At 53.5% G+C, this 142,690-nt stretch overlaps 1 protein-coding gene across 1 annotated transcript; it reads right to left on the bottom strand.

Moving 5' to 3' along the window:
- Window positions 1–35,420: 35,420 nt before the first annotated feature.
- Window positions 35,421–110,417, bottom strand: RTN4R (reticulon 4 receptor). The gene is made up of 2 exons (XM_079322192.1): window positions 109,807–110,417; window positions 35,421–37,448 (listed from the first exon to the last, which is right to left on the bottom strand). Exons 1-2 carry the CDS (start codon window positions 109,826–109,828, stop codon window positions 36,040–36,042), a joined length of 1,431 nt encoding a protein of 476 aa, XP_079178318.1. The 5' UTR covers window positions 109,829–110,417; the 3' UTR covers window positions 35,421–36,039.
- Window positions 110,418–142,690: the final 32,273 nt, after the last annotated feature.

The raw sequence follows: 142,690 nt of genomic DNA, 5'->3' as shown, positions 1-142,690 counted from the left end.
CAGTGTCACAGACATGGTAAGAACTGTTACTTCTATGTGTACACATGGCATAGAGTTATCAGCTCAAAAAGAAGCTTTAAAAGAATGAAAACTAATCACAGGTCACAAGTTCTGGCTTTTCCTAAATGATCCAGAGGACTCAAGGCTAGGATTAGTTGGATGTGGAAAAATGTCTCAGTAGATTGAAGAGAAAGTGGTTCTGAAGCTGGGACATGGCACAGCTGGGTGGCTCAGAAGCTGAGGAGAAGAAGAAAAGCCTGCAGAGCTGCACTAGGGGGCACTGAGCAGGTTCCTTGTGATGGGAAGGTCTATGGCTCTGTCACCACGTAGAAAGGATGGATGAGAAGTTGAGGAGACTTTGGGAATCAGAAGTTTGAGGAAAACATGTTCACAGGGATGAAATTTTCCCAGATTGCCATGGGAAGAGACATAAATCCAGGTGAGAGGGAGGAGGATTGGACATAATGCTTGTTTCAAAAGGAAGAGAGGTTTGAGTGGACAGCCCCTCTGCAAGGAGTACCCAATCCTGGGAAGAATTCCAGGCAAAACATCTCATGGTCCACATCCTTCCTTCCCTGGGAGGGTGGGCAGGCCCTGGCACAGGGTGCCAGAGCAGCTGTGGCTGCCCCTGGATCCCTGGCAGTGTCCAAGCCCAGGCTGGATGGGGCATGGAGCAGCCTGGGACAGTGGGAGGTGTCCCTGCCCATGGCAGGGGTGGAATGGGATGAGCTTTGAGGTCCCTCCCACCCAAACCATTCCATGATTCTAAGGATCAGTGGTCAATTCAGGGTGTTCCTTGGCACAACTCCCAGCCTGTGATGTCACTGAGGTGCCAACGTGATGCCAGGGGCTCTGGTTCTGGGTTGGTTTTTCCCTGGGGCTGGCAGAGCTGTTTGGAGTTAGGAAGGGCTCAGAAAGTGCTGAGGATTTTCAGGTATTTCTGTGCTGATTTGGGAATTAAACCTTTGCCATCCCCTGGAAATAGAAGTCACTTTGATGCAGAGGACAACACGGATCCTCTGCCTCATTAAATCCCAGTACAAACCTCCTCCAGCTCTGCCTGGAGCTGACTCCCACTGAAATTCAGCCTGCCCAGGCCATCCATGGAGCTGAGGTGCCCCAAACCTGCCCTGCCCCCAGTTCTATTTTCCAGGACCATTCCAGCAGGACAGGCAGGGCAGCTCCCAGGGGAGCACACCTTGCCAGGTGCCTTTTCCCCCACTAACAAGCTACACGACTCTGCAGGCACTGAATCAGAAACTGGAATTCTGTTGCTCTCCATCCCGTGGGAATTCTCCTCCCTCCTGGAGGAAAACAGCCCTTCTCAACTCCCCCAGGATCTGAGGATTAGAGCAGAATAAAGGGCTGGGGAGACACAAGAGGAGGGGCTCTGGAGTTTATATTCTGTCCCTCATATGCCCCTCCAACATCCAGCAGGCAATGCTGCCTTAAAAGGCAGAATTTCTGACGCACTGGGGAGGGGAAAGGTTTATTTTGGGGTTTCCAGCACTGGTGTGAAATTCAAATCTCATTCAGCAGCAGCTGACTCGCTCATTAATTGATTCTGCTGCAAGGCTCCCTCCTTATCCCCCTCTGCCTTTCCCTCCTCTGCAGGATGGGTCCCTACTGGATTTTGCCATCATTTCCAAGCAGAACAGCTCTGTCCTGGCACCCCAGAGTGTTCCCTGCTCCCTTCTCCATGCTCCTTCCTCAGCTGGCTCCTCTCTTCCCTGTTCTGTGTCACCTATGTCCCTCCCTGTTGCCCTCCTGAGGTGCCACCTCTGCCTCAAATCTCCTGTTCCACTGCTGTTCCCTCCTTTTCCCTCCCCTTGACTGCCCACCCTTTTCCCACCACATCAGATAAATCCCTCAAACCCTCCTGACTGCCCTGTATTGGGAGTTTAACAGTACTGGTAGGTCAAAGAGCAGGTAAGACAGGATAGGCAATAACCTGAATCATTATCTGGCATCTCATAAACCTGGTTTATTTGAGCTGTACTGCCCTGAAACGCTTCATTTTGTCCCTCCCTTGCTCGCTGACTTGTGTATCAAACCAGCTCCCCAGGGATGGAGCTCCAGAGAAGCTGGAGTGATGCTGAATCCCAGAACCCCAGAGTGGTTTGGGTGGGAAGGGTCCTTAAACATCATCTCTGCCATCTCAGGGTTATCCAGGGCCACATCCCACCTTTCCTGGAACAAGAGCCAAGTGGATCATCCCAAACCCACAGCTGGACCTCACACATCCCTTCCCAGGTGCTGTTCATGGGGCTCAAGCCTCCCATGCACAGCCTTTCCCTCCACATTCCTTAGGAAAAACCCTGGGACACCCAGCACTGTGTGTGTGTCCATCAGGGCTTGTCGAATCCCAGGATTTTGGGAGCTTGGGGAGCACCAGCTGTACAAAAAAACCCCTGTGTCTGAAGGGGCATCAGCAGCCAGGAAAATTTTGTTTTTAGGGCTGGGTTTTGTCAGAATGGAAATGTCTCTAGAAAATTATTTTAATATTTCCCTCAGCATTTTCTATTATTCATTAAAAAATTAAAGCTGCAAGTTTATCTGAAGTGGTTTTGTGAGAAGTTCAACAGCCTGTACAGGAAAAACTTGAGGGAAAAAAGGAGTAGTTTAGGAAAAAATATTCAATTCTTCATCAAAATAGGGCTTAACTGGGGAAATATTAAGCAGCTGTAACAATATTGGATCAGGAGGGAAATTGCTGCAGACAGAAGCTCATTTCTCTGAGCTGACTTTTCATCAAAGCTCTCCCTTTTCTTCTGCCTCAAAATTTCAGTTGAAAATATGATTTTGTATCCCTACAGGAATCAGGAACTTTCTGAAATCGATTTGGTTTAGTCAAGAATCCAGCTTTCCATCCAGGAAGAGTTTGGGCAGGAACTCCTTGCTCATCTCTCCACATTGCAAGTGACACTCTGTTCCCATCCCCCAGATCCCTCTCCTGCACATCCCAGGAGCTGCTGGTGAATTTGTTCAGAAATACTTGGAGTCCCTGAAGAGATCATTAAGCACATTTTTGGATTTTATTTCCTCCTCACTGTTTTCCTCTTTTTTCCCTTGATTTTTTTCTGTTGTGAGCATGATGAAAGTCTCACCTGGCACCTAGAATTCCTGTTTTTATTGGGATTTGGGACCATAATGAGTCCCAATATTGAGTAACACTTTCCCTCAAATATCGATCCTTATCCAATGAGCTGCATATTCATGGGAGGAGCCCAAAGGTTTTGCCATAAATCCCTGAGCACTGTGCTGTACACAGAATAATTGATAGCACCTCATCAATTCTGCACTGGTGTGGCTTTGGGATGGTTCACTGAGACACAGGAGCTGTGCTGGGTGTTCCCAGGGAATGCCTGGGAACAACACCATGGACATGCTGGGACAGCTGTGCATGAGTGGGTTTCAGATCCTTCCCTGATCCCTGCATTGCCTTGATCCTGAACATTCAGAATGAATTCCCAGCACATGGAGGAAGTGGATGGAGAAGCCCTCAGCAGTCACTGGAAGAATCCCTTGGATTCTCCACATGCAGCATTCCAGCTTTCCTCAGCATCAAAGGGCCTCTTTGCTCCATTCTTAATTTGGGCTTTTTCCAAGAGCAAAACCATCCCCATTTTCTGCTAAAAAGGCAGGCAGGTGCTGCTGAGGAAAATGCTGACACTTCCCTGCTGAAGGGAAAGTTTTTTTCATGGAAGCTGTGCCAAAGGCAAGGATTTGGTCAGCTGGGAACCCCTCCCCTCGCTGGCACAGCCAGGTTTGGCCTCGGGCTCTGTGTACCAGGGGGCTCCCAAGGAATTCCTAATTGGAGAATTCAGTGCTGCCTGAGCAAAAAGCAAACAGCAACTGCCAATTTCTCCAGGTCTTAAAAGCACTGGAGAGGGAGATTCCTCCCAAGGATGATGAGCCATGGAATATTTGTCACAGAGCTGAGCAGCTGATGTGACACGGCCGAGGCTGGGGCTGCTGCTGGGCCAGGCAATGTCCTCTTTTATTAATGGGATCCTGCAGCCAGGGCTCCCCAGGGATCCCCCCAGCTCGGGAGGGCTTGGAATGAGTGCCCAGAGCCCAGCTCCTCCCAGGAGCAGAGTCTCTGCAGCAGCAGGGATGTGTTGTGGTGCTGTGTGCCCCATGGACGTGGGGCACTGGTGTCTTGGTTTGAAGGGCAGGTGTCTGCCAATAAAGGCAGAAGTTTCTCTTTGAAATGGAGAATGTAAACCCCCTCCCTGCAATTTTTTTATTACAATTTTATTACAATTTTGAAATAAAGGGGCTCTCAGGCAAAGATATGGGAATAGGAATAACAGTTCTCTACTAGGAACATTAAAATAGAAATGCAATTTTACAAAGAACAATCCCAAACCCTGCCAGAGCCAGAATCCAAGCTGACACCCGTCAGTCAGTCAGGGTGGTGGCAGCAGTCCCATTCAATGGTGGCTGCATCCTCCTGCAGTGGCAGATGTGGTTCAGCTGGAGCAGTGCTCCTGGACAAGGTGCAGTTTCCTCTGAAGCTCCAGGGATGATGTGGAAGGGTCTGGTTTTCCTCTGGGATCCGTGGAAAAGGCTGCTCTGATGTTCCAAATCTCAGTTTTTCTCTGGGTAGGAAAGGCTTGGCTCCTGCCCTGGCTGGAGCATCTCCCAGTGGGATGATAGAATTTTATGTCATGCCCTGGGACTCAATGGCCATGAACAGAAGATATCTCCTGGAGGGAGGATGGGCTGTGGAAAGATAAAGATGATTGCCCCAGCTGGTTTAAAGATGGCCCATTAGCAGATAATGTGTGCCAGGAGATCAGGGTCACTGCCTCACCTGGTTTAACAGATGGGGACAGAATCCACATTTCTGGCCACATCCTGTATTGCAACCCAGACAAGTGGGAATGTCACACCTGGGACATCTCATCACCTCCAGGCTGGGTTTGCCCAAGCCCTCAGGTCTGGGTTGTTTTGGCTCCCAGAGCTGCCTCGGGGCTTGGAAAGAAGTGTTTGAAAAGTTGTTCCTCCAACTGAGGGATTGGCCTTTGGGAAAGTGCCTTTGGACAGCTGCCACTTCCAGGTGATGTGTTGGTGGATGCTGCTGGGAATCACGGAAAAAGAAGCCTTGAGGCCTGGCCTATCTCAGGCCTTTACAAGGCCAACAAATCATAACAATGATTATGCACCTGCAGGGTGAGTGAGAGATGTGATGCTTTGTAAAAGTATGTTTTGAGAGAGGTGTTGCTTTCTTGGACCAAGGAGTCTTTTCTACTTTGTTCTACACAAATTCTTTTATTTAAAGCCATGGCTTTCTTCAATAAATTACTCTTTCTTGCTGCATGCAAAAGGGGTCACATTACTGTGTCCTTTCACCACTCCACAGCCCCACACAGTAACAGTGATGCAGGTCCAGGAGGTGAAGACACCTGGAAGAGCTGCTGGGGGTGGAGCTGAAGGGAGAACATGCCTAAAAAATATTCCAGAAAAATTGGAATTTGCCTGCTTTGTCTTCAAGCAGCACAGCCACAGCAGGAGAGAGGGTCAGGAAGGGTCCTGCAGTGCCCTGGGAATCCAGGGCTGCATCCTCATCCTGCTTGGAGGAAGAACTGGGGACTCACTGGCTCAGGCACAAGGGTTTTCCTTGGCTCTGAGATGGGGTCCACACACAGATGTCAGTACTGGAACCATCTGCAGATAGGGAACTGGATCCCACCTTGGTGCTTCTGGCAAGCAGGACAGCTCCCAGAAGCTCTGCCCAAACATAACAAAACAAATACAAAACCCCTCTGGAACAAACAAAAAAACAAACCCCCCAAAACTCAACCAAATAACAAAACAAAACACCCAAAACCCAAAAGAAACAAAAAAACCCAAGCAAAAGGGACACTGGAAATGGAAAGAGAGTAGGGCTGGATGGGATATTGGGAAGGAATTGTTCCCTGGCAGGGTGGGCAGGCCCTGGCACAGGGTGCCCAGAGCAGCTGTGGCTGCCCCTGGATCCCTGGCAGTGCCCAAGGCCAGGCTGGACAGGGCTTGGAGCAACCTGGGACAGTGGGAGGAGTCCCTGCCCATAGCAGGTGGTGGGAATGGGATGAGCTTTAAGGTCCCTTCCCACCCTGGGATTCCATGATTCCATAAAAATAAACTTAAAAAGAAAACTTTGACATCACTATTTGCAGTTTGTCTGGCTCTGTCCCATTGGTGTCAGTGGATATTCCCTGTTCAGCTCCATCCCCTCTATCCACACAGAGGTGAAATCCCAAATCCCTTTCTTGGGGAGCTGGAGCACTGTCTCCCCCTCCCTAGCCTGAGGGATTTGGGTCTGTTCACCCTCACTGTCCTTTTCCTTAATTCTCACATAATCCTGAAGCCAGGAAGGTCCTTGGCCAGCAGGTGCAGATCCCTTCCTGCTGCTCTGCTCCTCATTCCTCTTTCAAGCTCCCTTTGCTGATCAGAGCTCACTCAAGCCTTCACAGCCTTGTCCAGCTCTTCCCCAGAATTTTTCTGGAGCTCATTCCTGCACTCAGGTGGGAAGGATTGATGATTATTTCCCCATTTACTTTCTTTTCCCTTTATCAGCCTTTATCCTGAGCAATAAACTCCCAGCCTGTGGATGTTGATTCCTGCTCCCTTTCCTGCCAGCAGCCTCAGATTTGGCTGCCATCTAACACACATCCCATGCAAATGTTGCCTCCTTTTAATTTGCTCCTTTCCAGGTACTTTACAAATATTACACATCCCAGATGCCAGTGTACACCTTTGGGGAGAACTCTTGGCAACCACTTTCATTTATTGCTGCTCTTTATTCCTCTTCCTTAACCTGTGATGTGCTCCCACCAAAGTCAAGGTTCCTGAGGAGCTCCTAATGAGGGAACATGGAGCAGGGAAACCCAGGATCACCCTCATCTCTGTGTTTGCCAGCTCCTTTGAAGGGCTCAGATGTCTGAGGCATTTCTCCCTGCTGCACATCCCTGGCTGCAGCTTTCCCCAGTGTCCCCAGGGCAGCACATGCTCCATGCCCCCAGCTTCCCTGGGAGCTCCTTTCACACCTTGGCTTCTCCTCTGCCACCTCTCTTTCCTTGGCACTGGGGCCAGGGTCAGCAAGGGGGTCCCAGGGGTTCTCAGCAGTTCCATATCTGAGTTTCCTGACAAGGCTGGGGGCTCCAGATGGACATTTTGTCATCATTCCCCTGGTGGATTCAGTCTAAAATCCCTCTTGTGCCTCCCCATTGCTCTGATTTGTCTCTCCCATCACCCAAAGGCCCTGGCCAGGGATTGTCTATGTGTTCCAGTGCACAGAACCAACAGAACAGGGATTTTCTGCTGTCATTTCTGCATAACAAACCCTCCACCATCCTTGGGTCACCTTTGGCTCCTGAGGTCTTCAGCAGGTTCCCTGAGGATTTGCTGGGAAAGGACTGAGCACAACTGAGAATGAGATATCACTTTTCCTGTTTTTCCCCATGGTGGTTTTCCCCCAGTGCCTATCCAAGGGACAGGGCTCTTTGTGTGGCCTTTGCAGCCACACCTGGAAGAAGAAGAGCTCAGCATCTCCCTGGAGATTATTTCCCAGAATAAAGGTTTGACTGGCACAGGCAAGGAGCTGCAGGGGCTGCTCCATGCTGGCACCACATGGCAGCCATCCCTCAAAGGTTCTCATTAATGCTTAATGAAGAGCTCTAATGAAGCTTGAGGAACTGGAAGGGCATCACCTGGATTAGCAGACACTGCCAGGGAGCTGCCAGGGTGAGGGGATGCAGCTGCAGAGGAGGAAAGGGAGGCTCTCCCCACATCCAAGCTCACATCCATTCACACAACTCCTTGTGGATGCACTTCCCAGGAGAGGCAGGGCTTTGGGAAGTGGCACAGTGGCCGCTCCCAGCACCATGTGGGGAGCAAGGGCCAGTGTGCTGCAGTGGCCTGTATAGAACCATGGGATGGTTTGGGTGGGAAGGACCTTAAAGCTCTTCCAGTGCCACCCCTGCCATGGGCAGGGACACCTTCCACTGTCCCAGGTTGTTCCAATCTCCAGTGTCCAGCCTGGCTTTGGGCACTGCCAGGGATCCAGGGGCAGCCACAGCTGCTCTGGGCACCCTGTGCCAGCCCTGCCCACCCTCCCAGGGAACAATTCCTTCCCAATATCCCATCCAGCCCTGCCCTCTGCCAGTGGGAGCCATTCCCTGTGTCCTGTCCCTCCTTCCCTTGTCCCCAGTCCCTCTCCAGCTCTCCTGGAGCCCCTTTAGGCCCTGGCAGGGGCTCTGAGCTCTCCCTGGATCCTTCTCCTCTCCAGGTGAGCACCCCCAGCTCTCCCAGCCTGGCTCCAGAGCAGAGGGGCTCCAGCCCTTGCAGTGTCTCTGTGGCCTCCTCTGGACTCTCCCCAGCAGCTCCAGGTCCCTCCTGTGCTGGTCCCAGGGCTGGGGCAGCTCTGCAGGTGGGGCAGAGGGGCAGAATCCCCCCTCCCCTGCTGCTCACACCAGGGGCTCAGCCCAGGGCATGGGGGTTTCAGGGTTGGGGCAGGTGCAGCCTCACCCACCAGCACCCCAAATCCTTCTCCCAGAGCTTCTCTCCAGGAGCCATTCCTGGCTCCTTTTGGATGCCCCAGTCAGGGGCAGGATTTGCTCTGTGGCAGAGCAGGAGGACAAATCCCCTCAGTGTGTTCAGGGGGCTGTGGAGCAGCCTCAGCTGCAGGTACAGAACATTTGCTGCCCTGGCAGCAGCTGCTGCTTTTTCTGTCCCTTGATTTTGGCCCAGAGAAGAGCCCTTGGCTGGGCACAGGGGACCCTGCTGATCTCATGGCTGGGTGACCAGCACCTTCCACCTCCTGTGTGTCCACACTCAGGCTTTTCCTCCCACCTCCTTTTATTTGTGGGCTCAATTCCCTTCCTGAGCCACCACACCTTCCCCCACAGCGTTTATTGCTCTGGACAAACCTGCCCCAAGAAAAGCAGCAGTCAGAACCTTGAGCAAAGCCCTGGCAGCAGGAAAAACTCCACACAAATTCCAAAATGTCACTTTGGAAGTTCACACTTCATCTTTTTTAGCTATGGAGGGGAAAGATCCTCCTCAATGCAAATTAGCACTGCAGCAAAGATGCCAAAGCTTCTTTGCCTCCCCCAGTCGTGGTGAGATTCAAGATTGCTGCATGATTAAGCCCTGGCAGCTTTGCCTCCCCTCCTTTTTCTAAAACAAACATTAAATTATGAAAATAAATGTAAAAAGTCCCTTCTGCTCCTGCAATCTGGATGTTATGGATCCAATGGACCGGAGTCAGAATATAGAAATTCAAAAGGTTACAGAGAAATATCAGCTCTTCATCCTTCATTTCACAGCCTTTAAATCAGGATTAAATGATTGCATTAAGGCAGCTGAATATTAGAGAGGGAATTGGCTGAAATTTTGCAGGAATACTTCTAGTCAGGGAAAATGGAAATGTGGGGAAAACAAAATGTTTTGCAAATCCATATTTGTTTTGCAGCTTGTGCATTTATTAGACACTCAGGCAATGTCACATTCCTTGGGTTCCCATCATTGTGCTTTTGAGAGTTTGAGGTTAATTAAAAAAGGAGAGAGAGAGAAAAGAGGATGCCCCAGTTTTCAATTGAAATGTTTGTGGTTTGTCAAACTAATTTTCACTTCAGCTTCTTTGAGTTTCTGCTTTTCTGAAAATTTCAGTTTGGCTTTAGCTTGGAATTGAGTTCTGTGATTCTGTGAAAAATCTGGGTTTGTACAGAATTCAAGTTGCCACCAGATCCTCTTCTTTTGTGTTTTCCAGCTCCTCGATTTGCATCCCAACTTTGGGGAGCTTTTGTCTTTAATTACTCCAGTCTATTTTAATAAATACTCAGTCAGCAAATCAGTCTGAGGCTCCTCTCCTTCCTTTCTTCCTCCTTTCATCTGCAAAACCCAGATGAGATCTGCATCAGGGCTAGGAGCTGAAGGACAGGGAAGGGATATTTTCCATTCCCAGCTGATTTTTCCTGATAAAAGCCTTGGCAAATGGTCGTGTTTGACATTTTGGGGCATGTGTGGGTCGTTGTCCACCCTCCCCAGAGGTGCTCAGCATCTCCCTGTGCTTGGAATGCTGCCCATGGATGGACCAGAGCTCCAGAGGGACACCCTCCATGGAGCCCTTCCTCAGAGAGACACATTTTAAGGGAAATCCCAGTGAAAATTGGAGAAATCCGAGGTTTTGGAGGAGGGGAGCCACAGGGATGGACACCAGTGTTCCCCGGGGGACTTTTCCATGTGAGGGAACACCACAAGCAATCCATGGGAGAAGGCCAAGGGCAATGGGACCATGGCACTGCTTCCCTGCATCCCTGGGGTCTCCAGGAAGGGAGGAGAGAGCCCAGACTGTGGAACACAGCAGGTGCCTCCCATCTCTTCTTAGAACATTTCCATCTCCCAGGAAGGCAGCAGAGTGCTTCCATTTCCTGGGCAGATCATAATGGGAAAGGAAAAAAACAATGGAAAAAGGAAGGAAGAAGTGTGCAATGCCTGAGTGAGCAAAGCTTCTGGGGCTTATTCTACATTTATTGTAGGGATAAAGTAAATATTTCTCTTTCCCAGGAGCAGAAAAGCTTCACTCATGCTGCCAACCCTCCTGACAAAGCTGGAAACCAACAGCCATGGCTGGGAATCAGTGAAGCAGCCACCAGGGGTGAGTAAAGACAAAGACCCCCCCAATCCCTGGCTCCAGGTGAGAATTCCCAATCCCTGGCTCCAGGTGCCTGCTTAGGGATGTCCCTCCTGGCAGGGATCCCTGGCAGTGCCCAAGGCCAGGCTGGACACTGGGGTTGGAGCAGCCTGGGACAGTGGGAGGTGTCCCTGCCCAGGACAGGGGTGGCACTGGATGAGCTTTAAGGTCCCTTCCATCCCAAACCACTCCATGAATTTTGTGTCTCTTTCCCACATCTCAGTGTGGGTTGTGTCCATGCAGCCTCTGGGTTCCCATCCCAACACAAGTCAGGTGAGCAGCTGGGGACTAAAATTCCCCCTTTCCTACAAATAATATTAATAATAACTCCCCTGACATAAAACAACCCAGTTCTTGTCAGAGAAAACGTTTCATTTGACATTTTACCCCAAAAGGAGCAGTTTCACTGCACCAAAATCTCTGCAAAGTTGTAGTTTTGGGTCAGCCTCACACTATTATTTTTTTCTGGATCACTGGTCAAATCCAGGGAACAATTCTTTGCAGGTCCCTGCTCCTGACAATCCAACAAAGCAGCCTTGGATCCTGTTTGCAAAGAGCAGAAGGAGGTGGAAGATCTGAGCTGTCACACCACACCCAAATTGCTGCCAGCTTCTGCTCCCAAAAAACAGGGCATTTCACAGGAAAGTGAATTGTTTCCTGAGCTCCTTTGCCCGGAGCAGTGAGGGCGGGATGGGGCAGTGATTCAGAGAACGGATGAGATTTGGAGATTCCTGGAAAAGCCGGGGTGAGGGAAGGGAAATGAGATGCAGGCAGAGCCCGCGTCAGAGGCAGCATTGATGTTTCCAGGAAAGGCAGAGCAGCCCTCAGTGAGAGCCCAGCACCTCCATTCAGGGCTGTTCCCAATTAGACTGATTGCTGAGGGGATCTAATCATGACGGATCCTGGCCCTGAGCTATCGATAATTAAATATTTGCAGTTTCTAAGCGACATCCTGGGGATTTTTTTCCACTGCAGGACAGCTCTGTGCTTGTTGCTGCCATTGTTCCAGCCAACAAGAGCACGTAAATCTGAGAAATTCAGAAAAAAAAAATCACATTGTGAGTTCAACATAACTAAGGAAAAACATTTTCCAGGGATCTTAGCTGCGGGTCTCATCTTTTTTCTAGCAAATCCCACATCCCTCCTTGCATGGGGGATCCCAAGGCATCAAGTGTACAGTGATGGTGGGGATGCAGATGATGGATGGAAGGTGGCTTTTCCTTTTCACTGGTCATTCTTGGATTGATTTCCAGTGGTTTCCACTGTTTCCCCAGGGGTTTTTAATGCAATTTCCATCTCCATGGAAAGGGACTGTCTGAGGGACCAAATCACACCTTGCAAGGAGGGAGTGACACCAGCATCTTCGTATTTTTATATCCATGATCAGGAGCTAATTCCTCCTGGTTTGCGGGATGCTGGCAGCAGGATCCCCCTAGCGAGCACAGAATATTTGGGATTCAAGTTAGGGAAGCAGCCTGGCATCCAACACAGCACAACCTTGCTCCTTCTGCCTGAAATGGGAATTTATGGCAGAATTCCCCTTTTCCTTGAGAAAACTGAAGGACTGGGGTCCACCAAGTCAACACCCAGGAACACGTGGGTGGCCCTGCCTCGGGCTGTAATTCAGGAATATCCTAAATTTCCTAAAATGCCCTCTCAGGTTGCTGCCTAAAAAATCTCTAACTTTGGGCTCGTTGTAGCCCCAGGGCTCTGGATTTCTCTGCAAGATGCAGCCCTTCCCGCCTGGACTCCCGGGTGCAGCGCGTGTCGAGTTTTCAGAGATTCTGACAACAGATCCCGAGCTTTTTAAAGAGCTCCTGTTATCAGGAATGGAGTCCCTGCGTCATGCCCAGCCTCAGCCTCCCATGCCTGCAATTTCCTACCCCTGCATCTTGATCGGTGCTTATCTGCGAAATTAGACATTGTTTTGCTATCAGGAATCTGCACCCTCGGGGGGGATTTTCGTGCTGTGCTATTATTCACAAACTTCACTTTAATAAACTGAAGGATGGAGCTGCTTCTGTTTGGCACGCTCAGGTTTTCCAAGCCTTGACTCATTGTTGTGAGGCTTTGTCTCCCTTTTGCAGCACAACAGCGGGTTGGAACAATGTGGATATCAGCTCCAGGGGCACAGTTTATCTCTCCCCATTGTTACTTGTAGAAATCACAGTACCTCTTTCTCTTCACTTGGCATTTCCCTGTGAATAAATTCCTGGCTCCTGTTCACCATCCCCATTTCCTTATCTCGGAGTGAGCTCCCATTAAGTTGTTATCTCTGCTCATCTCCCAGTCATTTGTGGGGTCGTGGCTTTATCATTTCTCCTATCACCAGTCCGATCTGTGCTGTCTGTGCCTTGATTGAGGCTCTTTTATCTGGTGGGTTCCAGATGCACATCGATCATGGAATCACAGAATATCCTGACCTGGGACCCCCAGGATCATCCATCCCATCCCTGTCCCTGCCCAGACACCCCAGCACTCCCACCCTGTCCATCCCTGGCAGATCCTGGAGCTCTGGCAGCCTCGGGCTGTGCCCATCTGTGGAGTCACCCCTCAGTGGTCTCCAGCTGAAATTCCAAGTGCCCTCAGGTGCTCCATAAGGAATTGACCCTTCCCAGCTGACCTGGATCTCTCTTTTTTTTTTTTTTTTTTTTTTTTTTTTTTTTTTTTTTTTTTTTTTTTTTTTTTCCTGTAGCTTCCTCCAGCTCAGCTGGGAAGAAGTTGACAGGTTTTGGGCTGGAAACATCCCCAAGGCAGCAGAGGGTGGGGGGGCAGCTCCGTGGGGATTTGCTTCACCAGATTTCCCGTGTGGAATGACACCATGGGGAAGGAAGTGACTCCTCACCCTCTTCCTCAGTGAGAGGAGGATTTTAAATGATTCCCGTGTGCATTGAGAAGAAGCTGCCAGTTACTCATATCACACCTTTCTCCTGCCCTGCTCTGTATTTTCCATCATGGCTTTTGCAAGGATATTCCATTTTTCCCTTGCCAATGGAAAAGAGCAAGTCCCAGAGCACCTGGCCACTTTCCTACAGCATCCCAGGCTTCTGGAGGAGGAATAAGCCACCTGACAGCTCAAAAGTGCCACCAGACCCTGGAGCTGCAATCTGGTGCCTGTGGGGCTCACAGGGAGCTGCTCTTTTCCAAGGATGGAGCCATGGGATGGCCCTGTGAGCACCACAGCCCTGTGAGTGCTGCAGAGGAAATCCATCCAGCAGCTGCAGACCTCCCAGAGGAATGCCCAGCTTTGCTCCAGGTGGGATATCCAGGCTGGATTCCTGCAGACACAAGGGTTCTAGGACACACAAGGGTCTCAGGTGGGCACAAAAACAGCCCAGCAGCACCAGGAACTCTCACAAAAAAATGCAAATCAGCCTGAATTACCACTTGGAAAGAGGCAAGGAGAGAGCAGCTACCTGGGAGAGGTTTTTGCAGGAGCAACCAAGGGGAGAAGAGAGTTTGCAGCAGCCCTGCAAACTCAGCTCCTGAGACCAAAACCACACTGGGACAATATTTGAATCATAATCCCATCACATTAGGGAAGAAAATTGTTTTTAAGAATAAAAATGCACTTTAAAATAGAAGAGAATTGTTTTGCAAGAGCCCCTGTGGCCAAGACAGGAGCAGCTCCTGCCCTGGGTGAGCTGCTGGTGGGGCAGAGCTGGAGGAACAATCCCAGGGGTTTGTCCCTCATCCCAAACACAATCCCAGGGCTTTGTCCCTCATCCCAAACACAATCCCAGGGGTTTGTCCCCCATCCCAAACACAATCCCAGGGCTTTGTCCCTCATCCCAAACACAATCCCAGGGCTTTGTCCCCCATCCCAAACACAATCCCAGGGGTTTGTCCCTCATCCCAAACACAATCCCAGGGCTTTGTCCCCCATCCCAAACACAATCCCAGGGCTTTGTCCCTCATCCCAAACACAATCCCAGGGGTTTGTCCCCCATCCCAAACACAATCCCAGGGGTTTGTCCCTCATCCCAAACACAATCCCAGGGGTTTGTCCCCCATCCCAAACACAATCCCAGGGGTTTGTCCCTCATCCCAAACACAATCCCAGGGGTTTGTCCCCCATCCCAAACACAATCCCAGGGCTTTGTCCCTCATCCCAAAAACAATCCCAGGGGTTTGTCCCCCATCCCAAACACAATCCCAGGGGTTTGTCCCTCATCCCAAACACAATCCCAGGGCTTTGTCCCCCATCCCAAACACAATCCCAGGGCTTTGTCCCTCATCCCAAACACAATCCCAGGGGTTTGTCCCCCATCCCAAACACAATCCCAGGGGTTTGTCCCTCATCCCAAACACAATCCCAGGGGTTTGTCCCCCATCCCAAACACAATCCCAGGGGTTTGTCCCTCATCCCAAACACAATCCCAGGGCTTTGTCCCCCATCCCAAACACAATCCCAGGGCTTTGTCCCTCATCCCAAACACAATCCAGGGGTTTGTCCCCCATCCCAAACACAATCCCAGGGGTTTGTCCCCCATCCCAAACACAATCCCAGGGCTTTGTCCCTCATCCCAAACACAATCCCAGGGGTTTGTCCCCCATCCCAAACACAATCCCAGGGCTTTGTCCCCCATCCCAAACACAATCCCAGGGCTTTGTCCCTCATCCCAAACACAATCCCAGGGGTTTGTCCCTCATCCCAAACACAATCCCAGGGCTTTGTCCCCCATCCCAAACACAATCCCAGGGCTTTGTCCCTCATCCCAAACACAATCCCAGGGGTTTGTCCCTCATCCCAAACACAATCCCAGGGGTTTGTCCCCCATCCCAAACACAATCCCAGGGCTTTGTCCCTCATCCCAAACACAATCCCAGGGGTTTGTCCCTCATCCCAAACACAATCCCAGGGGTTTGTCCCTTATCCCAAGCACAATCCCAGGGGTTTATTCCTCAATCCTTGGCTGTTCCTGCCTGTATCAGAGCCTGCTGTGCTGCTGCTCCCTGGCACACACTCCTCCCTACAGGGGACACTGATGCTGATCTTTGCTCATCTCCTGCTGATCACTGATCCATCCAGCCCCTTTTCATGGCTAAGGAGAACAGATGTTCCAGCAGGACATGAAATCTCCCCCAAATGCTCTGTCTGCACAGAGTGTGCACATTTGGAGGCTGGGGGTGACCTTTGTGGCATGTAAAGGGGGCAGTTCCCCCTCTGCTGCTCTTTGCTGCTCTGAGAACCTCTCTGTGCTCCCCCAGAGCTCTGCCCTGACTGGCAAAGATCCCACAGCACTCTGCTCACTGGGCTTTCCTCACCTCCCATGATTTCCAAGTGCTTTTCCTCCAAAGAACCCAAATCAAGAAGTTTCTGCTGCCTCTGCTCCCCATCCTTCCCCACACAAATGAGCATGTCTAATTCCCATGAATAATTTATGCAAAGGAATAAGTTGCTGATAGCAATAAACAGGATAAATACAACTCCCAGAGACTGCATTACCAAGCAGAATTCATTTTTACACAGATATAAAACTGTTATGATCGAGTAAGGGGAGAAATAATGTCCATCAATAACATTCCCTTATTTCCTCATTGTTTTATTTGCACAAGGCTCTGTCTCTGTGGAGTGCCCCATCCATCCAGCTGTCCTGGGGATGCCTGAGAAGCTATTCCAGCCAGTAGTGGATTAATCATTTCTTATCAGCACCCAGACACTGGTGGAGGCTGCTCTTGTTTCCTTCTCAACATTAGATCACTTGGAGAACAAGCAGGGTGAGACCTAAACTTATTTTCCATGTACTGAGAGCCAGCCTTATTTATAAAATCTGTATTTTCCTGGTTAATTCCACACTGGCACTCGGTGCACAAGACATAAAATGTCATTATTGGACACCAGGAGTGTTTGAATTCCGAGCTAAAAGTCACTGGAAATGCTCAGTGTCACTGGTGGCTTGATTAGATTTTTGTAGATGGGTTTTTCCATTTGGGTCCAGATTATCTTTCCCCATTATTTCCCAGTTTTTTCCATTTTGTCATTCACTAAAGGGTTTGAGAGGCTCCACAGACACCTTTTGAGGCAGCATTTATTTACTTAGCTCTGGCTGCATCCTGTGGACTAATATCCTCCCTTTCCACAACAACCATTCCCTTCCAGTGGATGTGGGGAAATTTCTGTGCTTTTGCATTTTGACAGTGATTTGGGACTGGCAGTAGATTAAAAAAAAAAAAAAAAAAAACCAAAAAAACCCCAAAAAACCAATTTGATACTTTGCAACTTTTTAGCCTGAGCTCGGATTGCAGCAAGGACAACATTTCCTAATCAGCACAAAGAAGCTCCCTCGGTGGGAATCTCTCTGCTGCTCAGCATGGGGAGCATCAGGTCCCTTCGCAGGGGAAACACCTACTCGGCAGCTCCTAATTGCCGCTGTTAATTGCGGGCTGGGAGCGCTGCCGGCTGCGCGGATGGAGGAGAGATGAAAGGAGAACAAAGGCAGCGGCAAAGTGCAGAGGAGGGGACAGAGCTGGGGATGGTGGGGACAGAGACTGGGGACAGAGCAGGGGACAGAGTAGGGGACAGAGCTGATGACAGAGACTGGGGACAGAGCTGGGGACAGGCTGGGGACAGAGACTGGGGATGTTTGGGACAGAGCTGGTGACAGAGTCTGGGGACACAGCTTGTGGGTTGTTTAAGAGTGCTGGAAGTTGATTTGGAGTTTAGGGTTTGGGGGCTGTGAGGCCTCTTGGATGTCCAAAGTTCCTGTCATGGGAAATTCCCTGGAAAATGGGAAGGGAAGGGAAGGGAAGGGAAGGGAAGGGAAGGGAAGGGAAGGGAAGGGAAGGGAAGGGAAGGGAAGGGAAGGGAAGGGAAGGGAAGGGAAGGGAAGGGAAGGGAAGGGAAGGGAAGGGAAGGGAAGGGAAGGGAAGGGAAGGGAAGGGAAGGGAATTGCCCAGCTCTGCTCCTGGGGTTATTCCCAGACCACCTTTCCCAGGATTTAATCCCACGGGGAGAGAGAAATGTGATTTAATGCCCAAAGCTGTGATGCTAAAACTGATAAGAGAATCAAGGTGGCCTCTGATTGTTTTGTTTTTTTTTTTTCAATTACAGCATTTTCAGGAAGCAAAGAAATCTCTTTACAGTTTCTTTCACAGGAATATTTCTTTTTCCCTACGTGGAGTGTCCCTCTCATTTGAACTTTGTTCATTTCAAAACCATGGGCAAGCAGAGGAGAGCTCCTCGTGTTTAAAAAGTGAAGTTTTGGGTTTAAATATTCATGGTTTCATAAAGCTACCTTTGAAAAAAGCTGAATTTATCAGGTGGAAGCCAATATCCACATGGGAGAAGCTGCTTTTCTCCTTTCTCATGGGGTTTTCAGTGGTCAAAGAGAGGAAAAAAACCCCCACTCAACAAAATGCATTTTCAAAGTCTTGTGAACTTTTCTTTTTGTTTGCTTAAAATAGAAGCAGAGAGTGAAAAAAAAATTGAAAATTAGTGTCAGTCCCTCAAAGCAATTTCCTTCAGAGAAACACTGACTCTTCAATTAAGAAAGACATTTATTTTGGGAATTTTTTCATGCTCCTCCATCTACACAAACACTTGTTTCTGAGTGCAGAACAAAGCAGGCAAACCCACAAACACTGGTTTTTGACATTCCCACTGGATCTGGCTTCACTCTGTCCTCAACCACTCTTTAAAAATCCCAAGGGCATTTTCCTGGGTGTTTGTGACCCTTCAAACCCAAATTCTCTTCTGGGACATTTCTTGATGCCACAGCTTTTCCATGCAGAGCAGGGATGGATTTAACAGCTCCTGCCAGGATTCTGTTCCCAGGCATTTGTTGTTCCTTCCCTCCCATTTTGAGGAGCTCATCTGGGCTGGTTTTAGCACCAAGGAGGCCACTTTGACCTTGGGTTCCTCCACACCAGGGTTGGGTTCTGAGTGGTTTTATCTCAAAATAAGGCCTGAGGTGGTTGGTCTGTTGTTGGAGTCAGTGAGTTGGGGGTCTCTGAATTATTCAGAGAGAAATCAGAGTGCAGGGATTGAATTGAAGCCTTTGGATAGATTGAAGTGTATTAAATCACTCACAGATAAAGTTGAGGGGTTAGTTTAAGTTTTAGGATAAGGAAGTAAGTCAGTAAGTTTTTGTATGAGCTGTAATGTCTTCTGGAGGCCCCAGTGCTCAGGTTCCTCTCAAGGAACAGCTCAGGTTTGTGGCACCTTTAGTTCCTCACCTCTCAGCAGCACTGGGAGGGTGGGACAGCCTGGGAGAGCTGGGGGTGCTCACCTGGAGAGGAGAAGGTTCCAGGGAGAGCTCAGAGCCCCTGCCAGGGCCTAAAGGGGCTCCAGGAGAGCTGGAGAGGGACTGGGGACAAGGGATGGAGGGACAGGACACAGGGAATGGCTCCCACTGCCAGAGGGCAGGGCTGGATGGGATATTGGGGAGGAATTGTTCCCTGGGAGGGTGGGGAGGCCCTGGCACAGGGTGCCCAGAGCAGCTGTGGCTGCCCCTGGATCGCTGGGGGTGTCCAGGGCCAGGCTGGACATTGGGGCTTGGAGCAGCCTGGGATGGTGGGAGGTGTGGCAGGGGTGGAATGGGATGGCCCTTCCACCCAAATAATTCCATAATTCTGTGCTCTCAAGGCTCCTCTGCCCTGCAGCTCTGTCTGAAGGGCAGGATGGGGACAGGGGATGCTCCCTGTCCCCAGACAGTCCCACACCTGCCCAGGGGCTGTGCCCCAGGGGGACCATCCCTCCCACAGCCCCTCCTGGGACCTGCTTTGCAGCAGATTTCAAAGCAGCTTTTCCACTCTCCGAAAGGATGATCAAAGCCTCTCTCCCCTGAGCTGATTCCAGCAATATTCCTCATCAAAAAGCAAGGGAAGAAAAAAGAACATATTTGCCTGTGGTTGTCTTCTAAATAAATCCCCCTCTCTCAGGAGGCTCAGGGCTGCTGTCTCACCCCCAATCAGCTCCAGGGCTGCTGGCAATATTCTTCTTTTCAGCACCTCCAGAAAAAGAATCCCCCTATTGTAGGAATTTGAGATGTTTACATCTGCTTATCTTCCCTCTGATCTCAGGATGCTGTAACATTCCAGCTCCCTCTTTACATGTATCATTAGTCCTGCACAGATGACTGAGAAAAGCCTCCTTGCAGGGCTGAAACCAGCCCAGCATCCCAGAGCACTCCCACCCTCCTCCCCTCTGACCTCAGCTGCCTTCATTTATTTCTCTGGGCAGGCTGGGGAAGGATTCTCTGGTTGGACTGAGCAGCTCCTGTGGCAGTGGCTGCAGCCAGACCCTGCCCCTCTCTGTAACCTCTAAGGCTGCATGGGCAGATCCTGCAAAACGTGATATTCCTACTGAACTGCCTCTTCCAGAGGCACTTTGCTGTTCCTTCTCCAGGCACCTGCCTCTGCTGCAGCCCTGCATCATGAAAATGGGAGTTTCCTTCCATCCCTGTGCAGGCAGAGGGAATGTCCAGCTCTGGCTTCAAAGCTGGACAAGCTATTCCTGATGTCACAAAACTGCTCTAGCAGGACATTTGTGACCTGCCACAGAGTAGGAGCAGGTCTGAAATGCAGAATTGCAGGAGCCCCTGGGACACAGCTTCAGCCAGGGTTGTTCTTACTCAGGTGTAAAATTGAAATGTTTTAAATGCAACAGAGCTGAGAGAAAATAGATCACCCCAAAGCCTCGTTCAGGTCCCTTGGACACATCCTGCCTGTGGTTGCTGCAGTCCAGAGCAGTGCCCCAGCTTGGCTCTGAGCTGACAGCACACTGCCCACCGGTAACACCAGTGACACCACCAGTTAATCCCACAGCATCAATATTCCTTGGAACTCACTAAGCAGAGAGTGTCAAAGGAAAAACATCTTTCTACCAGTCCTACCAGTGCCTTGTATAAAACCAAAATCATGTTTCTTCCCCTGTCCTGGATACTGTGAAATCCCACCCAAGGTGCTGGCCTGGCAGTGACATCCAGCACTGTCCCCTTCCCCTGCTGGAGCCTCCAGCAGCTCCAGGTGCCCTGCCCCAAACCATGCAACACTCATCTGCTGGTGAGAAACACATTTTAATGGAGCAGCCCCTCTCCTGGCAATTATCTCAGGCTGCAGAGCTGCCTGCTTTTATCTGCACATCCATTCTGCCAGGCCCGATGGTATCTGCAAATTTCGCATTTATTTTTAGAGAAGTGATAGAGAAGTTGAAAAGTACAAAGGCTGCAGTGTTTCCTTGGGATCCCAGCAGAAATGTCCCCATTCAGTGACAGTTTTGTGTTGATTACTCGTGTTCAGGACTCTGTTGTCACTTCCCAACCCATTTCACATGGATTAGGCAATGCCCAATATTAGTGTTTCAAACAGAGGATGATGTCAGGTCCCTTTCATGGTTATATCTGTCTGCTCCAGGCTGAGAGAAACTTCAGGGACCTGGAGCACAGCATGGTGTCACTGTGTCCTGCTTTAGCCACACCACACACAAAGGCCCTTGACCCTCAGCAGCTCAGAACCAAAACTGAGGTGCTGGAGAAGTGTCCAAGGCCAGGCTGGATGGGGCTTGGAGCAGCCTGGGCTAGTGGAAGGTGTCCCTGCCCTGAGACAGGGCTGGAGCTGATGAGATTTATGGCCCCTTCCAACCCAAACCATTTGAGGAGCCTCTGATCCAAGTCCAGCCAGGAATTCTCTCTGCCCTGAGGACTGGAGCCCAGCAGCTGCATCCCTGCTGCTCCTCCTGAGGAATCCTTGTGCTCCCCCAGCAGCTGCACAACCTTTCTGCAAGACCCAGTGCTTTTTCCATCACAGTGAGGGGATTATCCACGGGGAACAGGGAATGGAGTCCTGCAGGGATTGTGATCAGCAGCTCTGCTCCTGCCCTGCCAGCAGGGTCCCCCTGGCTCCTGCCCTGCCCCCAGAGTCCCCCTGGCTCTTTCCCTGTCCCCAAAGTCCCCCTGGTTCTGTCCCTGTCCCCAGAGTCCCCTGGCTCTTTCCCTGTCCCCCTGGCTCTTTCCTTGTCACCAGAGTCCCCCTTTCTCTTTCCCTGTCCCCAGAGTCCCCCTGGCTCTTTCTCTGTCCCCAGAGTCCCTCTGGCTCCTGTCCTGTCCCCAGAGTCCCCCTGGCTTTTCCCCTGTCCCCAAAGTCCCCCTTTCTCTTTCCCTGTCCCCAGAGTGTCCCTGGCTCTTTCCCTGTCCCCCTGGCTCTTTCCTTGTCACCAGAGTCCCCCTTTCTCTTTCCCTGTCCCCAGAGTCCCCCTGGCTCTTTCACTGTCCCCAAAGTCCCCCTGGCTCCTGCCCTGTCCCCAGAGTCCCCCTGGATTTTCCCCTGTCCCCAAAGTCCCCCTGGCTCTTTCCCTGTCCCCAGGGTCCCCTGTCCCCTGCCCTGCAGTCACGCTGTCCCTGTCCCCGATGGTGCTGCAGCACCGGGTGATTCCTGGCACGTCTCATCCTCCCTGGGACGCTCCCCTCCCTCTCTCCATCCTGCCCACCCAGCAGGGAGCAAGGATGAGCTGCCTCTGACAGCCTCGTCTGCCTCTCTGCAATTAATTCTGCCTGCTGTCCACGGGCTCCTGGAGGTGTGAGCAGGGGCTGTGCCAGTGCCTGGCAGTGCTCCAGGACCAGCTCCCAGTGTCAGGATGCAACAGGGCATTTTCAGGGTTTTTTTTTCCTTTATCTTCAAGCTCAGCTCCAAACAAACCTTTAATTAATTCCTCCACAAAGTTCTGCTGAGCTCGTGGCCTCCAATTCCTCCGGGCTGCTAATTAACCTGATCTTCTCCTTCCTCGTGATTGTCAGTTTGCACTTGTTGAATCCTAATGCCTTTCCCTGGTGCAACAATCTGCTCCTGTTCCCCAGACACCTTCGCCCCCAGAGCACAGGCTCCACTTCTATTTTGCTCCTATGAGCTCATGCTCCAGCTGCCTGAGGAACAGCAACAGCTCCCACTCCTTCACAGCAAAATTCCACTTTTTTCAACATTTCCCCTTAGCGTTGGGAAAGGAAATCACCCAGGGATTGCAGCTTTCCACTAAAATTTTCATTTTTTTAAAACTGTTGTCTTTTGGTTTTTCTCAGTGGCAGTTAAAGTGCAGTGGATTCATGGAATCATGGGATGGTTTGGGTTAGAAAAGGGCTTAAAGCTCATCCCATCCCACCCCTGCCATGGGCAAGGACACCTTCCACCATCCCAGGCTGTTCCAACCCCAATGTCCAGCCTGGCCTTGGGCACTGCCAGGGATCCAGGGGCAGCCACAGCTGCTCTGGGCACCCTGTGCCAGGGCCTGCCCACCTTCACAGAGTTTTTTCCCCAATATCCAATTTAAATCTCCTCTTCTCAAGCTTAAATCCCTTCCCTCTGTCCTGTCACTCCATTCCATTGTGAGAAATCCATCAGCATGTTCCTCTTGCAAATGTTTCCTGCAAAAAACTTGAGGAAAAGGAATTTAGACTCTTATCAGATTCACAGATGTCCATTTTGGGCAAAAGCCCATTTTTGGGGGGGATTTTTTCCCCCTCAGCTCCATCTTGACCAAAAGCCCATTGATTTCAGGCAGGAGGCACCCAGGCTGTTCTCAATATGCAAAACATTTATTGAGGCTGAAAAAAAAAGAAGCTCCTGAAAGGAATTGAGATGTTTTGGAGACATTTGATTCTTTGTGTGACTCAGTTCCCTGAGACTGATGTGGGAGCATTGAGCCTTCCAAGCTTCTATGCGTGGTGACACGAGGCACAAAAAATGTTTGTGAAGCTTCCAGCCTTCAGAGGAGGCTCAGGCTGGATATTTGGGAAATTTCTTCCGTGAAAGGGTGGTCAGGCATTGGCACAGGCTGGCAGGGAATGGTGGGGGTCACCATCCTTGGAAGAGTTCAAAAAATGAGCAGAGCTGGTACTTGGGGACTACTGGGCATGGCTGAAGGTTGGGCTTGATGGTCTTGGAGGTTTTTCCAACTTCTCTCTCTCAGGGACACTGCAGGCTGCTGTTACTGAGCTCCAGCTTCCACTGTCAAACCTGAAATAGAACCAATCCCACAGCTTTTTTTTTCTGTTGAACACACAGTTTTTGTCCTTCAGTCCTCCTGAGGCGAAAAAATTAAATTTGGAAAAATGCTGATATTTCCATTGGGTCCAACTCTTCTGGCCTCAAGGGTTACTGGAATGTTGGGTGGCTCAGCTCCCTGCTGAGGCAGGAACATTGAGACTTCCAGATTACCCTGGCAGCAAAAAAATGCTGGAAAAGCTTCAAGACACTGATGTGGCCATGGAAATGTGAGGGTTGGTGTGGGGTCCAAATTCAGGGAATGAACCTGCACCCAAAACAAATCTCATTAGAGACACCTGGGAAACTTGCCCAGAGCAGCTGTGGCTGCCCTGGATCCCTGGAAGTGTCCAAGGCCAGGCTGGACACTGGGACAGTGGGAGGTGTCCCTACCCATGGCAGGATGGGATGGGATGTCCTTTAAAGCCCCTTCCCAACACAAACCATTCCATGATTTTATAAATGCTGCCTGTTAGCTGAGTGTTTGGGATTGAAAGACTAGAAATACTACAACTTTGGGAGGTTTTCTGTTATTCTTGTGGGTTTTGTCTGGGTTTTTTTTAACTTGTATGTCATCCTCAGAGCAGCCCAATCACAAATATTTTGTTTGCTGGAAAGGAGGAGTTTGGGAGCAGCTTCCTGGCTCTTTGCTGCTCTAACAACCCAAAAACCCAGGTGCATTTTGGGCAGATGAGAGGTCACCAACCCCAATCCTGTTCTCCAAGCACCTGAAAAAAAACCACAAAAAACTGCCTACAATGCTGATAAAAGAAAATCCCTATTTCCCAACGTTTGAAAACCTCCCTGGCTGGCAGGGATGTGCCACAGCAAGGAGCAGCAGCCCATTTTCAGTGCTGTATCCAGAGCAGGGCTGGGGAAAGAGGCCACACATGAAAGGGTGCCTGTGGGAAGCAGAGCAGAGCTGCCCTGCCACCCCCGGTGCTCCTGAGGTAGATTGAGGTGAGGGCAGGTGAAATCATTCCATTTCTCACCTCAAGGGATGTTTGCCAGCAGTCTGACCCCATGCAGGGCAGCCCTGGAATTCCTGCCAGGCTTTCCAGCTCCAGCTGCCCATCCCGAGGGGAGAAATGCCTCCAAAATCCTGACCTGATATATTCCTTTAGCAGAGAGACACGAGAGGAAATGCAAAGGGGAAACCACACATAAGTGAGTTTATGTATTTGGGAAAGATGCTGATTGTTGCTCAGTTCAGGATTTAAATTCTGAGTATTCTGTGAGCCCCGGATGAAAACACAGCAGTTTGTGCCCAAATCCCACTTCTCCTCACACCCTTTGAGGCCAACTGGGGCATTTCACTGCCCCAGTCTCTCTGTAAGCAGCACAGGGCAGGGCTGAGCCCTTCCTGGAAGGGATGAGGTGAGGAACAGCAGCTCTGCCTTTCCCTGTGACACTCCTGCCACACAGGGCTCTGGTGACTCTGCTTAGGCTAATTTAGCTCTTGCGGGTGGGAAGGAAATATCCCCAAAGCCCTAAAGGAACAAATTCCCCGGGGTGCAAACACCGTTTGCAACAGTGACCCCGTTCCCTGGGGAACCTCCCGAGTCCAGCACAGCACCTGGGCTCGCAGGGGGTGCCGGCTGTCCCCCCCAGCACACTGTGCCCTGTGTTGTGTGTTATTGTCCTGCTGGTGCTCAGCCATTAAACCAGCCCCTAAGAGCTGCCGCGGCGATTGCCTAATTGAGTTAACTCGCTGTGCTGCTGGAGGATGTGCCTGGTGATTAGATAAGAGCCTTGCCCCTTGCAAAACCAGCACCACATTAAGGGGTTTTTCTGGGTCAGGCCGGGTTGCTCAGCACAGCTCAGCCCCAGCCCAAGACAGACACTCATTACAGCTAATGAAGGGGCTGTGCTCTCCTTCCCCCGGGGAGCCAGAGAGGAAAACAGCAGCAGCTTCAGCTGGAAAAGTGTCCTCTGCCACAGAGTCCAGGGTGGCACCTAGGGTGCTCAGACTGGCCAGGTCCTGCTGGGCAGGCAGTGAGTGAGGGGTCCCTGAGCTCTGAATTCCCCGCAGGATCAATCCCAGTCCTGCTGGGCAGGTAGTGAGTGAGGGGTCCCTGAGCTCCCAGGGGCTCTGAATTCCCCCAGGATCAACCCCAGTTGTGGGGCTCAGTGCAGAGCACAGCTCTGGAGTGTGATGGTCCCCCAGGGCAAACCCCACTGGTGCTTTTCTGCAGATCCTCTCTGTTTCTCCCCAGAGGTGCCAGCCCCACCCTGACCCTGGCCAAACCTCAGTCCAGAAGCAGCAAACTCTGTGTCAGATTGTTCCTCCCTGAGTCACATCTCAGATGCATCTCTGAGGTGGCTGAGAGCCAGACTCACATCAGGACCCAAAGCTCCAGGTGCAGGGCTTGGTGCCTGGATCCCCTGGGATGCCCACAGGAGAGCTGATGGAGTTGGTGGATCATGGAATCACAGAATCATGGGATGGTTTGGGTTGGAAGGGACCTTGAAGCTCATCCAGTCCCTCAGACACCTTCCACTGTCCCAGGCTGCTCCCAGCCCTGTCCAGCCTGGCCTTGGGCACTGATCCAGGGGCAGCCACAGCTGCTCTGGGCACCCTGTGCCAGGACCTGCCCGACTTCACAGCTAGGAATTTCTTCCCAAAATCCCATCTAGCCCTGGGCTCAGTCACAGCATCAGCAGCCCAGGTAGACACAGAATGGGTGATGCTGAGGTGCCACTGACCCCCAGGAGTTTCACCCCTCCAGAGTCAGCCCAGAAGGACAATGGGGTGGCAGCAAGCCCTGGGTTTCTCAGTCCCTCATGTGCTCCAGCTCAGCGTGACTTGGGGGCAAACCCTCCATTTGTGATATCACAGAACTCAGAAGAAAGGGATTCTTGTTCCCTGGGTGGTGCTAAACCTGCACCATATCCCAAAGGAGAGGCCAAGGGAACAGCAGGGCTGGGCACAAGCCACAGGCACATTCCAGGATTCACTCCTCCACCAAAGTGCTTCCAGCCTGGAGATGTCCCACAGGAGAGCAGCTCCAGGTGATGCCCCCAGCACCTGCATTGCTCCAGGGCTCAATCCAGAGCCTGGCTCTGCCTGCTTGAAAGCACAGGGGGAGCTGCAGGACATCTCAGCTCTCCCTGGATCCTTCTCCTCTCCAGGTGAGCACCCCCAGCTCTCCCAGCCTGGCTCCAGAGCAGAGGGGCTCCAGCCCTAGCAGTGTCTCTGTGGCCTCCTCTAGACTCTCTCCAGCAGCTCCAGGTCCCTCCTGTGCTGGCCCCAGGGCTGGGGCAGCTCTGCAGGTGGGGCAGAGGGGCAGAATCCCCCCTCCCCTGCTGCTCACACCAGGGGCTCAGCCCAGGGCATGGGGGGGTTCAGGGATGGGGCAGATCTGCCTCCCTCACACTCAAACACTGGACAGGCAGGGAACATGAAATAAAGCCCTTTTAACAAGAAATGAAAGTTTTAAAGAGTGAAATCGTCTTTTCCCTGTCAGCCCAGAGCTGGAATTGGCAGCACACGAGCACCTGCCAGGGCTGGGCTGGAGTCATTAGCAGGATCAGAGCCCTGGCAGAGCAGCAGGAGCCTGGACTCGCTGACCTAATTTGCGTCCCTTCCAGCTCCGAGGGGCCTGTGATGTATTTTTAATGAAGCACACACAATAAACTGCTAACATAATATCAGAGGCTCACTTCAAAGCTCCACCAGGCAGGGAAATCAAGGTGAAAGTTTCTGGATTCATCATTATTATGTGTCACTCATCTTCACTCTGACAACCCCTGGGCACACCAGATGCTTCCTTTCCAGCCTTTGGAACATGGTTTGGAGCCCACTCTCCTCCTCTTTTTTTTTTTTTTTTTTTTTTTTTTTTTTTCCAAGCAAACCAAAAATAACCTGGAAAGTAGAAATCTTGCCTAGATTCCCCTTATACACACATGCATTGTTCCAGCAACACAAAAGGTTTTGCAAGCAGCAAAATTTAGCACCTCTGGAGAAAGCTAAGGCCACTTTAGACCAGTACAGAACACTCCCTGGAGGCACCAGGCTGGACCAAACTGAGCCCAGGGCTTGGGTGGAGACACCAAACCAGGCTGGCCAGGAGCACCAGAGCCAGGGCAGGGCCCTGGCAAGGTGGGAGCTGCACCACCAGTACAATGGGAAATGGGGCTGCTGGGTCACTCTGCTCCTTCCTTGAACTCTTGGGACACTTCTCCTCAACATTTTCTTCCACAAACCCAGGCTCAAGGTGGGCTTGTTGGGGTGTCTGTGCAGGGCCAGGAGTTGGATGGATGATCCTTGTGGGCCCCTTCCCAATCAGGATATTCCATGATTCTACAAAACCCCTGTTCCTTCTGGGATGGCTCTGGTTCCCCCAGTGGCTGGAAATCATCTCTTAGGTTGTTTACAGCCCACAAATCTGCTGGAAATAAAGAACAGATTGCAAGGGAGGGAACAAATAAAAAGCTGAAGGGTTCTCTGACATCACCTAAATATTCCTGACCCCTCCAGCTGACAAGAGTTGGCCAAGAGCAATGTGGTCAAAGTCCAAAGCACCTCTCAGGTTCTATCAAACCAACAATTTAGAACTTACCGACATGGAGCGTGGAGGAAGCTGGCATTCAACATCTCTGGCAAGCTGGAATTGTTGGAAAATTCCTAAAAGTGACACATAAAGTAAAACATACAGAGAAAAGTTAAACATCCTGGGGTTTTTCCACTCTCACCCCTCATTCAGAGATCAGGTGTGTGTGGGAATGCATTCCCAGACTTCAAGTTGCTTCTCCTTTGTCCCCACATCCCAGCAAGGTCAGCCAGGCAGCAAAAGAACAGAGAAAAGGCATTTAGTGAAATACAGAATGTAACAGCCTGGCTTGGAAACCTCGTTAGAATTCCAGCTTTTATTGCCCAAAGCCAACGGGAACATTTAGTCCCGAGGTCTTGAAGTGAACCTGGAATTGTGTGAGCTCCTGGCAGGGGTGAGGAGCTGCTACTGCCCAGCTCCTGCAGCTGCTGGGAGCCCTCCCTGAGCCCCCAGGACCTGCTGCTGGCTGGGGATGCTGGTGATGGAGGGATGATGATCGATTCCTGCCTGGTGTCAGCACAGGGCGATGTCAGAGGGTTTGTAAAGCCCCTGTGGCCATGAAACACACTCGGAGTGAGTCACACGGCATAACTTTGTCAGCCCGCTGCTCCGAGAGGTGATCCTACAACCGCTGGCTCCTCTTGACACTTCTGCAAACAGCTCATGAATATTCCATTGTTGCTGTGGTTTGAATGGGAGCACCGGCGAGGAAAGAGCAGCTCTGCCCTTATTTAGCAGCGTGCAGCTCAATCCGAGCCTCAGACAACCACTCCAGGGCTGGGCTCCCGTGACAGCAGCAAGCAGCCGAGCATCCTGCCCCTCTCCTGCTGCAGGAGAAGCTTGCATGTGTGTGATAACCACAGCAGAGCATCCTGCCCCTCTCCTGCTGCAGGAGAAGCTTGGATGTGCCTGACAACCACAGCAGAGCATCCTGCCCCTCTCCTGCTGCAGGAGAAGCTTGGATGTGCCTGACAGCCACAGCAGAGCATCCTGCCCCTCTCCTGCTGCAGGACAAGATTGGATGTGCCTGATAGCCACAGCAGAGCATCCTGCCCCTCTCCTGCTGCAGGACAAGATTGGATGTGCCTGATAGCCAGCCCAGCACACCCAGCTGGGCCCTGGGAAGGGACTGAAGGACACACCTGTGGTGTCACCATGTCCAGGTGACACTGCTGGGGGCTGCAGCATCTCCCTTGGCTGAGCCCAGGACTCAGAGGCAAACAGCTCCTGGGGATTATGTCTGAGGATCTGGGGGCACTGCCCGTGGTGGGTGCACTCCCTCCTCACACCAGACTGTGCAGTTGTTCCCTTCCTAGTTGAAATCCCAGGGGCAACACTCCAGAGCAGCCACAGAACTACAAATGCCAGCAGGACCCACCCCAAGCACAGCAGCAGAGAGGAGCTGAGCAGACAGCAAAGCACTGCCCACAGCCTGACCCAGAACAAACCTCTGCAGGTGGGCCCTGACACAAATAAACCCTGAGGGTGAGCCCTGACACCAGTATGGCCCCACAGCAGGGCCCTGACACCAGTAATCAGTGCAGATGGACCATGACAGCAGTAAGACCTCAGGAGGATCCTGGCAGCAATAAATCAGTGCAGGAGGACCCTGACACCAGTAAGGCTCCACAGCAGGACCCTGACACCAGTAAATCAGTACAGAATAACACTGACACCAGTAACTCAGTGCAGGAGGACCCTGAGAGCAGTAACTCAGTGCAGAATAACACTGACAGCAGTTACTCAGTGCAGCAGGACCCTGACACCAGTAAGACCCCACAGCAGGACCCTGAGAGCAGTAACTCAGTGCAGAATAACACTGACAGCAGTAAATGAGTGCAGATGGACCCTGACACCAATAATCAGTGTAGGAGGACCCTGACACCAGTAAGGCCCCACAGCAGGACCATGACACCAATAATCACTGCAGATGGACCCTGACACCAGTAAATCAGTGCAGCAGGACCCTGAGAGCAGTACTCAGTGCAGCAGGACCCTGACACCAGTAACTCAGTGCAGAATGACACTGACACCAGTAACTCAGCAGATGGACTCTGACACCAGTAATCAATGCAGCAGGACCATGACACCAGTGAGGCCCCACAGCAGGACCCTGAGAGCAGTACTCAGTGCAGAATGACACTGAGAGCAGTACTCAGTGCAGATGGAGCCGCCCACCAGCGAGAGGCTGCGAAGGAGCCCAGCCCGTGAGTCATGCGAGCAGCGCCCGTGTCGCTGCCATGTGGAGTGCAGCAGGCTATCAAAAGCCATGATTTCATCCCAAAAAACGGCCCTGCTTTTGTGCTTGGTGACAGCTGGGCCTTTTTAGTACCTGCTGACCTAGAACAAGTCTCTCCACCGGCACAGAAGGTGGGTCACTCTGAGGTTTGAAGTGCCTCATCCTTCAGTGAGTGGGCAGGGTGCACTGTTATTCTCATTGTGCCTCTTTTTGCCAAGCCTCTCTTATCCCTATTTATAGGTACCCTGGGATGCAATTCCAATAAGTCTCACCTGCCTCAGCACTTCCCCCTGCAGTGTCCTACTTATGGCACAAATCAAGGGGGTTCTAATTAGAGTTTCTGGCCCAAGCCGGACTCAAATGTTTGACTTTGGATTTATAAGAAAGGTTTTCACAGATTCCTTGCCCTCACCCTGGTTGTAGGCAGAGTTCCTGCTGTCTCCAGAGCTTTCCACCAGCAATCATGAGCCGTGGTCCAACATCATCCCTAAAAAAACTCCTGTATCTCCTGCCTGTTCTCTGCTCTCCTGCCCACCCCCAGCTCTCAATGACTCCAGATTTTTTTATCCTTTCCTGATTTTGAGAAGGAGGCAGAACAGCAATAACTCTACTCCCTGACTGCCTAATGATGGGGAACTAATCCAGAAACACAGCTTGGAATTAAAAACCCTTCCAGCCTTCATTATTTCTATGCCTCGTGTTTGTTTGGAGCAAAACTCAGCAGCTCGGATAATCTGCTCTGTGTCAGAGCAGAGATGTGGAAACACAGCTTGCTCACAGGGTTATGGGGAATCTCTTTAGGAGCATAGAGCTCATCCCTGAGGAGTCACAGACAGCTGGGAATTTGCCCCAGCATCTTCTTTTGGGGCAGGATGGAGCACAGATGCTGCCTGCCTGCAGCCCAGATGTCCCCACGGACAGGTGAGGACAGGAGGTCCCTAACACAGCTCTCAGCAGGACTCAGGTGAGCTTCATTAAGGAGCCGAATTCAGCTCAGGAAGCTGAGCAGGGGGAGAGCCCCAGTGCTGCTGTTGGGGGGAACAGCTTGGAAATGGGAACTCCCTGTCCCAGGGGAAGGGCAGGAGAGGAAAAGGCAGCTCCTCTCCCATCCAGTGAAAGAGAGGGAAGTGGGGAAACACACACATTTGAGGCAACTGTGGATTCCTCAAGTCTGAAGCCAAGAGATACCAGCAGAGCAGGCACTGAGGGGAACAGGACAGGAGCAGGGAATGGCTGGAGTTGGGCCAGGGCAGTGCCCAGGCTGGAGCTCAGGGAAAGGTTCTTCCCTCCCCCAGAGGGTGCTGGCACTGCCCAGGCTCCCCAGGGAATGGGCACAGCCCAAAGCTGCCAGAGCTCCAGGAGCATTTGGACAGGGTGGGATTGTTGTGGTGTCTGTGAATCTTGTCCTATCCAGCTCAGCATATTCCATTTCTGTCATTCTTTGTGGAGCAGAATGCCTGGAACACTGCTGGGGACTCAGCCTGCTGTGGGCAGTGGACAGAGGATGTGCCCCAGTTGCCTGCCCATGACCCTCTGGCTGCCCCTGTCCTGCTCCCAGTCTCTCCCAGTCCCCTGCTGAGGTGTCCCCAGCAGGGCTGGCTCAGCAGCTCCAGCCATCAGCCCCAGCCCAATGGGGTACTGTCACTGCCCAGACTGGTCATATTCCAAAGGCTTGGAAAGGCTCTGGACAGGAACAGGGAGGAACCCTCAGGAGAACACAGCTGTACTTGAACTGCCTGAGCCACAGGTGTCAGAGCAGCTCAGCCCTTCCTGGTCCATGGCCAGGATATTTTCCTAATGCATGGCCAGGACATCTGCAGAACCAGGCCATCAGCAGGGCTTCTTCCACATTGCATTACCCTTCTCTTGCCTCCAGCTTTGATGGGAAAGGTCTCACTGATGGAAATTACATCAGAGCCACAGCATCCCTCCATGAACTTTTCAGCCCAGTGAATCACAGTTATCCATTAGCAAAGGAAAAAAAAAAAATCCTTCAAAACCAGTTGGATGAAATTCCACTTCCATAAAATCTGTCCACATCAGGTGTTGTAGCTTGGCAGCAGAGATGGGTTCCCCTGGAGTGGGGACCTGTGTGCCAGGGACCCCATTCAGGATGGGATAAATGCCCAGGTGCTCAGGCCTTGGAATCTACCTCCCCATACCAGAGGAACACCCCCATCCCCTGTGCAGAGGGATGGGCAGGGAGGGAGAGCAGAGGACAAAGTCCCTTCCATGTGACACAGCAAGGAGGGGAACAATCCTCTAGGGGCCAGCCTGGGTTGTTCTTCCAGATGGGCCTGAAAACCTGGAAGGAGGGTTTCTCTTTTGGTTCTGTTCCTGCTTGGAACTAGCCAGCAATCCATGGGCACAGATTCTGGAGAATTATGGATGAACACAGAGTGTTCCCATCACTGCTGGAGGGCCTGTGGTGTGGCTGCCTCTTCAGCACTGCCAGGGGTCTGTGTGGTCAGTGCCAGGGACAGGGGTGCTGAGTACTGCAGCTCTCTGCTGATGATGGGGAGCCCATTCTTCCCAGGGATTCCATCCCTCATCCCTTCTGGCTCCTTGCTGCTGACTTTGTCTCTTGGATTTCATTGCTAGCATCAGTGACAGGAGTAGAAAATTGAGTGTGACTTGCATGGTGAGAAAGGAAGGGAGAGGAAGGATCCTGAGATGAGGAACAGGTCCTGAGCCCTGATGGGTGAGTCCCTCTCAACTCAGTGACATCTGAGTGTAAAATAAATCTGGGAATATCCAGAAGAGTTGCAGCAACCCCAGTGAAGCACAAAGCAGGAGTGAAACTCCATCTGAAGCCTTTTCCTACCTCACCAACACCAGCACTCAGCCTTTGGAAGACCAAGCTTCTACAGTAATTCCTACTGGCCACTGCATCCCCTTCTTCAATATTTGTCATTCCAATGGCCTTCTAATGGCTGTAAACACAGGAATTGGCATCTGGACAGCAGGAAATCTAGGAAATTAGCACAAGGGACTCTTCTGGGCTTGTGGCCAAGGTATAGTCCTAGGAGCCACTGAAAGCACAGCAGAGCCAAGCTCTAGAAAGCAGGAATGGTGTCAGTGGGTTGGCAGAGTGCAGCTCCTGCTCCTTTCAGGATAAGTGACAGGAATTCCTTGTCTGCTTTGCATTGTCCACAGGGAGCCAAACTCCCCGAGATCCTGCTTTGGGCAGGGCAAGCCCAGCTCCCAGCTCTGCCCTTCAGCTGCTGAGGGAAATGCCTCAATGTTCTCTTTTTTCTCCATTTTTTTCTTTCAGGTTCATCCCACATAGTCTTGCATCCATGGAGCAGGAATTTGGACTACAAGACTCACTAATTGCTGTACAAGGGAGTCACACTGACCCTATGACCCAAACAGGAGGTTCCATGGGAGCCCATCACAGCATCCAGCAAATCTTCCAGCCTTTCCATGGGCTTTGGGGCAGTGCTGACCCTGTGACCAAGCTGCTCTCTGCTCCTGAGCTTCAGATCCCAGTGCAGGTTGGAATCCTTCGAGTCTTGATGATGCTTTCTGAGATGAGACAGAGAATGCAGAACCTTGGGAAATCCTTCAGCACTGGCATGGTGGGACAGATCTGAGCAGGAGTGGCTGGTAATGTCCCAGTCAGTGGCCTGTGAGTGTCCCAAGTGCACACCAGACTGGGCACACACAGCAGGGCTGACAGGACTGGCCAGCTCACCCCAGCACTGTCCTGGGATTTCCTGCTCCATCCTTCTGGCAGGACAATGAATTTGCACCCAAACACACCTGGAGCCTCTGCAGAGGCTAGATCATGGGGCTGGGCTGGCAGGAAAGGGATCTGCAGGGATCCCAGGGCTGCTCTGCACAGCAGCTCCTGCCCAGCTGGGAGACTGGCTGTCCCTGTTGCAGTGACATGAGGGACATGTTCATTCCCAGGGGTCTGTGCCACAGCTTTTTGGCAGCCCTAGGGATGGACTTAGAGACAAATCACAAAAGCAGCACTTTGGTCACTCACCCAGGTGGGAATTGGCTGTGGTAGAGGTGAGAAGAGCCAGCAGCACCCCAGGTGGGGCACAGACCCCACAGCATCCCAGGGTGGGACATCAGCCATCCAAGCATCCTCCTGCCTCTCCTCATGGTCTCTGCTCCCTCCTCACGAGCCATCAGGCCTAGGACAAGGCTGAAGGAAGCTGTGGCCCTGCTGATGCCCTTCACTCCTGGCTGGCAGTGCCTCCCTCCTTCTGAGAAGCTCAGCACCAGCTCCAGTGCTGAGAACCCCAAGGGGTGATGCAACCTGGTGCTCACAGTCTGACTTCCACACACAATCCTGGAGCTCTCTTGGGTCACTGCCTTTCTCTGGCCCCCATGCCCTGCCAGCCTCCAAAACCAGCAGGAGAGAGTGGCACAGGAGAATCTGTGGTTTGATAAGGAAAAGCAGCCTCCTGATAAGCTCTGTGCAAACGGTGCCATCCTGGGCAGGGGGTGGCTGCAGTGCCAGGAGGGCACAGCCAGCTCCACCTCATGGCCCACTGGCTCCCACAGGGTGGCATCCACCACCTGTGGACAGCAGTGGTTTATCTTGTCAGCATCCCAAGGTCACCCTGGAGATGAAGCCACTGGCATGGTGACTCCAGGGATGGGCATCTGAGCTTCCAGGCCCTGTGCTTGTGGGGAGATCCCCCCCTGTTTCCTAAATCCCAGGGATTGTTTCTGACATTCCTCTAGCCCAGAGCTGGGCCAGCATTTCCTGCTCTTCTGATCACCCGAGGGATGCAGGGAGAAGGTGAGACAGTTTGAAGGGAAACAGGAGCATGAGCAGGGCATCTTTTACACAACCAAACTCTTTGCTGGCACCACTTAGAGGTTGCATAACCATCCAAAAATGCCTTATTTATCACGGTGGTGTTAAATGCTCAGATCACACTCCACATCCTTTTAAATTTTCAGCTTTTTAGCTGCTCTCAGTCCTTCACCCCTCGCAGATGACAACCACTTAGGAAAAAGAAATCTTTATTTTATAGTTTTTTTGTATACTTGTACACAAGTAAAATAAAATGCATATCTATATATACTGCAATCTTGTGAAGGGGAAGGCAGCATTCTTTAACAAATGCTGCCCGTAAACATGGTGTGAAGGATGGAATGGAGATGGAAAAACTGCAAGAGTCATCAACATAGGATTAAAACAGCATCAAATCCATTACCTCTGCAAATGGGAACCTGCAACATTGTTCAGTGTGATGGCGAGTTACAAACAGATTTTAGACATTCTTTTCAGAGCATTTCTTACACTTTTTTTTTTTTCCCCCTGTAAATAAACCATATTTCTTTACCATCTGCTGTAGCAAAAGCTGCTTTGTGGGCAAGTGCAGTTCCGAAGACCAAAGGTATAATTCACAGGTTTCAGGACAAATAAATTATGTACATCTCAGTATTTGTCTTTGTTTGTTTGTTTTTTGTTTGTTTGTTTGTTTTAATAAAGGCATCCAGTTAAGTTTTGTGTAACAAAGCTTTCTCACGGTGGATGGGAGTCCTGCTTTTGTTCGCAACATTTATGGAGGTCAGCAAAAGTCGAGTATTAAAGTGTGATCAACCCAGGAAAAGAGTTAATTTTAGCAGAATAACAGTAAGCTCCACACCAAGGGGGGGATCAAAAGGCTTAGGCTGAGCTGTAACGTGGAGCTGTTCCCCTGCTGGGTGAGGCGGCACTGGGCCTTTGATCTGTTCTTTTTAGAGCAGCCCTGCCTTTTTTTGGTTGGGACTGTGGAAGGTTCAACGGGCTCTAGAAATTCGGGTCTCAACTTGGTCAAGGGAGGGTCTACAATGCTGGGGAAGGTCCCAAAGGGGGAATCGTTTATCTGCTTGTTGCTGCCATTTTTGGAAGGGTCCGTCTCCACGTACTTGGGCCTGGACATGTTCTCCTTCTCCTTGAGGTGGTTGTTGGAGGAGCGGCTGCTGTGTCCCTTGGCCTCGTAGATGAAGGACTTGTCCATGTCAGGCTGGCAGCACTTGGAGGAGCCGTCGTGGGAGCCCAGCGGGGGCAGCCCCGTGGGCAGCTTGCCCGCCCTGGTTTTGGTGCTGAAGACACTGGTGCGGATCTGGTTGAAGGAGTCCAGGCAGCCGTCCAGCTCGGAGCTTGGCAGGCGCTTGAGGTCGCGGCCGGCCAGGCGGGGGGGCAGGTGGCACTCCAGCTGCGAGGAGGAGCCGCGGAACTGCCGGAACCAGCTCCAGAGCGAGCGCGCCCGGCAGTCGCACACCCACTGGTTGCCGTTGAGGCGCAGGTACTGCAGGGACACCAGGGGGGCCATGGTGTCGCCCGTCAGCACCGTCAGGTTGTTGTTGAACAGGTACAGGGTCAGCACCTTGCCCAGGTCGTGGAAGGCGCGCCGGTGCACCAGGCTCACCCTGTTCTGGTGCAGCAGCAGCCGGTCCAGGTTGATCAGCCCGCGGAAGACGTTCTCCGACAAGCTCTTGATTTTGTTCCCGTGCAAAAACAGGTAGGTGAGGTTCGCCAGGTCGATGAAGGTGTCGTCCAGCAGGACCTGGAGGTTATTATCCTGAAGGTAGAGGTACTGCAGGGAGAAGAGCCCTCGGAACAGCCCCGTGGAGAGCTCCAGGAGCCCGCAGCGATCCAGGTGAAGGGTGTGCAGGTGCACCAGCCCCCGGAAGGTGACGGGGTTGATGGATTTCAGGTTGGTGTTGTCGCTGAGGTCCAGCTCCTCCAGCTTCGTGAGCCCGTAGAAGGCCCCGGGCTCGATGAGGCTGATGTTGTTGGAGTGGATCCACAGGATGCTCATGTTGCGGCAGGAGGTGAAGCTGGTGGCCCTCACCAGGGTTATGCGGTTGTTGTGCAGGAAGATGCGCTGGCTCTGGATGGGGATCTCCGTGGGGATGGCTGTCAGCCCCTGCTGCTGGCAGCTGATGGTGATCTTGGGTTCACTATAGCACACGCACGCCCCGGGGCAGGACTCCGCTTCGCACGGGATGTTCAAGCAAAGCACCAAAATCAGCAGTTTGCTTCCTGAGGAAGGACAGAAACAGGGTGGGAGTTAGGCAGGGTCGGGGAGAGCGCTTCCCTTTGCAGAGGAGCCTGAATTCCCCCTCTGGGTGTGGCACCACCAACCACAAACAGATGCCACGGCAGCCAGAGATGAAAATGGAGGATTAAAAATGGAATGCAACTCAAGAGCTTAAATCAGTGTACACTTGCAAAGCTCCAGAGCAGCTCCTCTGCCCTGCACCCTTGGGAGGTGACAGAGACAGATCAACACTTCGGATCTGCACATCCAACCCCAGCCCTGCTCCCAAGATCCTACCTGTGAGCAAAGGGACCGGATTGAGGGGCATTTCCCTCTGCCATGGGCATGCCTGGCACAGCTCAGCCACTGGAAATGCACCTGGGGTGTATCAGGAAACTTCAGATCCCATCCCAGCAGTGCTACCAGCTTCTTGCTTTGCAGGGTCATGGAACAACTCTTCCAAAGTAGCAGGCATCCCTACACTGCTCTCAAAACATAGCTGTGACTTTCCACAAATAATTTTGGACTGATTTGATCTCCTGGGAGAAATAACTGTGAGACATTCCCAGAATAACTTTCAGGTCAGACCTGCCTGGAGAAGTCTCAGGGCCAAGAAGATACTTTCCTTCTCCTGCTCAAAACAGTCACATATTCCTTCTTCCTCTCTCCCTATATTTTTTTTCCTTTGACCCTGTGCAGCCACCCTGTGCAGGAAGAGGAGGAAACAGCAGAATTTTCCATCGTGCTGTTGTAGGAGAAAGTCACATGCCAGGCTTCAGTCAGGGATCCCACCAAGTGTGCAAGGCAAGAACAGATTCCATGTGTCCCAAGCATGCTGGGCTGGGAAACCCCCAAGAGGAACATTTTTTCCACTTCCCCAGGAGCTGAGCTGCACTGGAATCCCAAGGAAGCATTTTGGTTCCCCAAATTGGCCAGCTGGGGAGCTGGGAATGAGCCTGGAGGGAGGGAGGGGATGGACAGAGCAGCACCTTGTCCAAAGGGACCTGGAGGGTCCCTGAAGGTCCCTGCTCTGCTGGCAAGGGAGGCAGTGCCAGCAGTGCTTTCCCAGCAATTAGCAGCCAGTAATTAGTCTGATTCCTCCAAACAGGGGATAAAATGAATGGACAGCAGCCAGAGCAGCAGGAGGCTCTGTTTGGGAATGCCACATGTGAGCAGGGACACTGTGACTCTTTCCCAGCTTGTCACAGCACCTCTGGCCACAGGACACGTCCTCCCCACTGCTGGGAATCTCGAGCCTAGGGACAAGAGCGGCTTTGCCTCTCTTGTTGGGGGGGTTTTGCTGCTGTTGTGGGAGGGTTTTTCATTTGAAAAACTCAAAACATCCTTCTAGAATGTTGGTGCCTCATTACAAAGTAAGGAGGGAAGGCAATTTGCAAAAAGCCAGACAGGAAAGCCCAGCAATGCAGAACTGGATGAACTGGGGAGACTGGAGCCACATCCAGCCATGCAAATTCCTGGGGGGAATCTGAAGTCAGTAGCTGGACCTCCCTTAGAGCATGGCAGGTGGTCACATGGCCAATGAAACCACATCAAACACCAAGAATAAACAATTAAATCCCATAGAAGCATCACCAGATCTTTCCTGAAGGAAGAACAACTAGAAAAGCCAAGGTGGGAAAGTCTCTTTCCTGCAGCAACAGGCCGAGATCCCAGGTTTGGGTGTCAGTCTGGTCAGAACAATTCACAGTGTGTGGTTAATAAATCTGATGTGATCCAACAGTCCAATACAGGCAGCAGAGTCCCATATATCATATTCCACAAGGGATAAAAACCCCAGCTCAGCATGCAGAGATAATTGGAGCCTGATGCTATCAGCTGCTGAGCAACCCTGCAAGGCAGAGGTTTGAGTGCAGTGTTGTGACACATTTGGCTGCCCTTGTCATGTTTTGACGTGTCACGTCCCATTGCATGAAGCACAGTGAACTGAGACAAGTGAAACTCCCGGCTGCAGCCATGGCAACACCCAAGAGCAGCCCCCTGGGAAATTAAAACAGTGCTGGCGACTCTCTGGCCATCCCCTCTGCAGCTGATAATGAAAACCCTGTGGGCAGAGAAAATGGGACTGTCTGGAGCTCTCCCATCTGCTCCGTGATGAGAGTGATGGGGCTGGGGGTGACACTGGAGCCGTGGGAGCCACCTCCTTATGCAACACCTCCCACTCCAGCAGAACAGCTCAGACTGGGACACGAGCAGGACACAGCTGTCCCCAGCTGTCCCAGGCTGCTCCTCCCTTGCACGGCCTGGGGACAATCCAGCACAGCCGAGGAGGGAGGAGAGGAGAGGAGAGGAGAGGAGAGGAGAGGAGAGGAGAGGAGAGGAAGAGGAGAGGAGAGGAGAGGAGAGGCGAGGAGAGGCGAGGAGGAGAGGAGAGGAGAGGAGGAGAGGAGAGGAGAGGAGAGGAGAGGAGAGGAGAGGAGAGGAGAGGAGAGGAGAGGAGCGGAGAGGAGAGGAGAGGAGAGGATGAGGAGAGGAGAGGAGAGGAGCTGGCCATGAGAATGAGCTATGAGCATCACTGTGCCCTGTGCCACCACCCCTCCTGGCAGCTGAGCGGGCACAGGTTAGCCACATCAGCCCCAGGATCTCTTTTCCCGTGGGAAGCCCCCAGGCCAGCAGGGTCCTGGCTCAGCTCCTTGCTGTGCTCCAGGAGGGAAGGGGCACATGCTGCTCCTCTCTGAGCTCGGAGCTCTCCCTGTCCCACCCCGATGCTCCCGAGGCTGCCAGCAGCGCTGAGTCAGTGGCACTGAGAGCCGGCAGCACCGGGAAATTAATTACAGCAGGGCCAGGCTGTGTGCTTTAATTAGGGACCTGGTGTTCATGAGCTGCTCGGATTAGCTCTTTCCACTGAGACAGTTGCTGTCAATCATCCCCCAAAGCCTTTTTCCAGCAGCTCTCCCGCCGTGCAGCTCAGCCATGTCCTGGCTGATCCATGACACAGCCCAGCTGCTGTCAGTCCCCACCAGGGCAGCGCCAGGGGATGAAGCCCTGGGAAGCCAAGGTGACACTTTTGTCCCCAGCCAGGCTGGGTGTGCTGTGACCGACTCCAGGGAACCTGCTGTGGCTTTCCCTGCTCTTTCAAAAGCCCCCTCCAGTGGCTGGTGTCCAGCCAGCAGCTGTGCCTGCTCTCAAGTATGTCCCAGACCCCGGTGGCCACCAATGCCAGGAGGCAGCCAGACCTTGTACCGGCATATTTTACTTTGTTTTCTTAGAGCACTGGGTTCAGTTCTGGCCATGGGCTCCTTTCTTTTCCAGGAAAAACACCCCCGGCTCTTGGACCAGCAGGACAGGAGACATTCAAGCCAACTCGGACAGGGCTTGGGTCAACCTGGGGTAGTGGAAGGTGTCAGGGGATGGAATGAAATGAACTTAAAGCTCCTTCCCAACCCAAAGCATTCCAGGATTCTGTGATTCACAGCTGTCACAAGGAGCAGGGAGGTCAGAAGATTCCCTTTCTGCCCATTCCCACAACATGCCACGCTCAGCTCCCTGTGGCGAACAGCATCCTCCCTTCACCTTCCAGATAAATCCATCCCAACTCTCCTCTGCAGCGAGCTCCCACCACCACTGGACTCTGGACCCTCCACCTCCAGCTGGACTCACCCACTTCAGGACCTGAGGAAAAGCTCTTGGAATGATACCCGTTCCCTCCTCTCAGCTGAGAAACCACCATTAAAACCATTAAAATTCAACCCAAGAGTTCCTGTCAAAAGCAAAACATGAAAGAAATTCCAAAACCTGGAACCTTCAGTCCCTCCAAGACTTTGGCTTTGACTTTAGCATTTGTTCCTCCAGAGCCTTCTTAAAAGCCAGAAAGCTTCTTCAGTGAAGCTGCAGCACTTCCCCTTTGCCATCCCCGAGTGTTCCGATTCACGGAACTGGAAGCAATTAAAGGGGGTCCATTATCTGCCTCTCCACCGCTCCCCCGGGCCATCGCCTTGGCAAACGCGGCCATTAGAAAGAAAAGGCTCCGGGGGCCTCCAACAGATGCTTTGCAAACTTTGTTTTCAGGAGGCCAAAGCGAGCTGCAATGTGGTGCCCTTTCCCCGCTGCTCTGGTCTCGATTGATTTGGAGATATTCTAATGTGGCTTTCCTGCAGTAGAGGGTCAATAACCATCTAAATTCTCTCCTGCCCGGACAAAAAGGGAGCTCTTTACAATGTAAAGCCTTTTGCTGATGCACATGGCATTTTGCCTTTGTTTACAGCAGGGACACACTGCAGCTGCCGAATTCCCCGCTGGGAGCGGGCATCGCTCGAAATTCCGCGGGCATCGCTCGAAATTCCGTGGGCATTGTTCAAAATTCCGCGGGCATCGCTCGAAATTCCTCGGGCATCATTCGAAATTCCGCGGGCATCGCTCGAAATTCTGCGGGCATCGCTCGAAATTCCTCGGCATCGCTCGAAATTCCGTGGGCATCGCTTGAAATTCCTCAGACATCGTTCGAAATTCCTCGGGCATCGCTCGAAATTCCTCGGGCATCGCTTGAAATTCCTCGGGCATCGCTCCAAATCCCGCACCTGGCTGCTCCTGGTGCCTCCCTTTTGTCCTGTGGCCGATAGTGGGGCTGTGCCTGTGCCACAGGGAACAGGGCAGCGCTTTGGTGCAGTTCAGGTGGAGGTGAATGGAGAGATCAGTGAGGAAGGACAATTGGCTGGGAGTAGTCTGGAGTTTCCCTCCCTTCTGCTGCAGAGAGGAAGGATGGAGCACGATGGTGCAGCTGGGAGGAGAGGATGGGGATGGAGCTTTGCTTTGCTTTGAAACACCTGGGACAGGCACCAGAGTCACAGCTGCAGGTCCCTGCCACCCTCAGGCAGCTGCAGCACAATATTTTGGGGCTGAAGCAGGTCCTGGGGCACTTCTGCATCTCCATGGGGATTTTGGGGTGTCAGATTCAAATTCCATCTAACAATGCCCCAGTACTCCTTTGAATTCTCCTAGTCTACAGAATTACCCACCTCCAAGGACAGACCCTTCACCAACCACTGCCAGGAGCTCCCAAACCAGAGAGTGTGGTTATCTATTAATTGTGTTTCTCACGAGAACTGAGCTACCCATGTCAGTTATACCTTCAGGTATTGGCTCCAAGGAAATTACATCCCTCTGCACCCCAGCCCGACTTGCTCTTTTGCACCACTGGTTCCTATTTCAGGGCCATAACTTGATCCAATCCTCTCTTCTCTTCACAGATACAAGTGTAGCATGAATTCTCCTCCCTCTCTCTCATAATCACAGCATTCCGACTGTTTCTGTGTTTTTTTCTTTTAGGGGTCTCTTCAATGAACCCTTCAAGTCTATAGCAGGTGATATCTCCCTCTTGATGTGTCCACCACATGTCCATTCTCTCAGGTGGGACAGTCAGAGGTCACTGGGGTGAGTGACCTCTGGGGTTCTGATCACTCCCCAGGTTCTGCTGGGGATGCTCCATGTCCAGCTTGAGCCTCAGCTCACACCAAAACACTGATGATGAATCCCAGCAGCCTAAAAATAGGGAGCTAATTCCCTTTTGGACTCCCCTGGGGGCCTGAGGCAGCAGGAATGGTGTGGGCAGGTTTGGCACAGCCCTGTGTGAGACTTGTGCCAGCTGTGCCTGGAGCTGCTGGGGGCAGCAGTAGGGCAGCAATTTAGGCACCTGAACCCCACCCCTGACCTGTCCCTGATCCCATACCTTATGGGACTGTATCCAGACCTATTAACCTTTGGGACTGAGGTGCTTGGCAGCACAGCCCCTCTGGAACACCCTGCACAGGGTTTGAGCAGAAAAACCCCAGCTAGGGTCAGGGCTGCAAGGTCATTTCTGTGATGCATCCCAGCAGGGAGGCAGGCAGTGCCTGTGCCATCTCCTCACTTCTGTGTTCATCTTCCCTCTTAAATCACACTCCCTTAATGTGATTTTTGGACTTAATATTGCAGGGATGTTTGGAAGGGAAGAAGGTTAAAAATGAGTTATATCTTGTGCAATTCTTTCACTCCATCCTCCCAAACCTCCAGGGGGGTTTGAATGCTGAATCTTCAGCATGGCTCAGGGCTGAGCTCCACAGCTCATTCCAGGAGCTCAGGGCAGCACAAACCTCTCCTGGGACAGCTCCATCCTTTCCTGGCATGTGCCAAAGCAGCTCCCACTTGTGGGGCTCCCCATCCCTGCCAGTGGCTCTCCCTCACTCCCAAAATTTTGGCAGCAGCCTGGATTTAGCCTAAGAACATTTGGTCAGGGTTATGCTTTTGGTGCTTTGCCAGCATTTCCCTTGGCAACAGTAGGGAGTGGAAGGAGAAGGGGAGAGTGAATGGTTTGTATTTCAGCCCATTTGAATGGGAACTTGACCAGCAGCAGAAAAATTAAAGTTTCTTCTGTAGCCAGAGAGTTTTCATCCTGCTGAATTCCCAAGGCTTGCTGCAAGCACAGAGGTGTGAGAGCTGCTCAGAGAAAATGTCACCAGAACCCTTCTGAGGGGAAATACCAAGGGAGTCATCAGGTCCCTGGTTAACAATAACAATTATCAATTATTACAGCCCAGGAGTGTCCTGGGTGGAAAAGTCAGGAAAAGTCCTGATTCCAATAAAAGAAGGTCTGCAGGGAGCCAGGCCAGGACATTTGGGCTGGGCTGAGGTGGGATCCAGGAGCAGACAGGGGTGGGAATCCAGCTCTAAACAGTGGGAGCCTTTCCCTGGCACCCTCTCCAACCCTGGGCAAACACTGGACTGGGGCAGAGCTTCCCTGGCTCCCTACCAGACACAAAACCTTCTTTCCCCTCTTCAGGATCCTGCCAAGCCCTAGATCCCTGTAGGAATGCTGCTCCAGATGTGCAGATGGAATTGGGCAGAGATTTAGATGGAATTTTGCAGAAGTTCAGATGGAAAATTGCAGAGCTTCAGGTGGACAGCTGCAGAAGTTCAGATGGAATTTTGCAGATGTTCAGATGGGGTTTTGCAGAAGTTCAGATGGAATTTTGCAGAGGTTCAGATGGAATTTTTCACAAGTTCAGATGATATCTGCAGAGACCTAGATGGACTTTGCAGAGGTTTGGATGGAGATGGCAGAGATTCAGATTTTGCACAGATTTAGATGAAAGGCTGCAGAGGTTTAAACAAACTTCTGCAGTGGTTCAGATGGACTTTTACAGAAGTTCCACAGCTTCTCTGGAAATTCAATTTTAGTACCTCCCCTCCCTCACAGGTAACAATAAATAAGGACTTGGCCAACCCACACAGGTTAGAGATGGTATTTAAAACAATTTTCATGAAATCAGGAATAATCTTTGAGGTTCTTAAGCACTGGAAAGCTGACCTAGTGATTGCTGTTTCCTATGGATAGGCACAGGAAAATGTTGAGCCCATTTTGCAGTGAGTGCTCCTGCCAGTGCTGTGCTCTGCCCCTCCCCTGCTGGGGCTCTCTCTGCCAGGTCAATCAGCACAAGCAGAAGTTTCACTCTTCTCACATTATACAGGATAAATCTGCATGGTTGCACCTGTCCTCTTCCCATTTGTGACACATCTGGAAAGGGAAATCTCTTCACCTTTTAAAGGGAGAAGATTATGAGCCTGAAGTAAAACATGGATAATTCCCACGGAAAAGACCTCTTAGGTGGGTTTATTCCAGTCCTTGGCTTGACACAGTTCAGCCCTGGTCCTTTCTGTGCAGACAGTGCAGCTCTCAGATGCTGCTGGCCCACCCACACCCCCAGCATTCCCTTTTCCTTCCTCAGAACTTCTTTCCCCACTGTATTTAGGATGTGATCATGTCTGGAGCTGGAATAGCCATGGATATGTCCAGCTCTCCTGAACACACAATGCAAAGCCTTGTCCTGGTATCCTCCCCAGCAGTGTGGCACCACAGAGCCCCTGCACCACAACAGAATGGAGTGGTCATTGGTAAGGTGTCTTCCCACCCAAACCATTCCAGAGTTATGTGAAATGTCACAGCTGCACTTTCCCCAAGTGACAGCCACCAATGGCCATGGTATTGTCACAGCTGTCACAGGATTATGGAATGGTTTGGTGAGAGCACCTTAAATTCCATCTCATTCCACCTCTGCCATGGCAGGGACACCTTCCACTGTCCCAGGCTGCTCCCAGTGTCCAGCCTGGCCTGGGACACTTCACGGACCCAGGGGCAGCCACAGCTGCTCTGGGCACCCTGTGCCAGGGCTCACTACTCTCCCAGGGAAGTTTTTTCCCCAAATCTGTCCCTGTCACGCTGCCTTTTGCCAAGAGTCCCATGGCCAAAATCCACCTCCAGCCCAGTAAAGACAAACCCAGCACATCCCTAAGAACAGACCAGAAAAGCTGTTCCTGACTCCAGCACTGTGCTAACGTGGTCCCCATGCTCAGTCTCCTGTCCAGATGGGATGCATCCAGCACACTGCACGACCAGGATCATGTGTGATCCTGCCACCATTCCATCCCCACACTGGGAAGAATGAAGTGACAAAATATTCACTGTGAATCACAAGCAGCTCCTCCAGAAATCAGGATTATCTGTGCCATATCTGTAAAACATCAGGAACAAACAGGTATCCAAAGGAAGGAAACTCGGGTTCCTGAGATGATTTAGGTATCCCATGGGGCACAAAGTACCTCAGGAATGTTTCAAAACCTTCTCAGGAAGGAGAGTTTCCTGCAGCTCCAAACCTGGCGTTGGTGGCTGTGAGTGACTCAGGGAGAGGAGAGGTGAAGCTCCAGATGGAATTGACACCTGCTCCCCCCAGCCATCTGGGACTGCACCCCCTGCCAGCTGCAAATCCCACCCCCACAGCTTCTGGAAGAGCCCCCTTGCCCAAGGCAGCATTTTCCTCAGTTTTCCTCTCAAATAACATTATCTCAGTTTTTGCTGGCAGCCCCAGCATCTGCATCATGTGGAGTGCAGGGATGAAGTTTAGGAAAGAGCCTGGAAGGGAGAGTTGTTCCAAACATCCCCCATGGCCTTAGTTTGGGACAGGGAGGGGAGAACATCCCAGCTGCAGCCTCAGACACAGCCAGGTTGGCAATGACCACAGGACAGAGCAGACACAGAGAACTGCAGAGATTTCTCTGTCCTGCTCCCCTTGCTGAGCCTGGAGGACCAGAGCTCTCCAGATACCCCAAACTCTGCCAGCTGGAGCAGGGGAGGAGCAGAGCTGTGCTGTGATCTGTGAGGTCTCTGCCTCAACCAGGCTCAGGACATTCCTCATTCCCCTCAGCCTGGCCATGCTCCCCTCTCCCTTCCTCCCTCCCCCTTTTCCCTTAGCATCTCTCCCAGCTCCTGGCACACATCCCTGCTGGTCCTTTCATTCCCAGATAAAGCTGGGACTGGTTTTTGGTGTGTGTGTGTGTGTGTCAGGTGAGTGCAGCTCACTCAGCCAAGCTCCCCAGGTGCACAGAGGAGCACACCCACAGCTCTACAAATAAGCATATTCCTCTGAAATATGCAGCTCCACCAAGACAGGCTGAACAAAGACACAACAGGCTGCTAATTATCCAGCTTCCTGTTTTCCTGGAAATAGAAAAGTGAGCAATGGGGAAAGGATCCTGCAGCCCAGCAGGGTCTGAGCCCCCAGTGCTGGGCTGAGCTGTCCTCACCCCACACCCACCCTGAGATCCCACAGAATTCCACGAGGAATTCACACCAGGTTTCCACACCCTGAGTACTCAGTTCAAGGTCTCATTGCAGAGAATTGGGAGCCCCATCCTGCTTTTCATTCCAGGTGGATAAAAGCTCCTGCTCCACCTGCAGCCTCCCTCTTCCCTGTATGCATTAATTTCCCCCTCCAGGGCATTAAATGTCCATTTTCGCCTGTTCTCCAGTTTTTGGAGACCCTGCAGCTCCCAGTCCCACTCCCTGCTCCCAGAGGGATGGCCAAGCACCTGCCTGGGTTTAGGCTCCTTGTTTCCCTGCTGCCAGTCTCCCAGCAGCTCTGCATCAGAGCCCTGCTTTCAGCTTTATTCATCAGGGCAAAATCCCAGTCAGCTGCCAACTTCAGTAATTTATAGATGTTTTCTGGATCATTCATGAAAACAGGGAAATACAGCAGGGTGGATGCTGAACCCTGCAAAGCTCCTGTGCAAGCAGCTTGTTCTGCACTGATCCTCCAGCAACAATCACATTTTAAGAGCTTTAAGCTGCCTGTTTCTTAATCCATTTAATAACTGTCCATTGATTCCACAGACAGGATGTTCTCCACCATGGAAATCAAGCCCCTGACATAAATCTGAATTTATTATTATAATCCAGATCCATGAGCAGAGGCTGGGGGAATTTGTGCACATCTCATGCACCAGGACATTGGTCCAAGCCAGGGGCTTTGCTGGCACTGAGGTGATGACATCAATAAATAATTGTGACAGCAATACCTTTAAAAATTGTATCAGGGAAAAAAAAAAAAAAAAAAAAAAAAAAAAAAAAAAAAAAAAAAAAAAGAAGAAGACAACTGAGTTTAGAAAAAAACCCCTGGGAAATATAGCAGTGTAAATATTGGTATTTCATGGAATTGTAGAATCAAAAAGGTTGGAAAAGCCCCCTAAGATTTCATTGAAGCACATCCTCAGTGCCACTGGAGCACTCCCAGGGATGGTGACTCCCTGGCCAGCCTGTTTCAGTGCCTTCCCAGGTATTTTTCTCTGGATTTCTACACCTTTGATCCTTAGCTCTGTTAACATCTCCTCTTTCTCCCCAGCACAGATCCCGAGCTGGGCAGACTCTCCTCACCTCCAGGGCTCTCACACTTGTTGCTTCCAACTTTCCCTGGTATTCCCTGCCTCTGGGAATCCTCTGGTTTCGGGTTTATAAGGAATTAGAACCAGGATCTTGTCCTGGCCATGCTCCCACACAGCCCTTAGGAAGGGGCTGGAGCATCCATCCACATGGGATTATTGTCCATAAACCTGGTGGATGGCTCTCATCCAGCTGGGCATCCCTCTCCACAGACAGCACTCAGGGTCATTGCAGAGGAAAGATTTCCTTAATAAGAACCTTGAATAATTTTCTCCTTCCCATGGGAGCTGTTTGTCCCCAGGACTGGGTGTTCCTGTCACCCCCCATGCCCTGGGGACCACACCAAGCACACAGGGCCAGGCTGTCCCCAGTTCAGCCCCTGGGGCTCATTTCTTAATTGAAAGAACCAAACCATGAATGTGATTGAAGACAACCACCATCCCCTAACCAGGCCCTGCAAATGTCCAGGGGGACAGAGAATTCCCAGCCTGCAGGTCCCAGGGCTCACTTCCCATAAGTGCCTGATAATATTTCACAGGACTAAGTGAATTTCTTTTCATTTCATTTGCCATCTCTGTTTAATTCACCACCTTCAGCACGGAAGGGAGACCAAGGACCAACTGATGTGGGAGAAATATGAATCATCTCATCAAAGGAATGAAATCAAGTGAAAATAGGAAGAAATTGGTTCAAATTATGAGTAGAAATTACAGAAGAATCACAGAAATGCCACTGGAAAGCTCAAACCTGCAGGAGCAATAACATCAGGCACCCAAATGGCACCTCATGGGTAATATATTAATTTCCAAGCAGAATATCCCAGCTGTTCCAGCCTGGAAAACCTCCTCCCAGCAATTTCACAGGGCTTTTTTTGGGGGGGGATTTCTCATATAATGAAAGGAAAAAGAAGAGTAAGTCTTGTGGATTTGAAGACAGAAAAAAATCCATCTCCTTGTGTTCTGCTATTTTTTTTTTCCTGGCAAAGTGAGAGCCAACTCTCCTTTCCCTGGGGAAATCATTTGACACGAGCAAGGACAAGGAGCACAAACCCTGCTGGTTCCAGCAGGAACTCTCCAGACATCACTTCCCAAAATGTTCTTGGTTCCCAAACCTGCTCAGTATTTTCACCTCCCAATCCCAAAACTCCACAAAACTGCCCAGCCCATCCCCTCCCAGCCTCATGTGGGGCACCAGGCCAGGACCTCTCACAGGAAAATCAGGAATGCTCTGGAGTGAAGCTGGGAATTCCCAACTGTCCAGGGCCTAAAGGGGCTCCAGGAGAGCTGGAGAGGGACTGGGGACAAGGGCTGGAGGGACAGGACACAGGGAATGGCTCCCACTGCCAGAGGGCAGGGCTGGATGGGATATTGGGAAGGAATTGTTCCCTGGGAGGGTGGGCAGGCCCTGGCACAGGGTGCCCAGAGCAGCTGTGGCTGCCCCTGGATCCCTGGCAGTGCCCAAGGCCAGGCTGGACATTGGGGCTGGAGCAGCCTGGGACAGTGGGAGGTGTCCCTGACATGGCAGGGGTGGCACTGGGTGACATTTAAAGGTCCCTTCCAAGCCAGACTGTTCTGTCTGGGTGAAGCAGTAGCAGTTCCTGTCCTTGGGGGCCTCTTGCAGTGGTAAATGTCCCAGGAGCTGCCAGCCCCTGAACCACAGTTGCCACTGCACTTCTCAAACTCATCCCAGTTCCCTGGGATGTTCAGGTGTGAAATTCAGATGAAATTTCAGGCACTTTTCTGGCACATGAATTCTGTTGGCACCCAGCAGTGCGAGGCTGCACATTTCCATCCCAGCTGCTGATGGAGCATGCAGGATTTGCTCTGCCAGCTGGCCATGGGAGGCTTCCAGAGGTGTCCAGGGGTGTGTCACCATTCCTTAACCATTCCCAGGACAATCCTGCACCCTCACCCCACAAGCAGGAACACCCCAAACAGCTCATTCCTAGCAGCTCCTGCTCCACATCACTCCATGGAGGAATCCCTGCTTCTGCTGGAAGATCCCAACTCATGCTCAGTGGCTGCTGTATGGAGGGGAGGACACTGTGACAGGCCATTGGGACCACCATCACACCCAGACTCATTAGAACTCTCATTAATGATCTAATGAGAAGGGCAGAAAATAGCAGGTTAATTAAATCTGCCCCTCCTGAGCTGGGGAAGGTTTCAGCTTTAATGGGGATGAATAAATGTCAGGGAGGGCTGTGGCAAGAGCTGGCAGGTTGTTCCAGGCTGGAAAACTGCTTCTTGTGGGGAAAATGAGCCTCCTTCCACCTCATCAGGAAGGGGAAGGGCTGGAGATAAAAGAGTTGTGTGAGAGGAGCTGCCAGGAGCTGAGAGGTGATGCCTGATAATGAGAGAGGGAAGGTGGGGGATTTGGGAGGGAATCTTTGCTCTGAGCTTGCATTGCCAAATGTTGCTCATTGCCTGGGGCTGCTGGAGCCGATCAGAAAGAATCCAATTGTTATTGATCCCTGCTCCAGCAGCTCTTAGGGGCTGATGTTCTTCCTCAACCAAAACACCAAGAAACTCAGAGAAAGGGGGAGAGAAAGAGCTTTATCCACAGCTGAACTTGGAGCAGCACAGGTGGAAATGTCTCAATTGTGTCCAAAGAGCTGGAGGATCCTGGAAATACAGGAGGAAGCAGTGTGGGACAGTGAATTAACTAAGCTGGAGGAGGAGGAGCTCCAGGACTTCCAGGGCTCATCAGCAAGGAGACATGCAAAGAGAGCAGAGAAAAATGTTGTGTGACCTCTCCAGCTCAAATTTACCTCCTAACTGAGCCCTGCCAAGACAGAGAACCCTGTGTGGGATGGCACCACAAGGACACAGCAGAGGCACACCAGGACAAACCCTGGCAGCTGGAAAAGAGCTGGGAGAACAAAAAACCCCAGTAAATCATGGGCAAAACAGCCTAAAGTCTGTGTCACACTGGGACACAACAACTGGCAGTGTCCAAGGACAGGCTGGAGGGGGCTTGGAGCAGCCTGGGACAGTGGAAGGTGTCCCTGCCCATGGCAGGCAGTGGAATTCCAGGATCTTCAAAGTCCCTTCCCACCCAGATCACTCTGGGATTCTGTGGTTTGGCTGTAAAATCATCCCTCAGACCAGCACAGCACCACAGGTCAGCATTATCTGGCCTCCTTTTTGTCATCCCTATCCAAGGAAAAGCAAGGAAAGGACATTTGGTGCTCCACAAAAAGAATTATTTCAGGAGAAAATGCTTTGAGAAAAGGGGACAATAAAATGTCACCTTTCCAAGGCAGAAATGTGGGCAGAGTGTGTCTGTCCCAAGCTCTGCTCTCCCCAGAGTCAGAACTTCCCTGGAATCCTCCAAGTTAACCAGCTGCAGTCCAAGTGCTCTCTGAAACCACAGCAGTGAAAGACTAAATGACTTAAACCCTTTTCTGAAGGCAGAGACTTCAAACAAGAGGGAGAAGATATTCAAGGCAAATGTGGAAGTCTGACTACTTAAAACAGCTCCTGAAGAGCAGAGAGGCAACAAAGCAAGCTCTGAAAAAAAAAAAAAAAAGGTGTTAAGGCTTGAGAGCAGCATTAATGCACAAAATCAAAGCAATTTCTCTAAGCTGTCAAAATAATCCTGGATGTTGGGAGGAGCATCCCCTCAATTGGAGAAGGGAGGGATCCCTCCTGCCTGGGGGGTGGGAATTCAGCTATTCCTGACAATCACAATAGGAGCAGAGCCCATGGCTGAGTGGCATTTACAGGAGGCTGAGGAGAAAATCTAAATGAGAAAGAGAGAATTGAAAAGCCCTGGCAAGCAGGGACACAAAAGGTTTCTGTTGAGATGCTTGTAAGCCTTGGTGCATCTGAGACGTGCAGAAATTAATAAATCAGTTGTGTAGGGCTCTGATTTAAAAAATCACCCCATATATAAAGAAGGGGTTGTCAGCTCCCAAGCACTCATTTGGATCCACGTTTTGTCACCAGCGATCAAATCTCACCCAGCACCAGAGTGAAATTAAAGACAAAAGGCATGAAAGCAGCGTTTCTGACTGATGAGCTTTCTCTAACTCCCAATGGGAGAAGAGAAACGCTCCAGGGTGAGAGGCACAGACCAAAGAGCTTCAGCAGAGCTCTGGGCTGGGCTGGAGCTGCTGGGGCTGAGTAAGGGCTGGAGCATCTCAGTGCCCAGGAAAGGCTGAGGGAGCTGGGGCTGCTCAGCCTGGAGAGAGCCCAGAGAGAGGGGCTCAGCCCTGGCTGTCCCTGTCTGTCTGTCCCTGCCTGTCCCTGGGTGTCCCTGTCTGTCTGTCTGTCCTGTCTGTCTGTCCTTATCTGTCTGTCCCTGAGTGTCCCTGTCTGTCCCTGTGTGCCTGTCTGTCCCTGACTGTCTGTCTGTCTGTCCCTATCTGCCTGTCTGTCTGTCCCTGTCTGTCCCTGTCTGTCTGTTCCTGTCTGTCTGTGTCCCTGTCTGTCTGTCCCTGTCTGTCTATACCTCTCTGTCTGTCTGTCCCTGTGTCCCTGTGTGTCCCTACCTGTCTGTCTGTCTGTCCCTGTGTGCAGGGGGTTCAGAGCAGCCCCAGGCTCTGCTCCAATGGCCCCAGAGCCACAGGCAGGGGCTGAGCCCAGGAGCTGCCCCTGCACAGGAGGCACAGCTTGTGCCCTGGGCAGTGCCAGCCCTGAGCAGAGCCCAGAGAGGCTGTGGGGTCCCTCTGGGGATATCCCAGAGCTGTGTGCACACAGTGCTGTGTGCTGAGCTCTGGGATGGCCCTGCTGGAGCAGGGAGGTGCCACCAGTGTCCCTCTGTGCTCCCTTCCAGAATGACCCACTCTGGGATCCTGTAACTGTGATTTTGGGGATTCTGAGAACGTGTGGCACTTTAAAGAATGTTGGAATGGGCTCTGATGAAGCAGAAGATCCCACCCAGCTTACCAGAGTGGGATATGGATATCAGCTGAAAGGGCAAATCCCCACCTCTGCCTCTTCCCCATCTTCCTGCCCACCTCAGGTGTGGAGCTGGAGCCCAGGGTAAGTTTTCCATCCCTCCCCCTGTCTCTGGGACTGTGTGCAATGACAGCAGGGGAAGGGAAGGGGCACAGCTCTGCCTGAGATCATTACCAACATTTGCATGGAGGCCCAGCCTTTGAGAGGAATGATCCAAGCTGACCTTCAGCTGCAATCCCTGCCCAGATATCCCCCAGAGGAAGCACAAACAATGTGACATTTCAGAGCACGGACAGAAAACAGCTTCAGGCTGCAAGGAAAGTTTACATCAGCTGCAGAAAGCTGATGGGAAACACCCAGGGCTGGTGGGACAGCCTGGGCTGGGCATGATGGCCAAGCACAGCACAAAGCCAGGTGCTGATGGCTCTGTCCCTAAGCAAAAATAAAGGGGTGAATTGAGAAATTCTTGTTTATGAAGAGATCTCACCATTTCAGACCCAGCATAGGGAAAATGGGAAGGTGAGTTACAAGGGTGGAAAGCAAAGCTCGTGATCTTTGAGCAGCCAAGCCCCTCTTGGGTGATGAGCTGCAGCTCTGTCCCAGCACCACAGGATGAAGCTCTGCACACACACAGCTGCTGGGTGAGAGAAGCCATCCCTCAGTGCCCTCTGAGGCACATAAATCCTGGGAGCAGAGCTGCCAGACCCCATGAGCAGGTTAAAAATCACCAGTTTCTTCCAAAAGACAGCCCCTCACTGATTCTCAGTGATAATGTTGCTGCAGGAGCTTTAGCATGAGGAGAGGCTCCTTCACAGCCCTGGTGTCCCATGAAATTCTGCATCTACCTGCACTTCCCAGGCAAATTCCCAAACTTACAGCTGTGCCTGTGCATCCCTGAGCACCTCAGAGCCTGGTGGGAGGCTCCAGAGAAACGGGGGCCACTCAGGTGTGGAACTCCCCAGCTCACAGCCACTTCCAAATGGATTTGAGAGGAGTGAATGGGCTGGGTCAGGAACCTTGTCAAGAAGGACTAGAAATTGAAACAGTTCTGGCATGACAAATACCACCAGAGCTTGCACAGAACGAGGAGGAGATAAGCTTAAGAGCAGGACAAAGAGCAGAAGGAGAAGGTTTATTTCAGACACTGCTCTGAGGACTGTATCTGACATGACACAGCTGGGAATTAAAACCCAGAGTGCTCTACTGAGAAGGGCAGGGGAAAAGGTTCCTTCCCCCCCTGCTGTCCTCTGCTTGCTCCCTGGGGATCCCTGCACTGCTGGATGTGTCTGGGATGGGAAGGAAGAGCTGCAGACCACCACTTCTCTCCCCTCTCCCTTGCCAATTATCCATCATCCATCACTTGGGGTGGCTGCTGGCAGCAGCCTGGACCACGATCTCCAGCCTCTGCCTTGGCTCCCCCACCTCTGAGCCTGATGGCAAAGCACAAGGAGGTGTCACTGAATTATCTGGAGTCCATTGTTTGCTGAGCCCTGGAGCACTGCATCCAGCCCTGGCTCCAACAGCAGAAGGATCCAGAGCTGCTGGAGAGAGTCCAGAGGAGCTGCCCCAGGGCTGGAGCCCCTCTGCTCTGGAGCCAGGCTGGGAGAGCTGGGGGATTCACCTGGAGAGGAGAAGGACCCAGGGAGAGCTCAGAGCCCCTGCCAGGAGTTGGGGTTATTGGGTGAATATGAGCAGGTTTGAGCACACTCAGTGTGGAATGGTAATGGGTACCTGAGTGAAAACTGTCAGCCCTGGAGAGAGTGAGGGCACTGAGGGTTTGCCATCCTAAGACACTGTTTTCTCTAGAGCTGCCACTCAGCTCTGCTCTCTCACTGCTCCTACAGCCTCTCCCTGTGCTGAACTCCAGCTCCTGCCCCGCTTTCTGCACCCCAAAAACACCCCAGCCTGTCAGAAACCCACCCCTGGCTGCAGATCCAATATCCTGGGGGAGGGATGACATCACCATTCTCCTGACATTACAGACAAGAGGGAACTCTGACATGCCTTTAAAGCAGGAGAATTAAGAGAAGGAACTCCAACCATTGCCTGTGGTTTCCCTGACAGAGGCTGACCCACGGGATGACTTCCCCCAGGGAGATTACAGAGCTGCCACTCACTGCCTGCACCAAGAGGGAAACGATGCTGGGCAGTGCCCATGTTGAACACAGGCTGCTCCCTCCTGGCCCTCCCCAGGCATGTGAGGCATTCCCATGCTGCAGCTCTCACCACATTTCGGGGTTTGCCACTGATCTCAGGGTACTGAGCAAACTGTTTGAGCTGCCAGCTGCTGGTTTCAGGGGCTCCTTGCAATTTTCTGTATGATGTTATTTTATTTTTCTGGCAAAGAAGATGAAAACATGAACTCTACCTGAACCTCAGAGAGAATGAGGGGTATGAAATATCCCAAACTGTGTTCTCTGGGAATCTCCTTCTCTATTCCTGAGGTTTGCAGCTGTTTGCAAACAGGGTGGATGAGGAGAGGCTCAGGGACAGGCTCCTAAATCACATCACCCCTGGAGAGAGCAACACCACTTCCTCGGGAACAGGGCACCATTCCCATGATCTTCTGATTTCAGGGGGGCTCCAAGCAGGGCAGTGTGGAAAGAGCAGGAGAAGGGCTCAAAAACAGAGCCTGAGCACTGGAGAGGACGGTGTGGAAAGAAGGAAATGGTGTGGAAGGAAGGGGATGGTGTAGAAGGACAGGGGATGGTGTGGAAGGACAGGGGAAGGTGTGGAAGGACAGGAGTTGGTCTGGAAGGACTGGGGAAGGTGTAGAAGGACAGGGGATGGTCTGGAAGGAGAAAGAACGTTTTTAAAGGACAGGGGATGGTGTGGAATGACAGAGGATGGTGTAGAAGGAGAGAAAATGTTCTGAAAGGACAGGGGTTGGTGTGAAAGGACAGGGGATGGTTTGAAGAGCCAGCAGGGAGGAAGGACAATGCTGCCAATCCTCCAGCACAGGCTGAGCTCGAGGCTCAGCCGGGCTCTAAATTTACAGGGCTGTGCCTTCTGGAGTGCAGATGACCAATAAGTGCTTGTCGCTTTTAAGAAAGCCCTTGTGCCTCGCAATAACTCAACGCTGATTGCCCGCATTTCCTTAAAAGAGCTCATTTAGGGTTGATTTAAGCACTCCTGGGGAGGGCAGGCAGGCGGGGGGAGTGATTTACAGGGCTGGTGGAGCTGCAGAGGCAGCTCAGGCATTCCTGCCTGAAATGTGGGACTGGCTGGAGAGCAGGAGAGCCCGGGACTCCCCAGAAAGGCTCCTGGAGCTGATCCATGGAAAGGATAAATTCTTTTCTCCCTGTTCAAGGGTCAGATCTGCTTCAAGCACGGGTTTGCCGTGCCCCAGTGTTTGTAGCTGCATTTCACCACTCAGATTTGGGGGAGGGCATCAGTCTGGGCTCCAGACTCTGGGAAACTGCTGCTCAGGAGGAAACACCACCTGGACTCCACTGAGTGCAAAGGTGACCTGCAGGGACTTTCAAATGATCCAATAAATGCCACTGAACAAGGAGATTGGATGTACACATCCCATGGGGCTGATTCCTCTTTTTTCACTCAGGACAGCTCTGGCAGCAGAGGCTGGGAATATGGGCAGGCAAAGCCCCGATGGGTTCCCCATTCCTGGGCACTGCAGGAAATTCCTGCCACAGCAGAGGTGTCTGAAAATGACAGGAAAATGATCCCCAGGGACTGTCCAGCTCCTCTTTCTCAGCCACATCTTCTCTGACATTCCCAGGAGCTGGCAAAAGCAGAAAAGCAGGAATAATCCAAACTTTTAATGACACATCTCCTGCTTTGTAAGTGTGCTGCCTCTGTAAAACACTGCCTGATATTTCTGTGCATCCCTGCCTGTGGGGTCTGGAAAACATTGAGAAGAGAAATAATGAGGAGAAAAGAAGTGAGCAGAATGGGGAGATTTCTGCTGTGCTGAGTCCCCTCTCTACTGCTGCCCTCCCAAACTGGGGCAAGGCCAGAGAGCCAAGGAGCTCCCCACGAGTGACAGGTCAGCAGAGCCCAGAGCCTCTCCCTGCTTGCTGTTGCTTTTCTCCATCACACTGCCCACCCTGGAGCCCTGTCTCTGGCTCCTGGCTGCCTGAGGCTGGAGCTGTCAGAGCAGCACCTGGTTTCCATAGCAAATGTTGGCTCAGCCTGAGTTCAGCTTTTCAGAAGAAAAGCCTTTATCCCCCACAAGCATGAAGGGCATGGAGAACTCTCAGATTCCATGAGCTTCCCCCCAGCAGGATGAGCTGTGAGCCAGGGCCTGCTGGCAGCTTCTCTCTCCAGCTCAGGTTGAAGCTCTGTGGCTCTGAGCTGAGGCTTGCTCCCAATTTATGGATTAGTTGCTCTCCCAAATCTGCTGAGATCTGCCCAGGGACTGGAGGGTGGTGGGGACATCTCTGCCTGCACAGGGGTGGTTCCACATTCCCAGGGGATCCATCCTCCCCTGGACTGGCCCTTGGCAGTCCCCCAGGAGCAGAGGGATTGCCCAGCCAGTCCTGCCCTGGGACAGCTGTGACAATCCTGTCCTGTACCCTGTGTCTGTGTCCTCCTGAGGGGCCACTGAGCAGAGCAGGCAGAGTAGCCTCCACCCCTCCTCCAGATGCAGGATCTGTGTTTGCAGTGGACATTAAATCACAGCAAGGATAAAAAGGGAAAGCAGTGCTGCAGCCATAGAGCCCCTTCCCTCAGGCAGAGCCCTGGGTGGCAGGGACCCTGTCCAGGCCAGGAGAGGCAGGAGGGGACACGGGTGACCTCTGACAGGTCTCACCTTTCTCACAGCCACCCAAGGCTAGGACAAGCATCCAGTTCTTCCCCTGCTGGATTCCTGTGCAGGAATGCACCAGAACACTGGGAATGTGCTGGCAAGAATTCCCTCAGCCCCAGCTACCCCAGGGTTTTCCCTGGCTCTGGAATGGTGGGGCACAGCTGGGGCTGAGCACCCTGCAGGTGAAGGGAACACTCTGTTTCCCAGCTGGATGCTGGACACAGGCTCTTCCTGCTGGGAACAGATCCTGCTGCACAAGGAGAATTCCAAATTGTTGGTTAAAGAAAGGCAGTGAAGGAGGGAAGATGCTCTTTTATGTATTAATTACACATTAACTAATTTCCTCTGGAGCTACACTGGGAGCACATGGAGAATTACTGCATTAATTAGGGAATAAATGACCCCATACTCATCCCTGACAGGCTCCCAGCCCTGGCAGCCATTTGTTACCAGCAAGGAAAAGCCCCAGATTTCACTGCAGAGCAGAACAAGGAGTGACCACACACTCAGCACTGCAGCATTCTCCTGCCAGAGCACAGGGAACTTGTCTGTCCCCCTGGGATCAGCCAGAACCACTCCATAGAACACTCCCAGCATCTCACACCTTTGATTTTGGGACCAAGAGATTTTTTCCTCCAGCTGAAAATCTCTGCAGCAGCACATCAGAGCAATGACCAGGGGCAGCTTTCACTCCTGCACAGCTCATCCCCTGCCAGAGCCCCAGCAGCCTGTGCATTCTTAATTGACAGAATTAGGAAGCTTGTTTGAAAAATACTTGAGTCCTCAGAGTCTAATTTCCTGCTGTATAAATAATACATCAGCAACAGCAGGCTCGGGGAAAACCAAATAAATAAATAAATAAATAAACAGAAAGAACCAAAGGAGCCCAGATGAGAATTCCAGCTTCCATCACACTGTGAGAAATCCTTTGCAGAGGCTTTTCACAATAGTCCCCAACTGCATTGTACCATTTCTCGCCTTGTCTGCTGGAACCGAGGGGATGGGAGCTGAAAATTATTCTTGGGGGCCTCTCTCTGCAGGTGTGATCACACCTTGTGATGAGCACAGCAGTGCTGGGCTGGCCAAAATAAACATTCCAGCCTCCCAGAGCCCAGCCTGCAGCTCTGCATCCAGGGAAAGCTCCACCAACATTCCCAGGAGACCTCTCAGCCCTGCTGCCACGGCCACCACAAAAAAACAAAAATGCCGCTGCGGATTTCCCAGCCAGTGCCAACTCCCAGTGCTCCCAGTTCAGCCAGAGAATCCCAGACTGGTTAGGGTGGGAAGGAACCTTAAAGCTCATCTCATTTCACCTGCTTGCCCTGGGCAGGGACACCTTCCACTGTCCCAATGTCCAACCTTGGGCACTGCCAGGGATCCAGGGGCAGCCACAGCTTCTCTGGGCACCCTGTGCCAGGGCCTGCCCACCCTCCCAGGGAACAATTCCTTCTTAACATCTGATCTAAATCTCTCCTATTTAAATTCAAAACCATTTCCTCCCCTTTCCTAGCCCTGGAAAAAGCAGCTGCATGTCCCACAGCCAGGGAAGTACAACAGACCTCTGAAAGACTAGAAGGAATTGAGCAGAGGAGCTGCAGGAGTTCATGGAAAGTGTTTCTGCAGCACAAATATTTGTATTCCTGTGCTGTGGGATTTACAAGCACACACTCGACTCCAGCACGGAGAGCCTGCAAACACAGGCGTGGTTTCTGTGCACTCACCACTTGCTCCTGCCTTTCTCCCTCCCTCTGGCTTCTGCCTCATGTTATCTCCATTTTTTTCCTGTGCCTGACCCAGAGAATTGTGGTTTCTGGAAAGAGAAAGTCATCACCAGGTGCTCTCACCAGAGGCAAAGGAGCCCCTGAGACTGGGAGCACCCAAGGGTGTCTGAGTGACCACTGAGAGTGTCCCTGTCCTTCCTGGAATCATGGAATCACTGGGTCATTAAGATTGGAAAAGTTCCCTCAGACCATCAGCTCAGCACTGCCAAGGCCACCACTGCCCCATGTCCCCAAGTGCCACATCCACATGGCTGTTAAACCCTTCAGGGATGGGGACACCAAACCTCCTTGAGCAGCTGTGCCAATGCCTGACCACCCTTTCCATGAAGAAATGTTCCCAAAATCCACCCTGAGCCTCCCCTGAGGCTGTTCCCTCTTCTCCTGTCCCTGTTCCCTGTTCCCAGAGCCCGACCCCCCCCCGGCTGTCCCCTCCTGTCAGGGAGTTGTGCAGAGCCACAAGGGCCCCCTGAGCCTCCTTTGCTCCCGGCTGAGCCCCTTTCCAGCTCCCTCAGCCTCTCCTGGGGCTGCCGCCCCTTCCCCAGCTCTGCCTCGGGGGAGCTGCTCCATCTCCACCTGGGAGTGGGAAATGTGGAGCAAATGGTGCAGACAAAGGGCCCTGTTAGAACCAACACTGCTGATAAATAATTCATGGGAGAGGAGAGGGGAGTCTCCAGGGAGCCAGGCAGGGATCTGTGAATCTGGATGAGTTTGCAGCGCTTTAATTATGCAAATTGACAAATGTCTCTACACTGAGAAATTCTGCTAGCCCTGCAAAAGAGCAAGAGCTGGAAAATAGCAAGAATTTCCCAAGGCCGCATGCCCAGCCAGCTGCCAGCCACAGCTGGCAGGGGGAGCCTCCCTCAGGCCCCTCTGGAGCTGCTGTGCTCCTGAAAGGGCAGCCAGGAACATCCCTGGGCAGGAGCAGGGCAGAGCATGGGCAGCTCTGCACAGCCACAGCCTGACATCCTCCCTGGCTCAAGCACCTCTGCTCCCCACTGCTCAGGAGAGGGGATCCACCCAGCTCAGGGCTGTGGGATCACAGGTTATGGGGTCACAGAACCACAGAATGATGGAACATCCCCTGCCAGGTGCTAGCCCCAGACAGCCTCTGCTACCCAGGGCACAGCCAGCTGCAGGGGAGAAACCAGACCTGGCACATCACCTGTGTGAGCTGGAGGGACCCACAGGATCATCCATCCCATCCCTGTCCCTGCCCAGACCCCCCAGCACTCCCACCCTGTCCATCCCTGGCAGCTCCTGGAGCTCTGGCAGCCTCGGGCTGTGCCCATTCCCTGGGGAGCCTGGGCAGTGCCAGCACCCTCTGAGGGAGGGAAGAACCTTTCCCTGAGCTCCAGCCTGAGCCTGGCCCCGAACAGCTCCTGCTGTTCCCTGTCCCAGGAGCAGAGATTGGAGCTGCCCTGTGTCCTCTGCTCCAGCTGAGCATCCTGAGTGCCCCTGGAGTCCCCCAGGGTGGCCCTGTGCCCTGTGCCAGTGGAGCCCAGCACCCAAAGGATGGAGAACCTGCAGGTGATGCTCTCTTGTTCCCTGGCACATGCAGGGATGATCCAGAATGGCTCCAACAAACAAAGCCTTTGCCTGTGGGACGCTTCTGGAAAGCTGAGTGTGCCTTGGCACCCCAATGTGCAGGCAGAAATAGGGCAGAGGAAACTGAGCCCAGGGCAGCAGGGCAGAGGGGCTGTAGGCACAGCATCCCCCACTCCTCCCTGCAAACCCTTCCCCACATTGTTCTGATGCCCTCACTCCATTGCCAGTTGATGGTTTCATTTCTGAAAACTGACTTTTCCTCAGTTTGGAGAGAAAATATTTGATTTTCTCTCAAAATATGCAGTCCTCTGTTACCCAAAGCCAGACACTGTCATTGAAAAATTAACACTGCCTCTGAATTATTTTTGGGCTTGTCTCTTTGGAAGAAAGTGGGAGAAGGAAGGAAGGGAAGTGTATCATTGAAAAAAAAATTGGGGAAATGTCAATGCAAACAATATTTCATGCAGAACTGCCTGCTTTGATTGAAAATCCATTTTCTTGCAAAATAAATTTTTCATGAAAACTGTGTCAGTGCCAGCTCCAAAGAGGGACAACCTGGAGTGGAGACAAGTCACCTTGTTCCTCTGCTGCTGATTTATGCCAGGCTGGGAGCAGGAGCTGGTGGCAGCTGCCCTGTCACATGCTGAAAAAGTGGTTGAACCTCCCAATGCCAAGGCTCTGGATTCTGTTCAGATTCTTCCCAGCAGCTTGGCATTACATTGCTGGCTGCACTGATGCCTCCTGAGCAGTTCATCCTCTCCCCTCGTGTTTTTGGGATGCTGCTGGTGGAGCAGGATGGGGGCCATGAGAGGAAAGGTCTTGAGAGAAATGTTGGATTTGTCTTTCCAAACAAGCTGTGGGTTTGCTGGTAGATAAGATAAGCACTGAGAGATAATAGAAACAATGGGATGGATTCCACTGATTGATGAATGGAAAAGATATTTGCCTTTACAAACAAACTGCAGGTTTGAAAATGAAACCAGATATTGAAAGATGAAAAAAGCAATGAGGGAAACCCATGAATTCCATAAGAATTAAAAATTAAAAGGGAAGGTTATACATTATAGGGAGATCTCAGGTATCAAGTGTTTAGGGAAGTCTGGACCTCTCAAGTACCTCAGCTCATGGGGAAAGAGAGATGGAAATTGGGATAAAAAGGAGGCTGTGTCCTCCAAAAATGTGAGAGATCCCAGGGGAATGCCCCATGGCCTCTCCCTTTATTGGAATAAAGCAAAAAGGACTCCTCTGTCTCCTTTTTGGACACAAACCTCTGGTGTTTGTGGATTAATCTTCCCAACAGTCTGTTCAGGGTGCTCTGTTCTGGGCTGGTGGGGCACAGCCCTGTCCCTCAGAGGGCTGTGGGACACATGGAAAAGGGGCACCCCAAAATTACCATGCTCCACACAGCTGCAGAGACAGTGTCCAAGGCCAGCCACAGCTGCTCTGGGCACCCTGTGCCAGCCCTGCCCACCCTGCAGGGAACAATTCCTCCCCAATATCCCATCTAAATCTACTCCATCCCAGGTACAGCCATTCCCCCCTGTCCCATCACTCCATGCCCTTGCCAGAAGCCAGTGGCCACATTTCTTAGGGATCACAGAATATTTGCAGGATTCCCTGCCTGTCCCCTGCTCCTCCTCCCCAGAGAGAATCCTCAGGGATCCCTGGGGTGGCCACAATCCCTCATTGTGCAGTTCATGGGCAGATGCAGCTGCCCTTGAGGGGCACCAGAGCTGGGGCACCCTGGTCCACTGGCCATGCCAGAGAGGAGAAGGTTATTTTGTGCCCCAGCACTGGAGACAGACAGCAGCACCTTAAAACAGAATCCTCTCATCAATCATTTATTGGATTTATGCAGCTTCACTTAGGAACCTGATTTATATTTCCTCTCAATTTACTGCGTTTGAATTGTTTGCAAATAGGCACGTGAATCATCGGCTGGAGAGGGGGAAAAAAAAGCTATTTTCAAGCTTCATTTAGGCCTTTCCAAGCATTAATTTTTAGTTGCAAAGGCTATTTTTTGCTAAATTGGTTTTTAGATCTTGTCTTCCTTGTGCTGCCTTATAAATTTAGTGCTGCTGAAGCAAAAATGAGCAGAATTTGATCTTTTTCAGCTTTCTGAGGCAGGTGCAAGGCCCAGCCCTGTGTTGTTGGACAAAGAGGAGAGAATTTGACAGAAATACCCACCTTGCCCCCAGCACAATTCAGCACAAGAGCTTCAGGACAAGCCCTGTGCACACTCCCTCGTGTTTCCTTGGTATCAGGGCTGGATCTTTCCTTCAAGAGGATTACAAACCCTTCAGCTGCACTCCAAGGGTGCCTTTGCTGCCTGAGCATCACCTCTGGATGCAGCAGGAGAAAAGGCTCCAGCTCAGCTGTTTTAAAGGTGAACTCCTTCCAGGGCCACAGCCTCCAGAAGCTTTTGTGGGTGGCTGCTGGCTGATGTTTTATTTAAACACAAAGCCATGAGATTCCAGCTCAGTTAAACAAATCCTTTGCTGGGAAAATATGCACATATTTTTGACACAAATCTGTCTGCAGCTCCATTAATTCTCCACCAAAGTGCTTTACCTGCTGGAGCAGATGATAATTCAGCAATGTAAACAGAGCCTTTTAATTTCATTTTGGGATCACGAAGGGAAACAAACTGATTAACAAAAGCAGGATAAACAATGGTTCTGCCTCCTCCTGTCAGGATTAATATTCGCCTTTCCTTGGCAGGGGAGCCTTCAGGCAGCCCAGAAGGGTTCTGCTCAGGAGCAAGGGAAGGGATAAATCTCTACCCACAGAGGTTTTGTTCCTGGCAGCAGTGTGGGGTGGCAGCCCCAGCCCCAGCTCTGGCTCATCCAGAGCTGCAGGAAGTGCTGGGAGGGCCACAGCTCCTCTCCAGGTGTCAGCAATGCCTGTGGGGTCAGTGCAAGCACAGGAAAATGTCACCCCAGCTCAAGCAAGGGCACAGGGAGGTGCTCAGAGCTCTTGGTTCGGACACCTCATCCCACACTGCAAACCAGGGAAGAGCTGGGAACCTCAGGGATGGCAGGGCACAGAGTGGGGCTTGGGGACAGGGGACATCACAGCTGCTCCTTCTCCACAACAACTGAGCAATAAAAAGCAGTTCAAGCAATAGAAGAGAGCAAGATGTGGCTCCTGGCTGGACAACAGCTCCATCCCACCAGGTTGGCTGGGATCTGATCCATGCTGAGCTGCAGGCAGTGAGGCAGGTGGAGAAGGGAAAGGGCTGCAGGACAAGTACAGAGATCATGTTCAAGCCACAGGCTGAATTAAATCTTTATGATCTTGCTCCTGCTGCAGCTGCCAGAGGAGGGAGAAGGCAGCAAAGTTTGGTGCTACAAACACAGGCTTTTCTTGCTTGATTTTGGTGCTGCTGTTTGAGTCTTTGCTTTGGAGAATGCCAGGCTGGGCCTCTGCAGGACAGAGCAGGAGAGCATCTCCTGACACACCTGTGAACCCAGAGAGAGCCAAGGGCAGAGCTGGGCTGGGAGACACAGACACTGGCACCAGGGAGGGCTGAGCCTGTGGGGAAGGATCCCTTGGGAAGCACCAAAGGAAGAGTTTGTGTGAGCACAAGGAGAGGATGAGAGCACAGCTGGGCTGGTAAGAGGTGATCTGGAACCAGGCTGGGAGAGCTGGGGGTGCTCACCTGGAGAGGAGAAGGATCCAGGGAGAGCTCAGAGCTCCTGCCAGGGCCTAAAGGGGCTCCAGGAGAGCTGGAAAGGGACTGGGGACAAGGGATGGAGGGACAGGACACAGGGAATGGCTCCCACTGCCAGAGGGCAGGGCTGGATGGGATATTGGGAAGGAATTGTTCCCTGGGAGGGTGGGCAGGGCTGGCACAGCGTGCCCAGAGCAGCTGTGGCTGCCCCTGGATCCCTGGGGTTGCCCAAGGTCAGGCTGGATGGGGCATGGAGCAGCCTGGGACAGTGGGAGATGTCCCTGCCCATGGCAGGGGGTGGGATGAGATGAGCTTTAATGTCTTTTCCAACCCAAACAATTCCATGATTCCATTGTCTTCCTGCTCAAACTGTGGCAAGTCCAGGTTAGGGGGACACCTCCCACTGCTGCTGAAGGACTTGAGGACAGGGATGGAAGAAATTCACAGAGTGGTGAGGTACAGAACTCCCAGGCACCTTCAGAGCATTGCAAGGAAACCATGGAAAAACAGGGCTCCAGGAAGGTAATTCAGGAATTGTGTAGGAGCAAAGCACCCACCTGTGTGCTCATTTGTTACAACCTAATTTGCATTCCAAGGTTGTCATAAATATTGAATAAACAATGATTTCAGAAATGCTCTTATTGCATGTTCTGTGTGAAGGAGTGAAAAGGTTCCTGTGGAAGGAGGAGAAAAATGAGCTCAAGTGACTGGGGCCTGGTGTAGTGTGAGCTGCAATGTGCTGCAAAACCTTCTTCCCAATGCAGTTCAACTGCCTCTTGCTAGAAAGCAGCAATTGAGGGTCTCATTTTCTTATCCCAGAGATTCCTTCTCAAATCCACTGGAGAGCACTTCCTCTCAGCTGCTCGAGGGGCAGCAGCAGGCTGCCAATATAAGGAAGCTCCAAGAGCAGTAGAATGAAAAGTTCCTTGAGATGGGTGCTGGGATGGACATGGAAGTGATTCCAGAGGCCCCAGGACATCTCTGGATCCTGCACATGGGCTCTGTGGTTCTCCTTGCCAAGGGCACACATGGGAGGTCACAGAACCTCAGAATCATGGAATGGTTTGGGTGGGAAGGGACCCAAAAGCTCATCCAGTGTCACCCCCTGCCATGAGGGACACCTTCCACTGCCCCAGGCTGCTCCAGCCCCAATGTCCAGCCTGGCCTTGGACACCCCCAGGGATCCAGGGGCAGCCACAGCTGCTCTGGGCACCCTGTGCCAGGGCCTGCCCACCCTCCCAGGGAACAATTCCTTCCCAATATCCCATCCAGCCCTGCCCTCTGGCAGTGGGAGCCATTCCCTGTGTCCTGTCCCTCCATCCCTCTCCAGCTCTCCTGGAGCCCCTTTAGGCACACTACAGTCACAGTTAAGGTTGGAAATGACCCCTCTGGCCATGGAGCCCAAGCACTGACCTTGTTAACCAGACACTGCCCAGGAATGATGGACTCTGTCCCTCCATCACCAAACCCACACGTGCATGGATGGTGACTCCACCCCTCCCCTGGTTCATACCCCAAGCTGGACCTTCTGTGGTGTGGAATATCCCTCTGGCCAGTGTGGGTCAGCTCTCCTGGCCACATTCATCCCAACTCACTGCCAGAGCCTGGGATCCTGAGAGCTCCTGGGTTTGGAGTGAGCACAGCTTGGCCCCAAACACAGCCCCAGTGTGTTCTCAATGTTATCCTGACACCATGGCAGGGGTGGCACTGGATGAGCTCTAAGGTCTCTTCCACCCCAAACCATCCCACAATTCTGTGATATTCATTTCACCAATCAGCTGCAGGGTCTGTGTGTCTCTGGAGACCAAGCAGGGAGCACCAATGTGCTGTGGATTTTCACACTCACACACAATAAACCAATCAGAAATCCACCATCTGTGGGTGCTTTTTGGTAATTTTAGAAAACCATTTAAAAAAAAGGAAAAAAAAAAAAAAAAGAAAAAAGACAGACAAGAGCCAGGATGAAATCTGCAGCTTCTAAAAGTTAAATTCCTGTTTCTGCAGCACCCAAGCAGCTCAGAATCTGGGTCTTGGCTGCTCCTGTGAACCCTTTTAAAATTCTTTTTTTTTTGTACAAGCACTAGAATATTGAAGCACTACAAAGATCATGGGGCTTTCATCCTGCTCTGGCACAGCAGAGGCTCCACGTGGGTCCAGGCAGGTGAGGCAGGACAGAATGTGACAGCCCTGCCCTGGCACAGGCAGAGGAACAGGCACAGCTTGGGAGAGCTCCACATTTGGGATTATTCACATGCACCACCCCTCCACGGCCACCACAGGTCCCAAAGAGCCACTTTGCCTTTCAAACTCACTCTCCTCTGGCTCCCACAGCATCCTGGGGCAAAGCCCTCCCCAGGTGATGGATGTGTGCTGAGGTGCCAGCCTCACCTGCTCCCTGAGTGCCACCAGGGTTAAAAATGTGATCAATTCCTCTTGTGCCCTCCTGCCCTGCCCTGGACACCTCTGGCCAAAAGGTGTCCAAAAGTGTAAAACCTCCCTGTAGTTTTACACCCACAAAACCTCACCCAAACCCTCTGATCACCCTGGCTGCCCTTCGCAGCAGCTTTTCCTTTACTCTTGCATCTTTTCTGAGGCAGGACAATGAGAAATCCACAAATTATTCAAACCATGGACACAGCATAAGGCTTATTATATCCATATTAAAAACCCTTCTCTCTTAGTGGCATAAAATCTTTGCACATTCAAAACAAATTGATTCCTTGTTAGCATTAAAAAGTGATCTCAGCTTGCAAGGCACAAAGTAGCTGGAAAATTTCCTGTGCACACAGGCTGACATTTCCAAAGGGAGTGGGATAAAATCAGCCTCGTGCTCCAGCCAAAGGGAACAGGGAAGGGTTTGCTGAAAAAAATTCAATGCTTAAGGTGCCCAAGTCCAAGTAAGTTCAACCTGGAAACTCTGATAGGATATAACATCATGGGATGGTTTGGGTGGGAAGGGACCTTAGAGCTCATCCAGTGCCACCCCTGCCATGGCAGGGACACCTTCCACTGTCCCAGGCTGCTCCAAGCCCCATCCAGCCTGGCCTTGGGCACTGCCAGGGATCCAGGGGCAGCCACAGCTGCTCTGGGCACCCTGTGCCAGCCCTGCCCACCCTCCCAGGGAACAATTCCTTCCCAATATCCCATCCAGCCCTGCCCTCTGGCAGTGGGAGCCATTCCCTGTGTCCTGTCCCTCCATCCCTTGTCCCCAGTCCCTCTCCAGCTCTCCTGGAGCCCCTTTAGGCCCTGGCAGGGGCTCTGAGCTCTCTCCAGAGCTTTCTCATCCAGGTTGAGTAATCCCAATCTCTCAGCCTTTCCTGATAGGAAAGTGCTTCAGCCCTCTGACCATCTCTGTGATGACTGGTATGATCAATCTTTGTGACCTGTGAGGTGAATTCCCAGCCCCTGGATCTCTCCCTCCTCTGAGGCCCAGCAAACGTGTCTGCATCATTCCTACAGCCAGGCTTTCCCTTTCACTTCATGTCTTTCTGTATGCATGAGCTTTTTTAAGCCTAACCTTAAGAAATCAACTTCAGAAGAAGAACAAGTCTCCATAGGAAAGCTGGGAAGCTGCTAAGAAACTAATTAAAGGAACAAGCACAAAACAACCACTTCAGCAGTACCAGCCTCTAAGAGGAGCAGAAAATGAGGGAAAGAAAATGCAGCCTTGCAACATGAAAAGAAATAAAACTAATTTAAATTTTAAAAAATTTAAAAAAATTATTTATTTTTAATTTTTTTCCCAGTTGCTTTGTGCTTACCCTGGTTTCTCTGCACACAACAGCCCTGGGCCACAGCTCAGCCATTTCCATCTCACACCCAGGGAATTCTGTGCCAAGCTGGATTTTGCAGCTCACTTGGATCACAGATCCCCCAGCAGGGCTAGGAGCAGTGTCCAGGGCCAGGTGTGTGTCTGCAGGGGGATGTTCCTCCTCTGGGCATGTCACGGATCCCAGTTAGAAAAGCCCTCTAAGACCACCAGCTCCAACCATTCCCAGCTCTCCAGGGATGAGCCACAGCCTGGGCACTGTCCTGCAGCTCCTGTGTGTGCCTGGTGGGCAGGGGCTGGAGAGGCAGGGCACAAGAGGCAGTCCCTGCAGCAGCATTCCAGGAAAGAACTGCTTCTCTGACCTCCTCCAAAGCAAAACTCCCTGGAGTTAATTCTTTTTCAGGAGGGAAATGCCAGCTCTGCCCCACACCTGTCCCAGCAGCCAGCTCCTGCTCCTCAAGCACAGATTTGGGCTCCAGCTGCTGCCACCAACCCTGCCTGACCAGAGGAGCTCTCTGCACTCCTGTGCTCAGTGCCTGAGCTCCTCCCAAGCCCTGCAGCCCCAAGGTGCAATCTGAGCTGGGGCTGCTGTGGCCACAACGGGACAGGACCCACAGCTCTGAGCAAGAGAGATGCTGCCCCACCCAGGGTGCTGGGGGAGCTGTTCCTGGCAGAATCGTGACATCCTTCACATCAGGAAAGAGCTCCAGGGTCACTGAGTCCAATGACCACACCTTGTCCCAGCCCAGACCCAGAGTGCCAGGGATGGGACACCTGCAGGGATGGGCACTGCAAACCTCCCAGTTCCTGACCCTCCTTCCATGGGGACATTCCTGCTGCTGCCCCCCTGAGCCTGCCCTGCCCAGCCTGAGGCTGTTCCCTCTGCTCCTGTCCCTGTCCTTGTCCCTGTCCCTGCTCCTGTCCCTGTCCCTGTTCCCAGAGCCCCACCCCCCTGCTGTCCTCTCCTGGCAGGGACTCCATGGCCTGCTCCAGCTCCCAGTGCCACATTCCTGGGGTCACTGGGCTCCCCTGACTCCATCCAGGAAACTTAGAGAACCCAAAACAGCAGCACAACCCAGTAAGATTCAGGAAAATCCAGTATGACCCAGCACAACCCAGCACAACCCAACACAACCCAGAACAACCCAGAACAACCCAGCACAACTCAGTATAACCCAGTAAAACTCAGAACAATCCAGAACAAACCAGCACAACCCAGAACAACCCAGAACAGCCCAGCACAACCCAGAACAGCCCAGCACAACCCAGCACAACCCAGAACAACCCAGTACAACCCAGCACAACCCAGCACAACCCAGAACAACCAAGTACAACCCAGCACAACCCAGAACAACCCAGAACAACCCAGAACAACCCATTAAAACCCAGTATAACCCAGCACAACCCAGCACAACCCAGTACAACCCAGCACAACCCAATATAACCCAGCACAACCCAGCACAACCCAGTATAACCCAGCACAACCCAGAACAACACTGTACAACCCAGTACAACCCAGAACAACCCAGCACAACACAGTACAACCCAGTACAACCCAGCACAACTCAATATGACCCAGCAGAACCCTGCACAACCCAGCACAACCCAGCACAATCCAGCACAACCCAGTACAACCCAGTATGACCCAGTACAACCTAGTATAACCCAGTACCACCAAGCACAACCCAGTACGACCAGTCTCTTCCGAGAGCAGTGCCCATGGCAGGCCTGCCAGCACCTTTCACCCCGAGCAGCCTGCAGAGGCTGGCCCAGGTGTCCCCAGAGCCCCAGCAGCAGCAGCTGGGACCAGGGCTGTCCCTAGGGTCCAGCTGCAGCTCTGTCTCTGCCAGGCACAGGCTGGCTGTGGTGAGAAGTGATCCCAGGCACTTCCAGCCTGAGCCTTGCACTCAGGAACTGCACGGAGGTGGGAAAGGTGCAGATTGAGAGCCCTTGATGTGATGATTTGCTGAAGCACTCTGGAACCTGGAAACACTCATCCTGCTATTTACAGAGGGGGGTCTCCCAGGAGAGGGCCTGGAGCAGACAGTGGGAGAGGATGGAGTCATTGCCCTCCCCAGACTTGTCTAGGAGAGCTTCCCCAGCCCAAAACCCATGGAAACACCTGAAGTGGATGGTGCAGAGCCCATGGGGGAGGGGATTCCTGAGGGAAGCCATCAGTGCTGCTTGGAGCTTTGTGCAGACCCGACTGCCACTGCCTGTCCCCTGAGCAGGACAAGCCCCTGGTGAGGGAGATGTGATGGGACCATCTCCATCATCAAGAGCTCCCTGCAGCTGGGGGAATTCTCATTGCTAGTGGGGACAGATCACCCATGGAAAGAAACAGTAAACAGGGAAAGTGAAGCTCAGAGTCACCAAGGACACAGACACCAAACAGCTCAGCACAGCAGGACACAGGACCAGGCACCCTTGGGTGGAGCACGGGTCAGTGGTGCTGTCCCTCCTGGGATTTGTAGGATTTGAGACCATTCTGACTAAGTTCTGCCTGTCCTGGCCAGATGCCAGAGTTCAGTGCCCTTTCAGGCACGAGCAAAGGCAGCAGAATAGTGCTCCAGTGGAAATCTGTCCCAAGGAGCTCAGAGAAAGGCATAAGACTCAGAGCAGTTGTGCAGAAGAGCCTAAAATGATGTCAAGAGCCAGGACAAATGGTGTGAAGTAAAGACACCTGATCTGACTGTCCCCTGAAGAAAAGATAAAGGTGACCTGAGAACAGCCCTTGAGCACTTCCAGGGGAGGAAAACACTGGACACTCAAAGGCTCTTTAATCCAGCACAAGATGGCAAAGCAAGACCCAGGTTCCAGCAGGGAATTCAGTTCAGGGAAAGTCACAGTGATCAGCCACAGCCACAAAGGCTGGGGGGGAGCAGCAGCTGCTCCATCAGCCCTTCCAAGCCACTGTCCAAAATCCAGCCTTCATTCCTGCAGCCAGTGCCTGCAGCTGTGCCTGCTGAGCCCCAGTGCTGGCCCTGCCCCTGAGCCAGGCAGCTCTGCCCTCCCAGACAGCTTGGGCTGAGGCACAGCCCTGGCACGGAGGCAGGGGAGCCTCTCCGAGAGTATCCCATTCTCCCATGGCACAGAATCATAGAATCATGGAATAGGTGGGTGGGAAAGGACCTTAAAGCCCATCCAGGGCCATCCCTGCAGGGACACCTTCCACTGTCCCAGGCTGCTCCAACCCCAGTGTCCAAACTTGGGCACTGCCAGGGATCCAGGGGCAGCCACAGCTGCCCTGGGCACCCTGTGCCAGGGAACAATTCCTTCCCAATATCCCATCCAGCCCTGCCCTCTGGCAGTTCATATCCATTGTTCCTTGTCCTGTCACTGCACTGGGACCCTCCAGTGCTGTCCCCCTGCTCCATCCCTCTTCCAGCAGAGCCCCTTGGGAGCCATGAGAGGCTGCAGCAGCCAGGCCCAGGCTGGAGCCAGCACCTGCAGCTCCCCCATCACAGGTCCCTGCTCTGGGTCCTCGAGGGGATGTTACAGCCCTGTTCTCATTCCAGCCAGTGCCTGATACCCCAAAACTGCCCCTTTCAAGATGGGACTCCCAACATTCATGATCCCTCTCATTGCTAAAAGCAGTAGTGGGACAGGCAGCAAAACCCAGCACTGCTCCAGCTCCTTCTGGAGGATGGGACAAGGGCCCTGCTTAGGCTGGATGCCTTCTCTCCTCCCAGCTTTCCAGGATTTTGCTGGAATTCCAGGGCAGCCAGAGGGAAAGTGATGCTGGGGGTCAAAGGAGCCCTGCAGCACCTCCTGAGCACACAGAGCACCAAGTTCCACTGCTAGACTGCCCTGGGCCAGACTGCCCTGGGCCATGTGCTGCTGAGCCAGCAGGATAGCATTGTGCCAGGCTTTGCAGCCTCTCCTGGGGCTCCAGCACAACTTTCAGCTCTGTGCCACCTCTCAGCTCAGTGCCACCTCTCAGCTCCATCACAACTTTCATCTCCATCACATCTTCCAGCTCCATCATACCTTCCAGCTCAGTGCCACCTCTCATCTCCATCACACCCTTCACCTCTGTGCCAGCCTTCATCTCTGTGGCACCTCTCAGCTCCGTGCCCCGCTGCTCCCCATTGATGCTGCTCCTGAGTGTGCTCTGCTGAGCCCCCCCTGCCCACACCCCCCAGGCAGTCTCTGCTGCTGCTGACAGAGCTTCCAAACTCATCCTGAGACAGATCCCCTGAGAATCTGCTCCAAATGTTTTGGGAATCTCTGCCTTGCCCAGTCTCTTCATTTTGCCATTCCAGTCCCCAGGGTGCAGCCAGAGGAGGGGATTTTGGCAGGACCTTTAGAAGGGGACACACTGGGGAATCACATCTCTTTTGAGCTTCTCAAACAAACACCTCAACACAGTTTGCTCCATTTTCCTGGTTTCCTGAGCTTCCAATCCAAAATGGATGCTGTGGCTGCATTTGTTGGTGCAAAGGCTGCTTGGGAAGCACGGCGAGACAGAGCTGCTCCCACGTTTGCAAAGCAGCCGAGATCACATTTCACTGGGAAAACTTCAGAGTTATTTTTGTTCTTCCTAGGGAAATCTGGGGCAGGGAGAAGAGGGGCTAACACTGGAGTCTCCTGAAGAACACAAATGCTGGGTTTCAGTGTCTCTCCTGAGCAGTAATCCTGTTTTCTTAGCAGGGCTAATTTCTGATAGCCCCGGAGTCGAGTTTGCCCTGGGATCAGCTCTTTGCTCAGTGCTTGTTCCCAAGCTTGGCAGGCTCAGAGAAGTGGTGCCATTAGGTGTCCCTGCAGCAGGATGGGTCCCTGGATGCCACTACTGTTTTCCTCCACTTATCCCACATCTGTCAGAGCTGCTGCCCAGGGAAGGGGCCCATTCCTCACACCTGGGCTCCAGCCCCACTGAGCTGCAGGCTCTGTGCTTCCCTCTCCCACCAAATTCCTGGGAGGAGGTTCCAGTTCTAGAGCTAGACCAGTGCCCAGCAGGCTCAGGGACTGACAGCCCCTTTTGTATCCCCAGCACAGCTCCCTGGGACATGGCTCTGCTCTCACACCCCTGGGAATCACTCAGGGAATTTGGGTCTTGGCTTCAGGAATTGTCCCTGGGACCTTGGGCCACCATCCATGTCTGCCATGGAGTAGCTCCATGCTTGGGACCAGCTGGGACACAGCTGCCCTGGGCCACCCTGGGTGCCCAGACAAGTGACAGGGCAGGTAAAAACACACCTGGGGCTGATGCTGGGTGAGCACGGAAAGGGCATTTGCAGTTTTCTCCATGGCCTGGGCTCTGCAGGGTTGAGATGAAGGTCCTGGACTGGCTGTGGCCAGATGGGATTGCCAAGGTGGGGGAGCTCCAGGACACAACCAGAGAGCATCTCTGTGCCTGGAGAGGGAAGGTGAATTCACAACTCAGCAGAACACAACAGCATCCAACTGACTGGGGCACATCTTCTGTTTGTCAAAATAAAATGTAGGTGCTTAATAATTAATCAGCTCATATGCAAAATAGGTATCATAGCAGAAGGGGGGAGGGGAGAACGCATTGTTCCTTTAGAATAAATATTTAACATGATACAGAACAGCATGAATTTTTAAAGACAAGTTTTTGTAACTGCTGAAGCTCTGTTAAAGAAGCAGAACATCTTCAAGCAGCAGTGCCAACTTCTTGAGTGGGCACAGCCATTCCAACACAGGCACTGCAGAGAAGGAGGAGGAGGAAGGACAGAAGAGCCTGGGCCCCAGGAATAGCAGATTTTCAACAGCCCTCCTCCTACAGCCACAGCAAAGCAGCTCTGAGAGTGCATCTCCAGCTGGAGGGAAAGGGCTCAGCCTGCCCTGGTGACACCCAAGGAATTCCTGCTGATTTCAGGCTTTTCAGGATCTCAGGGAGAGCGAAGGTTCGAGGAGCAGAGATGCTCCAGCCATTTCTGGGATGTGAGGGAGGTTTGTGCTCCACCCTGTGTGGGTCCATGGGTGCCTGGGACCCTGCCTACACCCACCCATGCTCCCACCTTCCCCTCTCCCCACCCTTCCAGCTGCACCATCAGCTGCTCCAGGCTCACCCAGCAGCTCCCACTGGGATGTGGTGCTGCTGGGATCCCCAGCTCCCAGAGGAATTCCAGGTAGCCCTACCTGCTGGGTGCCCCCAGGACCATGTTCCACAGATAGTTCCACCCCCAGCTCAGCTCTCCTGCCCCAGCCAGGGCAGCCCCTGGGCCATCCCATCCCTCTGTGGTGGGGACCATGGGTCCTGCAGGAAGGGCACGGAGTTGGGTGGGTTGAGCTTTGGGAATCTCCCTTTCTTAAGTTTCCCATTCACTGCCAGAAGCCAAAGGGCTTTGAGTCCCACTCCCAGCTTCCTCCCAGCAGAGGTTTGGCACTTAGGGCAGGGTGAGGTGGTGGCAGAATTGTCCCTTCCCTGCTGCTGAGGTGAAGGAGTTAAAGCAGTGCCACTGGTAAGTGTTTCCAGAGCTGTCCCTGCTCCCAGAAACTCCAGGATGTCCCCCCCAGGAGACAGGCCACAGGAAAGCTATTACACTGTGCTTGATATACCTCCCATAAATCCAGGGCCCATAAATTAGGGTAACCTTCTGCTTTAAGAGCTGCCTGACTCTGCAAAGACATCCCAAAGTCAGGCACATCCTTGCTGGAGATGTGGGAACTCTGTCCTCACTTCCCTTGGGAACACAGCCCTGGGACAAGGGACAAACACCCCAGCCCAGGGGGGCAGAGGAGCTGTACCAACAGCTCAGGGCCTGGGGAAACCCCCAGTTTCTGTCCCCAGAGGGGCCAGGGCTGGTGTCTGAGCTATTCCTGGTGTCCCCAAGGCCTGTCACCCCTCGGGATGCTGTTCCCCTGTCCCTGTGCCCCTGGTTTAGTCTTGCTGAGTACACAGAACGAGCTCTGAGTCCTTGTTGACCCCCCAGAGGTCAAAGAGAGTGCCATGCAAAGGATGCAGCACTTCCCTGCTCCTCTCTGGAAGCACCTGACACTACTTGTGTCCTGGCAGGAGCAGAAGCAGCACAGACCCTCCTCCTCCTCCACCAGAGCTGAGTGGTTGCTGTGTCCAAGCTCAGGATTCAGCCCCAGGCTGCCCCTCACTGCACCAAAGCTGCCAGAGCTCCCTGTGCCATCCTGCCCTCCACCCTACGTCCCAAACACCATCCCAGGCTGTGCTGGGAGTCCCAGGGAGGAGAGCAACACAAATGGAAACAGATCCAAGCTGGGATTTACCCTCCCAGGAATAGGAACCCTGACCACAGCCCCAGGGGAGCAGGATCCACCAGCCCCCCACTGCCCTGAGGCAGCTGAAACCCCTCATGGAGTTACAGCCATTCAACTCCTACCTCATTCCTTCCTCCTCTTCTCTTGTCTCTCCTTGGGGATTCTCCTGCCCAAGCAGTTAGTCCTAGAATCATGGATTTTGGATTGGAAGGGACCTTAAAGGTACCACCCCCCTGGCAGGGACAGGGACACCTTTCACCATCCCAGGCTGCAGGAGCTGGGAGGTGACAGTCAGGAGCATGAGGACATTGCCACAGGGCAGCAGTTGACCGAGAAAATCTCTTAGTGCCAGGGGGTGCAGGAGCTCCCAACACAGAGGAGCACAACCAGGGCACAAGGCAGCCCCAGCACCCACTCACTTCTTGAGGGAGTTTATTCCATGATCATTCCATGGCCCTGGAGCATCCTGATGTGAGCCACTGCACATCCCAGCCTGCTCCTGGAGCTGGCACCCAGCCCTGCAGCATTTCCCACACACCAGCATTCAAAGCTGCAGCTAAATAGGATCAGCTTCCCAACAGAAAGCACCCCCCCAAGCCCAGCCTGCTCATCTGCTCTGGGATGAGGAATCTGATAAAGCCATCGAGGTGAGTTCAGGCTGGGCACCATTATTCTGCCCAAATTTGAGCTGCCAGCCCCTTGTTAAACATGACATACGGCCCTGAAAATTCATCTTGGGCACCAAACTGGATTTATTCTGCTGTAAAAAAGAAAGAGACAGTGAGCAGTGGTCCAGGGACCTCCCCAGCACTGCAAACACACCCGCACTGAGCTCAGCAAACAATTTATTTGATTCCCAGCGCCGCCATCCATCTCTGCCCCATCCACTGCCTGGCCAGGCTGGCAGCAGCAGATGAGCTTTAAAGGTCACCACTTAATGATGGGAAGGAGTCGTCCTCCCTCCCAGATGAAATACAGATCAATCTGCAATATTTCTGACGTGCTCCTGGAGAAGATACAGGGGGATTCTGTTCTCCTTTATGTTCCTATGGACTCAAAGCCTTTGCTGACACCAGGCTGGGGCCAGACCCAGCTGGAAGTGGCACATCCCAGGTGCAGGGAGCAGGCAGGAGGGGGATGCAGCTGGGATTGGTCTGCAGCATCAAGTGCTGTTAAATCCTTTGGCTCTTGCCTTTCCTGGCGCCTGTGGGGAATCAGAGCAGCCCTGGACACACTTTTCCCCTCAATTTCCACACTTTGGGTGCCCAGAAGGAGCTCACCCCCAGCTCAGAGGTGCTGCTGTGCATTCCTACAGCTGTGCAGCCCTGAGCATCCCCTCCCACATGGATGTGGGATGTCTGGGATGCTGAGCAGGCACAGGCACAGCAGCACTGCCCCTGGAGTGTGGCATCCCTGTCACACAGACTGGGCCCCAGTGAGGTTCCCTGGGGACCACTCTGGCAGGACTTTCCCAAAGCCTTGCTGAGCCATTTCTGGCTGGTCCCAAAGCACAGCAGCTGCTCAGGGTTCCCTGCAGCCAACCCCTGCTGTAAGGAGAGCCAGCAGCATCCCAGGCCCATCCCAAGGGATGCCAGGGCAGCCCTGGCACAGCCCAGCCCTGGCACTCGGCTCTGCTGGCTCTGAAAAGGCTCCTGAGCCCTCTCTGGAGAGCATCACACACCCTGTCCCACACACCCTTCCCCAGGCTGACATTCCCCCTCCTGAGCAACCTGAGAAAAAGGTAAATACTCTGAATCCACAGTCCTCAAACTGAAACAAATGTCTCCATTCAATATTGCACTGAAGAGGATTTAATTTGCTTTTGGCTGTGCAGCCTCTGCCTGAGGATGGGGTTTATAATTTATTCAGCAGCCAGAGCATTTCCGAGTCTGTCAGAAGTTCCTCACAAAGAAAGCCACAGGGGGGGGGGAGTGTGCAGCAGAATTTTATTTATATTTTAATTTTTTTTAAACAAAGCAAGCAGGGTCAGCTCTGAATTTCTAAAGCGTCTGCGAAGTGTGCAGACTTTTAAAGCTCTCCTGAGAGAGCACTCACATCTTTTCTTCCATCGCGGCTTGTTCTGCTCTGCAAAGTCGATCCCTGAAACTTTGTTTTGCAAACAAACCAACACAAACCTGCCTGCCTTACTCACTGAGCAGTCAGGCTCCAACCCCCCGTGGTTCCTTTAACAAAAACAAAGAGCAAATTAACACTCCAGACCTCTCTTTACTCTCAAACAATTCCACGGGAAAACAATTTAGCTTTTACTAATGGAGGCCAGGAGTTTAAAGCAGCCTGGGCTGTGCACAGCAAACAAACACGGGTTTTGCCTCTTCCCTCAGGCTGGGTTTCAGCTCCCAGAGGCTGATGCTGCCAGATGCTGTATCCCAGAGGGCTGGGCAGACCCAGAGCCCAGAGCCCTCTGTGAATGGCCCAGGGAGGCTGGGATGGGTGGCACAGCCCCCTGAACCCACTGCCCTGTGCCCTTGGCTCCCAGAGCTCCCAAACCAGCCCAGGGATGCAGCCCATCCCAGCTCCACCCTCCCCAGCAGAGCAAAAATGAGAGAGAGCATTTGGGGGATGCCCTGATTCAGGGATACCCCAAAAGGGATTTCCCAGGAGTACCTGGCAGGGCCATGCAATGATCAGCTGCAGTTTGGGATGCAGCTGAGCTGGGGTTCAGCTCCCTCAGGGCTCCTTGTTTAACCCATCTGCAGTGATGGGGGCAGGGGGGTTTCTGCCCCTGTGCCCTGCTCAGGTGAGACCCCACCTGCAGAGCTGTCCCAGCCCAGCACAGGAGGGACCTGGAGCTGCTGGAGAGAGTCCAGAGGAGGCCACAGAGGCATTGCAAGGGCTGGAGCCCCTCTGCTCTGGAGCCAGGCTGGGAGAGCTGGGGGTGCTCACCTGGAGAGGAGAAGGATCCAGGGAGAGCTCAGAGCCCCTGCCAGGGCCTAAAGGGGCTCCAGGAGAGCTGGAGAGGGACTGGGGACAAGGGATGGAGGGACAGGACACAGGGAATGGCTCCCATTGCCAGAGGGCAGGGCTGAAGGGTGAAAGGAATGAGGTGTATATAACAAACTGTGAGCCTGCTGGTAGATAAAGCCAGGTACTGAGAGGTGAAAGAAGCAGTGGGAGGAACAGAAATTCCATAAAAATTCCACTAATTGACACAAACTTGCTCACCCAAGGCTGAGCTAAATCCCTGGAATTAGGGAAAAGGAACAGAGACACAAAAGAAGGAGGGGGATGCACATTAGAAGGGGCTCTGTATCAGGTGTTTGGGAAGTCTGTACCTTGCAGGTACCTCAGTCAATGGGAGAGAGAGAGGGACATGTGGGCAGGAAATTGGGATAAAAAGGAGGCTCTGGGATTTGTGAAGGGAAACAATCTCCCTTTGGGTAACTCTTACCAAAACCTGCAAACCCACAAATCCATGGGGTGTCCTCCTGCCAGCCATGGAGCTAGCTGGGCCTCAGGCAGCAGTGGCATTCCTACAGCTGGGACACTTGGAATGCTTCCTCACAGGAATTTGTAACTCAGGCAGGAGAGGCACCCGTGGGGGTGAGACAGGCACAGACACCATGCCACACCTCTTCCTCAGGTGTTTCCCCAGATCCTCCCCAAAGTCAGGGCCCAGATCCCACTGGCTCTATTCAGACCCCAGATAATCAGCAGTTGTGGCTGCCCAAGTTCCTGGATCCCAGCACAGCCCCTGAGCATCCTCCCTCTCCAGAGGGACCCCTCTGGTGCCCACCTGGCCAGGAAAGCAGCTCAGGGGTCAGCAGGGAGCTGAGGGCCAGCCCTCCCAAACTGAGTGCCCCAAGAAAGGGGATTGCACCCTCCAGCCTGTGCTGGAGCACACAGGAGCAGCTGCCTGGGATAGGGACAAGGCAAAGGCAGGCTGGGGCTGACTGGCAATGGGCACAGTGACATGGGGCTGTCCCCCTGGCCCCACACAGGCTGGCCCTGCTGATGGTGCTGCCACTCCCAAGCAGCTGTCCCTGCTCGTGTCCCCTCAGAAAAGCAGGATGGGAGAAGGAAAAGGTGCTCATGCCACAGCCCAGGGAGCAGAACAGGAGATCCAGGCAGACATGGGAGAGCTGCATTTCCCAGCAATACCCAACTCTGCAGCAGTGTGAATAGAAAGGAAGTAAAGGCCTTAAATACGACAGATTAATGGGCTAGAGCTGAAATATGAGATTAGAAATTTCAGAATATGCCTGCACATTCCAGGTGCTCTTTAAATTTGTACAATCCAGTTACTCTGTTATGTGCAATTTAATTGCCTAAGAAATCCATATCACTCTGTGCTCTCAGCAGCCAGAGCAGAACTCCTCCTTTCTCCAATCTTTATTCAGGTTGGTTTTAAAGATTGAAATGTGAGCTCTCCTGGGTGCAGGGAGTTTACTAAATCAAGTGCCAGCCTTAGGCTGGAGCACAAAAGGATGTGTCCAGCAGCAGAGGGAGAATGGGTTTGCATGGCCAGGCTGCTCATCAGCCCCTGGGGTTAACAAAATCCGTGGAATCACAGAATCATGGAATGGTTTGGACTGGGATGGACATTAAATCCCATCCAGTGCCACCCCTGCCATGGGCAGGGACACCTTCCACCATCCCAGGCTGCTCCAACCCCAGTGTCCAGCCTGGCCTTGGGCACTGCCAGGGATCCAGGGGCAGCCACAGCTGCTCTGGGCACCCTGTGCCAGGGAACAATCCCTGCCCAATATGCCATCCAGCCCTGCCCTGTGCTTCTGGGGGATATCAGCCTCTGAACAGCAATCCCTGAGCTGGAAATCTCTCCTGCAAATCCACTCAGGTCCCTCTTGGAGGCACAGGGCAGAGCCAGGCCCTGTGCAGAGAGATCTCAGTGAATAATCCACTCTCCCACACTCAGCCCTGCAGAGGCACAGCAACCAGCTGAGGGATATTTAAGGTTGCTCCTGAGCACTTAATATAGTTTATATTTACAGCTTAATGGCTTTTCAGCATCACTAACTTCCACTCCAGCAAAAAGACTTCTACTGTATTGCCTCGGCTTAAGTGCTAACAGCATCTTCACATTAATAAATATTTTAAACAGTGGAACTCTAAACTCTCCTGGCACTGAGCCAGCAAGCTGGAGATGCCATTTGGCCATCAGGGAATACAGAGGAACCCTCTGGATGCTCAGCAGAGCTGCCCTCTGCCCTCCCCACAGCCCAGAGCACGGGCACAGGGATCCCTGGCTGCTATCCCCATCTCACACTGCAGGGATGCTCCAGCCCCTGCTGACACTGCCCTGCCCTGGATGGAGGGGACAAGCCCTCAGCCCTGCACCCACTGCTCCTCCAAATTCCCCTTCCCTCTCCTGCACCCACTCATCTGAGCCAGGAGGGGCTGTGTGTGCTCCCACAGCTCACAGACACCCCAAAGCCCCCACACACCCCCAAAGCTACCATGTGCACCCCAAACATCCCACATACACCACAAGCCTCCACATCCACCCCAAAACCTCCATGTACACCCCAAAACCTCCATGTACACTCTAAAACCTCCACACAGACCCCAAACCTCCACGCAGACCCCAAACCTCCACATCCACCCAAACCTCTACATGCACCTCAAAACCTCCACATCCACCCCAAAATCTCCACGAGCACCCCAAACCTCCACACAGACCCCAAAGTCTCCATGTATACCCCAAACCTCCACAAACACTCCAGAGCCCCCACATCCTCCCTCCCAAAGCCCCAGAGGGCAGAGCCATGCAGCCTTTTCCTGGCAGTCCCACAGCTGCCTTCAGGCCTCTGCTGGGATGTCCTCAGACTGTCCCCAAGGTGTGAGACATCCCCAAGATCCACACAGAGCTATGGAGCAGGACAAGAGCCAGGCAGGCTCCTGGCACACAGAGGGCTCTGCTGCCCCACAGCATCCTCCCCCTGCTGAAACTGGGATGCTCTGCTCCTCCAGAGGTCCTGGACCACCCACCATCCCCCAGACCCCTATGCTGAGGCTCTCAGGGCTGGGCAGTGCTGGGGATCTCCCTCTCCTTGCTGGAAACCCCAATTCCTGCCCAGCTGCACCAGTGGGTGAGGCTGGCCCATGCTAACCTTTCCAAAGCCAGAGCTCCTGCTGCAAGCTCCCCCTTGGGATCAGCCCTGGGGATCCCTCTGGCCAGGGAAGTGATGGGATGGGGCTTTGTCTTCCCTCAAGTCCCCTCTGCCACTCCAAGGAGCCAAGCCACTGAGAGCAGCAAATACATCAAGCACAGAGTGATCAGCTCTGCTTTGGAGTCTCAGGATGGTTTCCTACAGGAGGGAGGGGGAAAAAACACACCCCAGCTGGCTGGGAAGGATCCAGCTCTGTAGCAGGGTTTGGATTGCACAGGGAATTTTACAAAGCTCAGCTGAAGGAGAGCCTTGCCTTGCACAGGGAGAGATAAAAATCCAGCCTGCTCACAAATGAATGTTCCCATCTGCTGTGCACAGCATTATCTCACTCAAAGAGGGCAGAAAAGAAAGAAAGGGGAAGGGAAAAAAGAAAGTGAATGGAACTTAGGATGCTTTTCATTTCCCAACAATGTGCAGCAAACTGTGATTCCTATTCATTAAGAGAGAAGATTGACATTCATTAGAGTGAGCATTAAATTCCTCATTCTTCTTCTCCCCTCAAAATTAATCCACAGAGGGTCCTTTCAATATTGAATTTCTAGGAATTACAGTGGGGTTTTTTCCAAGTAAGCCAGGCAGTTACAACAGGACACACTTCTCCCTGGAATGGGAAAACAGCCGGTGCCATTGGAACCCTCTGATGCTTCCCCTTCCAGCTGCAGCTCCACACGGGCACCAGCAGCTCGTGTTTGCTCCTGAGGAAATTTGGGAAGCAACAGCTCTGCCCCAGAATCCCAGACTGGTGTGGACTGGGAGGGACCTCAAAGCCCAACCAGTGCCATGGCAGGGACACCTTCCACTGTCCCAGGCTGCTCCAAGTCCAATGTCCAACCTTGGGCACTGCCAGGGATCCAGGGGCAGCCACAGCTGAGTTTATTGGTTATTAATTAAGGAGATTTGGATACACCTCGTGATGGATTTGTAATTGCTCTTATCTGACTGTACAGAAATGCAGCACACACAGCACAGCTCTGACCTGCTCCTAATTAGCAGCCAAAAACCAGGAGCACAGCAGATCTGGGCTCCACAGGGCCCCACGCTGCTCCCAGAGCCTCTGGAGGTGTCAGTGCATCCCAAACAGCTCAGGCTGCTCAGAAAGGCACCTCCAAGGCATCTGTCATTGCTTCCCAACTCTTTTTGATTCTACTGCTTCCCAAAACCCGTCTGGGAACTGGGAAATTAATCTGCTCTCCTGTTGGAACCCACCACGTGGACATTATGCCTTGCTGAATTTGGGTTGCCTGTGAAGGCACCTGCTCTGCTTTTCAGGCTCCTGCTGGCTCAGAGCTGCCCATGCTGCTCCTGGAGAGCTTTGGCCTGTCCTTGGAGAGCTCCTGCCCTGCTCACTCCCAGCATTTGTCCCACACAGAGGCAGACCTGCAGTGGCAGCTGAAATCACTCTGCAGAGGACACAGCACCAGGGCCACCCACCCTGGGCTGCTCATGGGGCTCTCCAGGTGTACTCAGCAGCCAAAAGCCACAGCTGGAGCTGGCACAGTCCCAGAGAATAACAAAACCCACAGCTGGAGCTGGCATAGCCCCAGGGAATCACAGAACCCACAGCTGGAGCTGGAACAGCCCCAGGGAATCACAGAACCAACAGCTGGAACAGCCCCAGGGAATCACAGAACCCACAGCTACAACTGGAACAGTCCCAGGGAATCACAAAACCCACAGCTGGAGCTGGAACAGCCCCAGGGAATCACAGAACCCACAGCTGGAACTGAAACAGTCCCAGGGAATCACAGAACCCACAGCTGGAACAGCCCCAGGGAATCACAGAACCCACAGCTACAACTGGAACAGTCCCAGGGAATCACAAAACCCACAGCTGGAGCTGGAACAGCCCCAGGGAATCACAGAACCCACAGCTGGAACTGAAACAGTCCCAGGGAATCACAGAACCCACAGCTGGAGCTGGCACAGCCCCAGGGAGTCACAGAACCCACAGCTGGAACAGCCCCAGGGAATCACAGAACCCACAGCTGGAGCTGGAACAGCCCCAGGGAATCACAGAACCCCCAGATGGAACTGGAACAGCCCCAGGGAATCACAGAACCCACAGCTGGAACAGCCCCAGGGAATCACAGAACCCACAGCTGGAACTGGAACAGTCCCAGGGAATCACAAAACCCACAGCTGGAGCTGGAACAGCCCCAGGGAATCACAGAACCAACAGCTGAAACCAGCACAGCCTCAGGGAATCACAGAACCAACAGCTGGAACTGGAACAGCCCCAGGGAATCACAGAACCCACAGCTGGAACTGGAACAGCCCCAGGGAATCACAGAACCAACAGCTGGAGCTGGAACAGCCCCAGGGAATCACAGAACCAACAGCTGGAACTTGAACAGCCCCAGGGAGTCACAGAACCCACAGCTGGAACAGCCCCAGGGAATCACAGAACCCACAGCTGGAGCTGGAACAGCCCCAGGGAATCACAGAACCCACAGCTGGAACTGGAACAGCCCCAGGGAATCACAGAACCCACAGCTGGAGCTGGAACAGCCCCAGGGAATCACAGAACCAACAGCTGGAACTGGAACAGCCCCAGGGAATCACAGAACCCACAGCTGGAACAGCCCCAGGGAATCACAGAACTGTCTGCGTTGGAAAGAACCTCTGAGGTTGTTAAATCTGACCCTTAACCCAGCAGCACCATGTTCAGCACTACCCCATGTCCCAGTGCCACATCCACAAAGCATTTTGAGTTTCTTCAGGGATGGGAACTCCAGCACTGTCCTGGGCAGCTCTGCCAGTGCCTGACCACTCCTTCCAGGAAGGAATTTTCCCAATACCCACCCTGAGCCTCCCCTGGCCCAGCCTGAGGCTGTCCCCTCTGCTCCTGTCCCTGTTCCCTGGAGCAGAGCCTGACCCAAAAGCCATGAAGCTGATGTGGCAACACTTCCAGGGGTGTTGATAAAGACTTTGCTTATCCAGGTGCTGAAATTGCTCTCCCTCCCACAGTCAGCCCTGTCCCCATTGCAATCCCCCTTTTTGTTTGTCCCACGAGGAAACTCAACCTTTCATCTCAGTCTGGGCAGGGTGGGGCAGGGTGGGGCAGGGTGGGGCAGATCCCGGGGCTCCCCCAGCACTGAAGGCTCCCTGGAGGAGGCAGCTCCACGCTGGATCATCTCCTGGAGCGAGGCACACAGCACTGGTACTCATTCCCCCAGTCCCAGGAGAAGCCATCCCCGCTTGGTGCCCCAGTGGCATTTCCTGGGAAAAGAACAGCACAGTAAATGCAAAGGTTAGATTTGCATATTCCCTGTGCTGCTCCAAAGGACCAGGCACACATCCAGAGGAGCTGCTGCCAGCCTGGGGCATGGGAGCACCAACAGTCTGTGACAGCAGTGCTCACGCACCTGTGGAACCTGGCACCTTCCTGGTCAAGGAGAAAGGGAAATGAAATCAAACTGCATACCAAGAGAGAGTGAGGCTAGAAATCAGGGAAGATACTTCAATACAAGAGTGTCACACCTTGCCCTATGTGCACAGTGTCACACACCCAGCCCTGTGTGCACAGTGTCACACACTCAGCCCTGTGCACAGAGTCACACCCACCCCTGTGAGCACAGTGTCACACATCAGACCTGTGTGCACAATGTCACACAGCAGCCCTGTGCAGTGTCACAGACCCAGCCCTGTGTGCACAGTGTCACACCCACCCCTATGCACAGTGTCACACCCTGCCCTGTGTGCACAGTGTCACACTCCAGCCCTATGCACAGTGTCACACACCCAGCCCTGTGTGCACATTGTCAAACACAACCATGTGTGCACAGTGTCACACGCAGCCCTGTGAGCACAGTGTCAAACACCAGACCTGTGTGCACAATGTCACACAGCAGCCCTGTGCAGAGTGTCACAGACCCAGCCCTGTATGCACAGTGTCACACACTAGCCCTGTGCACAGTGTCACACACCGGCCCTGCGTGCACAGTGTCACATACCAGCCCTGTGCGCACAGTGTCTCACAGCAGCCCTGTGCACAGTGTCACACACCAGCCCTGTGTGCACAGTGTGACACACTAGCCCTGTGCACAGTGTCACACCCAGCCCTGTGCCTACAGTTACACAGCCAGCGTGTGCACAGTGTCACACACCAGTCCTATGTGCACAGTGTCACATACCCAGCCCTGTGTGCACAGTGTAACACACGCAGACCTATGTGCACAGTGTCACACCCAGTCCTGTGTGCACAGTGCCACACACCAGCCACGTGCACAGTGTCACACACCAGCCCTGTCTGCAGCGTCACACACCAGCCCTGTGCACAGTGTCATACACCCAGCCACGTGCACATTGTCACACATCCAGCCCTGTGTGCAGTGTCACACACCAGCCCTGTGCACATTGTCACACCCAGCCCTGTGTGCACAGTGTCACACAACCAGCCCTGTGTGCACAATGTCACATTCAGCCCTGTGTGCAGTGTCACACACCAGACCTGGGTGCACAGTGTCACACACCAGCCCTATGTGCACAGTGTCACACACCCAGCCCTGTGTGCACAGTGTCACACACCCAGTCCTGAGCACAGTGTCACATATCCAGCCCTGTGAACTGTGTCACACACCCAGTCCTGTGCACAGTGTCACACACCAGCCCTGTGTGCAGTGTCACACACCAGCCCTGTGCATATTGTCACACCCAGCCCTGTGTGCACAGTGTCACACACCAGCCCTGTGCTCAGTGTGACACTCAGGCCTATGTGCAGTGTCACACACCCAGCCCCATGTGCACAGTGTCACGCCAATCACTGTGTGCACACCCCGCCATGTGTGAACAGTGTCAAACCCAGCCCTGTGCACAGCGTCACACACCCATCCCTGTGCAGAGTGTCATGCAACCAGACTTGTGTACACAGGGTCACATACCCAGCCCTGTGTGCAGTGTCACACACCCAGCCCTGTGTGCACAGTGTCACACACCAGACCTCTGTGCAGAATGTCACACACCCAGCCCTGTGCACAGTGCCACACACCAGCACTGTGTGCACCGTGTCACACCCAGCTTTGTATGCACAGTGCCACACACCCAGTCCTGAGCACAGTGTCACACATCCAGCCCTGTGCACAATATCACACACCCAGTCTTGTGTGCACAGTGTTACACACCACCCATATGCACAGTGTCACACACCCAGCCCTGTGTGCACAGTGTCACACACCCATCGTGTCCACAGTGTCACACCCAGCCCTGTGCACAGTGTCAAACCCAGCCCTCTGCACAGTGTGACACACCAGCCCTGTGTGCACAGTGTCACACCCAGCCCTGTGCCCAGTGTCACATACCCAGCTCTGTGCACAGTGTCAAAAACCCAGCCCTGTGTGTACAGTGTCATACCCAGCCCTGTGTGACTGTCACACACCAGCCCTGTGCACAGTGTCACACCCAGCCCTGTGCACAGTGCCACACAAGGCCCTGTATATACAGTGTCACACACTATCCCTGTGCATAGTGTCACACACCCAGCCCTGTACGCACACTATCACACCCCCAGCCCTGTGTGCACAGTGTCACACACCCAGCCCTGTGTGCACAGTGTCACACCAATCCCTGTGTGCACAGTGTTCAACCCAGTCCTGTGTGCACAGTGTCACACACCAGCCCTGTGTGCAGTGTAACACAGCCAGCCCTGTGCACAGTGTCACACACCAGCCCTGTGTGCAGAGTGTCACACACCAGCCCTGTGCACAGTGTCACACACCAGCCCTGTGCACATTGTCACATCCAGCCCTGTGTGAACAGTGTCACACATCCACCCCTGTGAGCACAGTATCACACCCAGTCTTGTGTGCACAGTGTCACACATCCACCCCTGTGAGAACAGTATCACACCCAGTCTTGTGTGCACAGTGTGACACTCAGCCTTTTGTGCACAGTGTCACACCCAGCCCTGTGTGCAGTGTCACACAACCAGCCTTGTATGCATAGTGTCACACACCAGACCTGGGTGCACAATGTCACACACTAGCCCTGTGTGCACAGTGACACACACCCAGCCCTGTGAACAGTGTCACGCATTCAGCCCTGTGAGCACAGTGTCACACCAGCCCAGTGAGCACAGTGTCACACCCAGCCCTGTGTGCACAGTGTCACACTCAGCCCTGTGTGCAGTGTTACACACCCAGCCCTGTGTGCACAGTGTCACACACTCAGCCCTATGTGCACAGTGTCACACCCAGGCCTGTGTTCACCGTGTCACACACCCAGCCCCATGTGCAGTGTCACGCCAATCCCTGTGTGCATAGTGTTACACACCCAGCCCAGTGTGCAGTCACACACCAGCCTCTGAAGAGTGTCACACACCAGACCTGTGCACATTGTCACACCCAGCCCTATGAGCAAGGTGTCACACACAAGTCTTGTGTGCAAAGTGTCACATACCCAGCCCTGTGTGCACAGTGTCACACACCAGCCCTGTGCACAATGTCATACACCCAGCCCTGTGTGCACATTGTCGCATACTGAGCCCTGTGTGCACAGTGTCTCACACCAGCCCTATGTGCACAGTGTCACACACGAGACCTCTGTGCACAATGTCACACACCAGCCCTCTGAACACTGTCACAAACGCAGCCCTGTGTGCACAGTGTCACACACCCACCCCTGTGCACAGTGGAACAAAACCAGACCTGTGTGCACAGTAACACATACCCAGCCCTGTCCACAGTGTCATGCACCCAGCCCTATGTGCAGTGTCACAACAATCCCTGTGTGCACAGTGTCACACCCAGCCCTGTGTGCACAGTGTCATACACCCAGCCCTGTGTGCACAGTGTCACATACCCAGCCCTGTGAGCACAGTGTCAGACAAACAGCCCTGTGTGCAGTGTCACACACCAGCCCTGTGCACAGTGTCACACACCAGCCCTGTGTGCACATTGTCACACCCAGCCCTGTGTGCACAGTAACACACCCAGACCAGTGCACACTGACACACACCCAGCACTGCACACTGACACACACCCAGCACTGTGCAAAGTGTCACACCCAGCCCTGTGCACAGTGTCACACTCTGCCTTGAAAGCACAGTGTAACACTCAGCCCTGTGTGCACAGTGTCACACACCCAGCCCTGTGTACACACTGTCACATACCCAGCCCTGTGTGCACACTGTCACACACCCAGCCATGTGCACAGTGTCACACACCCAGCCCTGTATGCACAGTGTCACACCCAGTCCTGTGTGCACAGTGTCACACCCAGCTCTGTGAGAACAGTGTCACACACTAGCCAAGTGCACAGTGTCACACACCACCCTTGTGCACAGTCACACACCCACCACTGTGTCCACAGTGTCAAACCCAGCCCTGTGTCCACAGTGTCACACACCCACCCCCGTGCAGTGTCACATACCCAGCCCTGTGTGCACAGTGTGACACACAAGTAGTGTGTGCAGTGTCACACCCAGACCTGTGTGCACAGTGTGACACACCAGCCCTGTGCACAGTGTCATACACCCAGCCCTGTGTGCAGTGTCACACAAATCCCTGTGTGCACAGTGTCACACCCAGCCCTGTGTGCAGTGTGACACACCAGTAGTGTGTGCACAGTGTCACACCCAGACCTGTGTGCACAGTGTGACACACCAACCCTGTGCACAGTGTCATACACCCAGCCCTGTGTGCAGTGTCACACAAATCCCTATGTGCACAGTGTCACGCCAATCCCTGTGCTCACAGTGTCACACACCCAGCCCTGTGTGCATAGTATCACACCCAGCCCTGTGTGCACAATGTCACACTCAGCCCTGTGTGCATTGTCACACACCAGACCTGGGTGCACAGTGTCACACACCAGCCCTATGTGCACAGTGTCACACACCCAGCCCTGTGTGCACAGTGTCACACACCCAGTCCTGAGCACAGTGTCACATATCCAGCCCTGTGAACTGTGTCACACACCCAGTCCTGTGCACAGTGTCACACACCAGCCCTGTGCATATTGTCACATCCAGCCCTGTGTGCACAGTGTCACACACCAGCCCTGTGCTCAGTTTGACACTCAGGCCTGTGTGCAGTGTCACACACCCAGCCCCATGTGCACAGTGTCACGCCAATCACTGTGTGCACACCCCGCCATGTGTGAACAGTGTCAAACCCAGCCCTGTGCACAGTGTTACACACCCATCCCTGTGCAGAGTGTCATGCAACCAGACTTGTGTACACAGGGTCACATACCCAGCCCTGTGTGCAGTGTCACATCAATCGCTGTGTGCACAGTATCAAACCCAGCCCCGAGTGCACAGTGTGACACACCAGCCCTGTGTGCACAGTGTTACACACCACCCATGTGCACAGTGTCACACACCCAGCCCTGTGTGCACAGTGTCACACACCCATAGTGTCCACAGTGTCACACCCAACCCTGTGCACAGTGTCAAACCCAGCCCTGCGCACAGTGTGACACACCAGCCCTGTGTGCACAGTGTCACACTCTGCCTTGAAAGCACAGTGTAACACTCAGCCCTGTGTGCAGTGTCACACACCCAGCCCTGTGTACACACTGTCACATACCCAGCCCTGTGTGCACACTGTCACACACCCAGCCATGTGCACAGTGTCACACACCCAGCCCTGTATGCACAGTGTCACACCCAGTCCTGTGTACACATGTCACACCCAGCTCTGTGTGAACAGTGTCACACACTAGCCAAGTGCACAGTGTCACACACCACCCTTGTGCACAGTCACACACCCACCACTGTGTCCAGTGTCAAACCCAGCCCTGTGTCCACAGTGTCACACACCCACCCCCGTGCACAGTGTCACATACCCAGCCCTGTGTGCACAGTGTGACACACCAGTAGTGTGTGCACAGTGTCACACCCAGACCTGTGTGCACAGTGTGACACACCAGCCCTGTGCACAGTGTCATACACCCAGCCCTGTGTGCACAGTGTCACACCCAGCCCTTTGTGCACAGTGCCACAGCAAATCCTGTGTGCACAGTGTCACATACCAGCCCTGTGCACAGTGTCACACCCAGTCCTGTGTGCACAGTGTCACACACCGTGCCCTGTGAACAGTGTCACACTCAGCCCTGTGTGTGCAGTGTCACTCCCAGTCCTGTGTGTGGAGTGTCACTCACCATCCCTGTGCCCAGTGTTACACCCCTAGTGTGTGCACAGTGTCACACACTAGCCCTGTGCGCACAGTGTCACATACCCATCCCTGTGTGCAGTGTCACACACCCAGTCCTGTGTGCACAGTGTCCCCCACCCATCCTTCGAACAATGTCACAAACTCAGCCCTGTGCACAGTGTCACACACCAGCCCTGTGAGCACAGTGTGACACCCAGCCCTCTGCACAGTGTTACAAACCCAGCCCTGTGTGCACAGTGTGAAACCGAGACCTGTTCAGAGTGTCACACAACCAGACCTGGGTGCACAGTGTCACACCCGGCCCTGCGCACAGTGTGAAACCCAGACCTGTGCACAGTGTGACATACAACCCTGTGTACAGTGTCACACCCAGCCCTGTGTGCAGTATCACACACTAGCCCTGTGCACAGTGTCTCACACCAGCCCTGCATGCACAGTATCACACACAACCCTGTGCACAGTGTCCCACACCAGCCCTGTGCACAATGTCCCACACCAGCCCTGTATACAGTGTCACACACCCAGCCCTGTGTGAACAGTGTCACACCCTGCCCTGTGTGCACAGTGTCACACCCGGCCCCTGCGCACAGTGTCAAACCCAGACCTGTGCACAGTGTGACAAACAACCCTGTGTACAGTGTCACACCCAGCCCTGTGTGCAGTATCACACACTAGCCCTGTGCACAGTGTCACACACCAGCCCTGTGTGCAGCATGTCACACACTACCCTTGTGCACAGTGTCACACACCCACCCCTGTGTCCACAGTGTCAAAACCCAGCCCGGTGTCCACAATGTCACACACCCACCCCCGTGCACAGTGTCCCACAACCAGACCTGTATGCACAGTGACACATACCCAGCCCTGTGCACAGTGTCATACACCCAGCCCTGTGTGCAGTGTCACACACGAGCCCTGTGAACTGTGTCACACACCTGCCCTGTGCACAGTGTCTATTACCCAGCCCTGTCTGCAGTGTCACACACCAGCCCCGTGAGCACAATGTGACACCCAGCCCTGTGAACAGTGTTACACACCCAGCCCTGTGTGCACAGTGTCAAACCCAGACCTGTTCAGCGTGTTACACACCCAGCCCTGTGCACAGTGTCACACCCTGCCCTGTGTGCACAGTGTCACTCCCAGTCCTGTGTGTGGAGTGTCACACACCATCCCTGTGCCCAGTGTTACACCCCCAGCGTGTGCACAGTGTCACACACCAGCCCTGTGTTCACAGTGTCAATTACCCAGCCCGGTGTGCAGAGTCACACAAATCCCTGTGTGCACAGTGTCACACCCAGCCCTGTGGGCACAGTGTGACACACCAGTCCTGTGTGCACAGTGTCACACCCAGCCCGGTGTGCAGTGTGACACACCAGCCCTGTGCACAGTGTCACATACCCAGCCCTGTGTGCACAGTGTCACACCCAGCCCTCTGCACAATGTCACACACCAGCCCTGTGTGCACATTGTCACACACTATCCCTGTGAACTGTGTCACACACCCACACTGTGCACAGTGTCACAGACCCAGCCCTGTGTGCGCAGTGTCACACACCAGCCCTGTGCACAGTGTCACAGCCAATCCTGTGTGCAGTGTCACATACCAGCCCTGTGCACAGTGTCACACCCAGTCCTGTGTGCACAGTGTCACACACCATGCCCTGTGAACAGTGTCACACTCAGCCCTGTGTGCACAGTGTCACCCACCCAGCCCTGTGAACGTCACAAACTCAGCCCTGTGCAGTGTCACACACGAGCCCTGTGAACTGTGTCACACACCTGCCCTGTGCACAGTGTCTATTACCCAGCCCTGTCTGCAGTGTCACACACCAGCCCCGTGAGCACAATATGACACCCAGCCCTGTGAACAGTGTTACACACCCAGCCCTGTGTGCACAGTGTCAAACCCAGACCTGTTCAGCGTGTTACACACCCAGCCCTGTGCACAGTGTCACACCCTGCCCTGTGCGCACAGTGTCACACCCGGCCCTGCGCACAGTGTCAAACCCAGACCTGCGCACAGTGTGACATACAACCCTGTGTACAGTGTCACACCCAGCCCTGTGAGCAGTATCACACACCACCCTTGTGCACAGTGTCACACACCCATCCCTGTGTCCACAGTGTCAAACCCAGCCCTCTGTCCGCAGTGTCACACGCCCACCCCCGTGCACAGTGTCACACACCCAGACCTGTGTGCACAGTGACACATACCCAGCCCTGTGCACAGTGTCATACACCCAGCCCTGTGTGCAGTGTCACACAAATCCCTGTGTGCACAGTCTCACACCCAGCCCTGTGTGCACAGTGTGACACACCCGTCCTGTGTGCACAGTCTCACACCCAGCTCTGTGTGCACAGTGTGACACACCAGCCCTGTGCACAGTGTCAATTACCCAGCCCTGTGTGCAGAGTCACACAAATCCCTGTGTGCACAGTGTCACACCCAGCCCTGTGGGCACAGTGTGACACACCAGTCCTGTGTGCACAGTGTCACACCCAGCCCGGTGTGCACAGTGTGACACACCAGCCCTGTGCACAGTGTCATACACCCAGCCCTGTGTGCACAGTGTCACATACCCAGCCCTGTGTGCACAGTGTCACACCCAGCCCTCTGCACAATGTCACACACCAGGCCTGTGTGCACATTGTCACACACTATCCCTGTGAACTGTGTCACACACCCAGCCCTGTGCACAGTGTCACAGACCCAGCCCTGTGTGCGCAGTGTCACACATCCAGTCCTGAGCAGTGTCACATATCCATCCCTGTGCATAATGTCACACACCCAGCCCTGTGAACAATGTCACAAACTCAGCCCTGTGCACAGTGTCAATTACCCAGCCCTGTCTGCAGTGTCACACAACCAGCCCTGTGAGCACAGTGTGACACCCAGCCCTGTGAACAGTGTCACACACCCAGCCCTGTGTGCACAGTGTCACACCCAGCCCTGTTCAGAGTGTCACACTCCCAGCCCTGTGCACAGTGTCACACTCCCAGCCCTGTGCACAGTGTCACACAACCAGACCTGGGTGCAGAGTGTCACATACCCAGGCCTGTGTGCAGTGTCATACCCTGCCCTGTGTGCACAGTGTCGCACCCTGCCCTGTGTGCACAGTGTCACACCCGGCCCCTGCGCACAGTGTCAAACCCAGACCTGTGCACAGTGTGACAAACAACCCTGTGTACAGTGTCACACCCAGCCATGTATATACAGTGTCACACACCAGCCCGGTGCACAGTGTCACACCGAGCTCTGTACAGACTGTCACACCCTGCCCTGTGCACAGTGTCACACCCAGACCTGTACAGGGTCACACACCCAGCCCTGTGCGCACAGTGTCACACTCAGCCCTGTGTGCACAGTGTCACACTCAGCCCTGTGTGCACAGTGTCACACACCCAGCACTGTGTGCACACTGTCACACACCCAGCCCTGTGTGCACAGTGTCACACACCCAGCCCTGTGTGCACAGTATCACACCCAGCCCTGTGCACAGTGTCACACACCCAGCCCTGTGTGCACAGTGTCACATCCAGCCCTGTGCACAGTGTCACACACCCAGCCCTGTGTCCACAGTGTCAAAACCCAGCCCTGTGTCCACAGTGTCACACACCCACCCCCGTGCACAGTGTCCCACAACCAGACCTGTGTGCACTGTGACACATACCCAGCCCTGTGCACAGTGTCATACACCCAGCCCTGTGTGCAGTGTCACACCCATCCCTGTGTGCACAGTCTCACACCCAGCCCTGTGTGCACAGGGTGACACAGCAGCCCTGTGCACAGTGTCATACACCCAGCTCTGTGTGCACAGTGTCACACACCCAGTCCTGTGTGCACAGTGTCACACCCAGCCCTGTGCACAGTGTCCCACACCAGCCCTGTGCACAATGTCCCACACCAGCCCTGTACACAGTGTCACACACCAGCCCTGTGTGAACATTGTCACACCCAGCCCTTTGTGCACAGTGTCACACCCTGCCCTGTGTGCACAGTGTCACACACCGTTCCCTGTGAACAGTGTCACACACCAGCCCTGTGTGCACAGTGACACAAACCCAGCCCTGTGCAGTGTCACCCACCCAGCCCTGTGAACGTCACAAACTCAGCCCTGTGCAGTGTCACACACGAGCCCTGTGAACTGTGTCACACACCAGCCCTGTGCACAGTGTCTATTACCCAGCCCTGTCTGCAGTGTCACACACCAGCCCCGTGAGCACAATGTGACACCCAGCCCTGTGAACAGTGTTACACACCCAGCCCTGTGTGCACAGTGTCAAACCCAGACCTGTTCAGCGTGTTACACACCCAGCCCTGTGCACAGTGTCACACCCTGCCCTGTGCGCACAGTGTCACACCCGGCCCTGCGCACAGTGTCAAACCCAGACCTGTGCACAGTGTGACATACAACCCTGTGTACAGTGTCACACCCAGCCCTGTGAGCAGTATCACACACCACCCTTGTGCACAGTGTCACACACCCATCCCTGTGTCCAGTGTCAAACCCAGCCCTCTGTCCGCAGTGTCACACACCCACCCCCGTGCACAGTGTCACACACCCAGACCTGTGTGCACAGTGACACATACCCAGCCCTGTGCACAGTGTCATACACCAAGCCCTGTGTGCAGTGTCACACAAATCCCTGTGTGCACAGTCTCACACCCAGCCCTGTGTGCAGTGTGACACACCCGTCCTGTGTGCACAGTGTCACAGCCAGCTGTGTGTGCACAGTGTGACACACCAGCCCTGTGCACAGTGTCATACACCCAGCCCTGTGTGCACAGTGTCACACCCAGCCCTGTGCGCAATGTCACACACCCAGCCCTGTGTGCACAGTGACACACATAAGACCTGTTTGCACAATGTCACACACCAGCCCTGTGTGCACTTTGTCACACACTATCCCTGTGACCTGTGTCACACACCCAGCCGTGTGCACAGTGCACAGACCCAGCCCTATGTGCAGTGTCACACATCAGCCCTGTGTGCAGTGTCATACCCAGCCCTATGTGTACAGTGTCACACATCCAGTCCTGAGCAGTGTCACATATCCAGCCCTGTGCATAATGTCACACACCCAGTCCTGTGAACAATGTCACAAACTCAGCCCTGTGCACAGTGTCTATTACCCAGCCCTGTCTGCAGTGTCACAGAACCAGCCCTGTGAGCACAGTGTGACACCCAGCCCTGTGAACAGTGTCACACACCCAGCACTGTGTACACAGAGTCACACCCAGCCCTGTTCAGAGTGTCACACTCCCAGCCCTGTGCACAGTGTCACACTCCCAGCCCTGTGCACAGTGTCACACAACCAGACCTGGGTGCAGAGTGCCACATACCCAGCCCTGTGTGCACAGTGTCACCCACCAGCCCTGTGTGCACAGTGTCACATACCCATCCCTGTGTGCACATTGTCACACACCCAGCCCTGTGTGAACAGTGTCACACACCCAGCCCTGTGCACAGTGTCCCACACCAGCCCTGTGCACAATGTCCCACACCAGCGCTGTGTGAACATTGTCACACCCAGCCCTTTGTGCATAGTGTCACACCCTGCCCTGTGTGCACAGTGTCACACCCGGCCCTGCGCACAGTGTCAAACCCAGACCTGTGCACAGTGTGACATACAACCCTGTGCACAGTGTCACACCCAGCCCTGTGCGCAGTGTCACACACCCAGCACTGTGTGCACAGTGACACACATCAGACCTGTCTGCACAATGTCACACACCAGCCCTGTGTGCACATTGTCACACACTATCCCTGTGAACTGTTACACACCCCTGTGTGCAGTGTCACACACCAGCCCTGTGTGCAGTGTCATACCCAGCCCTATGTGCACAGTGTCACACATCCAGTCCTGAGCAGTGTCACATATCCAGCCCTGTGCATAATGTCACACACTCAGTCCTTTGTGCACAGTCACACACCACCCTTGTGCACGGTGTCACACACCACCCTTGTGCACAGTGTCACACACCCACCCCTGTGTGCACAGTGTCACACACCCAGCCCTGTGAACAATGTCACAAACTCAGCCCTGTTCACAGTGTCAATTACCCAGACCTGTCTGCAGTGTCACACAACCAGCCCTGTGAGCACAGTGTGACACCCAGCCCTGTGAACAGTGTCACACACCCAGCCCTGTGTACACAGTGTCACACTCCCAGCCCTGTGAACAGTGCCACACAACCAGCCCTGTGTGCACAGTGTCACACACCAGCCCTGTGTGCACAGTGTCACACCCTGCCCTGTGTGCACAGTGTCACACTCTGCCCTGCGCACAGTGTCAAACCCAGACCTGTGCACAGTGTGACATAGAACCCTGTGTACAGTGTCACACCCAGCCATGTATGCACAGTGTCACACACCCAGCCTTATGTGCACTTGTCACACACCAGCCCTGTGCACAGTGTCAAACCCAGCCCTGTACAGTGTCACACCCTGCCCTGTCTGCACAGTGTGACACTCTGCCCTGAGCACAGTGTCACACACCCAGCCCTGTGTGCACATTGTCACACCCAGCCCTGTGTGCAGTATCACACACTAGCCCTGTGCAGTGTCACACACCACCCTTGTGCACAGTGTCACACACCCACCCCTGTGTTCACAGTGTCAAACCAGAACTGTGTCCACAGTGTCACACACCCACCCCTGTGCACAGTGTCTCACAACCAGACCTGTGTGCACAGTGATACACACCCAGCCCTGTGCACAGTGTCATACACCCAGCCCTGTGTGCAGTGTCACACAAATCCCTGTGTGCACAGTGTCACACCCAGCCCTGTGTGCACAGTGTCATACACCCAGCCCTGTGTGCACAGTGACACACATCAGACCTGTTTGCACGATGTCACACACCAGCCCTGTGTGCACATTTTCACACACTAGCCCTGTAAACTGTGTCACACACCCAGCCCTGTGCAGTGTCACACACCAGCCCTGTGTGCACAGTGTCACATACCAGCCCTGTGTGCACAGTGTCACACCCAGGCCTGTGTGCACAGTGTCACACACCGTGCCCTGTGAACAGTGTCACATACCAGCCCTGTGCACAGTGTCACACCCAGCCCTGTGTGCACAGTGTCACTCCCAGTCCTGTGTGTAGAGTGTCACACACCATCCCTGTGCCCAGTGTTACACACACAGCGTGTGCACAGTGTCACACACCAGCCCTGTGTGCACAGTGTCACATACCCAGTCCTGTGTGCACAGTGTCACACACCCAGCCCTGTGAACAATGTCACAAACTCAGTCCTGTGCACAGTGTCACACACCAGCCCTGTGGCAGTGTCACACACCAGCCCTGTGCACAGTGTCAATTACCCTGACTTGTGTGCAGTGTCACACACCAGCCCTGTGAGCACAGTGTCACACCCAGCCCTGTACAGACTGTCACACCCTGCCCTGTGCACAGTGTCAAACCCAGCCCTGTACAGAGTGTCACACCCTGCCGTGTCTGCACAGTGTCACACCCAGCCCTGTGCACAGTGTCACACACCCAGCCCTCTGTGCAGTGTCACACACCCAGGCAGGTCCCCACTCTGTGGTTGTGGCATTACCCCCATGCCTAGCGCCAGATCCATCCCGGTTCCTCACCAGGCTATGGGTGTCACAGAGTTGTGCCCATCCCCTCCTCCTTCTGGGCTTTGGGGAGGCAGGAGGTGCAGCTGCTCTGGCAGAGTGGTCCCAAAGGTGCTCACGGTTCTTTCTAAGGAGCTATGTGAGTGCTCTTGCAAATTCATAAATTTCACAAGTCCCTGCTCAGTTCTTTTCCTTTGTGACACACCCAGCAAGGTTCTGGCTTCCATCACATTGAGAGATTCCTGTGTCATTAATTCCTGTCTCCACCATCCCTTTCCACCTCTCCCATCCCTGTGTTGGATTCATTCCTTCAATTCCTGGCATTAGGGAGCACAGCAAACAGCACCCTGTGAGCAGGGAGGGCTCCCAGGGCTTTTTATGCTGCAGGTTTAGAGCATCAGCTCAGTCTCTGCAGTGCCACAGGGCGCCAGGTCACCCCAGCTCCCCCCAGGGACATTCCACCTGACCAGGGGCTGTGGGGCCAGACAGGGCACTCAAACACTGGGACGTCACCTCCCCTCTGGGCAGACAGGCTGGGCCAAGCTGCAGGGATTTATTGGCTGTGTGACACACAGGGAGGGGCAGCTGGTCCCTCTGTGTGACACCCAGTAAATCATTGTCCAGACATTGCCACCATCCCAGTGAGCTCACAGCCAGCACACACCCCACCAGCACAGGCTGGAACTCCCACAGAGTTTTTGTATCCCACAGAGCTTTTAGGGCTTTCACATCACTGTTCCACACCCAGCTTTTTGGGGTGGCTTCAGGAGCAGGGCTCAGGGCACGGGTGTCATGGCAAGGCAGCTGTGCTCACATAGGCCATGTGAGACCTTCATTTCAGGAGGAGAGGGGCAAGTTAGAAACACTCAGAAACCCAGATGAAACCAGCAGATCCCGAGACTGCCAGAGGGTCCATCCCAGCTGCAGGGATACTGTGGGATTTTCTGCACAGCACCCAGGAGCTGCCTTGGGGGCACACAAAGCTGGGAGGGGAGGCCTGCAGCAGGCACAGGTGAGCTGGGCGGTTCTCATGACTGTAAAAGCAGCATCACAGAATCCTGGAATGGTTTGGATTGGGAGGGACCTTAAGGTTCTCCCAGTGCCACCCCCTGCCTTGGGCAGGGACGTTTTCCCCTGTCCCAGCTGTCTCCATCCAAAGCCCTCTGCAAATGCCCCAGGTGTCCCCAGGTTAAACTTTTCCAAGCTGCCAGTAAATCAGCAAACCCAGTGTTCTGAGGCAGACTTTGTCCCTGCAGCCCAGCTGGCCACCCCAAAGCTCAGGATTAACTGTAAGCCTTGAGAAACTCTGGGAAAACCAAAAATAAACACAGCAAAAGCAAAGCATTTCCCACTGAAAAGCCATGGCCAAGGAAAGGCTCTCCTGGGCTGGCTCCCTGCAGGCAGCTTTGGGTCATTTATTGTGTCACTGGTACAAATGTCCCTCTCTGGCTGTGCTGCTCCTCTGAGCTCCCTTTCAGCCCAGGAGAGAAGGGGACAGGGACTGGACATGATCCCAGGCCAGCAGCACCCCCAGCCCCTCACAGAATCCCTTCCCAGGGCTGTGGGACCACACTCTGCACCCAGCAGAGGATGCAGCCTCAGGGAAACAGGAATAGTGCTGGAAGAGTGGGAATGATGTTTTCCAGACCCCACATTGCCCCCAGTGCCTCAACAGCAAAATTTGTGTCATTTTGATAGAAGCTGGGTCATGGTAAAAACTTGGGAGAAACAGCTCCTTGGGCTTGTGGTGACATCAGCCCCAAGGGTGTCACCCTGGAGGTCACCTAAGGATGAAGCCACAGTCCCTTAGCCAGGCTGTGCCTCCAAGCCCAGCTGAAGTCTCCTCTCACTTCAGCCCCTCGTGCCAGAAATCGAGGTTCAAACTGGAATATCTAGGCTGCAGGGGCTGAGCCTGCTCCCCCTGCCATGCCCAGGAAGGCTGAGGAGGAGTCCCTTTGCTTCCCACCCAGATGGGCTAAAATCCTTCTTGTGGCCTGAAATGAGGCCACAGCCAAGTGGGTGCCCAGTGCCTCTCTCAGGACACATTAGGGACAAACTGAGGGAGGGAGAGAAGTGCCTAGGGTTCATAAATCAGCTTGTGCCAAAGAACCAGCCTCTGCACTTTAGAGTGTGCTGGACACAGCCCCAGAGTGCTCCCAGTACCCACCAGTGCCTCCCCTCCACTCACTCCTGGCCATCCCAACTCATTCCCCCCTGTTCACTGGGCAGACTCTTGGGCAGGGTCCAGGGACTTGGCTGCTCTCAATTATCAATTTTGGCCAAAATGAGCCAAACCTTGACTGCTCAGGCTCCCAGGAACAGGAAAAAGCAGTGCCACAAATGCACGGGCACGAGGCACGTGGGAGGCACTGAGGGGTTGTGCTGGGGGCTGGAATTCCCCAGGCAGGCCTGAATTCAAAGCATCTCTGTCAAAGGCAAGCCTCAACTGTTCTGTCTTTACCTGAGCTAAAGGTGAGTGGGGACAGAATTAAACAAATTAATTAAATTCAGCCAAGCAGGAAGTTGTGTCAGGGGAGGTTTGGGGTGGAGATCAGGGAGAGGTTCTGGGCACAGCCCTGAGGCTGTCAGAGCTCCAGGAGGGTTTGGACAGCACTGCCAGGGATGGGCAGGGTGGGAACTGAACTTTCAGGCAGGAGCTGCCAAATCTCTCTCAGCCCTGGGACACTGAATGCTGCTCCAGCCCCCAGGAGCCATCTCCAAAGCAATTCCTGCCCAAGTCACCCCACAGCTGGATGTGCAGGTGTTCAGGGCTGCAGATCCTCACCAGTGCAGGGCAGCAGTAAGAAATGCAACTCTCCTGGAAGCCCAGAGCATCCCTGTGCTTTACTCCTGACAGCAAAAAGGGCCTGGAAAAACAGGAGGGGAAGGAAACTTTCCCAGCAGTTTGAAAGCTGCTGCTTCCTGCTGAGCTGGACAAGGGGGACAGAGCCAGAGAGCTTCACTTCACCCGGAAACAGCTCCAAAGTGCCTCCAGCCCAGGGCAGGGATGTTCTGAGCAGCACAGAGAGCAGAGCTGAGCACCAAACACCTGCAGCACACCCCACCCAACAGGATGGGGGGGATGCTGACAAATTGTGGGATCCCTGGATAGGAACACTCCCAGCACACGGGCTGCTCTCTGAAGGGAAAGGGACAGACAGCCCTCTAGTGTAAAGCCAATGCTAACCATGTTTGCACGGCCACAGAGAGCATTGATCAGGGCCACATCCATGAGGGTGTGTGCTGGGGAAGGAGCCTGGCACAGGGACAGGGATTTGCTCCCACCACAGCTCCCACTGCTTCCCAGAAACATGCCAGTGCCACAGGGATGTGCAATCCCAGAATGCCAGACTGGTTTGGGTGGGAAAGGATCTTAAAGTTCATCCAGTCCCACCCCTGCCATGTCAGGGACACCTCCCACCATCCCAGGCTGCTCCAACCCCAGTGTCCAGCCTGGCCTGGGACACTGCCAGGGATCCAGGGGCAGCCACAGCTGCTCTGGGCACCCTGTGCCAGGGCCCCAGCACCCTTCCAGGGAAGGATCTTTCCTGATATCCAATCTAAACCCACTCTCTGTCAGTTTGAAGCCCTTCCCTGTGCCCTGTCCCTCCCTTGTAGTCCTGTGGGCCCTGGTGGCTTCTAGGTGACCATTTCTCTCTGCAGAAAATCCCACATTCCCAAACTCTGGGTTTGATCTGAGGTTTTCCAATGACCCCTCTGGACAGGGGAGAGTCTGGAGCCTTCCCTGCCCTACCCCAGCACCCCCAAAGGGCTTCTGAGAGCCCAACTTGCCCAGCAGCTCCTGGCAAAGGAGGCTCCTGTGCACGTGGCTGTATTGTGCACAGGGATTCTTGTCTGTGGCTCCTACCATCCCTCACAGCCTTAAGAAAGACATGCAATTAAAATCAATATTTAAAGTCATCAAACAAGCAGAGGCAAATTTGAGCAGCCCCACAATTCACTGTGACATAACAACCCAGGGTGCAGGGCTGAGCACTGAGCTGCAGTGCCAGGAGCACACTTCTGCCCACAGTCTTCAAAATTTAATGAAAACACACCAGTTTTAAACACTTCCCCAAATCCAGCTCGCAAAATCTGTCACTTTGATGTGAATGGTCCCAGTCTCAGACTAATCAGTCACTTTTACTTCCTCTTTAGTAGCTAAAGACGCAAATGAACTCCCAGAAAACCCCACAGCTCCAGGAGGAGAATTTAGCAGCCAGATGGTTCTTGCAAAAAATTGGTTTTTAACAAAAAAATAAAAGTGAACCTGTTTCCCCCACGAGCAGCTCATGGGAGATGAGGTGACATGTCACAAGCCACTGGGAATTGTGACATTAGGCATCACTTCTGCCACAGAAATGCCCCTTCCTAAAGCACCATGTAAATCAGAATTATCACTAATAACGGATCAATTAGTGCAAGGCACTGTAATTATCCCCTGCGCTCAGGGAAGAGAGGGAAGGATCACACTGGAATGCAAACATCCCTTTGTTTCCAGAGAAGGGGCAGCACAGAGAGAAAACAAAGCATGAAGTGTTGGAAAGGATTCCCAGAGTGTAGAGGGAATGTGTCCAGCTCCTGTGGGATGCAGAAAAGCTGGGATGGGCTGGAAACTCCCATCCAGGCAGTGAAGCTCCCTCTGGACTGTTCCCACCTCCGTGTGGAATTGAAGCTGGGGATGAGGATCAGAGCACAGCTGACAGTAAAGACTCTCCAGACCTCCATGGATCAAGGACAGAAATGCTGGACAAGGAAGCTCCTGTGAGTCAGCTCCAGCAAAACAAGCACCATGGGGCAAAAGGGTTTGGATCCCCTCAGGATGCAGATCCTGGCAGTAAGGAGTTCTTGGCTGGCTGGGCTGGAACTGGGGCAGGAGCACAGGGAACAAATCCCATTCCAGTGATTTGGAGATCTGCAGGGTGGGAACCTGGACTCCTTCAGATGTTTCTGACCCACTGCTAAATGACTCCTCAGCACCATAAAGAGAGAAATTGTGTGCTGGGTACCCAAATGTCAGAGATTTTTGAGTGAGTGACAGGGGACAGAATTAAGAAGTAATATTGTCATGAATGGGGTGGGAAGTGCAAGAAGTTCTGCTCCTGAACCTCCAGCCCCTTCCCCAGCTGTCCCTGCCCTGGACATGCTGCAGCACCTCCAGGTCTCTGCTGTCAGGAGGGTTCCAGAGCTGCCCCAGCACTGGAGGTGCCCCAGCAGGGCCAGCACAGGGCAGGGGCACTGCCCTGCTCCTGCTGCCACCCAGGGCTGGCACAGCCCAGGATGACCAGAGATGATCAGAAGCCTATAGGATGTCATAGAACCAGAGAATCACAGAGTGCCAGAATAGTTTGGGTGGGAAGGGACCTTAAAACTCATCCAATTCCTACCTCCTGCCATGGGCAGGGACACCTTCCACCATCCCAGGCTGCTCCAGCCCCAATGTCCAGCCTGGCCTGGGACACTGCCAGGGATCCAGGGGCAGCCACAGCTGCTCTGGGCACCCTGTGCCAGGGCCTGCCCACCCTCCCAGGGAACAATTCCTTTCTAATATATATCCTAGTTTGTCCTACAGGGTCAGGCAGAGGGAATTATGGTTGCTGGGCTTGGCAAAGAGAGGGAGATCTAATTCCAGCCTCCAGCTACTCCCAGGCAGTTGAAAGGATGGCAGAGCCAAACACACCTGTGTGTGGCCAGGTGACACAGCAAGAGCCACAGCCAAGAGCTACAGCTTGGGAGGTTCAGCTCAGACATCAGGAAAAGCTTTTTAATCAGTTCCAGTACTGGGAAAGGCCAGCAAGGCTCTGTCATTGGAAGTTTCCAAAGCTTGGACAGAGAAATCCACAGCAACTACCCTGTTCTGGACCCTTCCACCAGCACCTCCAGGATTCTGGGATTTGTCCAGGTTTGTGTGTCCTCAGAGAGGTCCCTGCCCCTGCAGGGTGTCAGGAAAGGCTTCCAGCACAGAGTGCATCTGAGGACTACAGAGCTCCAGGGGAGCTCTATTTAATTACCATTGATGTGGGACACCAGGCTGGGGCAGCTGGAACTAGTCCACATTAAACTGGCCAGGGGCTTCAGCCCAGCAGCAGCCAGCAGAGCAAGCAGGACAACATCTGCAAGGGTCTGCTGCCATCCTGGCTGTCCCTGCTGCCATCCTGGGTGTCCCTGCTGCCATCCTGGGTGTCCTTGCTGTCCCTGCTGCCACCCTGGCTGTCCCTGCTGCCATCCTGGCTGTCCCTGCCATGGCCCCTCGCTGTGACCCCTGCTTTTAGCCCCTCTTTGACACCTCCCCAGCAGCTGCTCTGAGCTCACAGCACCATGTTCACCATTGCTCCTGCCATGCCCAGGGACAAAAAGGGCTTGGGCTGCCTCAGCGAGACAGGCAACAGGGGAGGACAGGGTGTCTCCATCCTTGGGAAAACATCCATCCTGGGAAAGACATCCATGCTGGACAGGACAAGCCCTGAGCAACCAGACCTGGCCTTAAACCCAGGTGTGCTTTGAGCAAGAGGTTCTTTAGATACCTCCAGGTGTATCCAGGTGATTCCTCCAAAATATCCCATGATTTCATGAAAGCAAATATTCTGAGCCTGCCCTTGCCTGAGCCATGCAGACAGGACCCAGCTACTCGAGAGCCAACAGGGTGATGCCTCCAAATGCTGAATCCTCCAGAAACTGAACTAAAAATCCCAACACTGGAGTGTTTGTGTTTTCTTGTTTCCAGTCTCCTTAATGCTTTGCATGTGCTTTTGGAGTGTTTCTGCTTTCCTTGACAACCAGGGAGGATTCCAAATAAAACTCAAGTGCTTTTCTAATCCCTCGGTTCCAGGAGAGGGACAATAAATGCTGTAACATCTGCTGATGGTGCTGATCAGCTGCAGTGGATGGGAGGAAGGTTGGCCAGCCCAGAGACACAGACCTGCTGTGGATGCAGCAACTCCCCTCAGGAGATCATCAGTCTTGTCACCTGACACTGTGGCACTGCTAAAGAGGTGATCAGTGACTGCTCAGACCTCCACATTTCAGCTCTGGGCTGAATTTAAGCATATCCATATAACTCAGCATCATTCTCTGAGTGCTGGCAGAGCTGAGACTACATCACAGAAAGGCTCATTGAGCTGGTCAAGGATACAAAGAAGGCAGAAGCAGGGCCAGACCAGACTCCAGAGGCCTTCTGGGAGCACTATGGAAGCAAAGCAAGCACGGTCGGGGTGTGCACAGCACGAGATGTGCTCTACCCACACAGGCAGGGCCTGGCTGTGACTGCACAAGGGAAACACCTGTGTCACCTGGTGCCACCTCCCTGAGCCCACACAGCCTCTGAGCAGCACACAGAGGTAACCAGCCACTCCACACCCGTGTGTCCCAGCAGTCTCAGCCAGACACAGCTCAAGCTGAGGTGAGTTTGCATATTTGAGAAAACTCTGCACGAATTCCTTCAGCATCTCTGCCGAGCACGGCAGGATCCACCCTCGGCCTCTTTTAGCTGATTAAGACTTTTCAGTACAATTGTCCCCTTTTCCCTCAGCCTCTGGAAACCTCCAGGAGTTGCAACCACAGCAGGAAAGGGCAGGAGAAGCTGGGCTTTGTGTCTCACCAGCCTCACTCCTCCCTCCCACACCGCTGTGTGTCTGTGATGGAGCAGCCCTGACACCCTGCTACTCACAAACCCCAGAGGGATCCACCTGGCTCTGGGACACAGCACAGAGCTCTCCACATGGCCAGGAGGGACAAACTCTCCCAGAGATGCTGTCTCACAGCCCCTCTGTGCAGTGCTGCAGGAGGCTCCTGTTCCACTGGAGCTGTGCCTCTTGCATAAAGAGAAAACCTCTTTAGGAACATCAAAAGGAGTGCCTGGCACTTGGGCATTCATCCTGCTGAAGGTGACAGCAGCAGAGAGCATTGCAAATCCAAGGGGAAGAGGACACACACCTGATGAGAGAGCTCCTGTATGGCCCCTCAGGTCATTTTCCCTCTCCTCCTGCATGGCTGGGGAGGGAGGGAAGGAGACCCAGTGCCCTCAGCCAGCAGCACTGTGCATGCAGGGGTGCAGCAGCCTTGCAGCATCCTTCCCTTCCCTTCCCTTCCCTTCCCTTCCCTTCCCTTCCCTTCCCTTCCCTTCCCTTCCCTTCCCTTCCCTTCCCTTCCCTTCCCTTCCCTTCCCTTCCCTTCCCTTCCCTTCCCTTCCCTTCCCTTCCCTTCCCTTCCCTTCCCTTCCCTTCCCTTCCCTTCCCTTCCCTTCCCTTCCCTTCCCCCAGCTCACAGGCCCCTCGCTGCTTCCAAGATGAAAATCGTGGAAAATTCACATCTGTGCTGCTGGATTTTGTGGATTTTGGTTATTCCTTTGGAAGGCTCAATGGCCAAAGTAACTGTTGGAGTCAGAAGAGGATTACACAGCACAGGGCCTATGTCAGCAGCCACAGACTGGCACAGGAGTGTGGGATCTCAGCTGTGCATCCCCTTGGCCCTTGCCAGCTTCCAGCTCCACAGGATGAGCAGATGGAGCAACAACCATTCCCCACCTCTCCTTCCAGGGCAGGGAGCAGGGCAGAGCAGAGGGAGATGCTGTGTAACAAACTGTCCCCTTCCTCCTTCCCACTCCTTTCTGGACACCACAGGCTCCCAGGAGGTTTTCCCCAGCCAAGCCTGAGCTCATGGAACTAATGAAATTACCGAGGGGCCTGGCTGGTTCAGCACGTGCTGCCCACAGCCCTCCTCATTTTCTCACTGCTTCTCATTAACTCCTCCTCTGGCCCAGCTTTGTCTGGGAAAACATTGTAGATGCAGAAGGGAACAAGGACGTCTGCACCAGTTCAATGCCCAGGCACCGAGTGGTGCAACAACACCTCCACCTTTTTGCCCTAAAATTCCTCTTTAAGCACATTCCTCTTTAGAAAACCTCTCCAAACACAGCCTTTGATGAGGCCATGGAATACAGGTCTGAGGTCTGCTTGCTGGGAAATGGGGGACAAAGCCCAGAAAATGCAGCGACTCCTTGATAAAAAATTTACATCATAAAGATGGGAAATACAGAATAATGCAATGAATGGTGTTTTCTCTCAAGAGGCAAATAAAAGAGCTACTCTCACATCGGTGATGTTGATGTAGGTTCTCATATTACAGGGGTTTGTATTCGGGTTAAAAAAAAAAAAAAAAAAAAAGAAGCATAGAAAGCCCTTTTTCAGTAAAAATGAATTGTGTTAATAAGGCAGCAAGTGCTGAGAACAGGGAAAGCTCTGCCTGTCCAACTGCCCCTGGTGGCTATTTCTGGCTTACAAGGCACTTGAAGCATCCTGGCAGCCCACAGTGGGAAATGTAGTCCAGATCCAGCAGGATGGACACTCAGCTAAACAGAATTCCCCTGGTTCATAAGGACTTTCCAGCCAAACCTGCCAGCAAGCCAGGCTCCCCAGCATCTCACAGGAGCAATTCATAAACTGCAGCAAAAAAGCAAATAATTCAACCCCAAAGCCCTCCAAGCCTTGTTCTATAAATAAAGCCGTTGTAACACAGTTTTTATATTTCATTATGCCCCGTGTTGCTCCACACGGCGCTGGCGGCAGCGGGGATGTCACTGCGCGGGGAGAGCAGCGCTGCAGCAGCAGCGGGGATGGCAGCAGAGGGGACTGGGGTGTCCGCACCACACCCAGTACCTGCTGCTCTGACAGCACCGCGGTGACAGAGTCCCCTTTGTCACAGGCTGGCACCGCGGGCTGGGCACGGGCACGGCGGGTACCAGGGTGCCCTCAGGCCCGGGGAGAAGTGGGCACCGCAGCCGCCTGCTCCCAAGCTGCTCCCCAAACAGCAATAAATTGGCCATTTCACATTCCGTATCGACACAAAGCCTCTCGAGCAGGCGGTGTGCTGCGTGGATCACAGCTTGCATGTGTCCTTTGATCGTCACAAATAAATCAGACAGAGTGCCCTCCAAAACAGAAGGGAAAAGGGAATGGTATCTGTCGCTGCCGGGCACGGGAAGCGAGCTGGAGCAGCACAGGCGGGAGCAGTCCGAGCACCAGAGGCTCCGCATGCCCCAATCTCCCCTGCCCAGCGCCTGGCAGCCCCGGCGCTCGCACCATGGGCTCATCCCTCAGTTAAGAGCTGTAATCCGCGGGCTGGGCTCGCAGCAAACACAGCCGCGTGGCACACTCTTCTCCAGCGGGCTCAGCCCGCAGCCTGCCTGTGGCGTCCCTCCGATGGGGCCGCATCCCGCTGCCCCCGGAGCCAGGGCACGGCGGGACGGGCACGGGGGGGTTCCGAGAGCCGCCGCAGCTCCGACCCCTGCCCCTGCCCCAGCCCCCGCATATCGGGGCCGGGAAGCAAAGATTATGGCCAAAGTCCATGGAAAAGGGCTGGTTCAGGCAGAGCTCCGGCTGTGCCAGGCTCCAAGCTCCATGCCTCTCCCGCGGAGCAGCGAGCCAGTGGGAAGGGGGTCCAGCCCCTGCACCCCCGCACCCTTCGAGCCTCTGGCTCCCGCACACGAAGCGGGGGGACCCTAAGGGAGGGGTCTTCGGAGAGTCCCCCCCGCACCCCGGGACCGGCTGTCTTTGCGGGGTGCCCGGACCCTCCGCAAACTTCCCGATCCGGAGGCACCGCGAGCGGGACGGGCTCGGGGAGCGGAGCCGGAGCTTGTCCGGAGGCCGGGCTGCGAGCGGGGCAAGCCGGGCTGCCCCATCCCCTCTGCCGCCCGTCCCGGTCCCTCCGCCGCGGGATGCGGGCCGGGGACGCACTGCCCCCGGAGGTACCAACTTCGCCCGGTCACCCCAAGGCCGAGCTGAGCCGAGCCGAGGCTGGGCGGCGGCTGGAGGGGGCTCAGCCCCCCGCTCCCCCTCCATCCCGCTGCTCCCTTTCCACCCCGCTGTCCTCCTTCCATCCCGCTGCCGTGCTCCGCGGGCGGAGCCGAGCCGTGCCCGATGCCCGCTCCCCTCCGGCCTCGCCTCCGCTCCGCTCCGCAGCCGCGGCGCTCCCGCTCCCCCTGCGCCCTCCCCGCCGCCTTTCCCGGCCCCGGCCCCTCTTCCCCTCCTGGGACCTCGGTCACTCCCGAAGACGCCAAGGGGAAAAAAAAAGTTGCAGCTAGGGAAGTTCCCGGCGCTGGGCGAAGTTGGGGCCGCGGCCGCCGTTCCCTGCCCGGGGGAGCCGCGGCGGCGGAGGGGGAGCGGAGCGCACCTACCTTCAGCTATCGCCCTCTTCATCTTAGGGGTCGGGGAAGGCACGTCTGGAGGCGCAAAGTGAAGCGGCAGCGGTACAATCCTTGGGAAAGCAGGGCAGATCCCGGTGCCAAACTTCAGCCCGAGCGGGGAGCGGCGGCGCACGGGGAGGGGGGGGCGCTCCCGCTGCCGGCGCCCTCGCTCATCGGGGGAATGAGCAGCCCCCGAGCTGGAGTCAGCATCCAGGCGAGGCTCCCCCTCCCTGCCTCGCCTCGCCTCGCCTCGCCTCGCCTCGCCTCGCCTCGCCTCGCCTCTCCTCGCCTCTCCTCGCCTCCTCCTCCCTCGGCCCGCCCGCCCACCGCACGCACGGGGCCGGGGCTGCGGCGGATCCCGCGGCGGGGAGCGGAGCCGGCTGCGCTGGATCCCGGGAGCGAGCGGCGAGCGAGCGCGGATGGAGAGGCGATGAATGTTTTATGGGATCATGTGGTTTGACGTGAGAGGAATCAGCCTAGATCGGATTTACTGGCTGGAGGAGTGAGCAGGAGGACGGGGGAGCCGGGCACGGGCTGGCGGGGGGAGGAGGGGCCGCTCCGACGGCGGCGGCTCCGCGGCGGAGCCCCCGCGGTGCGCGGCCGCGGCCCGGGCAGGGCTGCGCGGGGCCGGAGCCTCATTCCTGGAGGAGAGGTGCCACCTAAAGGAAGCGGCGGAGAGGGACGCCCGGGCGGCGGCGGCGCCGGGCCCGCTCCCTGCTCCCCACCGCCCGCCGCAGCCGCGCCCGCACCGCCCCGGGGAGCGCGGCTCGGAGCCCCTCGGGAGGCACTGGAGACCTCGGCAGGTGTTTTCCCCTGCTCTGGATCTGCGCACCGGGGAGGCGGCGAGAGACATCCGAGCCCGCGGTGCCTCCTCTTCCTCACCAGATTCGACTGCTGCGGGTGCGGAGCTGCTGCTTTCTCGAGGGAGGGATGCCAGAGACCCCTTTGGGTACAGCCCGGAGGAGAACTCTTCAACCCTTCCCTGCGGCTGAGCCCTCTCGCCATCCCTGCCCCTTGGGATCACTCTCCCGCGGGCAGGAAGGACAGCAGCTTGCCTCAGTTTACCCCAAGAGCACGAGGGTCACACTGTAGCGGAAGCGGGGTGAAGCTGGATTCCCATCCTGCCGAGCCCTCCCGCAGCCTTCCCTGTCCTGGGGGGACAGGGGCTCCTGCACAGGCAGATCCCATCTGCAGCCATCCCATCTGGGAAGCAGAAAGATGGATTTTTATTGAGTGAACTCATTTGCTCAGTGGGGAAAGGAGGAGGGAAGGATTGTGGCGGGGAAAGCTGAACATCCGCAATATGGGGAGGTGGTGGCTCTGTCCCTGCTAGTCAGAGGTTCAGCTGCCACCAGATCCATGGACAATGCGTGTGCACGTCTGTATCCATGGGAAACCCCACTTGGAGCTCTGCATGCAGTCCTGGTGACCCCAGCATACGGGACATGGAACTCTGGGAGCAGGGCCGGACTGGAGCCCCTCCCCATGGAGACAGGCTGGGAGCTGGGATTGTTCAGCCTGGAGAAGAGAAGGTTGTGTGGAGACCTCACAGCACCTTTCCAGGGTCTGAAGGAGGAAGCCAGGGAGGGACTTTTCTTCAAGAACTGGAGTGACAGGGCACAGGGAAGGGGCCAGAGGGCAGGAGTGAATGGGATATTGGGAAGGAATTGTTCCCTGGGAGGTTGGGGAGGCACAGAGCAGCTGTGGCTGCCCCTGGATCCCTGGCAGTGCCCAAGGCCAGGCTGGACATTGGGGACTGGACCAGCCTGGGACAGTGGGAGGTGTCCCTGCCATGGGATGAGCTTAGAGCTCCCTTCCAGCCCAATCCATTCTGGCATTCTACAGTGTGTGTATTTTTCTTTACCTATGTACACCAGGTGTAGAAATGCTACTGCGCCTTCATTGCTCACTTATGGTTTGTCACCCCAATATTGGTCATCTCTTCCAGCTTGCCCTCAGGGTTGGTGTTGCAACCACATCCCAGTTTCCCACCTGTCCATGTAGGCATCACTGCAAGATCAGCCAGGGTTCAGTTTCTCCTGGGTGCAGTAACCCAGAGGCTGGGGTGCCGCAGCCCACAATCATCTATGGAAAAAGAAACTCAACCAAAGGCACCCTACCGAGCACTTGGGGCAGATGGAGGTGATTTACTCAGTGTGGGCTTTATTTGTGCCAGCAGCCTCAGCTGGTCCAAGGTCCTGGGCTCAGAATCACAGAAGCATCAGATGGGTTGGATTAGAAGGGACTTTAAAGCACATCTGGTTCCAGTCCCACTGCCATGGGAAGGGGTACCTTCACCAGGTCCTTGAAACCTCATCTGAATGTGATCCAAAAGAACTGTCCAGACACCCTCTACCTGTGCAGATGTGAAATTCTGTACAGCCTAGAGCCTGCAGTCCCTTCCTCCAGCCTCCTGGAGAGGGCGGGTGGCACCTGGGGAGAGCAGGGGGCTCCCTCTGGCCACTTTCTTCCTGCTTCTCCAGAATGCAAAGGTGCAGAGATGATTCCCTAATCCTCTTCCTTCCCACACCTCCAGCCCAGCACAGGCATCCCCCAACCTTCTCTGTGCTTTCTGCTTGCCTGCCCCCTTCTCTCTGTTTGCTCTGGGTGACTCCCAGCTGTATTCTGCCCATCCTGGACTTTCCAGGAGCCCTATCCACACTTAATGATCAGGAGAGCACTTAATGAATGTGCTGCTAGAGGGGCACTGTGCCCACAGGGTTACAGCAGGGCCACAGCTGGGACACTTGGGTCACTCCTGGGTGCTTGGGCCAGTCCCTGGCAGGTCTGCTCTGAAGGAACAGAAGGGTTTTCTGGGAATGCCACGATGGATGAGGTCTGGGAAGAGACAAGGACCATTCCTGTGCAATCTGCTGCAGCAGTCTGTAGTTGGTTTATGAACATCTTCTGGGAGGGAGGATGATTCCATCCTGCCCTGCTACTCCTGCAGTGGCAGCCCAGCTAGTACAGGTTAGGAATGTGCTGCTCCTCCCTTTTGAACACACCTTCAAGCACTCCAGTTTCAGCAGTGCCCTTTGACTCCACCATCCCAAGTGGTGCAGCAGTAGAGAGAGGTCACCAACGTGCAGGGCATCAAAATAGCTGCAGAAGAAAGGACCCAGGAGCTGGAATTTCCTGGGAGAGGGCAGGAAGGTGAGCAGGAGCACTGAAGGAGTTAATTGAAGCTCTAGTCACAGGCCTGAAAATTCCAGGTTCTACCAGGGAGGCAGCGGCTGTTTGGCTGACATTTCTGAAAGGTTAATCTGGAAACAGAGAGCACATCTGTACAGGGCTGGGGCTGACTCTTCCTGTAGATTCCTGCACCTCCTTGGCTGTGTGACCCAGCAGCTGTTGCACAGAGGTCACTGTGGGGCTGTGACCTTGGCATGCAGTGATGCTCCAGTGTCCTCGGGCTGCCTCTGCTCTGTGCCCTGTGCTGGGCATCTCTGCTTCCCATTTATCCATGTGGCAAGGGGGTGTCCAGTAAGAGCTGGGTGAAGGAGGGGGCTCCCAAGCAGGAGATCTCCTGAGAGAGCCACGGTGCTCACAGTTGCAGTGGGAGTAACTCTGGAGAGAAGCCAGTGCTGCTTGAGATGAAGACACCTTGCTTTGACTGGATAATTATATGCTCGTCTCCACCTCATGCTTAATCACACTGGGATCAATTCTCTTCCTTCACATTGTTTGCCATCCCTTCTTGCTCTTTTCAACCCGGGGGTGTGAGCACAGGATTTAGGGCACATTCCTGGGCACTGAAGAGAGAAGTGGATGTAAGGAATAGAGAGGGCACATGAAATAGGAACTCATTGCCCTTTGCTGTGCTCACACCCACCTCTTTCTTTTTTAATAGAGTCTAAAGGAATTGACTTTTGAATCCCAATATTGAATGAAATGTATCTTGTTCAGTAAAGGCTTTCCACCTTTCTTCCCCACAGCCTTTTGGCTGCACCTGTCCCATGTCTGATGTAGCTGGGAGCACCTGAAAATGTCTCTGAGAGGAGCAAGGAGGCAGAAAAGTGGCACCAAAAGGCCAGGGTTATTTGCTCTTTCTAGTGGAAGGGGGACAAGATGCTCTTTTAAGGTCTCTTCCAACCCAGCCCATCCTGGGACTCTGTTGTGTCTCTGCCTGTGCTGGCACTGCCTGTGCCCACAGGAGACAGGAGGAGCACATGGTGCAGCCTGGGCAATCAGCAGCTGAGGGAATGGCACCTGCTCCAGCAGAGAGACACCCTCTGGGCCTCTGGGAGTCACCCTGCAGAGGCACAAGAAGAGCTTTTCAAAGTAGCCTGCACCTGCTTGAGGCCAGGCATGGGCTCAGCACAGGGCAGACCCTCAAATAGTGAACTAAAAGGGCTCCCAGACCCACCAGCCCTGCACTATTGATAAAGTTTATGTTTGACACCTTCTACCTGTTGACTTCTGTGAAGGGCACCGAGACCATGGCCCTTTCCTGGACATTTCCAGCAGCTGGAACATGGCCCTGCAGGCTGTGAGGCAGTGGGAGGCTCTGCACCAGCAGGGCTCCTTGGCCAGGGGAGCGCACTGGAGAATCTGTGCTGACAGCATTTATCCAGCACCCAGAGCAGCTCCTGCTCCATTTTCAGGATGTGACCTGATGCAGTCCAGTGGGCAGAGAAGTTCTGTGCTGGCAGAGTGACTCTTCCAGCAGAACAGAGTACCAAGACTGAATCATCCTAGATGCACACCAAATATTTATAATATATAACAGATATTTTACATATGACTATATTAAGAGTTGACATGAAGTTGTGGCAGGTGGGACGTTGTTCTGGGATCACCTCAGCTCCCACAGGAAGTGCACCACAGAGAGGAGCCCAGCTGTCCACAGGAGGAATTTCCTGGGGAAGAGGAGAAGCAGGCACTGATCTGCTCTGTGAGCAGTGACAGGACCAGGGAATGGCTGGAGCTGGGCACTGCCCAGGCTGAAGCTCAGGGAAAGGTTCTTCCCTCCCTCAGAGGGTGCTGGCACTGCCCAGGCTCCCCAGGGAATGGGCACAGCCCGAGGCTGCCAGAGCTCCAGGAGCTGCCAGGGATGGACAGGCTGGGAGTGCTGGGGGGTCTGGGCAGGGACAGGAGTGGGCTGGGTGATCCTGGGGGTCCCTCCAGCTCACACAGGTGATGTGCCAGGTCTGGTTTTTCACCTGCAGCTGGCTGTGCCCTGGTTATCAGAGGCCAGCACCTGTTAGGACCAGCCCAGTGACCACAGGACAGGGCCACAGGACATGGCAGGGAGCTGACCCTGGGCCCTGGTGTGAGCTCTGCCTGGCTCCAGCCCCAGCAGGCAGGGCTCCATCTCTGCCAGAGCTCAGCTCATTAGCAGATCTCACTCAGGCAAAGGCACTGAGTGTCTGTTGTTCCATGGGCTGCTGGCTCCTCCTGCCATGAAAACTGCACCAGAGTCTGGCTGGGCAGGGCAAGGAGAGAAAAGCTCCCCTCTGTCAGTGCATCCCCCACCAGCAATCCCCCTGGCTGCTGCTTCTCCCAGCAGTGAATTATGGCCCTTGCAGCTCCTGTTCCGTGATTTCACTCACATTTCAGGCCTCTCCTGCCTGAGCAATGGGGTCGGTGTGGACGAGCTGTTCCTGTAAATCATCCCAGCACCGCTCCAGCCTGACACATCAATCCCCTATGTAAAAGGTTCCCACCTGGTCCTGGCAGTGCTGCTGAGATTGGGATGTGCCAAGAATCCTTCAGAAGGCTGTGCAGGAAGGGCTGCAGATTTATTCAGGCACCTCTTGCAGAAAACTGCTCCCTTTGCAGCCTTGGGGAGACTTACCTGGCTGAGAGCTGCCACTGAGCTTGGAGCTGCCCTGAGCTCACCCTGCACTGTGAAGCAGCTGGGAACAGGCAGAGAAACCCAAAATGGTTCAGGGGATACCTTCCAGTGTCCCAGGCTGCTCCAACCCCAATGTCCAGCCTGGCACTGCCAGGGATCCAGGGGCAACCACAGCTGCTCTGGGCACCCTGTGCCAGCCCTGCCCACCCTCCCAGGGAACAATTCCTTCCCAATATCCCATCCAGCCCTGCCCTCTGGCAGTGGGAGCCATTCCCTGTGTCCTGTCCCTCCATCCCTTGTCCCCAGTCCCTCTCCAGCTCTCCTGGAGCCCCTTTAGGCCCTGGCAGGGGCTCTGAGCTCTCCCTGGATCCTTCTCCTCTCCAGGTGAGCACCCCCAGCTCTCCCAGCCTGGCTCCAGAGCAGAGAGAACAGGAAGGAGGGAGAGGTGGGAGAAAGCTGCTTTTAGGATTTGTTTTATTCTCATTGTCCTGCTCTGATTTTTTGGCAATAAATTCAAACAATATCCCCAGTTTCAGGTTTGTGCCTCTGATGGTGACCAGGGAGGAATCTCACCCGGTGTTCACCTCTCCCTTTATTTTCTCTCCCCTTTCCAATTGCAGAGGGCACTTATAAAGCAGCTTTGGTGGGCACCAAACATCCAGCTGGGTCCAACCCACCCCAGAGATTCTGTATGTGCAGGGGGAGCCAAGGGGAGTGGGAGAAGTGCAGCAAAATCTGAATGAAGACCTGACAATAGAAGCTGCTCCTGTAGGGAGCTGGGCCAGGGGAGCCCTGTGCATTGCATGGCTGTTGGAGGCTGGGAGAGAATGAACTGGGAATGCTGAGTGTCCCCCAGGCCATCCCAGGGAGCCTAGCACAGCCTTGGCCTCTCCATTTCCACTGAGCCACTCTCATCCCCACCCAAATGCCAGATCTCCAGGCAGATAGGGGATCCAGCCCAAGCAGGTTCTTGGGATGAGAAGTCCTCCCTGCACCCTCCACCCAAGCTGTGAGCACCCCCTGCACAGGCTGGGCTGTCCCTGCACACCAGCACTGTGTTGGTGTCCTAGGTTACAGTGTAAAGATGTGCCTGACAGCATGAATTCCATCACCAGCTGTTCAAACCCCGTGGGGCAATGATCCTTCTCTTCCCACATCCCATCCTCCCTCCAGGAGATATCTCCTGTTAATGGCCATGGAGTCCCAGTGCATGACTGATAAAATTCCATCATCCCACTGGGAGATGCTCCAGTCAGGGGAGCAGCTAAGCCTTTCCTGCCCAGATAAAAACTGAGATTTGGAACACCAAGGCAGCCCTTACCAGGGGACAAGAGCTACCAGACCTTTCTACAGGATCACTACTTTAACAAAACCACTTCATCCAAACTGCTGTCACCACCCTGACTAGCAGGGTGTCAGGTTGTATTCTGACTCTGTCAGTGTTTTTTCTTTTGGACTATTGCATGTATTTTTTTTTTCCCCCTGTTAAATTGCATTTCTGCCTTGGAGTCTCTTACTGGTTTTGCTTTCATATCAATAGAGTTGGACACAGTGCCAATGAGTGGGAAAAGTCCTGGGAGCAGCAGCTGAAGAATGGCTGCTCCAGCCCAGTCAATGCCTGAAGATGTTTGCTTTTTATGTAATTTTTATATATTCGTGACTTTTTAGACCATTATTATGTGGTTATACAGCTCCTGGTATTTTTCCTATCCTTTCTCTACAATTTCAGAGTAAGAAGCTAACCTTCTAACACATTCCTGAAATACTGTTTAGTCTTATTTTTGAGTAGAGGACCTACAAGAGAAAGATTCCATTTTCTAATCAGAATTTGAGAAGACGTAACAAGAAGTGGGGCAAAGAAGCCCTGGACCAAATCCAGTGGGGCAGTACCTGGGGAAAAGAATTACCTAACCAACTGCTCTTCTAATTGCCAATATTTGTTAGATATGCTAATTTGTTAAACCTATAAAAATTGTGAAAATCCAACACTGGATGTGCCCATGGCCAATGGGACACCTGGAAGCTTCCAAATAAAGGTCTGTTTGTTGTGTTACTGCTTTAGCAGTGTTACAAGAGTTTCCTCTTTTGATGATAGGCAGCACAGTCACACTGCTAGGATCCAGCTGGTGTGGCCTTCCAGGACCTGTCTGCTCTGAGCTCTGTTCCAGGTGCTCTGCATTCCCAGGGGCAGCCCATGGTGGGGGTGGGCTGTAATCCATGTAACACATGTAATCCATGTGTTTGCTGTGTGTTATGTGGGGGCTCAGCTTTGTGTTTTCCTCCAATGCAATGGTGTCTCCACCGGGGTGGACACTGCTGATTTCCTCTGCCTTGAATTACTGGGACTTCTCCTCCTCACTTTGCTTGTTTGTTTTCCATTTCCTTGTGTGTTTTTAAGGCTGGCTCCTCCTCTCCCAAAGCCCCTGGCTGTCCTGGCAGCTGCAGGGACTTGCAGGAAGGCTGCCGGAGAGCACTGGCAGAAAATGAACGTGGAATTTGTGACCGGGCACAGCCACCCTTGCAGCCCCATCCCGAGTGTCACTGAGCTCTCACAGAGGAATGAGGGCATGGCAGCACCACCTGACCAGTCACAACAGCTCTGATTTCAGATCTGCAGTGCTCCCAGCAGAGTTAGCAAATGAGCTGCAGACCAGGAACTATCTGCAAATAGTTTCCAATAATGAATTGAGGTGCGAAAGCTGCAATCTGCTCTGAGACAATCTGTAAACAGAGGGAAGGAAAATTCACCAAAATAAATTATTCATTTCGGATTACTCCTCTAGCTCATGTCTTAACTTGAAAATCTCCAGGGCCTGCAGAGACTTCTGGGGATGATCCTGTACCTTGAGCAGAGCTGTGTTGGGGCAGGCACAGGGACGTGAGACAGATCAGGGCATCCCATCAACACCTGGCCAGCTCTTCTCCCCCCACTGATGGGGATTTGCTACCAAACATGGACCAGCTCCATGGGTTGTCCAAGGGCACTGAAGGTAAATCTATTCCAGGCCAAAAAATGGATTCTTCCCCTTTTGCTGTTGTCATCAACAAAGAGGAAAAGGAGCCACCCTGGGGCAGAAACCAAAGCAGAGCTGGGATGGGCAATGAGGGAAGGAGAGGGAGAGGGATAAGGGAGCAGGGCAGGCTGGAGGCAAATCACAACTTCCAGCTGGACCTGACCATGTGGGACACACAGATGTGCCCACATAGCATGGCAGTCCTGGGTAAGGGCAGTGATCACTTTTCCAGTTATCTGTAAAGATTTGCTTGAGCTGCTCCTGGACCCTCCTAGGCAGGATTTTCAGCTGGGACAGGCCAGGTTTAAGCAGCTTTGTCATTCTGTCCCATGGATCTCCAGGTGCCACATTCTGGCTCTTCAGTTTTTAGTCCTTTTAGTCAGTCCCAAGTCTTTAACCTCACCATGGAAAGCAGCAGAGTGAACTGGAGCACATTGAGGCATTTCACAAAGAGGTGTGAAGCAATATTGTCACCTCTAGAGAGAATTAAACAAGTAAATACAATTCCAGTGTGTGTTTTCCTGAAAATGTAATGCATGGGACTGCAGGGAAGGGCAAAGTTCAGTGCAGAATTCTCCAGTACTGACCATGCCAAACTGAGCAGAAGATTGGAGGAGCACAGTATTGCTCACACTCCAAGGAGGCTTTAGACTAAACCCAACCTCAGACATCACCTGGAGAGAACCTGTGGCAAGCTGGACCTTTTCAAACCATTTTTTTTCTGCCCTGAAACTTGCTTTATATTCAGGGGAGTGCAGGAATACTCAAACAGCTCAAATCTGGTGGATTTGCCTGTGATCCAGGTTGGCAGTTATTGTCCCAAATCCCATGATCCCAGCAAACACCAGGGTTTGGCCTTTTGGAGCTGCTGGTGTTAGAGCCCAGCTAACCCTGCTCACCAACACTGGACTCCTGGGGCATTACTGCTGCTCTGGACCACAGAGGTTTTCCAGGAGATGTGCTGGAACCTTCAAGGCTTTACAAGAACTATTTCAGCTTTAAGAAATAACTCCAAGAAAATGCTGTTGGTGCTGTTCAACCAGCTCTTAATGAAGGCTTTAGGAACATCCCTGTCAAGTCCCTGGCTTTGCCCTGCTGGCAGAGGAACATTTGGGCACACACTTCCACAGGGCATGTGACAAATGAAAGTCATGGAATTGAGTATTTTGGCAAAAAAACACTGACTACAGTGAGAAGAAGGTGTGGTTTTGGCAGCAGCCTGAGCCTAGGAGAGCTCCTGGGATTAGACCACCTCCTGAACCCCCTGGTGGCCCCTCCACTGTCCACCCTTGCACAGAGCAGTGCAGACACTGAAGTGACAGCTGAAAGCTGCTCCTGCAGAGTGTCCCCAGGAAAAGCAAAGAGCCCATGTAGTTTCCTAAAGCAAGAGGTTTTCAGGAAAAGACAGAAGCTGCAGGAAAACAGAATGCAGCTCTGTGGGAAGGCTGCATGGAAATCAGCTCCTCTCATTGAAAACTTGACTCTCTGCAGCTGCTAGTTCAGAGACCTGGCAGCAGCTCCAAGAGCTGGGAATCCAAGGCCCTCGTTGCCATGTCCTGCAGGACCAGCACTCCCCAGGCTGTGCTGGCCAGTCCTTGCAGAGGGGACAGCACTCAGGATACTCAGGCCATGCTGCTCCTGCAGGGTCAGTGTCAGAAATGTGTGGAGCTGAGGTGCCACCAGGAGTGCTGGAGGATGCTGTGGGAATGACACACAAACCTCATCTCCAGCAAACCTTCTGCATTCCTGCACAGGAGGAACCTCCACGGGGCCCCTGCTCACCCTGGGGCTGCTGTTTGTGCCACCTCTTGGCTAAGGATGTAAAATGGGCAGCATTGGGATGCTTCTTTGCGGGGTTTTGTGTTCCAGAGACCTCAAAGCCCTGAAGAGCACCTGAGGATTCCCCCCAGTGCAGGCCCAGGAGCTCAGGGAGCTGGTGCAGGTGTTCCAGATGTGTTGGGGTGAGCTGGAGGGGCCCTGGCACTGCAGGTCCCTGTTCGTGGGACCCAAAGCCATCAGAGGGTGCTGGCACCAGGGCTGGGCTCAGCTGTGAGCTCGGGTTTGACCCGTGCCTCCAAAGGGTGCAGGGCCAGCCCTGCCCATTCCTTCACTGGGAGATAATCTCCCGTTTGCTGGCTGTTTGCAATTAGCCTCCCGCAGCAGATGAATAATCTGTTCTTGTTGATTCGACAGGGACGCTTGGAAAGGGGACAAACAGCGCCGTTCCGCCGCGCCCGGCAAGCGCAGGCACGGAGGGAGGAAAACACGGGCACACGGCTAATTCCCAGCAACAACGCCGTGAATGTGGCAGTGCCGCACCAGGCAGGCGACAAACCGGGGATGGAGGAGCCGCTGGCACCGGGCAGAGCAGCCCCGGGCGCTCTGTGGCTGCAGAGGGCTCAGGGAGGGCAAGGGCAGCCCCCGGCCCGGCTGCTCAGAGCAGGGGGTGCCAGCCCACGGCCCCACAACCCCCGTGGGAGAGCTGCTTTCTCGGCGTCAGAAAATCAAAGCCATTTTCAGAAGGCGAACAGATTTTGGTTGGGAGGTGAGGGAAGCGGAGGGCCAAGAATAGAAGGGAACAGTGGGCGGAATTCTGACTCCCTGCTGCATTCAAAGTAAAGTACGGGACAAGTTTCAGGGAAGCAGCGGGGCAGCTCTCGGGGGGGCTGGCAGGGACACGGGAGCCTGGCAGGGGCTGGGGACATGGGCAGGGACAGCGCCAAGCAGAGCAGCGCACAGCACTGATCTCCAGCAGCCCCAGAGACAGCAACCACAGCCCCCTCACGGGGATTGCAAGGGAGACGGGGATTTTAAGGGAGACGGGGATTTTACAGCAGGAGGTGATGCTGGGTGGCAGCGCTGAGAGCGCTCGGCATGGAATGGAGAGAAAGCACTCAGGTCATGGAGCGCTGGGCGCTGTCCAAACACGGCATTTTGGGGGGTTCATCTGGGGGTGCGCGGAGCCGGCTCACACCGCCCGAGCCACGGCATTGGACCGGCCAGGGTTCTGGATCAGGGAGGCAGGAATTGCATTGGATTAGGTTCGGGATCAGGGAGGCAGGAACTGCATTGGAGCAGCGGGGTTGGGGATCAGGGAGGCAGGAATTGCATTGAAGCAGCGGGGATGGGGATCAGGGAGGCAGGAATTGCATTGAAGCAGCGGGGATGGGGATCAGGGAGGCAGGAATTGCATTGAAGCAGCCGGGAACTCAGGGATCACAGGATGAGGGGAGGCAGGAATTGCACTGAAGCGCTGTGAGCTTGGGAATGACAGGCTGAGCACAGGGCATCACTTTGTGCTCCACTGTCACCTGTGTCCCCTCCAAGGGCAGCACTGCCCGGGCTTGGCACAGGGCTGCTGCCATGGGCTCTCTGTGTTGATCCATGAGATTTTGGGAACATCAGGCAATGCCAGCATGAGGCTGAGGCTGCTGCAGGGGCCAGGCAAGACAGCTCTGAGCATTTCCATGCCGCAGGAACTGCAATTTTGGCTTCTTTTCTCCATAAGAGATGCCTGCAGGGCTGGAGGCTTTGCCAGGGTCTGCTGGAAGTAAAAATCTTGGCTTATTCACAGAATCCCAGAATTACTGAGGCTGGCAAAGCCCTCCAAGGTCATTGATTCCAACCTGTGACCAATCCCCACCAGCCCAGAGCTCTGAGTGCCACATCCAGGCCTTCCTTGGACACCTCCAGGGATGGGAACTCCAAACCTCCCTGGGCAGCCCCTTCCAAGGCCTGACCCCCCCATTTCCATGAGGAAATTCCTCCTGATGTCCAGCCTGACATTTCTGCTGAGCACTGCAGCTCTGAGGCTGTTTGCAGGTGGGCTAGAGGCAGAGGCAGTGTGGAAGATGTGCTGCTGCCCTGGGCATCCCAGGGAGGATGGGCAGGGCTGAAAGGGACTTTTCTCTGTATCAGGAGTGATGCTCAGGGAGCAGGGCAGGTATGGAGGAGCCCCTGCAGATGGATGGCAAGGACAGCAGGGATTCCTTATGCCTCCTCCTGAGGTTTTTCCAAGCCCAGAGCCCAGCTGGCCCTTTGGCTAATGCCCCCCACCTGCCATGCCTTTCTCACCTTTCACAGTCCTGCTCTTCCATTTCCCCCTGGGCTGCAGTCCCAAGGACAGGGATCCAAGGGGCCATGAAGGAGCCTGGCTGAGGTTAAATCTCACCCAGCCTCAGCTCCTCACATGCAGTTACTTACCTCAGAATGAACAGAGGGCAGGAAAATGGGACTAGGCAGGTGCCCAGGTGTGTGTGTGTGTGGTTGGTCCCACCTGTGCCTGTCTGAGTTCCCAGCAGAGCAGCAAGAGGAGCCCCTTGGAACTCCTCCAAGTCTCACAGCTGTTGCAGGGACCCTGCTCAGCTCTGCTCCAACAGAGCCTTGTGGAGAGGGGCTCTGCCCTGGAAAACTGCAACCTGGGAAGCTCCTGCACCACTGCCTGAGTGTGGAAGGATTTTTGGTGTCTGGGGCTGCTCTTCCTCCAGCTCCAGAGGGTCTGTGATTCACACAGACAATTGATGTCACCCTGAAGCAGCAGAGAAGCCACCTCTGAAGGGCACCTTCCTGAGTGTGAATGACAAAGTGCTCTGAAAGACATAAAATATTCTCAAGTGGGGAAGATCACCGAGAGCTTTACCAAACCTGGCTTGAGGAGCTGTTTCAAAGCATTCTGAATGGAGCTTGCAAATATCTGCCCGTGTTTGCTGTTCCCTGCAGGAGTGGGTGGTGGGTGCAGCTCCTTCTGCAGCACTCCCAGGGAGCTGCTGGGAATATCTGAGCTCTGTTAACCACACTGGGATGGGGGCTGTGTGTATGGCACTGGACAGGGAAGGTGGGCTCCAGGAGCACAGGGAGTCTCTAAATCAGGCTGAGCATCCCACCAGCCCTTCAGCTCTCAGTGGAATCACTATTTCCCCTTTCAGCTGGGTGGAATATCTGATGTTCATGGCTGGGTTGGCCCCCAGAGCAGGATGGTGATGCACTGGAAAACAGAAAACCAGGAGGGAACCTCTCTTAAGCTCCAGTTTCTGGATCTTGTGGCAGCACCTGGGGCCGTTTCCCTTGCCAGGGAGGTGGGAAGACCGAGGGGGTTTTTCTTCTCCACCAGGGCTAAGCTGAGCACCTCTGGAGGAGGAGCAGGGCTGGGGAAGCTGCCAAAGCTGCAGACAGCTCCTGGTGTGCCGAGGTTTCCCTGGCAGCCCTGTCCAGGTGTCCCGACTGCAGCAGGTCCTGAAGGGGCTCTGATCACTCAGGGTTTCTGAGAGCCCTGCAGCATGTCCAGAGCATCTTCCAGCGTGTTCCCGGCCCCGCACGGGTGGTGAGCAGCCTGCCAGCCTCACAGCTCCTGGCAAACACAGCTCTCCACTCACTCCTGAGAACAACAGCCTGAAAAAAAAAATAGAAAAAAAGAAAAAAAAAAAAAAAAAAGAAAATAGATTTATGGATTTTCCCCCTTCCTTTTTCAGGAATTTTGGCAAGATGTCAAAATGCTCCGCTGCCACTCAGAGTGGAGAGCGTTGCCCGACTCTTCCCCGTGCTCGTCTGCCAGACCTGGAGCGATGGCAGAGCTTATTTTGGGCAGCAGGAGCGGGAGGGGAGGGCTGGGTTCTCAGTCACCGGGAGATGCTCTCACTCCCACGGAGGTGTTTACAGGAGGGGCGTGAGTGTGAGCTGCAGCCAGCTGCCATTAGCATTGCAGATCGGGCACTTGTTAGCACCGCGCTTCGCCCCTGCTTTACAATTTGCTAATAATAAAGCGTTTGTTCCCGGCAAACAAACGCTCGAGATTTATGCCTCGCTCACAAAGGACTCTGATAGATATATTGATACCTTGTGAAGCTGCAGCGGGGAGAAGGATTGAAGAGCTGCTGTTTACTTGGCTCCATCCTGCTCCTCTATTGATGACTGGGAGGCATTTATTTCACCGAGGATAGAGCACTCAGGACTGCGAACTCTCTGCCAATAGTGCCATATTTAGGGTTATTATATCACCATAAAACAGCTTTATGAGCCCATGAATATTGGGGCACGTCGATACCCATTCTGCACCATGGCTATGCCTCCTGCCTGGTGGGGCTGGCAGAGCCCAGGCAGCCCTGGAGCCCAAAAACCAGAGAACAGTTTTCAGGGCAGAAATAGGCAGAGGAAGAGTTCTTGGAGCTGTCACCTGCCCTGCTGCTGAGCCTGGTGAGCAGAGCCGGTGTCAGACCTGTGCTGGCACTGGGGACTCCATTTCCCAGCACATGGAGCCAATGCTCTGGGAATGTGCCAGGCACCAAAAACAAGGGCAGGAGCTCTGGGTGTCCTCCCCAGCCGAGGCTGCAGGGTCACGGTGAGGGCTGCAGCGCGCTGTGCTGCTGCCAGGAGAGCCACAGCAGCACCCCCAGTTTGGCAAGAACCTTGGCTGGGATCATTCCCCAGAACCCCTCAGCTCTCAGGGGCAGCACAGAGGGAAGGAGCCCAGCTGTCCACAGGAGGAACTTCTTGGGGAAGAGTAGAGGGACGCAGAGAGCTCTGCTCTGTGGTAACCAGGAACAGGGAGCTGGGCACTGCCCAGGCTCAGGCTGGAGCTCAGGGAAAGGTTCTTCCCTCCCCCAGAGGGTGCTGGCACTGCCCAGGCTCAGGCTGGAGCTCAGGGAAAGGTTCTTCCCTCCCCCAGAGGGTGCTGGCACTGCCCAGGCTCAGGCTGGAGCTCAGGGAAAGGTTCTTCCCTCCCCCAGAGGGTGCTGGCACTGCCCAGGCTCCCCAGGGAATGGGCACAGCCCGAGGCTGCCAGAACTCCAGGAGCTGCCAGGGATGGACAGGGTGGGAGTGCTGGGGGGTCTGGGCAGGGACAGGGATGGGCTGGATGATCCTGGGGGTCCCCAACTCAGGATATTCCATGAGCCTGTGATTCTTCTGTGAGAGGAGTTCCAGCCCCAGGAGGGACAGACAGCCCTGCTGGGATCCCCCTGGAGGGATTGTGCCTCCCACAGCCCAAACATCCCTGTGGGTCTGGGCTGTCCCTTCCCAGCCCATTCCCGTGTTCAACCACTGCATCCACCCCAGGTGAGTCCTCATTCCTGGGATCCATCAAACCTGGAGAGAGCTCTGTGGGTGCAGGAGGAAGCACAGCCCTTTAGCTGCTCCAGAACAGCTCTCCCTGTCAGCTCCCATCCTCTCTTACATTTTAGCTGCTAAATAATGCACTAATGGAAAAGGAAACCTTAGCCAGGGCAGTCAGATTAAGATGCAGAGCAACCACAGCTTTCAGCTTGCATTTTCTGGCTCCAAATTCTGCATTTCTTAGCTTTATTCCTTTGCATTTTGTTTGGGTTTCTTTGCAAGGGTTTTCCAAGAAGAGGAGACAGATTTTGACTGCAGCACTTGAACTTTTGTTATCAATGTTCTTGCAATAAATTTTGGCTTCAACAGGAAGCTGCTGGATCTAAGAAACCGCAAATAGAGGAACCAAGGCACAGAAAAGACTGAGAGGTGCCTTCAGCCTTCTGAGAAACCTCTGTTAAGATGCTCTAACTTTTGGATTTTATTTTAGCCTATCTTTCTGCTCACTGCTGTATTCACCTTCAAGGGAGAGTAGCCTTTCTCTTTACAACCTGAGAGAGTTTTATTCTGACTATTAAATCAGTAATTAGCACTTCATTTAGCTGGGATCTCCAGTGCTCAGACAGTATTGATTTGTCAGAGATGGAAAGATGGAGCCTCTTTCACTGTGGTTTTGGGCACAGAGTCAGGGGGTCTTCTCAGCTATTTAAAGGTGCATTTCCCATGCAGAGGACAGGCAGGATGGGGCAGAGGGGCCATGGAGGGTCTGTCACTGCAGGTGTCTCATTCCTGCACTGTTCTGCCCTAATCCCAATGGCAAAGTGCCCCTGGGCAGGACACTCCCTGGCAGGAGGCTCCCAAAGGCTCCAGGGCACACCCCATTCCCAGCAAGGCACAGTCACCATGTTCTGCTTTTCCAATCCCCACTGACAGACCATTCTCAGAACCCTTGGGGTGTAAAAATCCTTTTCTGCAAGTCTGTGCTGCCTCAGGGGCACTCCAGGCTCAGGGCTCACCTCAGCTGGGCCAGCAATTGCCAAAATCACCTGTGTGTGTTAACAAGAACTGTGATTGCTCTGCAGAGCTCTCAGCTGGGTCTGGAGAGAGAAACCAGTGTGGGAATTTGGCCAAGGAAAGCCAGGGCAGTGGTGGAGTCCCCATCCCTGGAAATGGTGAAAGAATGAGAAGTGGCAATTAGGAACATGGCTTAGTGACCATGGTGGGATTTGATTGAAGGCTGGACTTGACCTTGGAGGCCTTTTCCAAGGTAATGATTCCATGGATGTCGGAAAGAAGCCTCACTGATGTTTGTGTGTCACATTCACTCTTCTTTCACATGAAGTTTAAACCAGAGCAAAACTCAGTACTACCCCAAAGCTGAGTCCAATCCCAAGCGTTCAGCAAATGTTTCACTTGAAGCAGCCCTTGATGAACTGATAAAGCACCATGAGGAATCCTGGCAAACTCAGGGCAGGAGATGCCAGAGACCAGGGCAGAGGCAGGAGGCCCCAGAGTCCCTGTGAGCATCAGCAAAGCAGCACAGCAGAGCTCCTGGCACAGTGACAAGGAACGGGCAGCTCTGCCAGGGATGGACAGGGTGGGACTGTTGGGGTGTCTGGGCAGGGACAGGGGTTGGAGCAATGATCCCTGTGGGTCCCTTCCAGGGACAACATTCTGTGATTGTGTGATTCTTTACCTGACTCCAAAAGGCACTCACACAGTCACAGAACATCCTGAGCTCAAGGAACCCCAGGTATCACCCAGCCCATCCCAGCCCTGCCCAGCACTCCCACCCTGTCCATCCCTGGCAGTGCCCTGGGGAGCCTGGGCAGTGCCAGCATCCTCTGGGACGAGGGAAGAACCTCAAGGCACCTGGGGCACACCTGGAACCCAATGGGAGAGGACCAAGGATATGGAAACTCTGGAGCTGAGCAGGAGGCTCTGCTGGAGGTGAAATGCAGGAAGGAGGAGGCTCTGAACTGCCAGGGCTGCCCTGCCTGCACAGCTGTGCAGAGGATTAGCAGCTCAGAGAGGCTTTGCCCACAGCTGTGCAGCACAAGGGCAAACATATGTTAAGAAAATGCCTTTACAAATAATCTTAATCTAATCTGGGGCTGCAGACTCTCTACACTTACAATCACACATCACAGCAGGCAAGCAAAGTGTGTCCCAGGGCCCTGTGATGCTCACAGACTGGCTTGGGGGATGTCCAGTGCCACAGCCACCTCCTCTTGGGTCACAGGAACTGGCCATTGTCACACTGGGCATCTCACCTGCAGCATCCCCCAGCCCTGGCACTGCCCAAGAGCTTAGTGAGGATCCAAACAGCACAAATTTACAAGATGCCATCTCCAGATAAAGCCTGGGGACATTTAAGGGATTAAGGGACTTAATTTATCTGCAAGAGCCGATGATCTTTCTGTGGCAGAGCAGTCCCCTTGCTCCAGTGGAGTGCAGGGAGCTGAGAAACTGCTCTGGGCTCTCCAGATCTGTGGGGTTTTAAACTTTACAGAATCATAGAGAAGTTTGGATGGGAAAGGACCTTAAAACCCACCCCTGCCATGGGCAGGGACACCTCCCACTGTCCCAGGCTGCTCCAGCCCCAGTGTCCAGCCTGATTTTGGACACTGCCAGGGATCCAGGGCAGCCACAGCTGCTCTGGGCACCCTGTGCCAAGGTCTCATGACCCTTCTCCCATCAGAGGATTCCCATTCCCACAGCTCCAGCAGGGGAGGGTCTCTGCTCCCCCCACTGACTGAGGGCTTGTCTCACAGCTGGATCTAGAAATGTGTTATAACAACACCTGCTGCAATGACTTTCACCAGCAGTGGCTCAGACACCTGCATCTTCCATTCTGCCCCTCAGGGATGCCTTGTGATCCTGGGCTCCCAGCTGGGAGAGCATCCTGCTTTTCCCTGCCTGCTTCCCCCACTTTGCCAGGTCTCAGCCTTGCTAATCCATCCTGCATCCTGATTCTGAGCAGCTGGGACATCCTGAGCAAACTGTGCCACTGGGAACTCACTGAAAATCCACAAAATTACAGAAAAAAACCCCTAATTTCTGCATTTCAGCTAATTAATCCAATATTAATGGAACCAAATTTGCAAAGACAGGCCCAGTCCCCATCTCCTGCCCCTGGGGTGCAGGGAGGAGCAAGGAGCTGCCTGGCAAGAGGGAGGCTGAGCAGCAGCCAGGATGGGCTCCAAGCTTTCACAGCCTGGCCTTGGCATCCCAGATGGACTCAGGAGCTCTCCCCAGCTGGTGCGTGGTGCTCACAGGCTGCTCCTTTCCTGCTCAGGGCTCCTGGCTGCTGCCATCAGCACAGGCAACAGGAGCCCTGCAAAGAGTTCAAACAGCTTGGAGGGAAATTTGTGGATATTTGTGGCTACTGGGAAGTGGCTTTATCTTTAGCAGGGCTCAGGAGCAGGGGAGGAAGGAGGGAAAGAGGGCAGAAGGAAAAAAAGTGCATAAAATTCAAGGACATTTGGAAAAATCTCTGAAAACATCTGATTGTTTTTAATCAAAATTTTTAATAAAAAATGAAGACTTTTTTAAAAAATAATTTTTGAACTCCCAGGTTGCCTGGGCTTTTACAGGAGAAACAGTAAACCCTTGGTATTCTCAGTAAGTAGGAAAGAAAAACTGGATTTATCCATCCAAATCTGCATGTCTTTCTTGCTTTGCAAGCATCTAAAAGTAGTTTCTAAAAGTGATCCTGTTAATCCTGCTCTCCTGAATAGAGGGAAATACGCCAGAAAATGCCAGACTTGAGAAAAACCAGTTCTTACCTGTAGGGACAATCCCAGAATGTCTGCAGAGCATGGCCCAGGCTGAGGTCAGGGGAACAAAATGGGAGGTACCTGAGCCCCTGAAGGACAAGAGGAAGGTCCCAGGGACACTGAGGCAGAGCAGTGGGACACTGGAGTGGCTGGGGGCTCGTGTCAGACCCTGCCATGGCATGAGAACAGAGATGGGGTTTGGAGGCCACACAGGCTGAGCTGGGTGCTGACCATGGACCTAGAAAGGGAGGATGGAGCTGGAGGTTCTGTGGCTTGGCCACCTACAAGGTGATATTCTATGAATCCACAGAGAATTGCTGCTAAAAAAAACAGGCTTTAAAGCCAAGGCATTTGTTCCCCAATAAAGCCCTCAGGTGTTTCTGACATTGGCTGTTTTCTCCTGGATGGGCTCAGTGTGTTGGCATTGCAGGCATTTTCCCAGAATCCCAGAATCCCTGAGGCTGGAAAAGCCCTCCCAGCCCATGCAGTCCCAGCTGTGCCCAATGCCACCTTGTCCCCAGAGCCCTGAGTGCCACACCAGGGCTTCCTTAGGCACCTCCACACTCCAAACCTCCCTGGGCAGCTGTGCCAGTGCCTGACCACCCTTTCCAGGAAGAATATTCCCAAAAGATTCCACCCTGAGCCTCCCCTGAGGCCGTTCCCTCTCCTCCTGTCCCTGTTCCCTGTTCCCAGAGCCCGACCCCCCCGGCTGTCCCCTCCTGTCAGGGAGTTGTGCAGAGCCACAAGGGCCCCCTGAGCCTCCTTTGCCCTGGGTTGAGCCCCTTTCCAGCTCCCTCAGCCTCTCCTGGGGCTGCAGCTCCAGTTTTGTAATGTGGAATTTGAGGAAATCCAGGCATAGCCCAGAATCTGGGCTGAGCTTTCCTCAGCTGAGCTCTGGCTCACTACATGAGTTATGTCCCAGTGGCTCTGCAGGTTTGCAGTGACACCATCCAGGAGTGTTTGGCCCATTCATATCAATTCCTGGAGGTTTTCCATGGGATATCTGGTCCTCAGAAGAAAATCTTTGTAAATACAAATACCTGGAGCAGATTAGTGCTTCTGTCAGCACTCTGGGGAATGAAGCAGTTAAGCACATTGGAAATAAATGTCAAGAAATTGCAAGGAGAGTCTCCTGCTCATTATTTTTATATATCCTTGCTTAGAATGCAGCTCTAGGTAGCACACGGCAGTGCCATGAGAAGCATTAAATTTCACATCTTATTTCCTTAATTCACACCAAAGGCAGAGGCAGCTGCCCATTACAAGTTTCTGCTAAAGAACACATGTAAGGGTGGCCACCAGAGCCCTGCTGAACATGCTCAGCCTTCCCTGGGCATTCATCACAGAGCCATCCCTTCCTGCAGCAGGCTCTGCTGGGAGGGACCACTGTGCCAAATGGAGACCACTGTGCCGACTGGGGACCACTGTGCCTGCTGGGGACCACTGTGCTAACTGGTGACCACTGTGCCAAATGGGGACCACTGTGCCAAATGGGGACCACTGTGCCTGCTGGGGACCACTGTGCCAACTGGGGACCACTGTGCCTGCTGGGAGGGACCACTGTGCCAAATGGGACCACTGTGCCAACAGGGGACCCCTGTGCTAACTGGGGACCACTGTGCCTGCTGGGGACCACTGTGCCAAATGGGGACCACTGTGCTAAATGGGACCACTGTGCCAGCTGGGGACCACTGTGCCAACAGGGGACCACTGTGCTAACTGGGGACCACTGTGCCAACTGGGGACCACTGTGCCTGCTGGGGACCACTGTGCCAAATGGGGACCACTGTGCCAACTGGGGACCACTGTGCTAAATGGGACCACTGTGCCAGCTGGGGACCACTGTGCCAACTGGGGACCACTGTGCTAACAGGGGACCACTGTGCCTGCTGGGGACCACTGTGCCAACAGGGGACCACTGTGCCTGCTGGGGACCACTGTGCTAACTGGGGACCACTGTTCCTACTGGGGACCACTGTGCTACTGGGGACCACTGTGCCAAATGGGGACCACTGTGCTAACTGGGGACCACTGTGCCAAATGGGGATCACTGTGCTAACTGGGGACCACTGTGCCAAATGGGGACCACTGTGCTAACTGGGGGCAGGGCAGGCCAGGCTGGGGGCAGAAGGAGCAGGCCTGAAGTCAGTGGGATGTGTCTGCACTGGGGAAACAGGAGGGAAGAGATCCCTGCAGATCCCAGTTCCTGCAGATCCCAGTTCCTGCAGTGCCCAGTTCCTGCACCTCCCAGTGTCCAGTTCCTATAGATCCCAGTGCCCAGCTCCTGCAGCTCCCAATTCCTGCAGATCCCAGCACTCAGTTCCTGCAGTGCCCAGTTCTGCAGCTCCCTGTGCCCAGATCATTGTCCTAGGGGGGTTGCAGGACTGGCATGACAAGCCTGAGGTCTGTTGCTGTGTAGAAATTCCAGGCATGTTCATTTATTCCTCTCCATGTAGCCAGGCTGGAAGAGCTGGGGGTATTCTGGGAGACCCCAGAGCCTAAAGGCTGCAGAGCTGAGCAAGGGCTGGAGCATCTCTGTGCCCAGGAAAGGCTGAGGGAGCTGGGGTTGCTCAGCCTGGAGAGGAGCCCAGAGAGAGGGGCTCAGCCCTGGATGTCTCTGCCTGTCTGTCCCTGTGTGTCCCTGTCTGTCTGTCTGTGTGTCCCTGTGTGCAGGGGGCTCAGAGCAGACCCAGGCTCTGCTCCAATGGCCCCAGAGCCACAGGCAGGGGCTGAGCCCAGGAACTGCCCCTGCACAGGAGGCAGAATTTCCCATGGGCCATTCACAGCTGGACAAAGTGGTCCCTTGGGTCCCTTCCAACTCATTACATTCTGTGAATCTGTGAAATCCCCCCTCCAAACACACACTCCCTGTACAAGCTCCCCAATTGCCCATCTGTGCCTGGTTTGAGGCTGCTGCCACACTGTTCCCATCCCAGCACTGTCTGGGACACACTGGCACCCACTGCTGGGCCAGGATCATTCCCAGGCTCTGTGCTGCCTGCCAGCCAGGGCTGAACATTTAATCAAGCACTATCATCCTGTGCCCAGCCAGAGCTCCTGATAGCACTCGAGGAGATGGAAATGTAACATTTGAATGAATGGCCCTTTAATTACCCCATGGCTGCCCTGCTCTTTCTGTGCCCGCTGCAGAAAGCCCAGGGAATGTTAATGGAGCAGCTCCAGCCCACACCTGCTGCTGGCTGCCTGCTCTGACAGAATTAAGCAATTAAGGCAAAGGAGGTGACTCCTGGTCTGCAGCCCCAGTGAAATGCTCCCTTCCAGGACTGGATTCCCTCTAGGAGCACTTGTCCTTGGTGCAAATCCAATTTAAGCTCCTGAATCCATGCAAAAGCCTGGCAGGAGAGGCCATGTCTTAGTCAGGCAAATGCAGCATTTGAGCTACACAATGAGCCCAGCTCTTCCAGGGATTTCATCCAAGCACAGGCTTGGCCTGACCTTTTTTTTTTTTTTTTTTTTTTTTTTTTTTTTTTTTTTTTTTGGGGGAGGGGAGCTCATTCTGCTTGGAGAGAAGCACCATTGGAGTAGAATACAAAAGCTTTGAAAAAACTGAAGAAATATTTCTAAACCTCCTTTGTAACCCTCAGCTGGGAAGCAAATTCGCTGTGCCCTGGCCAGCTGAGCTGTCCCTGGGAGCCGTGGAGGGGACATGGCACACACACATCACAGGGTGCCCAGAGCAGCTGTGGCTGCCCCTGCATCCCTGGCAGTGCCCAAGGCCAGGCTGGATGAGGCTTGGAGCAGCCTGGGACAGTGGGAGGTGTCCCTGCCATGGCGGGGCTTTAAAGGGCTTTAATGTCCCTTGCCACCAAAACCATTCCATGATTCTGAGAATATGGGAGGTTGTGTAAATCCAGGATTTATCTCAGCACTGTTCTGTGGAGGAAGGAAATGGAGATAAAGCATCAGCCAGGGTTTGACACGAGACCTTGGAGAGTTTGCTATTGTCCTGTTGGCCAAAGGAAAAGATGAAAGGAGCCAAGAGCTTTGATAGGGATTTGTTAAGTGGGGCAGAGAGTCTCCAGCAGCCACTCTGGAGCTGTATGAGCAGGATGGGAGGCAGGGATGGATTCCTGGGGGGCTCAGGCTCTTTGCCTCTTGTGAGGATGAGTCAGAGCATTTGGTATCAGCCCTGGACACGGGGTCAGTAAGATCCCAGCAGCTCAGGGCTGGCACAGACCTGGCACTGATGTCCACCCTGCCACTACCAGTGGGATGTCCCTCAATGTAGGTGGCCTCGACTCCCAACGTGGTAAAGTTCCTAAGAGCTCACCAGGAATTTATCTGCCCTCTGCTCCAGGCAAATGTGAACAGAAACAGGGTGGTGGAGCCCTGGGAGGAGAGGTCTGGCTGCTCCTGCCACCCCTGAGCACAGCACTGAGCCACAGATCCCACCTCCCCTCAGCCCCTCAGCTCCAGGGTTCCTTCCCTGCTCTCCAGCCCAAGGTACAGAAGGTTGAGCCCTTCTTCTCTGATCCTCCTGCTGAGGTCCAGGGAGTCTTTCCAAACCCAGCTGCAACTTTGGTCCTGCCCAGTGAGGAATCTTCTCTTCTCTCTTTGTCTTCTCTCTTCCCTTCCCCTTTTTCTTCCCCTGTGGACAATCCTGGCAAGAAAAGTAAAATATCTACCTGAGAGATACTTGTGCATTACTGACAACTTCTGTGTTCAATCCCAGGGAGAAGCAGGCTCAGGAGAGAATCTTTGCTATGCAGCTGCATTGAGCCTGAGAGAAGAGGAATCTGGGGATACAGCTCTGTGTGTCCAAAAATTGTCATGTATTTGTCATGCAAATAGGGAAAACAACTTAAAACCTTCACAGGTGTGAAAACCAGAAGCAGTGGCCTAGGAAACATCTCCTGCTGGAGAAGGAATTCACTCACAGTGACCCATGGCCTTCCAAAGCAGGGGTGCTGTTGGAAATGCTGGAGGGAGTTGGTCAAAGAGCAGGGACCACGATCTCATCCCTGGGGAAGGGAATGAAATCCTGCAGCCAGTCTGCTTGGCCTGAGGGATTGTCCCTTTTGGGGGACACTGGATTTGTTCTCTCAGCTCCTCTCAAGCTGCTCCTTCTCTCCTGAGCTATTCAAGCCCTAAATCGTGGAATTGTGCAGTCCTGGAATGGTTTGGGTTGGAAGGGACCTTCAAGCCCATCCAATGCCACCTCTGTCCTGGGCAGGGACACCTTCCTCTGCCCCAGGCTGCTCCAAACCTCAGTGTCCAACTAGTCCAGAATAGCTGAGGCTGGCAAATGCCCAGCTGAGTTGTTGTTATAGAATAATAGAAAGATTTTGGTTGGCAGGGCCCTCTGGAGGTCTCTTCTTCCCTCTTCTGATCTAAGCAGGGCTAACTCTAAACCTGGACCAGGCTCCTCAGTTTCAGTTTAGAAAATTTCCAGGGGCTGAGATTTTCCCCACCTCTCTGGTCCTGAAACTGAAAAATATTTCCCTGGAAATTTTCCCAGTTGCAACTCACGCCCATTCCCTGCTAAACCTCATTATGCAGCCCTGAGAAGAGTTTGGCTCTATCCTCTCCACAGCCCCTTTTAGGTGACTGTTTTTAGAGCATTTGCATTTCATCCAAGCCACTCCAGTTTGAATGCTGCCCTTCATTCCAGCTGGGCATCCTTCAAAGGCTCAGCCTCCCAGTTCCATTCTGTAAACCAGGAATTAAGACTGAAAATGGGATCAATCTCAGAGCAGCCCTGGCTGAACAGCCCTCCTGCTTGGACAGAGCATTGCAGGAGCTCTCTGGGAACAGCCATCACCTGCTTGCACCCCATCCTCTCAATAAATCTGAATCTGTTTCCCTGGTTTGCTCAGGAAACACCCCCCTGTGCTCTGTTAACAGCCTTAAAGTCAAGAGATTTTGCATCTATTGCTCCTCTTTATCCAGTGGGGCAGTTACTGTCAAAAAATGGCTCTGATTTGCAATCATTCAGAAAAAAACAGAAAGTGACAAATTAGATTTGATTAAAAAAAGCAAAACCGAGACAGCAGAGGGATAAATAGAGATAAAAAGAATGGTAGGTGGACAGAGAGATAAATCTATCAACCAGTGCACCCATTGGACTGCTTGGGATGTGGGGGAGAGGAGGGAGAAGCATCAAACCCCCCTTAATTAAATTAATAAAAGACAATAAAAAATAACTGACCAAAAAACTGCAGATGGGAACAACAACAACAAACAACAAACAACAACAACAACGATTTTGAAAAGCTGCTGTCCCCAAAACAGTCCCAAAATATGCCCTAGCTAAATAACAAGCACAAATTTTTTGCCCTATGCCAGTGCACCCCTGTGGTGTCCCCTCAGTTTCTACACCTAAAGATCAGCCAGAATTGCAGAGAATGCTGAATTTAGGAACCAGAATAGGGAGGGGTCACACAGGTCTGTGATGTGCAGGGTGAAATGTCAGCATGGAGATGCAAATCAGCCCTATCAGGTCAAAATCTGATGCATGGAATCATGATTTTTATCCCATCTGAGACCTACCAGGCAAATTGTGTGTGGGACAGGCAGCTCTTGCCCCACAGACTGGGCTCAGAGTGGCTGTGCTGGACAAAGTCCCTCCTCATTTTCTTGGTCAGAATGTGCAGGGAAATCAGAATGCAGATCAGAATGTGGAGGGAAAGTTTTTTCTCCCTCCAATTAATTAGTTTATTAATTGAACAGAATTCTTTTCTGTATAATAATTGCTGGGATAACAAGTCAGGATGGAGTGTGATGAGGAGCAGCTGGGGGAGCTGGGGAAGGGGCTGCAGCCCCAGGAGAGGCTGAGGGAGCTGGAAAGGGGCTCAGCCTGGAGCAAAGGAGGCTCAGGGGGCCCTTGTGGCTCTGCACAACTCCCTGACAGGAGGGGACAGCCGGGAGGGTCGGGCTCTGGGAACAGGGAACAGGGACAGGAGGAGAGGGAATGGCCTCAGGGGAGGCTCAGGGTGGATTTTGGGAAAATCCCTTCATGGAAAGGGTGGTCCAGCCCTGGCACAGCTGCCCAGGGCAGTGCTGGAGTCCCTGAAGTGTGTGTGTGGCACTGGGGGCTGTGGCTTGGTGGATTTGGTGGAACCTGGCAGTGCTGGGTTAATGGTTTGGCTTGAAGATCTTAGAGGGCTTTTCCAACCTTAATTATTCTATGACTCTGTGGTACATAATCAGATTTATGCTGTGGATGGATGCATTTCAGTATGACCTACACAGGTCCCTCTGGGGCCACTCAGACTGTGGACTGAGCTGTTCTATAAAAAGTGTTTTATGCTCAGCATTTATGTGAAAAACCTTTAGCTGTCCCTTCATTTCACAGGCAGGATCTGTGCCCGCTCCCTGCACACACACCTGGCTCAGATGCCACCCTGCAGGTGTCTGTCAGTGGGGAGGGGCTGCCCAGGACTCACCCCCAGCCAAAAGGAGCAAGGTTTAGGGAGTTTATCACTCCTGCTTTTCCAAGCCTGAGTGCTGGGCTCTGGAGAGCTGCCTGCCTCGCTGAGGGCTGCCTGGAATCCAGCCAGGCTGGTGTCAGGGCTTTCTTCTCCCAGGGGGATGTGCAGCCGTGTGGGAATCTGCATTATCCATTCTGACAGTATGGCAAAGCAAAAAGGAATAAAACTGACTCTAATCCATCAAAGCACCATCAAACCCTGGCTGTGCAGTTTGTCAGGGACACAAAACAGGAAACAAATATGTGCACAAATGTTGACATTTACCAAAGATCCTTTTCTTTAAGGTCTGTGCTCTGGGGACTGCGGAGAGGTGCTGGAGCTGATCCAGGCTGGGATGAGTCAGAGCTGTTCCTGCATGGCTGCAGAGTCCTGGGCTGGACAGGAGCCCTGAGCCTGGCTGGACACCCCCACTAATCCTGGGGAAAGCAGGAATCTCCAGGGACAGCCACAGCCCCTCTCCTCTCCCAGGCCTGTTGGTTTGTGGAGTACAAACAAAGGGAACTGGACACAGGGACGGGTCAGCACACACACATTTATTGTTTGAGGGATGTTGAGACTTCAGAGAATCCCAGGATGATTTGGGTAGAAAGGCACCTTAAAGCCTATCCAGTGCCACCCCTGCCAAGGGCAGGGACAACTTCCACTGTCCCAGGCTGCTCCAAGCCCTGTCCAGCCTGACCTGGGACACTGCCATGGATCCAGGGGCAGCCACAGCTGCTCTGGGCAACCTATTCATCTCATTTTCCTCAGCTTTCAGGAAAAAAAAAAAAAAAAAATTCTTCTATGGAGCTTCTCAGCAAATCCGCCTGATGGGGTGTGAAGGAGAAACACAGGACTAAATCCCATCCTCTGGAAAGATATCAGACCTGGACACAGCAGTGACATAAGGACAAAGAGGAGGACAGCTGTGGAGCCAGTCCTGCTCTGCTCCTTTGGGGAAACGGGATTCCCAACAGCTTTAATGGTAAGGTGAAGAAGTGAACTCTCAGTGGAGAAAGGGCAAAGGACAAGTGAGAATTTGGTGTTATTCACTGGACAAATGTTTGAATCTACTGCAATTCATCAAGCTTTGGCTATTGCCCCATCCCTGGAAGAGCCCAAGGCCAGGCTGGACGGAGCAACCTGGGATAGTGGAAATGTCCCTGCCCATGGCAGGGATGGGGCTGGATGAGCTTTAAGGTCTCTTCCAACCCAAACTATTCCATGGTGCAGGATTGTTTGGGTGCTCCCAAGCATTATCCAGCCCTACATCACAGCCAAACCCAGCAGATGTTAGCTCTGCTATCACAGGCAGAGGAGTCACTTCCCTCTCTGCAAGGACACCTGTGGCAGCAGCAGCCAAATGGGACCAGGCAACTCCTCCTGCCCTCCCCATGAAAGCCTCAAACCCTCTCAGTCTGTGGGTACAGGAATGCTCTGGCCCATCCCATGGTGGGGAGCTCTATCCTGGGATTTGCTGAGCAGCAGAATCCCCCTGTGCCACAGGCAGGATTACCAACCCACAGGTGCAGCATTTACAGGTGAAGGGATGCATTAATTTCCAAGCCCTCAGTGTTCTCAGGAGCATCCCCATCCCCAACCCTCCTTTCCCAGCTGGAGAAGGCTGCCCAGAGCTGGCAGCTCTGATGATTTAGCCCTCAGAGAGCTGCTCTCTCACAGCCCCAGCTGCAAGAGTCAGGGGATTACACGGGACACTTGGACCTGAATGAAAATCATATCACACCCGACCTGTGACTGCAGAGAAAAGCTGGAAACACAATTCCTAACATCAGAAAAAAAAAATAAAAGAAGGCAAATAAACACCACCTGAGTTTATTAATTTTTAAAATCTCATTATTTTTGGAGGGCATAATGTTGTCACAGACCTGAGTCAAGTGTTTGGAGCAGTGGGAGTGATGAGGGAGCTGTGGATTCACTGCAAGCAGGCAATGAGCAGCACCTGGGCTCTTCTCAAAGCCACCAGCACTGTCTCTGTCCCCTGAGAGCTCCTGGAGTGCTGCTGGGAGTGCTCCCTGTTCAGGGTGATGGTGGGCTTGGTCCCCTGAAGGGGAGATAGGAGGAGGTGGCTCAAGAAGTGTGGCACAGCCACACCCTCACCTCAGCATCCCGTGCTGAAAAGTTAACTCCATGTTAGCGTGGCAAAGCCCTGGGCCACCCATCATTGCCATGTCCCCCCATTAGTGCATTTGCCAAGAGCTTGACAGCTCCAGGGGTCCCCAGCTCGGGGTGAAGTGAAAAATGCAAAAATGGAACTGCTGGCCCTTGCCTATGCTGGACCCCATCTGCCCACTCGTGAGTCAGGACAGGCAAAAACTGGGCAGCCCCAGCCTGGCACCTCTTGGCAGGACACAGAGACACAGGTGGGGACACTCTCCTGTCCGTCCCCTGTCCTCAGAGCTGCTGCCAGCTCTATCACCAGCCTGATGCAAAAACCCCCAAGCAGCCCAAGAAGCAGCTGTGCAGACAAAACTGCAGCTCTGGAAATGCAGGAGAAGAGCAGGAGCCCCCCTTCACTCCCCTCACCCAGAGCACCCCGGGACCCCTGGACCTCCAATGTCCCCATGGGAGGACACACCAATGGCTGGGATTCACACACTGACAGGAAATAAATGTATTCTTCACTTCCATGTCCTGGTGAAGCTCCTGCCCTAGTCTGAAGAGGAAGATGAAGGCTCTTTTCAGCAGGAGTTGCTCCCAGATGTGCTTTTGCTGGAGGGAATTATTCAGGACACGAGGTACTTGCTTTTATCTGGTGCCAGAGGGATGGGAAGAGTCTGCAGGGAGGGGTGAAAATGAGCTGGAGGATGAGGAGCACGGGTTTAAAGTGAGCACAATTTGAGCAGCAAGCCAAGATTGACTAAGGCTGGGTGTGGCTTGGTGCAAACTGGGCTAGTGGGAGGTGTCCCCACCCAGGGCAGAGGAGGAGAACAGGATGGGCTTTCAGGGCCTTTCCAACCCAAATCACCCTGTAATTCCATGATTCCTGGGTAATTTATGCATGAGAAGAGTGGGGTGACAGGGGAAGGTACCCTCTGCACAGCTGCCCCTTTGGGCTCAGCCCTGGTGCAGCCAGGAGAAGACAGATCCCTGATCAGGAAAATGGGCTGAGCAGCTCCCTGACCCTTTTGGGCTATGTGAGGTTCTTGTGGAGCTTCTGAACTTTATCCAGGAGTTCAGGAAGAGGAGCTGTCATGGTTTAATGTAGGTTTGGTTGTTTGTTGGGGAGGGAGTCTACCACTTGTGGAAGTGTTTCCCTGTGTGGACTGGGCAGAACCTGTCATCTGCCTATATTGGGAAGGATGAATCAGGAAAACCTTATAAATATGATTGCTTAGCAAAAGATTTTGAGAATATGGAAACCATAAGTGAGATTGAAATGAAAGCAGTTTTTGACTGAGTGGCTGGAGAGCAACAATGTGGATGTTTGAACAAAGGCTTTCTCCCTTTGTTAAGATAACACTAGTTGCTGCAAATACCAAAGAGCACCAGAGATCCCCTCCTGGCATGACAGGAAGGGTCCCAGATAAGGTTTAGAGATAAGAAAGCAGTAAAACATGGTAATGTAGCAATTCCTATGTTGTATGTAAATGTCACAGAATTTGCTTCTTGTATTAGATTGGTTAGTGGAAATTAGAATATTCAACATAGAAGAAGATTTATTGTGTTGTAAACAGGAAAATCGCTCTCTTACTTCACTCTCTTCATTCTTCTACTCTCCCCTCTCTTATCTCTTAGAACTCCTGCCCCCCCACTCTCTTTCTGCCCTGCTCAGAACTGCAGCTGGCAGCTCCCAGCAGGGCCCTTGTTACCCACACCCTATGCAATAAACTGCAAACTGAAAGACCAGAATATAGAGGGCACCCGAGTTTGTCCTGACCACCATCCACTGCCAGGCTCCCACATGCCTAGTTTGGAAGATTGACCCCAGTTAAACTGCTCAAAAGAGCTAGTTACACCTCTGTGTAAAAGTGTGTTTAAAGATGAGCAAAGCCTGGGAAATCTCTCTTGGCTCCCAGCCTTGGACAGGTAACAGGGGCTGCCCCCTGCCCGGGTGGGGCAGGGGCTGTGGTGCTGGCTCCTTCCTGGGAAGTGGCCAGGGTCCCCTGGGAGGCTGAGCCTATGCTGGGAGCCCTGGCAGGGTAGCTGGCCCCTTTCCCAGCAGGGCCTGCCAGTCCCTTCTCTGGTGTCAGCACTGGCCGTGTCAGCCAGAGGCTGTATCAGCACTGGGAGCAGCCATGCACAGGGGATCAGAGCCAGGAGTGGCTACTGCCATCCCAGACTGGGAGCAACCACTTGGCTAAGACTGCACAGACAAAAAATGGCATGTCCAGAGACAATGGTGCACAGACACATGATGGCATGATGTGCAATGGACTTGGCTTAGCCATGCTGTCCTGGTTTGGAGGACAGGTGTCTGCTAAGAAAGGCAGGAGCTTCTCTTTGAAATGAAAAATGTAATCCCCATCCCTCCAAATTATTATAATTTTGAAATTAAGGGACTCTCAAGCAAAGCTATGGGAATAGGAACAACAGTTCTCTACTAGGAAAATTAAAATAGAAATACAGTATTACAAAAAACAATCCCAAACCCTGCCAGAGTCAGAATCCAAGCTGACACCCATCAGTCAGTCAGGGTGGTGGCACAGTCCCATTCAATGGTGGCTGCATCCTCCTGCAGTGGCAGATGTGGTTCAGCTGGAGCAGTGTTCCTGGACAAGGTGCAGTTTTCCTCTGAAGGTGCAGGGATGATGTGGAAGGGTCTGGTTTTCCTCTGGAATCCAGTGGGAAAAGCTCCTCTGGTGTTCCAAATCTCAGTTTTTATCTGGGTAGGAAAGGCTTGGCTCCTCCCCTGGCTGGAGCGTCTCCCAGTGGGATGATGGAATTTTATCAGTCATGCATTTTTATCTAGGCTGAAATTCTTTTTTTTGTGAGGCTGTGGTGAAGATATATTTGATAATCAGAGTTTGTTTTTTTTTTCCCCTGGAACTCATAGAAACACATTGGGGGGATGTAGCATTCTAACACAACTGTGAGCCAAGGCACCAGTATTGAGGCAAGTAAATGTTGCTGTGATCCAATGAGAAATTTGAACAGAGGAAGATGAGAAACTTTGCCCCAGGAATAAAAGAAGAAAACCTCTGTTCCCAGAGATGGATGAAAAGAACTTTTGTTTTTATGCTAGAACAGCGCATCCTTAAAATAGTACCCCAATAAGTTGACATGGCCCATGAACACAGCTGTGGGAAGGCCAAAAGATGGGAGGGACTTCACAATTTCAGATTTCTGGGCAGCACTATTCATGGAAATTAAAAGCCACAAGAGAATTGTTTCTTGTGAAGAAGTCTCCATGGCATGGCAAGAGACACTCCTCTGCTCAAGCAGACTGGAGAAAGATTATTTTAGAGGTGGTAAACTGACTGAAAACTCTAGGGTTTGTCTCTTTATGTTGTCAGTGGGAAGGAAAAGAGGGTGTTGGGGAGAGGAGAAGTGTTCTGAAGGTTTATTCTGATTTTCTTATAATTTTACTTTTAATTTTGTTAATGAAGCTTTTCTTTATACCCTTTAAAGTTTTGAGCCTGTTTTGCCCTCTTCCTCCTAATCCATATCTCACAGCAGGAAATGAGAAAATAATTTCTAGTGGGTGCACTGGTGTTTGGCCAGCACTAAACTCCCTACAGGAGCATAAAATAATAATCCTGGGGTATCCCAAAGGGAGACAGAAGAAACCCCACCCATCAAGGGGCTGAGGATGCTGGTGATGCTCTGTGACTCCCTCACCCTCTGTCA

The sequence above is a fragment of the Erithacus rubecula genome (genome assembly GCF_903797595.1).
Source record: "Erithacus rubecula genome assembly, chromosome: 19".
Classification (NCBI taxonomy): Eukaryota; Metazoa; Chordata; class Aves; order Passeriformes; family Muscicapidae; genus Erithacus; species Erithacus rubecula.
Note: the sequence above shows the minus strand (reverse complement) of the source record. Positions and strands in the feature narration are given on the sequence as shown.

Bases quoted from the DNA above. Each gene is read 5' to 3' on its own strand.
- RTN4R (XM_079322192.1), bottom strand. From the start codon at position 109,828: ATGAAGAGGGCGATAGCTGAAG. The intron at 37,449-109,806 runs GTAGGTGCGCTC...GTCCTTCCTCAG, and splicing joins GAAGAGGGCGATAGCTGAAG to GAAGCAAACTGCTGATTTTG.